This window comes from Rhinatrema bivittatum, chromosome 11, assembly GCF_901001135.1.
Source record: "Rhinatrema bivittatum chromosome 11, aRhiBiv1.1, whole genome shotgun sequence".
Taxonomy (NCBI): Eukaryota; Metazoa; Chordata; class Amphibia; order Gymnophiona; family Rhinatrematidae; genus Rhinatrema; species Rhinatrema bivittatum.
Window position 1 is genome coordinate 88,710,576 of NC_042625.1, and position 144,179 is coordinate 88,854,754.

A 144,179-nucleotide genomic window follows, 5' to 3' on the forward strand; every position below is an offset into this window, starting at 1 on the left:
AACCTGCACGGAGCGGCAGTTATTACTATAAGAAACTTGCTGGCAACCTGGATGCACCACAGTCATTACTATGTTATTAGGTCCTGTATGGACAAATTTACTCTTTCGGATAGTAGAAAGACTAGGGGGCACTCCATGAAGTTATACAAGCCCCAGGCTGCCCTGCCGCAAGGGGTTAAGTGCAAGAAAAGCAGGCCTGGAGCAGCCGATCAAGGTGAGCCAGGGTCAGACGGAGCATCTGGCGGAGCGGAGGGAAGGAGACAGCATGATGTGTGGGTCAGAGTGGAAGGATTACAGCTCCTGCTGAAATAAACAGAAACAAATCTCTTCGATTATCCTTAGACAGGCTCAGTACTAGGATGCTTTTAGCCTTGTCAGATTTCTCACTTTCCTTACTTTCAGTTAGAGCCTAAATATATCTTTACTTTTTTTTTTTTGTTGTTGTTAATTTGGAAGCGAGGAGCTGAAAAGTTGAGCGACTCTCGGTCTCCAACCCACTGCGAGTCCCAGCTTTACTTTTGCTGCTTTCCCAGGCTTTGCCTCCATTTTATCCCGGGAGCTTTCACAGATCTTGAGCTGTAAAACGGGCCAGGCTGCCATCCCTGCAGGACCTGAGGCCGAGGGCAGGGAGCCCCCTCATCCTCTTGCTTGGGGCTGGATAGTTCCTTTAACCTGGAATAGCCAAGCAGGTGAGGAGCCGCTGTTCTCCTAAAGCAAGAGATGCCCTTGGGGAAGGCTGCTTGCTTCTTAACTCTGCACTGAAGAGAGGGCCCTATCTGGTATGGGGGTGCAGCACCACCTGCTGTTCAGAAAGAGGACAGCATCCCAGCAGCCAGAGAGAGGCGGAGGGGGATCACCTGCAGGGGAGGAGAACACAAGAGGGGATATTTTTTGGAAAGTAATGGCAGACGGGCTTTGTTTCCGAGCTATACAGGAGCCTGCACAAGCCTCGTCATCTGATGCCCAAGACTTGAGCCCTACTTAGCAGCAGCGGTGACTTTCTTGCTTAGCAAAATTTTCTTGTATATTGATTTGGTCTGTTGGAAAGAGGAGAGGCTCTCTTAGGTGTATTTGTACAGTGCTGTGTACATCTAGTCACTCTATAGCAATGATAAGTAGTAGTGGTTAGGCAAGCTACTCTGTTCCCTATCGGACACCACATCACCCGTAAACCTCCTTTCCCTATTTCTGTTAAAGTGTCTGGATGCAGTCCTTTGAGCTTTCTAAGAAAGTATCGGCCAGCTGCTTTTTTACCAATCCAAACTTGAGGTAAGTGAATGAAAGATTTACTTATACAACCCAGTTTAATTCTGAATGGATTCAAAAGTTGCACAGGTGGTCAGTGGCTAAGGTCAAAGCTTTCACTGTTGCTAACAGGTTTCAAACTTGGATTAATGCAACTCCTTTTTGTTTCTGTCACTTATCCACAGAAAATGTATAATCTATAGCATAAGTTTGAAAGGATAATCTTTGGGGGGTGGATATGGTTTTTAATTAGTGCCATGGTTCAGAATTGGCTTGGGGTCCTTGTCTGTTTGCATTTCAGTTCTATTTAGAATTGTGATCCTATGTTCTCTTTCCTAAGAGCTGTGGCATCCTCCCAGCTTTGGGTATTTAAGGCCCAGGGTTTGGGGGAGGGAGAATCAAATGGGGCAATTGTCTGTAGCCCCAGCACCATAAGGGGCTCCCTTGCTGAAGCTGAACCATTGAAGAACTTCAGAGCAGCTGGCATGGGCTGGGTCCACTCCTTCGTGTCCGCCCCGGGCCCCACCTTGACTAATGCCAGACTTAGTAGTTAATGCTTTTACTATTTGGATTAAAACATTTCTGCCAGATTAGTCCCAGGAAAGACAGGACACTGCAGGTTCTGTTAGTCCAAGTGAAAGAAATTAGCTTGTTTACAGTAACATTACCAAGATCAGGGCCATAAGTTACCACCCTTTTTCAAATTGAGAGGGTGCCTTCCTACTAAGGGGCCGATGCAATAAAATGCACCCAGCCTAGCGCATGGGTTCACCAGCGATGGACACACTAGACTAGCGCCGGATGCAGTAAGATGATCGGCACATCCAAAACGCGCCCCTAGCAAACTCAAACCCGATAGCACCCGGCCGATGTTAAATGCACGTAGATGAGGGCATTAACTATTACTCCCGCTGCAGTAAAGCGCTGGGCACCCAATGCACACTTTTTAATGCGGCAAATTTAACTCTGGCCTTAGAGGTGCTGTAAAATCAGCTTGCAGTCAAGGGCTGATTAAAAACAATTAAAAAAAAGATTCTCTGTGTGGACGTCCATAGCATGGGGCACCTAATATTTTGCTGAAGTGAATTATAGCAAAAAAAAAAAAAAAAAAATACTGAGTGCCCATTGCAATTGTGCACCCGATGCAATGCACTATGGATGCTCAGTTCTCCCTCAGCATACCCTTAACGCCGCCTCATTTAAATACTGCTTCGGGCACCCAGGGGATGTGGCTGCGCGCGTTAGGAAAATGGACATTCAATACGGGCACCCATTTTTAGCGTACATCGTATCGCCCCGATTGTCCAGATCATTGGCGGGCAGGATCTATTTTGGTTGGGTCTGATATAACAGGTAGTAGCAGTAGCAACAGGATCATGACCACAGCAAAACAGGTGCACAGCAAGCGTCCTCTCCCTAGGCGGCCTGCGTCTGGGGCGATAAGATGAGGACGGACTGCAAGGCCACACTCTATTGCCTCAGTATTATCTTGGAGCCGGAGGTGGTCGAGGATAGGATAGAAGCTGAGGTTTCAGAGCGATGAGGCAATCATGACTGATGCAATCTTAAGACTGCACAGTAGAAGGTAAATTATGTTATCCCCTTTCCTCCATTTCTCTTCTGGCTTATCTCCCTTTTCCTTTTTCCCTTACTTCCTTCTCATTTCCACTCTCTTCCTCTTCCCAGCTGTTCTCTTGGGCTGCTGTGGATGTCTCTGTTCTGCGCCAGTCTCATTCTCCACTGGTGGGTGTGGGAGCTCCATCAACACTCCAGCATCTCCACAGGTCTCCATCCCCCCCTCCAGTAACAGAGGGTGGGGGACTCTGCAGCCCTGCCATGGGGTCTCTCTTTTCAGCACTAGTCTGGCATCTCCTGCCCTGGACTACCATGGGTGAACCGCTGCTCCCAAGCATTGTGAAGCAGGGGCCAGAGTATACAGTGAGAAAGCAGCGGAGGTCATTTGCAAACCAGTGATGCAGATGCATGGCAACGTTCCTTTATATACTAGCAAAACGTGCCTGACAATGCTTGGGAAGTCTTTAACATCCTGTGTGGGTAGTTGGGGGGGGGGGGGGGGGGGGGGAGGCTAGCATGAGCGTGTAGAGCCTTTGCTCGCTCTTTTGCGAGCTTGTACACCTTTCTGCACAAGCTTCAGCATGCCTATGTGTGCGCGCCTATGCCTGCCTATCCCTGTCTGGAAGCGTGAGAGACAGACAGGGCTTCGCAAACAAGAGCTTTATCAGCAAACGTTACCTGCTATTACTCAGGCTGTCTGGTCACTAATAAGTCTCTGGGTGCCTCTGCCCGAGTGTGTCAGGGTACATGTGCCCATGTTTATGACAGTGCTTTGCAGACAGACCATCTTGTCTGGATACAGTGCACCTTCCACTGTTCTGGGCAGCACCTGGTACCCACCACAGCCAGACACAATAGTGTGACCGACCAGCTTTTTAAAAAAAATATTTATATCTATAAGATGGCAAGAGAAATTTCTTTTTGCTGTTAGATGGTGGGGGAAGAGGGATCATTTTGATTTTCTGTGTGACCTTGTTCATAGGTCCCCTCCTTGACCAGATCTCTTCTCTGACCCAGGTGGTGCTGAAAGCTAATATACAAAAACAAATTATACATTTATTTTAGACGATTCAATGCAAAATTACAGCTTCCTACATAACTCTATTACTATGTTTTGCACATTTCTGTGGCTTTGGCCCAGAAGGCGGGCAATAAAACTCCTTAGGTGAAAAGTGGAAGCAGGATCCCAGGGTGGTGCTCCCTCTAGTGGCCATGAAAAGTCACTAAGTTTCCTAATACGACTTTCTTCCTCCTTTCCATTCAGTCAAATGACCGCTGGGGCTGAGAGGGGTCTGCCACACCGGTGGCTGACATTACCAAGGCATTTGCCTACAGTAACTGCAAGAGCTTCTACAGAAGAGCAGCAGCAGTGCTACAGCACAGGCACGAAAGGAGCACAACACACAATTCTAATTTTTATTCAATCTTTATTTCAATTTAGCAAATTTTAAATTTAAAAAAAAACCTGCTGGATCTAAACGTTGTAGCTTTGGAAGTGAATTTAAAGTAGCAGTACTAGCTCAATGCTCCAAAATATCTTGCTTCTTCCTTAGCATTATTGCTTTTTCATTTGATCTTAGTCCTAAATAGGATTGTCAACAGAGTTTATTATTTTTTTTTTCCAGGATAGTTGATCCTCACCCTGGTTTTGGCCAATTGCAGTGCAGGTAAAACCAGAAATGGGTCAGTCTAGTCCTGATGAGATGGAGCCAGGTAGCTCATCTCATCCTAAGGACATGGCCTGTACCTCTCCTGAGCACATCCTATATATTTTTTTTTTTTTTTTAATATCCTTGCCCAAGCCCACTCTTCATCTGTTCTCACTATGCGTGGGGTTGGCCTCGGGCAGTGATTAGGAGCAGCAGGCTGATGGTTTCAGAGTCAGACCTGTGAACATGGCCATGCAAGAGAAGCTTTCGGATTTGGTAAAGTTCAGAGTGAAAATGAAGGATCTTCACTGTAGGTGAACTAACACTTGCGTTATCGAGTTGGGTTGGTTTTTTTTTTCCCTGTTCTAGTACTGCTACTTTAAACCTTCTGTACCTTTGTATTTCCACTGAGGTAAATCCAGAGCACAGTGTTCACACGCACACATACAATACACGTAACAAGCCCTCGTATCACATTTACACCAACACAATTATTCTTTCCTTTTAGGATAAGGTCATTTTCTCCGCTCCTGCTCAGCCACGTTTGCCAGAATCAAGTTAACCTCCCCAATAGAAATGAAAAACTGCCATTAGATTATTTTCTTTGCAAGAATGACCTGAGTTTAAACAAAGCTTCTAGAGCAGTAGAAGGAAAAAAAAATGTGCATGAAAGCAGACCTGGGAAAGTCTGGCACAGGGAGCGTGGAGCACTGGAAGGTTTTAGATGTAGGGCATTAAGGGTTCAAGCTAAGGCCCCCCCATGATCCAAATCCCCACCCCAGCAGCAAAGACTGAAGTGCAGTTCTATGCTCTTTAGCAACAGGGGTTTTGTGAGAGCAGTTTTTCCCCCTTTGTCCTTGGCAGTTTTTTTTCGGAATAGAAGAACAGAAATGATCCCATCCTTGCAGGGTACAAGGCTCCTGGGTCTAGACCGGGCTTCCCTTCCTGTACACCTGGTGATTTTGCTAAGCATTTCATTTTTTTCCTATAAAAGTAACAGGCAAAATGTGCCTTTTGAAAGTCTGTGATCAATACTCGGACCTAATGTATTCCCAAGATGGAAATCAGTGATCTGTACCAATACAGTTAGAGAGAAAGGCAGCTCTGATTAGTGCATTATACTTATTTCATCTTTAATTATAAATTCTTTCTGCAAGAAGTGTGGTTTGAGCTTAAAGCTTTTTTTGAAATAACCGCATGTAACACTGTTCCTTTTGTTATCTCTACCTACTGACTGAACCTGGCCTTAGAGGTGCAAGCATACAAATAGCATCACTTGTATCCTTATTTCAGGGCACAGGGATAGGAAGGGTGCCCTTTAAATGGGGACAGGGGGATAACACCTCACAGACACTGGGTCACCACTCAGGTACTCTGGCTACAAGGGTGATTGAAGCTGGAAAGAGCTCCGTCAGCAAGACCAGCAGTGCGTAACCACCATTGGGTCTAGCAAGCAGCCTCCACCGCTGCTGCTCTCATGATGTGGCACTTGGACTTGCAAGCAAGTCATAAGATAAAAGTACCCCACAACCGAAAATAAGATCCACGCAGAGAGCTGGACACCAAGATTTTAACACTACGGCATCACATTTAGAGGATGAAAGCTGAGAACAACTCATGTTTGTGGTTTTAAGTTTATTTTTGGGCAGGGTCTCTAAGTGGGTTCCGATTAGAATGGTCTGGGAACCTCTGCCGTAAAGAACCCCCTTATCAAAGCCAGCAGAAGCAATCGCCTGTGTCACCTTTGGGAAGTTACCAGATAAAACACGGCAAAACCCGCTGGCCCCCACTGTTCCATGACTGCAGTTCTCTCTGAGCCACTCTCGCTACCGCCCATCAATAACTCCTAGCCCAGGTACGGGCCACAGAACCAACAGACAGGATTGAGAAGCAATGTTCCTGTTCCTCCTCCCAGTGAGGTCAACGAGTACAGGGACCTTCTGCAGGCCAGCAAAGTATGACTTTCACCTGCAGTGCGCCGAGCACACCACCTGTGACCAGACAGCGAGTTACGATGCAATTACAGATATGGAAGTGTATTCTGTGCACACCTGTGGTCCATTCGTTTTATCTAACTTACATTTAACAGCAATAGCCATCCTCTGCCCTCCCATGTTTGTATGAAAAGCCCTCCAAGCCCTAGGCTTGACCACAAGTTGTGCCAGGTGGCTCACAGTTCCTGCCCCTGTGCAGGAGACAAGTGACCAGTAACTGTCATGGACCCACTGGACCTGAGGACAGGCTCTCTCGACCACGGACCAACAGTAAAGGCCGAGTTACACACGGAACATGTTTACACTGCATTGCCTCGTGAACCAAAGTCCCGCCCAGCAGAGAGGAGAGATTTGTGCCCATGGCTATGCGACCAGTGACCCTCCATAGCTCTGCTGAACCGTGTGCTAGGGAGCAGTTACATGCCAGGCTCCATGCTGTGCTGCCGGGGCGGTTCTGCCAGTCTGCAAGCTACCACAGCACAGACCAAAGGTGCGGCATTAGCCATAGTGATAGTTGTGCATTATCATGGAAAAGAAAAAAAAAAAGGGAGAGAAAACTTCCAAAGCAAAGGGAGACACTTGCACAAGGAGAAAAAGCAATTCCCACTGATGCTGGTTTTTGGTTTATGGAGGTCAGCGCAGGACAAAACACACTAGGCCACATCTCCACTGTGAATGGGAAGCGGGCCAGGCTCTCACCAGCGAGTAGCGTCTTTAACTTACTGCTTTGGATCCACCAGACAGTCCCGTTCCCATCTCGGCTAGCAGGTCCATTTAAAGACTGAACATATTCAAACGAGACCTCGTTTACACAAAGGAAAAATAAAAAAGCAAAGAAAAAGAGGTTCATAGAAAGAGAAGGGCATTTTTTTTTTTGCCGTCTTTCTGATTTTGAAAGGCACTTGGGCCCTTCACTTTGATCTTCTAAGATGCTCCGTCCTGGTTTATTCGTGTCCTCCCCACGCGTGTGTTTCTGCTCCTTACGTGACACGAATAAGTACCGCATCGTCTTGGGCCGCACAGTGCTGGGTACAGAGATGGGAGGGGGTGGAGGAGGCATTCTTAATCCCCCCCCCCCTGCCGTGAAGAACTTGACGTCGCCCTCTATAGGGTGGTGGAGGGGAGCTTCTTTACCCGCCGCTGGGCCAGAATTGAAGATTCGATCGGCTTCAGCTCCGGGATGGGCTTCGAGCTGTTTAACGCCGAATAGGTGGCAGCCATGGCTCCCTGGGAGAAAACGGAGGAAGGAAAAAAAAAACACAAAAACAAACAAACAAACCCAGATCAGTCAATTCCTGAGACTCAAATAAGGGAGACTGTTAGGGCTCCTGCTCAAAGGATTTCCATAACGGGGAAGGGCGGAATCGCATCCTAACAATTTAACTTCTAGAATTTTGGCAACGGGGAATGAGTTTGGTAAAAGAGGCGTCTGCAGGCTCTGCCCCCTGGGAAGGCCGATTCTATATAGAGATATCTATACACACAGTTGGAGCTGCCACTGCTACTCTACAGCACCCTAAGCCTCTATTGGCAACTACCTGGGCATTTTTCTTCTGTTTTAATCAACCCTCACCTACCTAGTCCAGGGCTTGCAGGGAGTCCTTGGCCAGGGGCTACACACCCCAAGCCCACTCTGGCCTGTAGGTGTTACCCTCGAGTACTGGCTGAGGTTTCCTCCCCACCCAGGTGCTGCAATTGTTGCCTCAGCCGGCTCAGGACCAGGCAAACAGGAGCAAATGTCTTCACAAAAACCTTTACATTAAGGGCTGACAACTTGGTACAGGCAAGGTAGTTTGGGCACGTTGGCGATTGGACTAGGGGACATGCAGTGAAGTTACTAAGTGATATTTAAGGCAAAATCTCTCTCTCTATAAATATCTTTTTACTCAACACATAATTAAGCTCTGGGAATTGTTGCTGGAAGATATGGTGAAAGCTGCTAGTGAAGCTGGGTTTAAAAAAGGTTTGGACAAGTTGTTGCAGGAAGAGCCCATAAACCATTAAGGTGAAGTTGCAGATTAACCCAGGGACAAGCAGGGGATGACAGCACAGAATCTATTGACCTTTTGGGATCCTGCCAGGTAGCTGCGACTTGCATTGGCCACTGCTGGATAGTGGGCATGATGGACCTTTGGTCTGACCCAGTATGGCGAATCTTGTGTTCTTACCTCTTGTTTTAAGCTAAACTTAGGCCAGCATTTTAAACCTCAGTAGGTAGAAGGCAGAGACTTCTCTCCCCCACAAGCAAAATCAGGTGAGGTTAACAAGTAAAGCATTCAAGGAAGAAAATACCAAAACAATATTGGACAACAATATACAGGAGACAGCAAAGGAGAAGGGGCATAGTCACCAATGTAGTTAACAGAGAATTAAAATAAAAAAGAGAGAGAGAGAGAAAAAAGCAGCATTATCTTAGAGAGCCATGTCTACAAATGCTCAAAGTCTTGTTAACAAAATCATAGATGTGCAAGTTATAACAGAGGCAGACTTGGTTATAAAAGCAATCACAAAGTATGGTCATAGAAGTTGAATTACTGTGGGCTACCCTTGAAAACACAGGAGAATGTCCATTCACATGGGAGTATTATACAGACCCACAGCACAGGGGAAGAAGGTGGATTCAGAAACACGTATCCACCAGGATGGTGTGCAAAGGGGAGCTCCTGCTCATAGGAAACTCTACTCTACTGGATGTGGACTAGAACAGAGTCCATCTGAGGGGTGGCTACTCTGGATCTGCTACTGACAAATGGAGACAGCACCACTGACCTTATGGCAAAGGAAAATTTGTCTAGTGATCACGGTGGTAAATATTAATCTCTAACTTGATCCTTACTAAAGTCAGAGTCTTGGACTTCAGGAGCGCTGAGTTGAAGAGGATAGAACGATAACACTGAAGGGTATGGAGGGACTTTGATCAGTAATTAGAAGGCAACAAATCTTTGGCAGGTAAGCTGAGTCAGTCAAGTCATGGGACCCAATGATGTGTATCCTAGGATTCTGGAGAATTTCAAGACTGTGCCGTTTGCAGTTCTATTCAACTCATCCTCAAAGATGAGGGATGTTCCCAGGAAAAGAGCAGTTGGATTGCACAAAAGTGGGAATAGGAAAAAGGTGAGGACCTACAGATCTGTTAGTCTAACGTGAGGCATGGGCAGAACTATGCAAATGCTACTAATGGAAGAGACAATGAAGTCTCTTAAAACAAGCAACGTACAGGACACTGAATAACTTTCAAGCAAAGGGAATATCCTGCCAGACAAACCTGACAATGCTTTGAGGCGACAAAAATGGTGGGTGCAGAAGGCGCAAGTAGACCTCTGCCCCACACAGAAGACTGGTAAGCAAGCTAGGCAGAAAGATCTAAATTAGGTAACACATTCCGTCATCAGAATCCCCAGCCTGACTCAATCGGCACAAGAGAAAAAGGGCGAGGAGAATCCTGCAGCACCGAAACAGCGCCAAAAGGAATATCTGCACCCTACACAATTGATGCAGATGCAGCATCAGTCCCAATAATAATAGATGCAGATGATTCTGCACAGACTCATTCTTCGGTGCTGAAAACAAACCGTGCATCAACGCGGTCACCAGAAGCATCGAAGCAGAGGATAAAAAACAGGAAAATCAGCACAGAATCCCCCCCCCCCCCCCTTCTGCTCACAAAAAAAAAAAAAAAAATTTACTTCTTCACTTCCCTAGCAATACCCGGACCTTTGCCTTCCACTAGCAAGAAAGTGCCAAGGCTATTATTTTCCAATATTTCCCAAATGTCACACATTCGTTCAAAAATTATGGATGGGGATTTTCTACAGACTTATGTCAAAGAATTACCGGATAAAGAATTAGCGTTCAGGCAACCACTTTTGGAACATTTAAGGGAGGAATTGCGATCTTCAGCTCCCCGACTCCAGTTTATGGACAAAGAAGAGAGAAAAAGTTAAAGATCTCGCATCACAAGAAAAAAGTTGGAATCTAGATCCTATAAACCTTTGATTTCGGAAGACTCCCAGGATTCAAATGCAACTTCACAATCCATATCTCAAATCAATTCACCTGATACTCCATCAGATCCTTATCCAGAGCCAAACTGATTGACTTCTCCAGAAGATATGGCCTGTCTGACCTTCATATAAAAAAAAAAAACCAACATCCGAAGCTATTGCCTTCAGTTTGCGAGACGAAGAGGAAACTACAGAGATAAAGGGATTTCTACAATGCATACAACCACCAAAGCAGTATAAAGCTGTCCCCATGCATCAAGCATTACTTGATGTGCAGACCAAATTATGGAAGATACCCTACTCGATATCACCTGTAGCAAAAAAAATATAATCTTAAATACAGATTGTAAAAACGCACAGGCCATAATAAAGTCCAACTGCCACATGAATCTCTTATTGTCAGTGATGAAGGCGGAAAAAGAAACAGTCAAACACTCCCCCAGGAAAAGATGCAGAATCTGTGGTTAAATAGGTAAGAAAGTATTCCAAGGAGCCGCATTACAACCACGAACTGAGGCGCAGCATTTACAGACAATGCACTATCCGTTCAATAATCTACAGAAACCGAAGCAGCATTCAAATAATCTACCAGAACAAGACTTGATGAAATCAACTCGCTCCATTTATGACTCATACAATATTTCTACTCAAGTACTGGCGTTTGTCATAGTAGCAAGGCTACATGCACCCGGACAGAGAGAAGACATCCATGAGAAACTAGCAGACGCCTTTCCTGAAGATGATCATTTATTTGGAGACTAAATTAATGAAACTGTGCAGTCTGTTAAAAACCAAAGTATTGCTTTCCAGTCCTTACCAGCATCTCACTTGGATACTTCTTCTCAGAAGATACTGACAAGACACATACAAAACCCCCCATACTATTACTAGTCTCAGAAAAGGAGGCACAATCCATACCGGTACTACTCACAGAACCCGATATTGCTAGAACAACTTTCAAAAGCCACAGCAGCCACTGCAGGCAAGACACAGTTTGTGTGTGACAACTGTTATCAAAGCCCATTTCCAGACATATCAGTAAGAGGAAGGTTAACATTCTTCAAGAGATATTGGAATCACATCACCACCACAGACAAATGGCTTTTAAGAATTATCCATCAAGGATACTGTTTGAAATTTCAAAACTTACCACCTCAAAAAACCCACTATTGCCAACATCCTTATCCACAACTGCAACAGCTGACCCAAGAACTGAATTACCTGCTGCAGTCTAAAGCAGTTCAGCCAGCCCCGAAAGATCAACAAGGCAAAGGTTCCTGCTCCAAATATTTCCTCATTCCAAAGAAAACAAGGAATCGAAGACCAGTTTGGATCTTAAAGACCTGAATATGTTTGTAAAGAAAGAAAAATGCCAGACAAGTTCCTTTAGGCATAATCCCCCATCTCCTCCAAAAATGGGACTGGTTAACCTCCTTAGATCTCCAAGATGCTTATGGCTCATATCCAAATCAACAAGTAACACAGGAAATGCTTGAGGTTTACCTTGCAAGACCAACATTATCAGCACAAAATGTTATGCGCCAAACACTGTTGGCCTTTGGTCTAGCAGCAGCTTGGAGACTTCTTTACCAGATGTGGTGAGAATCTTCAGAGGGGTGTTACAAAAACAACAGAGGCGGGTGGGCACCTTATAGACTAACCAATTTATTGAGGCACGAACTTTCGACGATCAATTCCAACTCAACCAGACGATGTTACCAACGTTTTTCCTAAAATCACGCACATCATCGAAACATCGGGCTTATCATGCACTAGACTGTAGAAGAGCGCTCTTGTTCTACCTAGATAGAAAGTCAACATAATTATATCTTTTGAGGAGAATAACAAAGGAAATCCACTAGACAAACATGGTCTAGATGTTTCCCATTGTTCTCAAATAATGGACTGTCAAGACCTGCACCAGAAAGCCCATCCGTTAAGAGCAGTCGCAACCACTTGAGCTCACTCAAACCCTACTTCACTTCAAAACATCTGCAGAGCAGCAGAGAAGGTCATCAATACCCAAAACATTATTGCCTAAAAGCAGAACCTCATATGGACAGTAAACGCTCAGTAATATTCTAAAATAAATGGACAACTTCCCACACAACAGCAACACGTTACAAAGAAAAAAAAAAAAAAGAAGAAAATTAAACAAGCAACCCTTAGCCGGGGAGTCCCATCTGTGTTTTGCTTGGCTACGAAAAAACCAAAGTTTTCTCTCTGTAAACAAGTGTTCTCCACAGATAGCAGAAGCACCAGTCACATTCCCTCCCTCCTCCCCGCTAAGTTGAACATTGCTAGAGATAAAACTGAGGGAGAGGTGCGCAGTGACTCCCACACGTGCCCAGAAGAAAAAAAAAGAAAGAGGGCGCAAGCTGATTCGGCGCTGTTGGATGATATCATCCATCTACGTGGCCATTTGTCCTGTTGTCCACGCAGAACCCCTGATACAGGTTTTCAATATCTACTGATTGACTAGAGGACAAAATAAGCTTGAACGCAGAGGACAGTACAATCTGTAGCCAAGTACTCATCCCAGAAGCGCTGGAAAATAAAGGGAAGAATGGTCAGGAGTTTGGAAAATGAGCTTCAATGCCAAAAAATGTAAAAATCATGCATTTGGGAGGCAAAAATGAATTCACTGCAAATCAGTTAGGAGGACATGAATTGGAAACTATCAAACAAGAAAAAAAAAAAGATATAGGAGCAATCAGACCCTCTGAAAGGAAAGTGGCTGGCAATGTAAGAGAGCATCAGGAAAGCTAATTCTTTGTGCAGGTGCATAAGCACTTCCAGAAATAAAAAGGTTACATTGCTCTTGTATGGGTTACTTGGGAGATCGCACCATGAGTTCTGGAGACTGTACCTTCAGAAAAGCAAGTGATGGACAGCCTGCAACTTACACCCTACAAAAAAAGGACTGAACCCGCTTAAAATGCACTTGCTGGAAGGAAGAAGGGATGGGTGTGGATGACGGACACTTTCTTATATAGATGGGCTTCCGTACAGTATGGGAAGGAGACGTTTCCCCATAGAAAAGGAAATTCAAGGAGAAGGGTCATGAGATGTACAAAAGAAACATGAGAAGATATTTCTTTACTGAGAAGGTGGTGGCTACCTGGACTATCCGACCCGCAGAGGTACTAAAAACCAAAAAAAAACTGTGCCAGACTTTAAACATGCTTTGGATAAACTTGGACCACCGTGATAAGGGCAAATGGGGGTAACAGACAGAATAAGTGAACGAGAGACTTGAGCTGTTTGCTCAGTTACAGAACTTTAAAAGGGAAAACAAGGAAAGAGGAAAGAGTGGAGGAACAAGCGCATCAGAACAGGTTAACATCCCTAACAGCAGTGGTATGGCTACGTAGGCTGCTATGGCTATAGCCAAAGGCACAGTGGTAACTAGCACGGAGCAGGGGTTACAACTCTAGCAGCAGCAGTACAGCCTCCCAAGGCTGGGGGTAACCTGCACGGAGCAACCACAGTTCAAACCCAATTATCAGTGACCTTGGGGAAGCCGGATATTTCTGGATAACAGCCTTGCAAAGTTTGGTGGCTGTGTGGATGGCTACCAAACTGGGTGATAAGACACGGAAGATGGATTACGTACTGGTCAAGGAGAAGGATGACAATGCCCTACCAGCAGAGGAGGTGGAGGCCAGCAACAACAGAACTTGGATCTGCTTGGGACAGATATGGAGGGCACTAGTACAGACAGATTTCAGAGGTCAAATAAAAAGAAATAAAGACATTGGGGGGGAGAGGGGAAGTTGATGTTGGTATAAGAATGGAAATCTAGATATTCCTCCACCCAAGTGAGTCAGAACCAGAAGAGAGGGATCTGGACTGGGTATACTGGTCTTTACCTGCTCTCATTCAGGCCGGTGCCGCTGCACATGCTTAACACGTGATTGGATGGTGTCCATAACCCCCCCCCCCCCCGATGCAATACGTCCAAAACGGGCGTAGCTAATAGCGCTCATCACATGGAAATCCATTAGCTAATCCTCGCCATCCAATAAATATTCCGCACGGCCAATGCACCCTTGCAACGCGGCAAATTTTACGCCAGCCTAGGCCTGACGTAAAGTTATGCCACACTCAAGGGCGCATTGGAAAAAAAAAAAAAAAATCCTGCTTTCTGTTGCTTCCTCCTAATAGTATTGCCGCAATACTAAGCAGGAGGAACCAAAGAAAGCAGCGATTTATTTGAAAAAATAAAAAAAAAAATAAGAAATTCTGGCCGTCCAATACACACACGAGCTACACAGTCCAGGCCATGAATCTTGTGCGCGTTTATGCCAGCAGCGGAAGAACAGGGACGCTCGTAGTAGACTGAGCGTCCGTTTTCCCAACCCACTTGACAGCCACCTCTCCTCCTGATGGCGAGGACGCACTAGGGACGCACATCTGTCCCTAGCACCTCCTTTTTAGCGCAACCCCCTCGTTTAAATATTTGAGCGAGCGCCCAGGGAGAGGTGGCACGCGTTAGGAAAGCGGGCGCTCAACACCGAGGGCCCATTTTCTGCGCACATTTATTGGATCGGCCCCGATAAGACAATAGCAGACATTTGTTATTACCAGATCAGAGCGGATTTCCGACGCATTAAGGGACGCACAGGACTGGTTTAGGATTCTAAACCTCAGTAGCTGAGCGTGGGGGAGCCCACAGCTCTGCGCCGTTCTTACTTTTATGAGGTGTGCATCTTGGTGGATTAGCTGGCTCTGGGGCAGTCTGTCCCGCTGGGTGATCCAGGAGTGCTTCAGCACCTGACTCGCCGTTAGGCGCCGATGGGGATCAATATGAAGCATCCTGCAGACCAGATCCTAAAAAAAACAGACCATTGAGGACCGTTAAACGCGACTTCCTATTGCAGGATTACATCCTGCACCGCAGACCGACGTCGGGCACAGCTGCACGTTGGTTCTGTGAGGAATGAACGGGCTTGCGGCTCACACCCTCATGGCGTCAGGGAGGTTTTCGATGTAGAAGGATCTCTACATTCTGTGATGGCGACCCCCTGTATTCATGAGAATGAGCCCATTATTTCTTCTCCCTACCCATCAGGCTGTAAGATTTTTTTTTTTGTGTATGTTTGAGCCTAGTGCTCTCGTGCAGAGATGACGCTGGGTAATACCACAATGGGCAGCACCAAACACGCCATGCCAAGCTGTCAGGTACCGCAAGGTTCACAGCAAAGAAAGAAAAGTCCATCTCTCAACCTTTACAGAAGAAAATCGGCAACTGGATTTCGTTTTGCACAGAGGAGTTCCAATTCAGGTCCAACCTCTTCCCGCTCCTTAGTGGGGAAAACTCTAAAAGGCCCTAACCTTAGCGGACTCGGAAATGGTGTTCCAGTTTCCCCCTTTCAGCGTGAACTTTCCTCCTCCTATTCGGTTCAGGATTTCTTCCGGCGTGTCGTCAGGCCCATTGGCAAAGGGCGTGTAGCTGTATTTAAAAGACATGAAACAAAAACCCCATATCAAGCCAGTCAGCTCTGGGATTTCAGTTCAATAAGAGAATACAAGAACAGAGGGACATAAAAATGTCCTGCAACAAAACAACTTTTCCCTATCCGATTTCTAAATACATCCGAACTCACCCTGCCAGCATGGTGTACAAGAGGATTCCTAAACTCCAGATATCACAGCCTTCGTCATAACCTTGGCGCTTTAAAACCTACAAAAAGGGGGGAGAGGTTTCTGGGTCACCCGGAATAGAGAGAAGCAAAGGAAGCAGAGATGTGCGTTCCCTTCTACCTGTACCTTCTTACCTCTGGAGCCACAAAGTTGGCTGTGTAGCATGGGGTCATCAAGAGGCCATTCTCTGCTCTCAGCTGCTTGGCAAACCCAAAGTCGCAGATACGAATAGATTCCGGATTGCCAGACTCATCCACGTACAGAATATTGCTGGGCTTCAGGTCCCTGTGAACCACCTACAAAGCGGATCACGAGGGTTTTACATGGCCACAAGCAGGCGGCATCAGTGCTGGGTGTTTAAACCCAGTTTTCTTGGTAGGGGGCATTAGTGTCACACCCGAGGGCTGCCTCCGCTCCACTCCACTCTTCCAGGGTCACACACCCAATGCGGGGACTGATCTTGCATCCCAGGATTTCTCCTGGGTTACAGCTCAATACAGCTGCTGCTGGACTAATCCCCTCGGGCAGAATTTAAATATCTGACAGGAGGCTGGGGTGAGGCAGAGGGCAGGTAGATTTAGAAACAACGAAAAGAAGCATTTTTTTGAGAAGCAGAGTGGCAGATGCATAGCACAGCCTCCTTATGCAGGTGGTGGAGGCAGGAGCTGCAGCAGAATCCAAAAGGCGCCTGGGACAGGTGCAGACGGATCCTTGGCCACAGCCCCAGGTTGGGGGGGGGGGGGGGGGGGGCTGTGGACAGGGAGACCGGCAGGCTAGCTGGGCTATGCGGTCTATTTTCCATCCTGGCCTCTGAAAACCTCTTAGGATGGTCGCCAAGCTCAGGTTCTCACCCCTTGAGCATGTAGGTAATCCACCGTCCTACAGATTGTGTAGAGCACAGCGCTGGCCTCTCTCTCGGAGAAACACTTCTGCCGCAGAATTTTATCCAGCAGCTCCCCGCCTCTCATCAGCTCTGTCACTAGGTAGACGTACTTTCCGTCGTCGTACACCTGTAAATAAAAGTCACATTATTATACACAGGCGAGTCCTCCCCTCCCCTCCCCCCCCGGCAGGCACGCCCACCAGCAGGAGCGCAACATCCCATGCAGCCGCACTTACATCTTTCAGCGTGATAATGTTCGGGTGCTGCCCATATCGCAGCAGGATCTCGATCTCCTCTGAAGGATCCCGTTTGCTTTTGTCGATTATCTAAGGAAGAAATAAAATAGTTATCCGTTAAATGTCCCAGCAAATGGATGCAATTTTCACAAAAACCCACCGAGTGGATAAGATACATTTTCCCCAGTTATTCTTGAATGGATATTCTGCTGCCATTGCGGCTGAATATCTAGCAATATCTACCAGCTGAAAATTTAAGCAGGTGGTTTTAGGATTACGAGTCTCCTTGCTAAATTTAGTGCTGAATATTACGCTAAATGGCTAAATTAAAAGAAATTTGCTCAGACTCAATCCCCTTTATTACCTGGTTACATCTGTGTAATCTGTAATTTTAACCATACACTTAGCCAGTCCGTTCAGGTTGCCACCTGGCTTCAGATTTTCAGGACAGGTTGATCCGGTCCTGGTTTTACCCCGTTGCATGCAGGCACTTGTAGTCTTGCTCTGCTAAGGAAATGCGACAGGGAAGTCAGAACCACAAATGCCCTGCATGCAATGGGATAAAACCAGGACCGGATCAGCCTGTCCTAAAAATCTGGAGCCAGTTTTGCAACCCTACGGTCAAGGGGACCACATTTTCACCTGGACAGTTAATTCAATTAAAATCAGATTTTAGCATGGTAAAATCTTGCTTATCAGTCCGCAGATGAATACAAGCGTTCGAGGAACGATGGTCAAATTCTGAGGAGAGGGTGGTGCTGATGTGAGGCGGTAAGGACATGGTCATCAGCTGTACCATGGCCATCAGGATCTTTCATGGTCCCTGAAAGACTTGACCTTAGTTTAATGTCTCATCCAAGGGATGCCAGTCACTGAAAGAGAGGGCTGAGACGCTGGATAGAGAGCAGCACACAATCATGCATTCACGACCGAAGGGCTTTCAGTGAGAAGCATGTGAGGAAGCCTCATAGCGCGTGCTGATGGCATCAGTGACAAGATGAAATAAGAGTCAGGTATTGGAGGCCGGGAGAACAGAAACAGACTGAAGAGCAGCATCAGAAAAGCTAGCAAGTAACCTTGACTGCGTAGTCCATATTGGTGGTCTTATGGATGCAGCGTTTGCACACGGAGTAGGACCCAACTCCAATGGCCTCTTTTACTATGTAGCCATCAGTGAAGTGCAAATTTTTACCATGCAGCTGCTGGGAAAGAACAGAGAAAAACCAAAATTGTTTTTATTTAAAATCCAAACAAAAACAAACAAACCCCAAACTACTCCTGCAGACAAAGCACAACAGGAAGAGATGACTGAAAAAGCCAAGTAAAAAAAAAAAAAAGTCACACCCCAATAATAAGTTTCTTCCATCAGTCTCCTTGGGCACATGCCAGAAAAACGGCTACCCACACAGCTAAACTGTACTGAAACGGCAGACGTGTTAGTCCAGCTATCAGCAAAGAGCAAACCATGATCTTCCTGTTTGACCTCCTCTTCTCCATGCCACCGATACACAACATACTTCTCCCCCATTTGTAACCCGCTCTTCACTTATGTGCCCTCCCCTCATTCCCTGGGTGATGTGTCCCCCCCCTTCCCCATGTGACCTGTTTGCCAACAAGGTACAACCATGAGGCCCCTCCCGACCCCAAGCCACAATGCTCGACTCTCCTCTTACTCCCTGTTACCTGTGCTACGGCGTGCACAGCCGCTTGACTGTGCTTTGGCTTCCCGTCCTCCTCCATCAATCCCGTGGCCACGAAACTGAATCCTCGGAAGAGCTGGTGCGCCCCGGCACTGGGAGGGATTCCAGGGGAGTCTGCAGGGAAACAGAGAGGGCGGGGGGGGGGGGGGGGGGGGGTAATCCTGCAGTCACCTCTCTTTTACTGACGCGCAGACACGGCGGCGTGCGATCCCTGCACGCTCTTGCAAATTAGTTAGGTTCTGCTATCTCAGAACACAGAGCTGCCGAACACAAAATGTATCTGGGTGACACGAGGCGTCGCCGAAGGCGATCCTGAAGTGCCAGCTCACCACTTAATCCTATCCAGGTAAGCTCTGCTGAAGTCTCTCGGACTTTTCCACCTGCTGGCTCGCTCAGCGTGGACCTCTCCTGTCTTTATCCCAGGCTTTCTCGAAATTCAGTTGCCTCCATCATCTCCCCCCCCATGAGGCAGTTTCATGCATCCATCCCCCCCCAACACGTTATTTCTCAGCCTCACATCATGAATTCTTATCCTAGAACTTACTTCCTGCTGAAAAGTGTTTGCCTCTTGTGCATTATTTGCACCTTCCAGCTATCTGAATGCCTCGCCTCTCCTTAAGGGGTTACATAGTCCGCTAACTGCGTCTCATCTCATTAGGCTTTTGGTGAAGACTCTGCACCATTCAGTAGCTCCTCTCTGGAGCACCTCTACCCTCGAGAACCGGGCACAGAACGAGGCAACCGCACCATGCTCCAAGTAAAACGATTTCCATGTGGTTTGGGCACCACTTCTGGTTGATGCTTTCCTTTGTAACCTTTTTTTTTTTTTTTTTACTTGTGTGTTTTAAGTTCCAGATTCTGTATTGAAATGGAGGAGCAATTTTCTAATGATTTTATCTGGGTTACATCCTTCCCCCCTCCCCCTCTGCTGGTAGACAATACATATGGGCATTTAGTTTTGAAATCCTCCTCTCTGATTTCCGGCATAGGCTTTGCAAGCTGGCCCTGCGTCTTGCAAGGGAAAATTCTGTGGCTGCGGACCTGCAAGCAATGCATCCAATTTAAATATTGCCCCCTCCCTCCATCTGCAGCCGATGCAGGTCCGTGCAGTTCCCTGGGTCTGACTGAGACACTTGAGATCAGAACAATCTTAGATTACTGCAATGCCATGTACGTTGGGCTCCCAAAATGTCACTTGCATTCGTTGCAAATATTATTATAAACATAAGAGGCTCTGCCCACATCTCCAACTCTCCCAGCACACAAACAGACCCAGTGCAGTTTCTGGAGAAAAAGCAGTGCTTCTGGCACTCGCCGGAGCCTCATACACTGACTCAGAGGGGTGCTGTGGTTTCCAACCTCCCCACCTCTTGCAACAGCCCTCTGACCTCACTTCCTTAAGGTGGAGGGGTCACCTCTGTGCAAAGAATTCAGTTATGAGTTTCCATGATTCACAGGGGGCGTTTAACCTTGTGGAATGAACAAAATTGGTGAAGTCTTATCAGGACAGGGCGAGGCAGGTTTTTACATCCCTTAAAAAGAGAGAGTCGGTTTGAACATCTCATGCCAGGATAGCAAACAGCTTGGGCGCAGTTTGCTCCCTGCTGCTTTATCATCATCATCAGTACGGACTTGACAGGACACGCTTTAACCGGCCGAGAGCGCCTGGAATGCAACGCGCACCTGGAGCAGGAGGCAGTCCACGCCCTCGCATAACCCAAGCCACACAAACCTTTCGGAGTGCGGGACGTGAACTCCGTGTCGAAGTAGAACGTGTCGTCCGGTTGGGCCACAGCTGGCTTGAATGGAGGTTTCAGCTCCCTGCGGTACAGCTTCTGTACAAGAACAAAGGCCGGGGGACACAGTTCAGTCCGCAGTTTTGTCTGGCGGCTTGCGCAGGAAAGCTGCGCAACTACTGGGCACTCTCGCACTTCACCCAAACCCAACAGCAAGAACCGTTTACATGCTGAAGCCTTCTGTACTATTCACCTAAAAACATCCCTTTCCTTCCTCGGCGAAGTCACAAAGGTGTGAGATAGGAAATTATGCGTAAGGGAAGAGGGGAATAGTAAATAGGCCTACTGGACTCTCTCGTGGTGAGGACTGCAAGCTCTAGCTGTACTCTGCTCCTCCAGGACTAGGTCAACGATGCTTTTTAAGAAACATCGATCAGCTTAGATCTGCTTCATACACATTGGGGGATCTCAAAAGACATCTGCTTTGCCCGATGTAGTCAGTTACTCCTGATCTGATGCGGGGACTAATGATCCAGGGCTAGTCTAAAATGTTTTACCCTCCCAATAGACATCTACGACTTGTCTGCTAATTTTTATTTATTTATTTATTTATTTTACAGAGCTGGATACTAAGGAGTCTAGTATCCAGCTCTGTAAAATAAATAAATAAATAAATAAATAAAGGACTTAGGATGACTATAGCAAAGCTTTTGAAAACTGAATTGGTTAAAATTTAGCCTCTTAAGTTTCACTAATTGGATAAACTTAGCTTCCCAAATACTGGATGGGCCCAGGGATAGGGCAGAAAGTTATTCCCGACTTGGTCGGCTGCCACCGCAGGTCCCAAATTTGTCCAACTGCTTCTCTGCTACTCTCCCGCAAGCCCAAGCAGCACTGGGGGAAAAAAACCCCCTCCCTGAGGCACAATCCACCCTATCCCTTCCCTCCTGGAACCCTTCAAATAAAAATCTTCTGCAAGGCGCAATCCTTCCTCCCCCCCACTCCATGATCCCTGTGCATCCCCATCCACACCCTTCAGAATCCCCCAAACTCACTCCGAGTGACCCCTAGCCAAGCCAGCAAGGCTCACACTTCCTTTCTGCCTGCTCAGCATCCAGCACTGCTCTGCAATCCTGCCTTCCCCTCCCAGACATGTAACGCCCTGGCAGTGGAGGTATCGTACCAATCTCCTCTATAATCTGAGCGGTGCTCACTTCCTGATTCGGACACTGCCTCCAAGGATCAGAGGGGCAGACCGGTCAGTGTGTCCAGCCTTCCTCTGCTCTGCTGGGGATTCTAGCCTCTGAGGTTTAATTAGCAGGGAAAGGCGCACTTACGTTCCAGTCGATGGTTGAAAAGAAAGCGTGGCGTTTGATCTCCTCTGCACAGTCCGTACTGGAACCTGAAAGAGATCAACAGCACAAAACATCAGCAAACGGGAGGATGCGCAGGGCCACGCGCCCGCAATCAGGCGACACGGAGGACCATTTTCAACAGCCCGCGGAGCCGTGAAGTCTGCGTGTATACTGTACTTGCAGAATTTACTGAGTATTTTCAATGCAAACTTACAGGTGTAACTTCACTTGGAAGAGACGCAGCAGGTAAGTGGCCGAGCAATCGCTCACGTTCGTGCACACTTCTTCAGAGGATGCACAACATGTGCATTTACATTGATATGCGTGCTTTTTATTTATTTTTTTAAATCGGGGAGCAGAGAACCATATCCAGGTCCTCCACCTGGCAGCAGTGCCACCAAGTCATCGGGCTAGCCTCCCCCCTCTCTCACTTAGAAGTTTCCACCAAAGCTTAAACTCTCCTTCAGCAGGAAGCAGTGCTTTAACTATACACGTGAGGAGGTCCACACGCAAAAGCCATTTAGATGGATAACCGAAAGGTTATCCGGGTAAATGGCACAATCACCATATTCAGCCGCTTATCTGGCTAGATTGTATGCGGATAACCACTTATCCAGCCAAAAATGGGGCGTTACTGGGGTATTCCGGGGAGGAGTTGCGTTCTCCAGCTAAGTTATCTGGATATCTGGGAGAGTATTTATTTATTTGCAACTTTTGTATACCGACATTCGTTTGGGGAACATCATATTGGTTTCCATACAACATAAAGTAGCCAACTGGGCTTTACAATGAACTGATAGGCGAACTGAGTAGCGCTTGTGTCTCGAAAAAAAAACCACCCAAGAATTAAAGGAGCCTATGGCCTGATTTTTTCCTCTCCCCCCCCCCCCCCCCCCGTCTATTATAACATTTGCCCTATCGGGCCGTGCATTCCCCACCCCAAGCCTCTAAACAGAATGGAACCGTTGCGACCCCCTCTCCCCCCCCACCAGACAAACCCCTTCTTCCCAGAGTAATCGGTGAGGCCAGCCTCTTCCCTCCCCCCACTTTAATCTAACTTATCACCCCCCCCCCCCGCTGCACTCCAGCCCCCCCCCCCCACCGTCCATGGTCAAAGAATGCCCGCCAGGAGCAGGGTCAGCATGGCTTCTGTCAAAGCTGCGCTGGAAGCACAGACTGCAGCAGGTTTACGCTTCCCTAATAATCAGTCCTCTCTGGTGCCAAGAGCACTCGCCACCCAACTTATGCGACCTTGGAAACAAGGTCGCAAGTCCCCGAGCTCTGAACTTCCAACAAGGACCACTTCCCCAGCATGAAGGACCCACTTCCCCAGCAGCAGCAGCCTCACGTCACGCTTTTACTTTGTTCAATCCTTACATTTCCGAGGTAAAGATTACATTTGCTAACCCTTTACCTAATCGGTTTGCAGGATTCCTCTTGAAGAGTGCGCGTAGCAAGCTCTGGGCTTCTGAGCTTAGGAACTGAGGCATACCTAGTTTTGCTCTGCAGCAGAGGAAGAGAGTACAAGGGAAAATGAGGGAATGAAAAAAAATGTTACAACGGTAAGAGAAAAAAAGGCAAACGTGATGAGAGACAAAGGTCATAGGAAGGAAAGGAAAACTTAAAAACTCTACAAGAGAAATACAGAGAGAGAGAGAGGGGGGGAATGCTCTTAGAGCTGGGAGTCATGCTATGAAGCTGGAGGAGACAGGGTAGATTCAAGAGTGATCTAAGGATCGAGGCACATCCTCCCGGCACAAGGGTGTGTGTGTGTGTGTGTGTGTGTGTTCAAAATGGCATGCAACAGGCACAGAGGATGGGTACTGCTGGAAAAACTGGTGAAGCTGGAGATCAAGTAGGGGTTGTGCTATTGTAATATCCAAGCATTATGGGCAGACTAGACGGGTCTGACGATTTTTAGCTGCCATCGGTTCACACGCGCGTCTGTGTGTTGCCGTTCTCGGCTCAGTTTCCAGTGGACAGGTCTTCACAGACTGAAAAATCTCGGAAGACCAAAGGAAGCTGAGCAGAGAGACTGAATTCCCCCCTCCTCACCCTTTCACAAGGTGCTCCTTGCAGACTATAAAAGCAGCGTCTATAACTGAGAAAACAGTAAGGTGCGGGCCAGACTTCTGCTGCCCACTTGCTCGGTGGAGAGACAACACAGTAACGATGGCAGATAAGGACCGATTGGCCCATCCAGTCTGTCCAATTATCCCTGCTTACACTGAAAGGATGAGTCCCAGCTGCCAGCCACAGAAGCTGGACTGCTTGTAGGATATTACTCATCATTCATCTCCCTTTTCGTCATCTCCGTGTTTGGCTCTCTACCATCCCGAGTAGATGAGATGAGGATACAAGGTCCCGTACCTTAATCCAACATTCAGCAGTATCTTCCCCCCTCTCCCGTCTTTCCACAAAGTTTGTGATAATCTAAAACAGCCACTAAAACTAGTAAGGTTGCTTGCCTGAATTTCTGGCTGCCTAGGTCAAATGATGGTACCCAGTCACCACCAACCTACTGGCATTGGCCCAGTTGGTTTCTCTGAAGAGTTTCAGCCTGTTGTTGCAAATCCGGTCACCCCGTGACCTGTGGCAAGTCACGCTTCTTTAATCCGCCCCTTGTTTTCCTTAATGACCTAGTGACACTGCAGGCCAGGGGGCACCCAGGTTGATTGGATAAATAAAGAACCACACCTAGAATCTTTCACCGATACCAAGTTCACTTTATGTTACATATACAGTAAGAAAGTCGACTGTCTCACTTGAGGATAAGGGTCATCGTCTCCTTGCGGTCCTTCCCTTGGAACGGCAGGGACCCAGTGAGCATCTCAAACTGGAAACATGAACAAGAAATTGATGGCTTGTTAGTGTGACAACTTGCAGGATAAGAGGGGAAAAATCTGGCAATAGATCTGATCAGGTCAGGAAATACAGCCATGTTTGCTCAGGAGCATTCAATATCCTACCGTGCTCCCCGAGGGCTTCTCCCATCCATTTTCATCCCTCAAACTCTTCTCGCAATTTGTGCTATGGTCACCAGGTGGCAGCACCCTGGGTCAGAGTTAAATCAAGGGCTCACACCACATCAAAAGCCTTACAGCCCCTCTCTCTTTTTTTTTTTTTTTTCACGGCAGCTTCATCAGTGAGAGCTGCCAGGTTCCATCTAATTAGACATGTGAATTTTAAAAATGCAGTGCGCGGCACTACTACGACATGCAAAACAGAACAGAACAAAGTGCTGGATGTGAAGCTTGGCTCCCTGATAACCCTGAGGGAATTCACTGCATTTCATAGCAGACGTTTTTTGGCACAGATAATAAATGGGAGAATAATACGAGTCTCTGTGTGTGAGGGAGAGACATACGAGATTGTCATTAGCGCTGCAACAGAGCGAAGCTCCGGTAACATTTACCAACAAAGCAGCAGAGTTTGAGCGGATGAGAAGGCCTGTCAGTTATATATGAATGGTCCTCGGTGAGGTTCTCTTTTCAAGGTAAGTACGGTCCCACGTGCATTAATCAGGGTAATGTGCCCTTGGAATGCAAACGCTCTCTCACAACAACAAACAGTACCATCCGTTGGGCTACCCCTTCAGTGGCACTGCTGATACATCCGAGACAGACATCCCCCTCTGGGTCACACCTGTGAATAAAAGGCGTGGGGGGGAAAAATGGTCTGTTTTAGACTAATCTGTGGCTAATCCCCAAGTCCTTAGCTGCTCAGACCCCGGATATTATAACTGAGTGGCCCAATCTAGAGAGCACTATGTGGGAGGAAGAGAGAGTTCCCTCTGGAGACTCTGTGTGTGTGTGTGTGTGTGTGTGTGGGGGGGGGGGGGGGATATTTGTGAAAGGGAAGACACCGCAGACTCTAGCCCTCCGTGACACATGGTCATAATTTAGGTATGTTGACCTGCTTCCGTTACCGTACCATCAAAACACCATAAGACCACCAGTCAGCACTGTGCGTGTGACCCTGTCGGTTGACTACTTCCGGTGCCATGTACTCGACAGTCCCACAGAACGAATAGGCTTTTTTCTCATGATCTATGGCCTCTTTGCTCAACCCAAAATCTGAAAAGCAAAGCAAAGCAAAAAAAAAAAAAAAGACTCAAATACAGTTCTTCTCTCAGGATGAAGCAAACTTCTGCTGCCATGGGCCATGCCAATCGCATCCATTCAGTAGATTTTTTTTTTTTTTTATGATACAATGGGAATTCCTGATCGCTATTTTAAGAAAATATACGTGGGGCAATTTTCAAAGCTTAAGAGAGCTGTTTAATCAGCTGAAGTTCACAAAGAGAGGCTCCGATCACAGAAGAAATCTTAGGTTTTAATGACAACTGCCTTTTCTCTCTTATGTCAGCCGAGGGCACTGCTTCATGCAGAGGCAACAGGGGGAGACTGAACACGTCGGAGGTCATGAGAGGGGTTTCCCAGGGAAAACGAGTTCCATTGCTGCGGCACTGGCTGGGTCTCTGGAGGTCTGCAGAGAACGTTACAACGGGCCTGCCAGCCTTGAAACCCCCACAAAGCAGGGGCATAATCAGAACTGAACGTTTTTTGGGGACCCAAGGTTAATATGGGGGATACTGTACTAGTCTCCATCATCCCATGTGGGTCTTCGGCAGTGGCTACAAAACCCTTTAATTTCAGGCAACATTGTATCGACTGTCTTTTCACGCTCTCCTTGCCACGGCTGTCTCTCACTATCCCAATGTTATGGCAGCAACTTTATGCAAATATATAAATTTCTCAGCCTGAGAGATTAACAAACAGGCTTCCAACCAGCCAGGCATTTCTCATATTTTAAAGGTGCAACGAGAAGGGGGAGGGGGGAGATAATTACTTGCCAAAAGTGCAAACAAAAGACTATGATGGCCATGGGGCGATGTTTCCCTCTTCAAGTTAGCCTTTTTAAAGAAGCAGAGGGTTTATGGATTGGCGGAGATTCCACTGCCTCCTGGCCCTCTTAACTTCTGCTGCAACTTTAAGGGCTGACTCAGATGTGACATGATCCTGCTGCTAGGGGAGGGGACCTGAGCCAAATGTGAGGGGTCACAGGTCCCATCATAGCTGCACCGCTGCTGGAAAGGGAAGAGGATAGTTCTGCAAACAGGTTAGTACAAAATCTGGGCTCAGGTCTTGGAAGCCACTTTGAAGAATTGTAGCAGGACTTTGACATTAGAATTTCCCTTCACCGCCTAAAGGACTGGGGCTGAGCAAAATTTGAAAGAAATAACTAAGATGTTGTGGACAGCAATAAATAGGCTGCAGACAGTTGCACTAATTCATATGGATTTACAGAAAAAAAACAAGTTAAAAGTTTAGAAACTGGTTCTTTCACGTACTTTGGAGGAGGTTTTGGAAAATAAAGCTCTCAATCAGCAGTCCCTGGCCGAAACTATAATTAAAAGATAACGTTTCTCTCTCTGAAGGAATTAGAGAATCTTGAGGATACTACGACACTAAAAAAAAAAAATCTTAGCATTCATTCCCCAGGAGCTTCAATCAGGAGGTTTCAGTCCAGGTCAGTCCTGTTTCTAGATATGTTGTAAACTTATTTGATTGTGTTTATTAATGGATGTGAATATGCTTGTTGCACATGGGTTTGGGTTGTTGTTTTGTTCACATTAGGTGGTATACAAGTGTAAATTAACATTAACACGGAGGTGCACCCCACTGGTGGGGGGGGCAATTGTACATTAACAGCTGGTTACAAAACTGCGCAGTATTTGCACAAACCTATTTCAGGAATGCTTTTATCTACGTGCACAAAAATAGGTGCTCGGGGGGGGGGGGGGGCAGAGTCAGGTCACTGGGATTTACACACATTTTTCATTTTAAAAATTATGCTTGTAAATTAACCCACACAAGTTACTTCTTCCAAAGAGCAAGTATAACTGTGCGGGCAAGTTTATACGCGTTCTTAGGGATAATTTTCAAAGCAAGCGTACGTAAATACGTTTATTTTGAAAACAGGTGTAGTTTGTTTCATAAGAAAATAAGAAATTGCCATACTGGGTCAGATCAAGAGTCCATCAAGCCCAGCATCCTGTTTCCAACAGTGGCCAAAACCAGGCCATAAGAGCCTGGCAATTACCCAAACACCAGGAAGATCCCATGCTACTGATGCAATCAACAGCAGAGGCCATTCCCCAAGTGTCTGTAGGTGCTGCATAAGCTGTCCGCGATGGACAAAATTACCCCCTGAATGGCCAAGAATTGCAAAGAAGCGATGGGAAACCATTGGATTTCCCACAGCCTACAAAGAAAAAAAAAAATTGTGGACTCTTCCTCGGCAGCCAATGGGAAGCATTATTTGCTTAATCTGTAGTTGTAACTTGCCATTTTCCCCCTAATGTGAGAATTGCCCATGGATTTATAATAGATTACAATCTTTTAAAAGTATGCTGAAAAAAAAAACAAAGCAGCAATTACCTGTGAGTTTAATATGTCCCTCTTCATCCAGGAGGATGCTAGAAATAGAGGAGAGACACAATGAAGAAGGAAGGAGCACCAGTTGGACCCATCATTAATGTCTCACACTTGGCGATCTGATGCCGGGGGAAAGAGAGAGGAAGCAAGAATATGCAAACGTCTTTTCCTGCAGGGTTCCTCAGCTCTGTAGGTTAAGTGAAGAGAAGGTGAAAGACTATTGGGCCAAATCTCCCCTCTCCTGGATATTTAAAAAAAAAAAAAAAAAAGGATTCATCTCCTTTAAGCCTTGCTTGTGACCACGATGTTTCACCTTTCCACCCCCACGGTTTACAGCTAACAGTCTGGGGGAGTCCTAGTGGGGGCAGGAGTGATCACCACTCATTCCTGCCCTGCTGGTGCCATTTTTCAAACCTCTTTCACTCCTTTGCCCCACTCACTACTGGGGGAGGGAGATTTTCATGGACTTTGAGGCTCTTTAAATATGGACAGCCCCAGAATAGGGAGGGTGCCACCATTGTGCCTTGCCAAGGTTGGGAACGTACCAAGCTCCCCAGTCACGACAACTCAAGTAAAAGCTTAGTGGAATTTATTAAGCTTCACTAAATTCCACAAAGGCTTTACACCCAGGAGAACACAGCGTTCCTAGCACTATTTCACCATGGCTCAGTAAAGAAGTCCCTAAATTTGCTATTATCCAGCCTGTCTAATTTTCATCTGCTGGATTTAGCTAAACGCCTAGCCAGTTTGGGTTCAGCCGAAAATTTGCTTAAAAGATAAGCAGTTAAAATTAGCCCGTTTTCACTGCCGCTCAGCAGTCCCATGCATCCTGATTCACACACTTTTCTGGTTTGAGGTCTCGATAAATAATTCCCAGGCTGTGCAAGTGATCGAGGCCCAGGGCCAGCTCTGCGAGGTAGAACTTAACATCTTCTTCAGTAAACATCACCTATAGAGAAAGAAAAAGGCCTACAGTCACAGAGAGAACTGCTGCTCACGCATCAGAATATTCCTGCAAATGAACAGAGAAAAAACAACACAAAATGTAAACGAACACTGAGGAGCTATCGGAGAAGCTACACACAGCCTTTAGTTTCTCTTACTATAATGTTTATGAAGACAATGGCAATTTTATTTTCTTTTACCTTGTTGTATGTTTGCTCCCCTTTCTTTGCTATGTACCTGCTCGCTCACCTCCTTTCCTTCTCTCTCAACATGGCATATTAATCTTCTTGGGTTGACACTGAATTGGATCTCTGTGCCCTGTCCTTTCGTTCATTGAGTGTGTGTGAGAGAGAGAGTGAGAGGGTGTGACACTCCCAAGTCATGCGATAGCATCCTCAGTGGCCATATGCAGTTTCTGCAATCCAGCGCTGAACTTAAGTCAGTAGGTAGTCATTCACAACGTGCAACATGGTTTGTATTTTGCCACAGTTGGTCTGGGCTGTCATGAAGACCCCTACTATGGAGGTTGGCCAGAATGACAGATCTCTGCTAAGAACTAAGGGACATGATAGAGAGGTCAGTCAAATTTCTGAGGTGACATACAACCAATTTGTTGTGTGACAACTGGTTCCAGACTGTGATCACTCTGTTGAGCAGGGTACAAGATATGAAGCATCATCCTCCTTAGTGTTGACACTCTTGCATCCTACAATAGCCCAGCTAGCTTGTTGTGAGGTTGCTGCCTTTTATAAAGTTCATTTCTCAGTGCCTGGTCTACTGTCATGCCCTGATAGACAAGCTGTACTTCATGTCTCAACATCTGGTCACTCAGGCAGATGCTCAAATCCTGGGCTGCATCAACTTTGTGCAGATGGAAGACACTAGCAATCATCATACTGACATCTGACTGGAGACGCTACGTCTTGCAGTAGTCAGACACTGTTTATAAGGAGGATGACATTTTTAAAAGGGATTTTGTCCAGGTAACCAAGCAGTTATACTTGGGTAACTTCCCTGGGCAGAGAAATTTCCCTCCCCTTAGTGGATAAATCTAGCCACCAAATTTCACAGGGCAGCTAGATTTAGCCACAAAGAAAAGAGAGAGCCAGAAGGGTTTGGGAGACCAGGTACACACACAGGGATTTCATTCTGAGATCTACACATACTTTACCATGCGTAGTTTGCACCTACTGTAAACTTCGCAGGGACTTTCCTTTTCAAAATTAGCTTGCAGATCTATGGTTCAAAGTTCCCATGGAGTTTAAGACTTGCACCCAGTATGCTCTAGTTTTGAGAAAGTCCAGGCTTCTGATCGTAGCAGGTGTCATCAGCACAGATTAATTTCCTTGCCAGGGGGGTTCAGGCTGAAGGGACTCTCTGATAAGACACTGTGGGCCTGCAAGCGAACTTCTAAAGAGAAACTCCCTGTGAAGTTTCATTTTGAAGAATGTGAGGCTGGTCAATGTCACCTGTTTTGCAGCAGGTGCCAAGTCTGTGCTGTAAACCAAGCATGGGGAATTCAAAATGAAATCCAACCCCCCCCCCCCACTACAATGTTTTACCATCTCCACCCTCCCTTCCTCTCCAGGCCCTTTTGAGAGGGAGGGCTGTTTTCACCCTGATTTTACCTGGTAACTGCTCAGTTACATAAGGTATAATCTTTTGAAACTTGCCTTCTAGGTTTGGGTACGGTCATGGTGTAGACGGAGAGAGGTCACACAGGGTTAGGAGTAAGCCCAGATCCCCGAGGAGCAGTCCGACAGTCACCCATACCATCTGGGCTCTTGCTATGTGAAATGCTGGTTTCACGCTTGTTGTGAGACGGAGGAAAGCAGCACTTGTTTTAAGGTTTCCTGCTGTCAGCGCGAGTACTTGGTCACATGCACGTTGACCTTGCCGGAACCCTGCTTGATCAATACTCTGAGCACTTTTGGGAATACGCACTGTCTGATCAGGCGCTCCAGTATTTTTAAAGAGACAGACCACAAAGATATCGGGTGGAAGCTCTCGATGTCTGGTTTGCGCATTTCATGCAGCTGCATACTCTGTTACCCCAATTACTTATTTCCAAAGCCACAGACACTTGGAGCTCCATAACTCATGGCCTCTACAACCATAAATCTCTTTAAAGCTAATCCTGCCCAACCCAAGACCTTCATTGGCCATGGAGGAAAAAGTGATCGGCCACAAGAAAAAAAAATATATATTTTTTTGTGTCAAACTGATTCTTTCCTCTAAGAAGCTTGCCATTGGTACAATGAGATGAACCCACCTCTTTTGAAAGCCGAGTAAAGAGATCTCCTCCACGCAGGAAGTCCAAAATAAGATAAAGTTTGCCTTCAGTCTGGAATGCTAAATTAAATTAAGAGAAATGATTATTATTGCCTACCAAGTGTCTCCACCAAGGCTTCCCAACAGACGCAAGCAAAGCCTGAAATGTCAGACTATCCGACAGTAGGCTCTTTTCTGACTTGGCAGCCTCCTCCTCAGCTCAATCAGAACCAGGGCTGGGAACTGGCACCACACGATGAGCTCCCCCCATATCATAGCCTCTCCCAGCTTACTTTACTCCAGTCATTGCTGCGACAGGCTGTTGCTTTTATTATTATTGCCTTAGGAAAAAAAAAAAATATCGCCCGCAGAGATCGGCACCTGTTCTCTCTCTGGGAAATTTCTCTTTTGGAAACAATGCGCATAGTTTTGAATAATCAAACGCTACTATGCATCCAGTTCCAATCTCTGCCCTCAGGGGCAACCTTTTCAGTTGAATGCACGCTTTTAGCCAGGGGCAGTTTGGGAAATAGTTTAAAAAAAAAAAAACAAAAAAAACCCACAAAACTGATTTCTGCAGATACATTTTTTTTTTTACCCCCGAAAAGGGCGTTGAATATTGTCCTCCGTATGTTTACATGTCAAACAAATGTATGTTAAATGTTTGAAAGAGAAGACCTATAGTACTAGACAGACGCATCATCCTTTCCTCACACTAAGTTCCAGAACTGTACACCACATCTAGACTTCGGATGAATAATTTCTACTGAAGCATCTCTCTCTCTGGGCTGGCACTTCTCCACACACTTCTGTTTGCTTCACACTTTTTCCCTCATCTGTACTCACCATAATGCAGTTTCACAATGAAGGGGTGGTTCACATCGGCTAGGATATCTCTCTCCATTTTTGTTCTAACACGATCACGCACTAGAGACAGAAAAATGACCTCCCTCAGATGCAGTACAAGCGCCATTCTCTCTTATTTGTTGGTTTCATACGTTGTTAGCTGCTGAGAACATTGCTGGATTGGCAACATCTACATGTTTGGTTTTTAATAAATGGATTATCCCAAGCAATGTGTTACTTGGACAGGCTAAGCTTTGCTAGTTCCACAACAATCCAGATGGCAAAAGTAACTGAAAGACCTGGTCATTACACGGGGCCCCCATACCACATACAAGCTCCTGACATACTCCTCGCCTAATGGGGCTCAAATAAATAACCTGAGAAGTTATGTGGACTCATCTTTCCATGCATACAAGAAATCTGCCAGCAATCAACAAAAAATGTTCTCTTAAAATTCAGTAAATCACATTTCCTGGGATTTTATGGAAATTAATTTTATTTCCAAATAGCATCTTATTTTGGGAAGATCATCAAACAACTTGTCTTGGGATTTTATTACTACCTTTTCACCAATTATTCCATAACTTTTAGGTTCTGCACAGGATATTTTCTTTTCAACAAGATGGTTTTCTGAAGACCTGAAGCCTGAAAATCTGTTTCAACATCAACAAACCTTTCAGTAGCCTTACCTTTCAGTGTAGCTTTCTTCAAAACTTTCATGGCATACAGGTGTCCATTGTCCGGAGGTGTTATTTTTCTAACCAAAAATACCTGAGTGAAGAGGAGGTAGACTTCACTGATCACCTGCATTACGATTAGGGAAAGTGGACTGGAAGACATCTAGATGTACATGCAGGGACAGAAACCCCCCTCCAAAAAGTGAAACAGAGCAGGCAAAATGATTTATAGCGTACTGCTTGAGACAAAGAAATCTGAGCTGCGCATGTCTGTAAACCGTACAACATAAATTCTTGGGACAGATGAAACACCGTTAAAAAGCAAGATCTGTTTCCCTGCACAATTCGTCTTCAGACCTAAGAGAATTTCTTAAGCCTTACGCCAGCTCTTTGCAAGGACAATACTACTTTCCTGATTGGGGGACCAGGACAAGGGATGTGAGCCTATGATTTAGTATATTATAATATTTTATCTCTCTTTTTTTGCTATTTTGTACATAATCATGTTGCAAGCAATAGTTTTACTTTTACTCTTTTTTACAATCTTGGAGTAATAATTGACAAAGAACCTTCTTTCAAAAACCATAGACGGATATCATAAACTACTAACACTCCGGCATTTAAAACCTTTCCTTTCCACCAACGACTTCAGATCAGTTCTTCAATTACTTATTTTCTCTAACCTAGATTACTATAACTCATTCCTTTTCAACTTACCTCTAAACACTATCCGCCCACTCCAAATCCCACAAAACGCAGCTGCAAGAATCCTCACCGGATCTAAAAAACATGACCACATCACTCCAACACTTATATCACTACACTGGCTACCAAAAAGATTCAGGATTGAATACAAAGTACCATCCATCCTACATAAAATTATATGAAAAACAAGAAAATTGGCTCCATAAAACTACATACCCCTAACAGAAACCTCAGATCAGCAAATAAAGGACTTCTAAAGACACCAACTACTCGCTCCAATCAACTCGCCTCAACCCAAAAGAGAGCAATCTCCCTAGGTAGCCCAAAACTCTGGAACTCCCTCCCAATCGAACTCAGAACTCAAGAAAACCTAAAAACCTTCAAAAAAGATCTAAAAACATGGATGTCCACTAAAGCATACCAACTCACCCAATGAACAACACAACGCTAACCCCCTCCGGTCTAACCTGAAAAAAAAAATGAAACTCAACACAACGATGTATTATAACAAAGAACTGAAACCTGAACAGCAACCAACTTGTGTATGATATCCATATGTTAACAATCTTTTGAACCTTTTTTTAAGCCCTTGTTATCCCCCTTAACCTTGTAACCTTTGTATTTTTATAAACCATTATGATGGCGAAACTGAATGACAGTATATAGCACTCGATAAATAAATAAATAAATTTTCTTATGTGCACATGTTATAGCCTCTGTCACTTATTATATATTTGCATTATAATACTGTTTTTATGAAGTAACTTTTCTGCTGATCTCCTGTGTCGGGGGTCTTCTTCTCCACATGATTTACAATCATTACAGGCCATTACACCACCACACATCTCGTCAGGAGTCGTTTCAGTTTAGCTAAATGGGAGAGGACATTATTCTCTCTTTTCAAATGTAACCTAGTAATGGAAGTAATTTAAAGAACTTCTGACCCAAATTCCTCACATTGGGGAGATGTTAGGCACACTCACTTTGCCAAAGGAGCCTTGTCCAAGGACCTTGAGAAGCTCAAACTGAGATGGGTCCGCCTTCTCCGAGCCCTCCTTTGTATGGAGGGTGATGTTAATCTCCTTGATGACACCTTCATCCTGAAAGGCAGTAAGAGGATTAGTGTGAGCAGTTGACAGTATTTCTAAACTTGAAGGATCGGAGCTTCACAATACAAGATGGCACAGGATGAAGTAACTGAAGGTAGTTTCTCAGACCCTGGCTTAAGAGTATATTCAAACCCCATCCAAAGTTATTGTGCTATACGGGAAGGGCAAGTGGAAGATGTGAAGGTATGCTAAGAGAGGGGGAGAAAACAACGGTGACTAAGAGGAGCAGGAGGATCCATAGAAAAAAAAAGTTTTGAACTCGAGTATTCCTCTGCATTAGGGGAGGAGACTGGATAAATCATGGGTGTTAATAGATCTTATAAACCTCCATAAGCCTGGAATATTGCTTTGCTGGGTCAGACCAATAGTCCATAGAGACACAGAAAACATAATATACGGTCTCTCTGATTTTCCCATCCACACCAACTACACAGCTCGAACAACATCGAGCCTGGCATCCTGTATCCGACTGTGGCCAACCCAGGTCATTAGGAAGTACCTGGAAGATTACACCTCCCCGTTGCCCCTTCCTAAATGTAAAAAGTGGCGAGCCTCATGCCTGTCCAGCTAGTACATTAATTTGCTTGATCTAACCTAGTTCAAGTCCCCAAGAGCTTGAAACTTAGCTTGCTCATAAGTAATCTGTACAAACTTCAACTCTGGCTTTTTGCAGGGCACCCCTCATATCTGGGTAGGTGTGGTGAATGCAGTGATGCTGGTGTGCAGCTGGTAAATAGAAAGCCTCAGGACACTGCTTTCAATAGAATAGGAAATGGTTAGGTGTTCCTCCTCCAAAAAACAAAAGATAATCTTAAGTGTGGTCTGACACAGCCTGTGCTTTCTGCAGAGCTTTTGTTTTGTTGTTTTTTTTTTAAACTTCTCTTGATGCAGTTCAGGTGAAACAGGGGTCAGGTTAAATTTCCTAACTGCTTAGTATTTGTTCAAATATGCCAGTGACAAACCACCCTACATTGTCCTAAACACTGGGAGGGCAATTTTGATCCTACCCTGGGGCTTGTAGGACTGCAAAAAACTACAAAGCAGCCATCTGACAGGCAAATTAAAAAATGAAAGATTACATCTCCAAACAACTTTAGTAGCCATGAACTTCTGGGTAATCATCTTACATAATAACATAGTATTGACAGCAGAAAGAGCAAATGGTCCAGCCAGTCTGCCCAGCAAGCTTATGATAGTAACTGCTGCTCCCGTGCAGTTTACCCCCAAGCTTTATATATTAAAGCAACATTTTTAATGGGGGAGGAGCGTAATTGAAAATTCAGACAGTGCTGCTTGACGGGCTTTGCTTTTGGACTTGGCCGTAGAAGCGGTCCTGTTCTTTTTCCCTAATGCCTGCGTATCAGTCCCCCAGACCGTAAGTGTCAGGCCAATTCCCCTTCCCCCCCCCTGTCAAAGCGGAGAGCAGTTGAGTCAAAAGCGTCAAATCCCAATGCATATTGTTAAGGGTAGAAACTGCCACCGAGCAGGTTATCCCCATGAACCCTTTCTTCGTGTCTGTCCTTCAGCCTTTAGGGATCTGCAGTGTCTCTCTCATGCTCCTCTGAATGGACTGTTTTGTGTTCACCACCTCCTCTGGAAGGGCATTCCATGCATTCACCACCCTCTCCGTGAAGAAATATTTTCTGACATTGGTTTGAGTCATCCCCCCTGGAGTTTCATTTCGTGGTCCCTAGTTCTACTGTTTCCTTTCCAACAGAAAATGTTCAAAGAATGTGCATCATTAAAACCTTTCAGATATCCTATCTCCCCTGCACCTCCTCTCTTCCAGGGTGTACATATGCAGATCCTTCAGCCTCACCTCATAGGCCTTCCAATACAGACCCCCACACCATTTTGGTCGCTCTTCTCTGGACCGCCTCCATCCAGTCTCTGTCCCTTTTGAGATACGGTCTCCAGAACTGAACACAGCACTCCAGGTGAGGCCTCAGCAAGGACATCACCACCTTTTTCTTACTGGTTCTTCCTCTCTCTATGCAGCCCTACATTCTTCTGGATTTAGCTATGGCCTTGTCACATTGCTTCACCATCTTCAGATCTCATCACACCAAGATCCCGCTCTTGGTCTGTGCACATCAGGCTTCTACCCCCCATCACATACAGCTCTTTTGGATTACTGCACCCCAGATGTATGACTCTGCACTTCTTGGCATTGAATCTCAGCTGCCAAATCCTCAACCACTCTTCAAGCTTCCTTAAGTCACGACTCATTCTCTCTACTCCTTCAGGTGTGTCCTCTCTGCAGATGTTACTAAGATCTACAACAAATAGACAAACTTTACCTTCTATCCCTTCTGCAATATCACTCAAAGATACTGAACACAACTGGTCCCAAAACCGATCCCTGTGGCACTCCACTTATCACGTGATCCTACTACAAAGGATCACAGCAGACTTGACCCAATTCTTCACTTGCTCGAATTAGCAAGTGTTTTCCTGAGATACCTTTCAAAGTGAAATTGTGTGTGCGCTTTCACTTTCAAAATTAGGGCAATCAGTGGTTAAATTGTACCTGCGGACTGCACCAATGCAGGCAATTAGAAAGTTACCCCTTTTATGGCCTATCTGTGGAAGGGAAAGCAGGAAGGAAGGAACAGTGGACAGGGGGAAATCCTAGCTGTCGCACAGCAGCGACACCTACAGGTGGAGTTGAGGCCGCACTTACTGGGTTCCAAGAACATCTACTGCAATGCCTAAGAGGTCATAGAGGGAGGAAGGTAAGGCAAATGAGGGGACCCTAGGCAGATGCCAGTGAAGGTCACACCTTCACTGGGCCAAGATCCAGCTGAGCTGGAAGCCCCAAGGAGCAGGACCAAGCTGCCAGATCAAACTGAAACACGGTCAAACTGAAACACTACCACACCCCTGTCCCTCCCCCACCCCTAAAAACAACAGACTAGCAAAGTTTAAGAATTAAGTTCCATTCAATACATTTACTGAAAAACGCTGAGCAGCAGACTGACATCTCCTGCACTTTTAGTTTCTCTTTGGTCACCAGTTAGGAGCTTTAAAAACTGTTTTACTGACATATGGCAGTGCCTTTGAGTAAAAGAAAAGTTGCCCGCTAGCAGCAGGAAGGCAGCTAGTCATGTGACCTTTGGCAAGACAAACTACCAATTTTCAGTACTCAAAGGAACTGGAATTACAGAAGTCGATAAATTATGCATTAATGAAAAGGCATTTACCAGCGTTGAATGATAGCCCATTTCTGTGGCTACACTTCAGGATAATCCAACAGGAAGAGTTTGCCTTTTGTTTTTAACCCTTCAGTGCAAGTGGAGAGAGTTTCCTAGCCATAGAAAGATTTTGCAATTCACCAATATATGACAAACTGTAAAGATTTCTGTAGACCGTAACAGCACAACATACACCAGTGGTATTCACTTCCAGTCATCAAGTACCACGAACTGATCAGCCTGTAAGGATATATCTCTAACGAATATGTATGAGATATTTGTATACACACTCTCTCAACTGTATGCAAAACTCTCATATGCATATTCATTAGGCTATCCTGAAACTGACCTGTCTGCGGCCCTTGAGGCTTGGAAGCGTCTGTCACTGACCCGTACCATCAAATGTAACTTTTAGTCCTCGCCCTTTGTGCAGGAGTACTGAAACCCTTTTTGGTCTTTTCTAGAAAAGAGCACTACTGAGTTTATATTGGGCAGCAGGAGGGCAATTTTCAAAGGTATTTGCCTGGATAAACTGGCGTTACTGTAGCCAAAAGTTCATGCAGATTCCATAGCAAGTGTACTGGGATCTGTGTTGTTAAACCTATTCATTGCCGACCTGGAAACAGGAGCAGTGAAAGGAGGTTATTCAAGTGTGCAGACAACACAAAGGGCCCAATATTCAGCATCACTTAGCCGGTTAAGTTTGGACTTAGCTGGCTCAGTGGCGCCTTCTGGATATCCAGGCATGGTCAGCAGCTAAAAGGTTAGCCAGTTAAGTGGTGACGGGACAGGATATTACGAGGCAGATAAAATGCAGATATTCAGCATTACCCGGCCAGTGGCACACTAAGGGAGGGGGGGTGCAGGGGTACTGTCTGCCCCGGGTGACAGCCGGGAGGTCAGCGGCCGCAAACGGAGCCCATCTCGCTCGCGGTAGAAGAGGGAGGCCTCCGAGCTGTGAGCGGTGGAAGCACCGGGTGGCCGCCTAGAGAGCTACGGGTCTGGAGCCGGCAACTGCTTAGCCTTTACTGCTTCCTGCCCCTCCCCCCCCACGGCCTGGAAGAGAAGGTAGGGAGTCCGTGCGGGTGGGAAGAAGGAAAGGTCATGCAGTCGTGGCCCGAAGCAGGAGGAAGAGCAACAGCGCTGCCCCCCCCCCCCAACAGCAGATGCAGGAAGTAGAGCTGCACCAGATCCCGTGTCACCTCCCCGTCTGCTGCAAGGCCTGAAGGAGGAAACTGCTGCTGTGCTTCTGATGGGGAGCGGGGTAGGAAGAGAGAGAGAGAGAGAGAGAGAGAGAGAGAATGGGAATGAGGATGCACGTTTGTGTGTGAGAGGGGGAGCTGTGTGAGGGAGAGGGGAACCGGAGATCACTGGGCAGCGAGGAAGAGGGACGGAGAAGTGAATCGGGGTGGGGGGGGGGTGGGGGTGCCAAAGACTTTAGTTATGCCACTGTATCCGGATCAGTGTAGGACTGCTAGCCAGCTAACTTTATCCGGCTAACTCGGGTGGCTGAATGCCAGCCTCACCTTTATTCAAAGTTATTAAAAGTGCAGTAGACTGTGAGAAATTGCAGAAGCCCCGTTGCAAGCCCAGGCATTCTAAAATGGCAGGTGAAACTTAAATGTGGAAAAGTGCAACGTGTGTGGTGCACACAGCGAAAAATCATCCCAACTACAGGTGCACAATGTGGGGTTCCGTATTTGAACTTATCACCCAGGAAAGGGCCACGGAGTTCTTGTGGTCAAAACTTTGAAATCTTCAGTTCAGTGCGCAGAGGTCAAGAAAGCAAATACAAAGTTAAGAATTGCTTGGAGAGCAACAGAAAATAAAATAAAGATCATCATAATGAGTCTATATTGATCCATGCTGCGACCGCACCTTATTGCATGCGATTCCGGTCACTCCTTTAAAAAAAAAAAAAAAAGAGACATAGCAGAACTAGAAAAGGTGCAGAGAAGGGCAACAAAAATGATAGAAGGAATGGCTCCCTTATTTATAAAAAGGCTTAACAGGTTAGGGTTCTCCAGCTGAGAGGGGATAGGATAGAAGTTTATAAAATCATGAGTGAGGTGCAACAGATAAATAGGTGGGGTGGTTATTTATTCTCTTTCAGATAATACTAAAAATAAGACACTAGATGAAACTAACCAGCAGATTTAAAATAAATCACACAAAGTATTTTTTCCACTCAACATATAGTTGAGCTATGGAATCTGTTGCCAGAGGCTGTGGTGAAAGAGCAGCATAGCTGGGTTTAAAAGAGGTTTGGAGAAGTTCTGGAGGAAGTCTACAGTTATTAGCCAGGTAGATGTGGGAAAGCCACTGCTTATACCCGGGGTGGTGGTGAGCAACAAGAAATAAATCTACTGGGTATTTGTTAACTCATACTGACCACTGTCGAAAAACAGTTGCTGGGCTTGATGACTCCTGAACTGACCCAGGATGGCAAACCTGTGTGTCCTTGCAGCTGCATTAATAAGAGGCGTTCCTGTGGGCATGTGAAGGTCGGAAGAGGGGAACAGAATGTATACGTGTTATTTTACTCCCTCACCCCTGCCCCGCTGCCAGTGCAAATAGCAGGTACAAATATTCACAAGATGGTCTTTGCACGCGTACCCTGCACTTGCTAATTTTTAAAAAGAAATGATATGGGCAGTTTGCTTTTGAAAATTCTCCTGAAGTCTGTGTGTTAAAAGGCCATTGTAATTTACCTGGGCTATTTGAAAATTGTTCCCTTACAAAACGAAACAAAAAAAAAAAAAGCCCACACAAAACACAACAAACTTACTGGATCGAAACTGCAACACAAAACTGACCAAAATCCTCATCCAGAGCAGCCTAAGAAGCAGTGGAACACAACAAGTGTATGAATCACGTTCTTACTACAGGGATCGTTGCTATACAAATACAATTAAACTAGGAGTCTAGCCAAGGAGCTGGTTTCATGTGGCACTTGTGAAGACGCAACAGGTCCTTATTGTGTCTATCTTTTTTTTTTTTTTTAAATTGTAATTAACCTACAGATTTTGGTATATAAAGGCGGGGGAGCAAACACTGTGCTTCAACCTTAACCACGTTAACATTAATTACTACTGAAATAAGGCCACTGCTCCATTTTCAGTTATGGGAGAAGAAACAAGGATCTATTTAAACATCAAAATGACTGTTCAAAAGTGAGAATTCATGCAAGTCACGATAAATATTTGGCCTGAGCTGAAATTTAACTGAAGGTAGCGCAGGTAATAACAGAGCCCCTAATCACCAAATATGACAAATCTAAAGGCCAGCTTTCAGGTCAACACCAACATCTCTGTAATGAGGCCCGACTGTGCTTCATTTCTGAGCTCTGATGAGATCAGACTGCAAGCTAGGATTATCCTTAAGCAGTAGCAGCACAGGCTAAAATACAAGGCCTCAGCAGCTGTGCCAACCCACAGAGCCACCAGAGTAAGAGCCCCCGGCTGCAGCACTACTAACCGCGTTGGCGAGCTGGCCAAGATCAGGCAGCTGCACGCAGCAGGGTCTAGCCCGATGTCTTCTGTGAAACCACCGTGACACGAAGGTATAAAGTCGAGGCACTTTGGAGTCCTTGTCCATTGCCGCATCCCGTTCAGCGTGGCACATCCCTCGCCGTCGACGCAACGGGTCCACCGGAGAACACGGGCAGGACCCAGCAGCAGGGTCTGCATCAAGCTGCTGCCGCCACAGGAAGCAATTCTCTTCACGGGGAGAAGGCAGAAGTTGTCTGTTTTTACAGGTTCTCAAGTCAAGCTACAGAGGATGCGGGTGTCAGCGGCAGTCAGCAGATGCGCAGCGAGAGTGCTCGTCAACACTCGCAGGGAAGCACATTTCAACCCCTTTCCCCCCCTAGAAAACGCTTGTGGTTTTTACACCTCCTTGTTACAGACCTGAGTTTCGGTTTATTTTGCTCTGGCTCCATTTTTTTTTTTCCTGTATTAGGTGCACTGAATAACTACTTCGTGAAAACAAGACTGCACGCAATTCGGCATCTCAGCTTCAATAGAACATGCGCTGTATTTTAGGTGACCCTAGCAATCCAGGTAAGAAGCTAGAGAGTCTTGAGGAGTTGGGGGGTAGCTCTTCAAGCTCTCCGGAGACCTGGGTTTAGTTCTTCTGTCTGCTGGGCTGGAAGGAGGGCGTGGGAGGCTTGTGGCAAGGTAATGCACGAGCAGCCCCTGCTGGCATGAGATGGACCTCCGGTGTTTGACCTCTAAAAGGGGGAAGGTGGTTCAAATGGCACTGCCAGCAAGGGAGGCGGGAAGAAGAGAACGGAAACCTTTGCAAGCTGTAATATCTTTCATGGGACCATCCTGACCACATAAGGTGACTGCAAGGCTGAAGGAAGGGAGCATTCATACAGAGAGACCCTTGTAAGGTGGGATTTACCACAGTAGAGGCCTTCAGGAGGTTTTGGCAACTGAAGATTACATCAGTGCTACTATGGGATGCCTTATTAATGTGCTTTTTAAAATTTTAGCTGTTATCTTTGATTGGATGTATTTATTGTATTTCTTATTATTGTTTAAATTGTAAACCGCTGTGAAGGCTAACGCCAAGGCGGCGGTATAGAAAAAACCCCCCAATAAACCATAAACCATGCATTTTCAAAGGTTTAATAGAGATCTACCTGGGTAGGATGGCTGAAGCTACACAAGTGAGTTAAGTTGCCCAAAAATCTACATGCATACTTTTAACTACATTATAAAAAGGCTTGGGGGGAGGGGGGGGCTATTGGTTAAAAACTATGCGTGTACATTTTGGTTTACAAAACTGGTGTGCTTCGTAGACACGCCACCGATGTTTGTAATTTACGCCGTTTAAGAATGAATCTACAATGAATCTATCAAGGTATTTGGCAGATTTGCAGTTCTAGTTTGCTTTCTGGTTCAGTGAAGTTTGCTTTACTTAAGACCAGGATCCTTGATCTCCTGTAATTCCATGGCCGGGGAAAAGGCTGCAAAACCTGGGCCTCGCCACCGAGTTCCACAGTCCCAGTGAAGTCTCCACAGACGCTCGGGAAACCAGAAAGGTGGCAGCTGGCCAGGCAAGGGTGCTCCTTGCCAAACCTCTCCTTCCCCCCGAGGAGAAGGGTGCGCTTCGTGACGCGTTAAAATCCTCCCGCTGCCCAGGCTCGACTGGCACCCCGAGCCACGCAGCACTAGGATGTCCTGCACGGTCACACGGCAAGCTGGCCTGGAAGGCAGGACAGGAGACGCGCATGGCAGGAAGCACCCACTCTTCTCTATAGGGTGGGAGGACGGGGAGATAAGGATGGAGGTGGAGAAAGGGTGTGCAGAAGACGCGGGATATTACATATAGCTGTGTACAACGTCTAAGGACAAAGCACTAGCCACTATTTTCCTGTTATGATGGTGGTTTCCCGTTCATTTACTGGTGAAACCTTGATTCTCTTCTCTTGATTTGGTGGACAATGCGTGGTTTTGTTATGTACGTGTAAAGCAGTGGTTCTCAACCCTGTCCTGGGACACCCCCCCCCCCCCCCAGCCAGTCGGGTTTTCAGGATATCCATAATGAATATGCATGAGAGAAAATTTGCATTTTATGGAGGCAGTGTATGCAAATTCTCTCTCATGCATATTCATTGTGGATATCCTGAAAACCCGACTGGCTGGGGGGGGGGGGGGGGTCTCCAGGACAGGGTTGAGAACCACTGGTGTAAAGGAAAACAGGGGTGGATTTTAATTTTAATTTTGACATAGCAGTTTCCTCTTGCTCCTTTGTGCTTCTCAATCAGAACACGGGCTGGGAACTTTCGCCATGAACGTTCCTTCACAACCACCTCCCAAGCTGATGCTTACTGCGCTTGTTGCACGGGCTCCTCCTGGAATCCCGCCATCATTTATTTAATTTGTTTTTTGTAGACAGATATTCAACTGAAGTCATCATATTGGTTCACATATAACAATAATAATAGAAAGATACAATGTGAAGAACAGAAACCCTGAAGCTGGTTACTGGCGTTGCCCTTAAGCTACAGCACAAGAAAATAAGTTGTAAACGCCAGCACCAATGCACACAAAACAGGTAAAGGATTTTATTCTTTAAAGAGCAGAATTTAAAACTCCAAAACTGCGCAAAGAAAAATCGAACACCCGACACGAGCTGTGATTCGCACAGCTGCGGTCGGGACAGACATGATTGCGACAGCTTGGACTTGTGCTAGATATGCTTTTGACCACTGTCCCTCCTGATGCAGCTGTCGTGAAGCACGGCCTGGGTGGGTGGGTGGGGAGGCAACTTTTGTGGAAGTTTAAGAGTTTTGAATGCTGCAGTTTCAAAAATAAAAACCTTTACTGTCCCAGGTTCCCAGTCTGCTCCACATTTGCTCTCATTCTTCCTTCCACACACACTAGGGATGTGCATTCATTTCAACCATTTCAATGGTACACGAGTACCTCGCGTACTTTATAGTACATGGGTAAAAGCGGATAGTATGCGCATAACTCGTTATTAAAAAATACATGCGCACTATCCGTTTTTACCCGTATACTATTAAGTCATAGTAACATAGTAATGATGCAGAAAATGACCAGATGGCCCAGTCTGTCCAGCAAGCTTCTTATGGTGTTTGCCACTTCGTGCAGTTTCCCTCAAGCCTTATGATAACCATAGTAATAACAATCAATCAAAACCAAGCAACTATCAAACCCATAAATTATTGCTAGCAACTTTTTTTTTTTTTTAAACTGTGAGAGGAGCCTTCTTGATAATTCAGACAATGCTGCTTGATGTTCTTTGCTTTGGGACTTAGCCGAAGAAGCAGTCCTATGCTTTTTCCCTTATGGCCTCATGTCCGTACTCCAGATCGTAAAAAATTCAGGGCCCATGTTGGTTGCCTATATCCAGTTCTCCTCCCTGCCATCAAAGCAAGGAACGATGATGTAGTTGTATCAAAAGCATCAAAGCTGTTTGTTGAGAGTAGTAATCCCCGTGCCTTCTGTTAAGAGTAGGAACTGCCGCTCTGTGCAGGGTACCCCCATGTACCCTCTTCTTCATTTCCGTCCTTCAGCCTTTAGGGATCCAATGTGTTATCCCATGCCAGTTTGAATTCATTGACTTTTTTCCTTCATCACATCCTCTGGAAGGTCATTCCACAACATCCATCACCACCTTCATGAAAAAAATATTTCCTGATGTTGGTTCCAAGTCGTCCTCCCTGGAGTTTCATATCTCCTCTGCACCTCCTCTCTTCCAGCGAATACATATTCAGATCCTTAAGCCTCTCTTCATAGGTCTCCCAATACAGACCCACACCATTTTGGTAGCCCTTCTCTGGACTGCCTCCATCCCATTTCTATCCTTCTTGAGATATGGATTCCAGAACTGAACACAGTACTCCAGGTAAGACCTCACCAAGGACCTGTACAAGGGCATCACCACCTCCTTTTTCTATGCAGCCCAGCATTCTTCTGGCTTTAGCTATCGCCTTGTCACATTGCTTCACCATCTTCAGATTGCTAGATACTATTATCCCAAGGTCTCTCTTGGTCTGTGCCCATCAGCATTTCACTCCCCATCACATACAGCTCTTTTGGATCACCACACCCTAGATAAATAACTTTGCACTTCTTGGCACTGAATCCCAGCTGCCAAATTTTCAAACTTTTTAAATCTCTTTACTCCTTCTGGTGTATCCACTCTGTTGCAGATCTTGGTATCATCTGCAAATAGACAAACTTTACCTTCTACCCCTTCCACAGTGCTGCTCACAAAGATACTGAACAGAACTGGTCCCAACACCAATCCCTGTGGCGCTCCACTTAACACCGCCCTCTCTTCAGAGCAGGTTCCATTTACCATCACAATCTGTCTCCTGTCAGTCAACCACCACCCTGGCATTCACTCCCAAGCTTCTTGTTTTATTCACGAGCCTCCTATGCAGGACCGTATCAAAAGCTTTGCTGAAATCCAAGTAGATCACGTCGAGCACTCTTCCTTGATCCAAGTCTGTGAGCTAGGTGAGTATTGGCAAAGAGGATGAAATGAATGCACATCTCTACCACGCAGCACAGTAGTACATTATCTTTTAACTCATTACAATGTAACTCTGTACTTTAACATTAATCACATTTCATAGCTCTACATATTGTTTCCTTTTTTCTAACAGACAATGCTTTCACAGCTAACCTCTTAAGTCTTATACTGTTGTGGAAACGTACATTTTTTTTTTTTGCTGTACATGTTGCTATAAAGAAAATTCTTTTCATGCCTTCCATAATTTCACTCAACTTTTTTAAACCACAGAGTAATATTGAAGAATTCGACTCCACCATTTTTTCCATATGCAATGCAAAGCTCCAGGATGCCTTCAACTTATGACATTCATTAAACTTGTCTTAATATGCCAGTTTTAATTTTGCACTTTACATAAATCAAACTCCCATAATTCCATCTAAAACCTGTCAGTCTGGTTATATGCATTCTTCAGTCTTCAATTGTATTTCGCTTACATTTTTGCATTGATAGGGGAGGGCTAATCTTGCATAAGATCTGCGTGCACAAACCCCAGTTTTGAAAATCATCCAGGAGGTTGCGTGGGGGAAAGCACTCTCACACTTCTCCCCAAGCATGTGGCAGATGTTCTGGGAGGAAGGAGCTGGAGGCTGGGCAGAGAAAGCATTCATGCAGATGTGTTACTCCAGCTCCCCAGCAGATGTAACTTCCTGCACGCATATGTAGATATCCATACCAAAGTCTGCTTTGAAAAGTTGATCTGCAGTCTGCGGATATTTTACCCTCTCTTTATGAATGTTCAAGCCCTCCTAGTATTTTGTCCATATCTTCTTCCAATTCTTTGGTCCAGTGTGTCACAAGTCTAAAGAAACTTAGCTGGATAGAAGTTATCTCTCTCCCTATTAAATACCAGTAGGAGATCCTATTTTTTGCCTTTATAGTAAACTCATATTATTTCATTTATCTCTCTGCTTTTAAATGCAATTTTCCAAACCGTTCCCGCAGGTAAAACATGGCTTTTTACCTACAACTGCCATCCTGTTTAGCCTCACTCAAACTTGCCCACCTAATGTGCATGGAGACGTACACGGGGTAGGATCTGCCTGTGCATGCAGTGAGCAGAGGTACTTTCCCGGGATGGGGTCCTGCACTTATGCATATATGTTTGCATTTTCAGAGGTACCAGAGTATTTTTCCTTGAAAAAACCATGCAGATGTAAATGTGTGCAACTAGTTTCTATGGCATAATTTTCAAAGGGAACATTATCACGTAAATAGTACCTGCAGACTTTTCACTAATGTGGGTAGTTACCAGATTGCCCTCTCAATGTTTTCTAAATTTGACAAGATAAGGGTAGCGAAGTAGTGTCTAGTTTGTAAAAACAAAAATATACACTCAAAACAAGTCACAATTTCTGCTGTATAGCTTCAGAGGACAAAAACTCACCACTCATTTCATTCAAACATCCCAAATTATGCAGTCCCAATTCATCTCTGTAGCCCTGCCTGAAAGTCCTCATCCCACCCCACCCCCATTTTTGCTCTGCTACTGTCTGGCCTTAAATTACTTTTCAGTTCCTGGGACATTTTATGCTCTTTCATATGGAGGACCTTGTCTGGTAGATCTGGCTCAGACCTTCTATAAAGGTCTCCCCCAGTATATTTACAGGTATTGTTACTCTAGTTATATCTAACTTTTTTGATAAGCTACATTATATGCATGAGGACCAAAACTCAGGCTCTAAGGTAGCAGATTTTTTGGAGGCCTTAAGGATGAGAAATTTGTGACAGATAGCTATGGGACCTAAACACGTTAAACAACATTCCTTAGATTTAGTCTTTGGTTACCTTTTAGCTTGTGAATTGGGTAAGTTGACTTTTTGGGAAACAGAAGTAGTTCTTGATAAATTTGAGTTTTAAGTTTTTGGAGAGACAAAGTAGGGAGGGTTGTGTTAAGGAAAAGCAGATGTGTAAGTTGGAGTGGGGGAGATATTCAGGAAAGTTTGAGGTTATAGATGAGAGGGTGGAATATTATTGGAAGGAGATGGATGATGGAAAGGCTGAAAGTTTAAGCAGTGGGTGGTATGATCTGATGGTTAATATCCTGAAAGAATAGGAGGTAGAAAAAGGAACATTTTCTGGGCGAGGAGGTTGTTTCTCCTTGGTAAACTGCTGAATTTGCAGAGTCTAAAAGAGGTTGCCGTCTGTTAGAAAGGCGATGGTTAAGGTCCCGTAATTCAAAAGGATGAAGATTTATGGTGGAAGGCCATACGGATTATTTTAAGGAAACTGTTTAATTATCCGAGTTTTGTGAAAGCTGCTGATAATAATCTGAGAGTGCTTTATGGGATAATGAAGTCTTTGGTTGAGACCCAGACAAAGTCACTTGAGCTACGAGGCTAGCCCCGATAGTAATGATTTAGCACAGTATTTTTAAGAGAGAAAGTAGATACATTGGTTAGTAGTCTGGGAAAGGAGAGGGATCAGGTGATAGGAAAGGATGTTCCAAGCCCTTTGGTGGAGGAAGGAATTCCTGTTTCAGAGATCTTTGAAGCACTGGCTTTGCTAGAAGTGAAACTGGTGGCTCAGATTAAACCATCTCACTTCCTGTTGAATCCTTGTCCCTCATGACTGATTAGGGGTTGCTTAGAGAGAATGTTTATTTGGTTGCAGTCGTTGGTTAATTGCTTACTGTGTATGGGAATAGTGCCAGTGGCGTGCAAATCAGCTGTTTCTCCATTACTAAAGAATGATCATTTGGATCCTAGACTATGTCGCAGTTAAAGACCGGTGTCAAAAGTACCATTTACTTCTAAAGTGATGGAGAAAGCAGTAACTGAACAGTTTTTATTCTTTTTTTGGAATTCCTGGATCCTGCACAGGCTGGATTTAGACGTGGGTGTCCCTGTTAGATGATGCTTTTCCAATATTGGACAAAGGGGAGGGTGCTTTGCAGGTGTTGCTGGATTTATCCAGCACTTTTGACTTGGTAGATCATAAGTTGCTGCTGGAACGATGTGAAGTACTAGGGTTGAAGGGTTTGATACTAAAATAGTTAGAGACTCTCTTATATGGGAGAAACAAATCTGGTGTTCTCCAGGGGCCATCCCTCTCGCATGTTCTTTTTAACATCTTTATGGACCACTTAGGTAAGGTTATCCGAGGAGCAAGCTTTATACCACAAACATATGCGGATGATGCACCGTTGGGGAAAGGATCCCAAGCGCTATTTTATTTTAGCTCAATGTTTAGAATCTGTTGCCACTTGGTTGAAAGAAGGTAAACTGGTGTTAAATTCAACTAAAACCTAATGTGTTATATCTGGGGAATGGAGAGTTTGACAAGTCTTTAAAAATGAATGATGCTTATTTGATTCCAAAGAAGGAGGAAAAGATCCCTTGGAGTCGTGCTAGACTCGACTAAGTATGGAAAAGCACATTTTACAGGTGGCTAGAACTATCGACCGTAAAGTTAAAAGTCTTGAGATATATCAGACCTTATTTAGATCTGTCTCCTTTAAGATCAGTGGCTTATGTGCTGCTGCTTTCACACATGGACTATTTCTGGGACTTCCAGTAAAATCGATATGGAAAATACAATTCATTCAAAATACAACAGCACGATTAGTTACAGGTAGTCTCAGACAAACAACTGCAGATACACTGCTTCTAGGACATCACTGGATTCCAGTTAGTGTGAGAGCTAAATGTAAATACCTAAACAATGCCATTTAAAATCATGCGAGGTGTATGTCCAAGGCAATTAAAAACAGACTGAAGGGGTATGAGACTAGCAGAAATTCATTGGTCAGCCAATAAATACTTTTTGCAAACTCCACAAGACCTTTCGCCTCTCATGTTTAAGGAGTGGATCTCTCTTCACCCATTCCAAATTTATGGAATGGACTCCCATTGTCTTTGAGGGAAGAGAAAGACCTTTTAAGATTTAGGAAACTGTTAAAAACTTAGTTGATGAGCAGTGTTTGAGTATTGATTTATTTTATTGGAAGAACTGGGTTTTTGTTGATTTTAGATTAGTGTTATGTTACTGTTTATGTATATTTGATTATATGTTTTATGTTTTATTTAAGTCATATATTGTTTTGCTATATGTTGTATATCGCTTAGGTAGATTTTTATCAGTTAGGCGATTAAATTATTTTAAATAAATATAATCTCACATCCAGTAATGCTAGCCTTCCTCTCATATGTTAGTTTGCTAATCAAACATTTTTGGTCTTAACTTTCCAAATAAACCTTGATACCATAGGTTTGAAAGCCTTCACACCTTTCTTTAACTAAAATGGAAGTCTTTGCTTTGTTTATAGCATCTTAAGCAGCACCACACCATTTTTACTAAAGCACATCTCCCAGATACTGATCTTAAGTATTTCCATTTTGATAACAAGACCGAAAGTTTCTAAAATCTTGGCAATATTAATATTCAATACTTGAATTCCTGTAATTTTATATGAAAAAGTTTATTTCAAACAGTAAATGATGTACATTTCATTCACATACAGATAAGAGTGGGATTGTAAGAGATATAATGCAGTCTGTAATAGACAAACTACTCAGCAACTTGATGACTAATCAGACAACTCAGATGACTGCAGCCAAGAGTGCAAAACAAAAAAAAAAACAAAACAGTTTCAAAAGGCAATATAAAATACTAAGTAAGAGGCTTACCTTATCTGCTAAGTTTGTTAAATCTTTTTCTATCCAAGTGATTTCCGATTTTGCCTGTATTAAAAAAAATAAAATTATATAAATATAAATATCTGTACTTCCAGGGTAGAAATCAGGCACTCAAGCTTTTAGAACTGCTCGTTGGAAAGCTTTTCTAGCGCTAGACAGTGATTCATGAAAAGTACCCAAAGAAATAGCTCTGAACATCACTCGTAAATCAGAAACTTTTATATTCAAACACAGGGATGGTTAATATTGCACCTGAGATTTTATAAACCGCTATAAATCTGCTCGAGCAGTCTGAGAACAAACAGGACAGGTCCTACTGCTCCAATATTCAAAATATTGTGAAAGGAGGGGAAATTTGATCTCTCCGCTTTGCTTTTTAATCTATTTTCTGAAGAAGGCTTTTGAGATCACCATATCTTCAGGCCGATGCAACGTCGTCACGCGGCAATCGGGTGCTCACGATTGAGCACCTGCTCTCCTAACGGGCGCCAATTGACCTCTCCGGGGCACCCGAAGCAATAAGCAAATGGGCTGCCACAGTAAAAACGAGGCGCTAGGGGAAATTGTGCGACCCTAGCGCCTCCTTGGCAGCAGGTGCCCAGGAGAGGTGGTCGTCAGCCAGTGAGGAAAAGGGACGCTCAATTTCATGAGCATCCGTTCCTAACCTGTGCACAGCCATCAGCCCGACCACAGGAGACGTCAGGGGATCTTTAGGATGGTGGTGGGTTTTTTTGGACCCACAAACGTGTGCATGCTGGAAAGAAGGCACTATTAGCTCTATGTGGAACTTATTTTTAAATTAAAGAAAAAAATCCTCCATCCATGTTAAAACAAAAATCTCCTATTAGCTAAACCCTTTCTATCTCTAGGACCTAGAAGTAGTGGTAATACTACAAACACTTAGATAATTAATTAGCAGCTGAAACAAATGCAATAATTAAAATCCCCCTCTCTGTTCTGGATTATTTCTGAGAGCAAGTCAGTGTTCGGCATGTTTTAACCTCCCTCTCCCCTCCCCCTAAGCTATCCCCCCCTATTAATTGGTGCACAGTGTTAAAGTAATACATGTTTTTAGGTAATTTTGTGGATTAGTGTGCCTTCAAAGATATATTTGAACTGTACTGACCTGAATTGTGTGTTTGGTTTGTATGATTCTATAGAATTGTGTTTGTTTTTTTTAATTGTAAACTGGTTTACAATTACAATGTATACAATTACAATATATACATACACATATATATATAGTAAGCCTATGGGGGTAAAAACATTTTTACCCCCATAGGCTTCATGCCATTTTTCAATGGGAAAACACGACCATAGTTTCTCTTTGAAAACTCAGAAAAAATGTCCCCAGACATGTGCATTTGCTTTTACTACTATAGTGCTGTGCGACGTAAACAGCACTGTACAAAAAAAAGATATGTAGAGCTTACAACCTAATCAAGACAAGCATAGAGGGCAAGAGACTTTGAGAGCTTCATTTATTAGGACAATGGTTAAAAATTAATGAAGCTCTAAGTGCGATAATCAGGGATTAAGATTTAAAAGCAGCTTCAAAAAGGTGGGTTTTTAGAAGGAAGACAAGGTCGGAGTACAAGCCTTTGGTTTCGGCCAGGAACAGGTCGCTGGAGAGACTTTAGCAAGGGCAGTTTCTGTCAAATGCAGATGATAAAGACCAGACTGGAGTGGATCAAGAATAGCTTGAGTCAAAAGGACGTCAAGACAGCGGCAGTGAACAGCACATTCAAGTAGTTTGGAAGGAAGAGGGAGATGAGACAATAGTTGGCAGGGCAGGTAGGGTCCAGCAAGTTTTTTTGTTGTTTTTTTTTTGAGCAGTGGTGTGATCGCAGCACATCTGAAGGCAGCAGGAACAGCAGCAGCGGAGAGTGATTGAGGATGTGACAGATGGAAGGGGCGACTGCAGTGGGAACAGAGCTGAGGAACTGGGTGGGAATGGGGTCAGAGGAACAAGTAGGGTGTTTGAAAAAAAGAGAGAAGATGGGCAGTTTCTTCCACTGTGACTTCAGAAGAGGAGGGGAGAGTGGGGAAGGCCAGAGGAAAGAAGTGGGGGAGAGGGAGGTAGAGGTGATCTGGTTGAAAACTCAAGACTAATTTTCAGACCGATGCAATATCAGCACGTAAAAAAAAAGTGCGTCTAAACTGGGCGCATGTTTTGTTTTTTTTTGAATGCGCGCACATCCACCTGTCCTGGGCGCTAGATGCAATAGGCAAATGAGCTGCCACGCCAAAAGGGACGCGCAGTGGGTAATTTGTGAGTCCCTAGCGCTCTGCATCGGGCGCTCAGGAGAAGTGGCTGTGCGTCTAGAACAGCCTGGCCAGAGCTCCCTCCCCACCACTGGCAGGACAGCCTGCTGACAGAGGATTGGTCCTTTCACAGACATGTGACGGGGAATGGACCAATCGGCAGGAAGCTGAAGGAGTGAATAACTGACACTTGATATTAATGTATTCACTGCCGGCAGGGGCTCCGACTGGGCCAGACCTTGGGGTTGCTGCTTTCTGTGGTTCCTCCTATGAGGAATCACAGAAAAGCAGGATTTTTTTTTTTGTAAGCCTTTGAGTGGGACACAACTCTCCTTTTCTGTGGTTCCTCCTATTTAGTATTGCTAGGATATTAATAGGTGGAATCACAGAAAGCAGGATTTTTTCCGTCAGCCCTTGAGCGCCGTTTGCTTTAAACGCTTGCTCCGGGGCAGGCGTTAAATTTGCAGCATTAAAATGAGCACCGTGGCCACGCTGAAATTTTTTTACATTTGGGGGGTAATAAGTAATAGCCACATCAACATGAATTTACATGCAATGAGCGCTATTGGCTAAGCGCTGGTTTGGACGCACTGATCCCCTTATTGCATGAGGGGTTTTGGGCACGCGTATTATATTGCATCGGCCTGTCTGTGAATCTGGTCATGGAAACAGTTAGCTAGGGTCTGGACAGACATCATGGTGGAGGAAAGGAAACAGTAGTGGACAAGAAACAAAGGTCAACAGCCTGGAGATTCCTGAAGGTGTTGGTGGTGACGGAAAGTTATCAGATGGTCAGAGAGGAAGAATGGAGGCGGGGGAAGTCTAAGAAACAGTGGCTGGAGGAAAGGAAAGGTAATTTTTTGAAAAAGGCAAAACTGCACGTGTTGGGTCCCCTGACCTAACCCCGCTGCCAGGAACAGCTCTGCCCAATATGGGTAGAGGAAAATGCTTGGCAAGTTTCACAAAGCCAATTTATCTGGGTAAAGAGGTTTTGAAAACTGTCCTTTTAAAGTATGAATACAACGCAAGCAACTGAATTCTAAGAAGGTATTTAAAGCAGGTGCCATGACCATAAAACAAGTGTACACCATATATCTATATGAGAGAGAGAGAGAGAGAATGAATATGCATGTACGTAAGGCATAATATATGTGCATGGTGTCCAGCTGGTTTGCAACTAAGTTTCAAGATGGAAAAAAAAGTGTTTTCTAGGCTTTCATAACTAGGAAAGATGAGAAACTTAATAGCAGCTTTAGAGGGGAAGTTAACATAAGACACTTGCGACTGGTGAGTATCTGACTAGAGATACATTCTCTACAGGAAGTGTCAAAGCTGAAAACATTTGCCTCTCTTCCTCTTTCTTGAATTTCCCTCAGCCTTACAGAGGACGAAAGCTTTATAAGACATCTGCATCAAAATGTGTGGGGAGAGTAGTGCTGGTAAAGAGGCAGAAGTCTAACACTTTAAGACAATTATCCGTTCCAAGTTCTCACATAGTCACACACTTCCCTGACAAACCTGTAATCCCCACGATGGAAACCAAGAAATATAAAAGGGTTTCATTTGTTTATGTGCACTGCCACAGTGCTATGCATGCAGCAGGCAGGGAAAAGGAGTTAACCTGTCAGTGGCTGCTAAATCTATCCTAAGCTAACTGAATAAGCTGAAGGAATGCCCTCTCAAACACACCTAAAAGACCCCCAAATCTCTTAGGCCGCCTTCTTCGGATCCTAATAATGCAACAAGAAGTTCCTATGAAGCCCGATCAAACTTAATTCACAGTATTTGAGATCTACCTGACATGACTTTCCACGGAGAAAGTCACTCTCGATTTCTACATTCCCCAAGTAAGTTTTACAAACAACAAACTCATCCCCCTCAGGGTGGAACCTGCCTCCTGGATCCGGTGTTTGGTTCGGAAAATGTGCCTGAGCATGTCCAGCAGTCTTCTCCCACCATAGCGTGCAATCGGACTCCCTCTGTGCTCTCCCCAGCGTGCATGCTAAGGTCAGACTATAGCCCAAACTGCTGTGTCACTCGGATACCCTAGGAGTTTCTTCAGCACAGAGAAAGGAAACCATGCAACTTCCCGAAAAGAACCGCACACAGTGCTCCCTCACAGCACTTACCCCTCCCTCCAAGTCTATGTAACGCGGGGGTAAGAGCGTGCGCAGCCGACGACGCAGGGTAGCGTTAACTTAGCACAATCTCAGCCGTGGGGCTCAGCATTACTTCTGCAACAAGCTTTATAAACCTCGGGGACCCAGAACGAAGATGGTTCGTCTTTATTACATTCACTTTCTAGGAAAGTCATGGCAGGGAAAAATAGCTTAGAAAAATCAAATGGCAGGGAGGAAGTTCTGAAAGTAGAACTCCTGCCCTTTATAATATACAATGTGCTGAGCTGACAGGTGAGCCGGGTAAGGACAAATGTCCTGCTTCAGGAGCTTCAGTATTTACTGTTTGCCTATAAAATTCTCAGGGAAATTCATTAACTTGGAAAAATGTTTCATGGCTTTACAGTCCATTGTATTTAAGGAGGGGATTTAAAAAAAAAAAAATAAGGCAGTTTTCTTAGGGTAACATTTATTGTATTTAGAGTTCATTCAAGAGAGTCCCCAAACTCCTGGATTGCAACTGTATACTCTGGGGGTAATATTCAGTAAGCCAGCGAGTAGGTCCGTCATCCTGCTCAAGACAGCCGGATAACTTGTTCCAGGCTGAATATACTCACCTCAAGTTACCCGGCTACACGTAGCAGATCACTTTAAATGTAACCGGCCACCTTTTCAATATATGACTGGTGTGGCCAGATAACTAGTTACTTAACCAGATATCTTCAAAAGATATCCGGTTACACAGCACTTGTGTGCTATAAAAAATACAAATCACTGGCTTCCCGGACTGTCGGTCAGGACCCCTTCAGCCCTCCCCCTTATTAAAAAAATCTCTCTCTATAGCCCCCTCGCCCTCTCCCACCCCGCCCTCCACAGCGCTCTCACCTATCCAAATAGAGAAATCGCGGCTCGGTTTTGAGACCCGGGAGTCTCCAGCGTTACTCTGGACAGCTCCAACGCCTCACTCTGGCAGAAGCGCTGGAAGCGTAACGCCGCAGACTCCTGGAATCACAGCGTGCCAAAACGCAGCCGCAATTTCTCTACTGCATGAGTGGGAGGGCAGTGGCGAGCAGGCAATATATATAATTTTTTTTTAAAATTTACTGTGGAGGGAGGCAGAGCTTTTGACATTTGTGCTGGAAATTTGGGGGGGCGGGGGATTGGAACGAGGCCAGCGATCTTTTAAAGATATCCGGTTAAGCAGACAGGTCTCCAACCACACAAGGTCTAAAGTTATAGCTGGGATAGCACTGAAATTCAGCTAAGTTAGCCAGATAACTTAACTCCTCCCCAAAATGCCTCATTTTTTACTCAGCTAGATTTTAGTCAGATAAGTGGCTCGGTATCCAGAAACTTGCCATTTTGATGGATTACTTGTGAGTTATCCATCTAAATGGCTTTGAATTTTGACCTCTCTGTGCACGTTTAGTAGTGCTACAGAAACAATAAGCAGAAGTATGTCCAACCCTTGGTTTTACTGGATCAGGATAGTCGACCTTTTCCATGACGTTACAGGCTCTTATAACTGGAACTTGGGTCTCTATGCAATACTAACAACTCACCAGTTTGGAAACTTCCCATCCCAGTCTTCCTGAGTGAGCTGCCAAGGAAGAACCGAACGAGTCATCTCTCAGTAATGCTCTGGCATTTCATTTTAATACATTATTTTCTTTTAAATAGACGTGAATGATGGATTGGCCATCAGTCTGCATGCAGAGCCTGTGCAACACCCACTCCCCTACAATCACAAAACATGAAACGTTGCACATCACAATCCCAGATGGCTTTTGCACTGAAACACAAACCATGGTGGCAGATAAGGACCATAAGGTATATCCAAGTCTGCCCAAAATTAATTCCTTGTGTAATGCCATAGATCTTCACTTCTTTGCAACTAGGGATCCTCTGCGTTTTTCCTGGGCTTTCCCGAACTTTACTACTTTTTCTGTCTTCACCATTCACCTGGAGCCCATTCCATGCAGAAATGTTTTCTGATGTTACTTCTGAGCCTCTCTACTGAAAAAGGTTTGCTCTTTTTCCCCATTTATACCTCAGAATTATCCGAGGGTTTCTACCATACCCCTTGGGAGCTCCTCTCAGCTTTATGTATTTAGGTTCTTAAGTCTCATCTCGTATGACTTCATGCAGGTCTTGCACCATTTCAGCCACCCTTCTATAGGCTGCTTCCACTATATTCTTTGGGTTGGGTATGGCTTCCTAATGCCATGCGATTCTAAGTCCCGTATGAAGTCGCCTAACAGAGACACAATTAACGAGCAAGAAACAAACCACAGCAGAAACAGCACCAGAATCACAACGATAATACCACCAGAAACCAAGTGTTAGCTACTAGTGAGATGTCTAACACAGAGAGGGAAGGCCCCCTGGCAGAGAATTCAGGTCTTAATACCAAATGATAGAAACTGCTGCCAGGAACAAACAAATGCTTACACTGGAACGAGCCCAGAAATTCTGTGAGGATTTTCGGTGCCTAATTAAGTGCTGCAACGTACTCATCTGCTCAATTTCAAATGAAGCTGGGAAAGTTCATGTTTTATACTCACACCGGGCCTCACTGCAGCCGCCACAGATCTAGCACCTGGATGGTTCTCGTTCACATGCATACCCCACAGAGGCCCATGTATAAAACAGGATGTGCGTCGCAGACACTGCCGAGGCCCCTGGACCGGACACCCATTTTTCTGCTCTTACCCTGGGGACAGTTCCTCCCTGTGTGACCTCTGCTGCCATCCCCATTTCACTCCAGCTGAGGAGCAAAGATGAAGGACTCTTTCTCCCGTCCCAGTTACAAATCAGTGACAATCCGGCGTGCAACAGAATTAGGAAACCTAGCTCTTCTCGCTGCCCATCTGCTCCGTCCCTGCTCTTGTCAGGAATTATAAACACAAGCCAGTGGGGCAAGCCATCGCTCTACGTGAGATCCTCATCGAGCAGACTGCTGCTGCCTTTACACGTGACCGGATCTTTGTCTGCTTAGGGAGCCGTGGCAGGTTTGAAAAACATCGGCCTACTCAGGATAAAATACAGGGGAGCCCTGCAAAGAATATTTCTTGATAACATTCCCTTAAACACAGTTTCCTTCTAAAATATATTTATAAAGTAATCAAGTATAAAATGTATATCCTTTCCGAGAATACATGGGTGCGACACTGGCATTGTCTGGTCCCGTTCTCTGCTCCATCCAAACATTGAAGTTCGAGACCCGGTCAGCATGAAACTCAGCAGTTGTAACTGGGACCCCTCACTGGTAAATGACACCAAACCCTACCTCTTCCAGTTTTGCTTTTGATATGAGTTCACAGACAGATGATCTCTCCAGAAGACACTTTCCTGTGCTTCACATAAGAACACCTAGCAACCTCATGACCGTGCGGGAAAGTCACTGGGCCAGAAAACTTCTACTGCCTGCTTTTGGTTACAAGGGAAGAAAAAAAAAACAAAACTCTATAAAAATAAATTTCATATGCAGAAAAAGCACAAAAGGAGTTTGAAGAATATTACAATGTATATTATACACAACTGTATTTTGTGTTAACAATATTAAATCATTCCACAGTACAATCATTAACAAGAATAATTGAGGCTGCAATGTATTACAAAAGGTTGTGACCCCTGGAGACCCCAGTTTGCCACACCTCTCTGCCAATCACTTTTGTGCGGCTCAAACCTAAGATCGCAGCCTTTTTGAGCCAGAAACAAATCGCACCCTTTATCTGCTGTTGTGACTGTGTTATTGTCGCGTTTTAACATAAGATATTATTCCATAGACAGACACTTAACTATGCCCTCCTGGAGCATTGCCTTATTGAAGGGCACACTTTCACCAAGCAACGCTGGCTTTGTTATTTTTGCTTTGGTCTACAAACTACTGAAGTACAAAATCTGGTGGCCACTAACCGATATCAGAAGTCCAAGACAGAGGAGCACTACAGCAGGAAATGTTGAGCGATTCATTCTTAAAACGGCTACCACATTTTATGCTGTGGGGGGGAAAAAGGGGATAATCTGGTCTGTTAGAATTAAATGAATTAGAAACAGAATATGAAGCATGAGGGTTGCTTTTTTTTTAAACAGACAAAACCCCTCACTGAAAGGAATGGTTTGAAAAGCTTAGCCCATGCCTGCGAGGTGGTTGGTTTACAAGCTCGCAGTGCAAACTTGCTCCATAACCTTCGCCCGGGTCTACAGGAAACGCTTCGTGAACGTTCATCTCCTCACTGGGTCTATTCTCGTTCGCTCCTCAGCCTCTTTACCAAAAGTGCTGTGATGCCAACCTGTGCTTTGTAGACAGCTAACCAGTAGGAATTAGGCTGAAACCATTGTGTTTCCACTGCAATTTGTTTTGGCACCTTTCACTTAACACTAAATTCATTAACAATAATTAAAAAAAAAAAAAAAGCAATGAGGAGCCATATGACGGTGTTTACCAACACTTTGAAAGATCACATATGCTCCCCGTTACACACAGTGCGCCTTAGTGCTTTCAAGCGCTCCGCACAATCACGTAGGCTCCCAGCTATCCAGGCACACAGGAATCGTAGCCGAGCACTAGCAGATGTGTGGGGAATAAGCAGAGTATCATGTAACACCAGCGGCCTATCAAAAAAACGCACCCTCCGACGGCAGCCCGTTAACTCCAGACTTGTTGCTGTATAAATAAATCTGGATGGTGCAGAAGTACAAATCTTGAAGGATGGCTCTACTGTCGGGAAGAACTTGCAGCTTAAGTTTTGGTGCCATCTGCCAGGGTTTTTTTTTTTTGTTTTTCGAAACAAGACCACCCTGTGAGCAGCCCCTCTACACAGAGCTAGATAAGCCAGCCCCTACCACCTCTGCCATCCTTGACCCGTGCAATCTGAAGTAGTGTGGAGGCTCGGTGAGAAACAACAACAAAAAAAGCCTACATATTATCCTTACTTCTTCCCTGTAAATATCAGAAACCAACAGGGAGAAGAGAGTAGGAAGTAAGGGAAATAGTTAGTAGGGAATTAAGATTTAACTCGGGGGGGGGGGGGGGGTTCTGTCTTGTTACCTCTGTTGCTGGTCAGGTTTTCAGGATACGCAGAATGACCACAAAGGAGATAAATCTGCACATTTGGGGCCTCTGGCCTTATGCAAATTTATCTCATGCATATTCATGCGACTGGCATCTTTCGGAACTCTTGAGCTAAGTGCAGAGGGGCAGACTGAAACCAGATGTGTAACGAAAATACCTTTACCAAAATATTTGGTACCCAAGTTCAAACATTTGGACAGGAGTCTACATACAAAATGAACTTATCTTGAATACCAGTTGAAAGGTGGTCCATTGCCAAATTCATAAAACATTTTCATCGTAAACAGTACAGGAGAGGAGAGACACCAACCTCGAGTCTCTGAGCCTGCGTAAAAGTACTTGGTCGGAAACCTCAGCCAAAACACAAGACAGAAGGAGTTTCCATACTGCAGCCAGCATGCACTGGATACTTGCCCCCATTTGCTGGACGAGGACCCTCACCGGTGAAGCCAGAAGACGACAATGTCTCTTCATGGGCAATATTTAAGAACCACAGCCAGAGAATTTCGATAGATGGCTAGGAGGGAATTCCCCAAGATTAACCCCGGATACCAGGTCAGTAAGACCAGTACAATGCAGCAAAAATCGCCTCTCTCCCTACGGGAGTTCATCTGCGTAAGACGTGATGCACACAGGCCACCGTCCACCACGTCAGCCTTGAGCGAGGGAATGGGTAATAGGGCTGATAAAGACTGTGTCCCCTTGCTCCTATCTCAAATGCCACCAGGTCTCGTGTCCCAAAAAAAAAAAAAGAGCTTTATGGAGTATTTTTCATTCTGTCTCCTTACTGAAATGTTAAATGTCTCCCAGTGCAATAATTCCTCATGACCTCTGCGCGGATGGCAATGATGTGCATGAGGCCTCCCCCCTCAGAAGCGTAACTTACCTTTTATTATACTGAGCCGAGGAAAGAAACACGCACGACGCAGTAAGAAGTGTCAGCAAGTCTATCCCTTTCTGCCAGAGGCAGGGTAACACGCCCATAACAGCTGAGTTTTAGGACTCGCTGTTTACAAATCCAGAATGCGAGTGAGATTAAGTGATACCAAGATCAGACATGGCCTTCCTTTCCTCTTGGCTAAGTACAGAGCATTACTGCACATCAGCCTAATGCTGGCTCCTTCACCAGTTACCCGTGAACTACTTCTGCTACAGGGAAGTCACTCTATCAGATGGCACTGAAGCACAAAATGATCATCCAGAAAGGAAGTGCATTATCCAAATCTGTGCTCGCCATGCTATGAATATCAACTAACATCCTCAAAGCATCAGGGAAAAATTACATTTCTTTTGAATGCATTTTTAAAGTGCCTTGAGAACTGGTGTGGCACTCTGATATGCTAAAATTAGCGCCATGTGAGTTAATAAATAATGATACAAAAACATTCGACAAATGGAAAAACCAGACCTGACTACAATGCAACAGAAAAATGTACTGGAAAGTTTTCAGGCTGAATACTATTATAATCCCATTTTAGCTTTTTCTAGTTGTTACAAATAGTATTGTCGATCCACCAGATGGCACTCCAAAAGCATAACATAAGAACATAAGATTTGCCAAACTGGATCAGACTAAAGGTCCGTCAAGCCCATATCCAGTTTCTAGCAGTGGCCAATCTAGATCAGAAGTATATGGCAGGATCTCAAAGAGATATATTCCATGCTGCTTATCCCAGGGACAAGCAGTGGATTTTCCCAAGAACTTGTTCAAACCTTTTTAACCCAGCTACACTAACAGCATTCACCACATTCTCTAGCAACAAATTCCAGAGCTTAATTATGACTTGAGTAAAAAATATTTTCTTCTCTTAAATATACTACCTAGTGGCTTCATTGTGTGTCCCCTCTGTCTTTTTGAAAGAGTTTCAAAGAGAGTCAATTCGTGTTTACCCATTCCTCTCTACTCATTTTATAAACCTCTATCATATCTCCCCCTCGGCCATCTCTTCTCCAAGCTCCAGGCTGAAGAGTCCTAACCTCTTTAGCCTTTCCTCATAGGGGAATCGTTCCATCCCCTTTATCATTTTGGTTGCCCTTCTCTGTACCTTTTCTAATTCTGCTATATCTTTCTTCAGCTGTAGTGATCAGAACTGAACACAATACTCAAGATTAGGTCATACCATGGAGCGAGAGAGAGGCATTATGATATCTGTTTTATTCTCTGTTCCTTTCCTAATAATCTCTAGTCCATTACCTGCTATTAATCAAGTTGACTTAGAAAATAGCCACTGCTATTACTGGCATCAGTAGCATGAGCTATACTTAGTTTTTGGGTACTTGCCAGATACTTGTAGCCTGGATTGGCCACTGTTGGAGACAGGATGCTGGGCTTGATGGACCCTTGGTTTGACCCAGTATGGCAATTTCTTATGTTCTTAGCAGTCTATCTGCTTTCATGGCTGCTGCTGCACACTGAGCAGAAGATTTCAACATAACATATCAAAACTGAAACAGGGTGATCTGTCAGCTCTGATTTATCAAGCATTCCTCCATTCTTGTGCGAAAGGGAAAAAAAAGTCTACTGATAATTTATTCCCGCCATATGATAAATACTAGTGTTACCCTTTGATAATTGAGCCAAAATGTAAAGCTCCAGTTTAAGCTTTACTGTCTAGAATCAGGCAATCTTCTCAGACTCTGGACACATGCTCAAGTGCGATGTGGAATTTCATTTTATTTCATCTCAACAGCTTAGCTGTCACCCAACTATTTTGCCTGTGGGAACATTTTAGAACAAACGATTGCATAAGGCTTTGCAAGCAAGCACATAGGTGTGTGTGCTGTGTTAAAAAAAAAAATAGATCAGCGCGCACACTTCACAAACACAGAGCCGGCACACTTAGAACTTTACAAGCTCTCACACACTTAGGTGGTGGGCAGTCTCTACTACAGGGCTGGCCAACCTTTCACGCAGCAAGAGCCTTGCAATCAGAATGCACGGTACCAAAAAGCCTAACGTTTTTGGACGGAGTCCTAATGAGGACCTCATCTCCACCAGTCTCGCGCCCTTTCCCATCCTGTTCCCACCAGAATCTCTCCCAATTCCCCCATTGTGCTCCTACCACCAGGCTCTCTCTCTCAACCCCTGCACTCTACCCACCCAGCCTCTCACTTTCCTTCCACTCTGTCCTCACCAGGCTCTCTCTGCAACCCCAGCATAGCATCCCCTAAGCACCACAACAGGGGCTAAATGGCCCCAGCGTAACATTTCTACCCCACCTTGTGTGTTATTCTGGTCCCTTTCATATCTCTATATCCCCCGTCACCCGCCTTTTCCTCTACCCAATGCCCTGCACTCGGTCTGTGCGCCCCTCTCTCTCTCCTTTCCCCACCCCCTCTCTCTATTCCCTGCTCCTACTCCTCCCCTCCCTCCCGTTCCCTGTCTCACTCTCCTGTACCCTCAACCGTTACCTTTTCCAATCTCCTTCCATCACCTCTGTCTGTGGGGCCGATGCAATAAAATGCACCCAGCCTAGCGCATGGGTTTACCAGCGATGGACACACTAGACTAGCGCCGGATGCAGTAAGATGATCGGCACATCCAAAACGCGCCCCTAGCAAACTCAAACCCGACAGCACCCGTCAGATGTTAAATGCACATAGATGAGGGCATTAGCTATTACTCCCAATGCAGTAAAGCGCTGGGCACCCAATGCACAATTTTTAACGCGACAAATTTTACTCTGGCCTTAGAGGTGCAGTAAAATCAGCTTGCAGTCAAGGGCTGATTAAAAACATTAAAGAATAGGCTCTCTGTGTTGCGATAAGTGTGTCCTCCTCAAATATCATTGAGACACTTTAATTCACTATTTTAAGTGGAGAAAAACAATTGTATATTTTGACTTGATTAAAAGCAACCCACTTTTATGACCACACAATTTGGACGTCCATAGCAAAGGGCACCTAATATTTTGCTGCGGTTGCTGAAGTGAATTATAGCAAAAAAAAATAAAAAAAAAAAATAAGGGGGATAAGACTGGATGCTCGTACTGGGCGCCCATTGCAATTGTGCACCCAATGCAATGCACTATTGAGCGCTATGGATGCTCACAGTTCTCCCCTTAACACTGCCTCGGGCGCCCGGGGGATGTGGCTGCACGTGTTAGGAAAATGAGCGCCTGTTTTCAGCGCGTCTTATGCATCGGCCCCGTGTCTCTCTCTCATTCCTCCACCCCCATCATAGCTCTGGCTCTCAATTCTCTCCCGCTTCCCTCCCCCAATCATTGCTGCTGGCTCTCTTACCCTCCTCCCTCTTCCCTTTCTGTCACCTATCCCTGCCACCCCCCCCTCCCTCTGCTCCTTCACTGTCCCTCCCCCTTTCACACACTCCCCCAGCACCATTCTGCCACCCCCCCCATCACCACCTCTGGTTTACTTTCACATCCACCCTCCCACAACCCCTTCTGAAGCTTTTCCCCCCCCTCAATTCTTTCAAATCGCTTCTTTCCCCCCCATTCCCAGCTCTCTCGTGTCCCCTCAACTCCCACCCCCGCCCCATGCTATTTCACATGCAGCCCCCTTTCCCACACGGCCTTCATGTAACCCCGTGTCCTGCTCCGCTCTTCTCCCCTCTAGCCCTGCTCCTCTCACACCCCCTCCCAGGGTCAGGGGTAGGTAACACTCGTACACACACAAAACAGTGATGCCTCAAGCAATCCGACCAGCAGCATAATATGCAGTTAGGAGCTGGAAGACTCTGCCGTGGTGCTCAGCTGCCACAGGTTGCTCACGCCTGCTCTGGTTTGGTACGGTGAAGCAGTCATTTTTACTTTCATTGGCTGGGTCACATGCAAGCGACAAAGACCTGTTGCTAATTCCAGCACTACCCATCAAAATATAACTACAGCGATGCAAATATACAAGGCCATGAACATTTTGGAGCAAGCGCCACCCTTCAGCATGTAAAAAAAAATTCCCATTGGCACTGACAATGAAATGGAAGTTTATATCAATATTCAGAAATATGCGCAATTCCCTTCACATATCCTTAAGTACTTCCCGGGAGAACCAAAATTATGTAGCTCTAAATCTTTCAGAATTGTATCCTGCTATCAGTGTGTACAAATACAAACTTTTGTTTTTTAGCTGTCACTTCTAATTTTTGGAAATGTTTAAGAGTCTGCAATTTGAGACTAAGCACAATTAGAAAAAGCTATTAGTGAGCCAAAATCTTTAGGTTCTTTTCCCCAACAGCATCCCGTGTTCAACAACACTGATGCAACCTGCTGAGAGAGCGCCCACTAAAGAGTTTTGTTCTTACTGTGCAGAGTGGTGCAAGTGAAAGAAAGATGTATCAGTGGCAAATATTCAATGCTGCATGAAAAAAAACAAAATCCTGTCTTTTTTGAAAAATGAACCATTACATCTTCTGTAAATAGATTTCTGGTTCCAGCTAGTAGGCTGCTGTAGATGGTAAGTGGGAACTGACTAGGGGTTTCCTGTGGCCATAAGAAATCGTGAGCTGTGGACCTTGTCCGGTGCAGAGTTAATGGCGCATGCAGGCTTGACTTGCGTATTACCCAAGGACTTTGCTCTTCCCAGGGCAAATAAAAACCAGGAGGGAGCTGTTTTTCAAAATGTCTTAGCTCTTCCCATTTTTTTTTCCAATTGCACATCCAATCCCTGTAAAAATGTGAGTGTGAAACAACTTGTTTTTCCTCTTGCTATGAAGGAGATTGCAATGTTGTGTGCCTGAAGATCAGAGAAGAGATTTATTTGCATTGGCAGATGCTGTTTGCTTCAGAGCAGGTATTTATGACAAAGTACACTTGTAGTACCAAGAGTACATTTATTTGACTTTCACACGATGCAATGTTAAATTACAAAAAATATAGTTTCCAGGTGCTAATGCACCTTCCTACACACAAGCTTTACTAGTGTCATAAGATGAGAGCAGAAGATTAATGCACTTGTAAGAGTGGGATGCAGTTTATGTATCAAAAGAAAAGAAAGTAACTCTATGCTCTTTGGAAAGAGCTGGGCAGGACCTGCAGCCCTTTTTGTGGCAATGGGGACAGAGGGAGAACATTAAAACTCTGAAGTCTCTCTTATGGGCAGTGCTGCGTACATTTTAGTCGTGCTATAGAAATTTAGGAGGAGTAGACCTGGGCAATGTTCTAGCAGGAGAACCAGCAGATGTCGTGCAGGATGAAACACAAGCACAAAAGACAAATAGACATTTTAAGAACATCCCAAACATGGGTGTACTGAATCAGCAAAAATCCCCCCAAAAAACCCAGAAGCAAGGGGGCCATTGTATCAGCGAGAGTTGAGCTTCACGAGGGCAGCTAGATCAGTGATTTTGTGCGCAAAACCATCTTTGCAAAGAGTAAAGTTTCATGCGTAGGTCTGCATGTTCAAATTTTTATTCAATTTCATAGTTAAACACTGCTGTGATGCCAAATCATGCAAAGCAATTTAACCATGAGTGAGTGAAATTGGCTCTGCAGGCTGGATTTTACAAAAGAAATAAACTCCACCTCGTCGTCCAGTTATTTCACAAAAGAAAGAAGATTGTGGGCTATCTGAAGTATCTCAAATAAAGCTTATTTTATCTTAAACTGCTGTTTTACATTTGGACACCTTGGTAAGGTGTAGTTATGCCTTTTGCAAAATCCTTTGAAGTAAAATAGTGGGTTTTCTACCAGCCTCATTTGCACGTGTAGAAAAACTGCACGCAACATTCCCAGGACAGGGATGTGGTGTACCAAGTAATACAGAAGAAAATGTAATCCATAAGCTCCAGAACCATTATTCATCAGTGCGTTCCTGGGCAATATATATATATATATAGCTGTCAACAATTTATGGATGAGCTTTTTAAATCTTCCTTCTGTCAGCATTATGGACAAAAAGAAGAAAAAAAAAATCATCGCAGAGCGTTTAGAGAACCGGAGACTGCTCAAAGTGTCTGTTTCAAGTCTGAAGCAAGGTGAATGGGGGGTCTCTCAACTGTGTATTCATTGTTTCCTCTGAAGCTTAATTACTGCTAAGAGCAGGGCTTTTTTCCAGAGGGTATTTGCCAGTACGGAGTATCGGCACATTTTTCCTCCACATGCTTGATTTGCCCCTTGGTCCCTCAAAAAAAAAAAAATGCAACCTGAATGCAGGCACCTCCCCCCCCCCCCAAGGAGCTTTTGATCCAGTGATGCCAGCTGAAGTGAAGTCATTCCAGCCTAGGAACATGGAGCCAATTACATGGCGCTAAGCTGCATCACGCTTACAAGAAGGACCAGGAAAATATTTTGTGCTCTCCCTGGTTAACAATTGCTATTCCTCTTCTGACACGCTCTTCTGCATTCCTGCACAGACTGTTACACGTTGATCAGACTTGAAGCAAGCTTGATACAGTGGCATTGCCCGTACTTCAGAATAAGCTTCTTCGGGGAACTTAAATCACACTTAGGAATTAAAAGTGGCAGGGGAAATCCTGGCACTTGAAGATCCAGATTTCCTCTGCATGCATTAGAAACATCTAAGGGAAGACCAATGAGATGAGGAGTCTTTCACTGAAAAATACAGAAAAGGAATGTAAACGAGGGTGAGGTCAATGCAGAGAGAAAGAGAGAAACGTAAAAGTACAGACGAAGGTGCTGGGAGAACTCCAAGAACATTCAAAGACTGAGGGTCATGAGGGCTCCCCTGGCAAACTAATGACGCCATATTTTGGAAGCATATTTCAAGCTGCAACTATTTTTCCATCCTCAACACAGATATCAGCCGACCATCGATGCATGAAAGGGAATGTTCTGGAGTGGGAAGAGGTTAAGTAGACAGACAACCATTTCTGTGGCGGCAAGGAGGAGAGGTGGTTATGCACTGTTAAAGTGTAAGAATGGGGACATCCTGTCTGTCTAACACCCACAGTGACTGGAGTGGGTGAGGGAAAGGGGATGCCACTGAGGCACGACTCATCAGGACGGATGGCAGAATTCAAGGAGGAGACTTTAGTAAGGAAAGGATAATGAGGTATTTTATGAATCTGATCCATTTTTCCCCCCCAAACTGGGTGACCACAGAATTAGATCAAGGCCATGCGCTGGATGTTATTTTCTTGGATTTCAGCAAAGTTTTGGATACCGTTCCCCATAGGAGGCTCAAACAGACTGAGCAGGTTGGGGGTGGGTCCCCAAAGCAACGGACTGGATTAGCAACGGGTTGAGCGATGGGTAACAGAGGGTAGTGGTAACAGGAATTCACTTGGCGGTGAGAAATAATGGACTGCGTCACGGTTCAGTATCTTTGAGAGAGGGGAGGCCTACACTGATGGATTCTGGATAGATATGACAGGAGGGTTGAGAAACTGGAGTGGATGGGCAAACTGGATGGGTCATTTTGGTCTTTACCTGCTGTCATTTACTCTGTTACTACTTACTGTGCAAAATAAACAATCATAACAAATCAAATGACTCAGCACAAAGAGAACATGGCGGCAGATAAAGATAAGGCCCTTGTAAGTCTGCCCTCTTTACTTTCTGTTGCAGTGACAGACCCGCGGCTGATCTTTCTTTGCTTCACTCTTTTGCCATTACAGATCCTTTCTATTTAGTTCTGTGTACTCCTCAATTCTGTTACTGGTCTGCTCTCCACCACTCCCACTGGGAGGCTGAGCCATGCACACCCAACCCTACCACAAAAATCTATACACGTAACATGCGTAGGCTCAGAGTGGCGGGTCTGTTGGGGCCTGCAGTGTGCAAACGTGTGCCCATTTGAGTCCGACAGAGGTAGGGGCTGCAAGGAACACCACACTCCACGTAGGCAGGCGGGATGTCCAGCACAGTTGATGAAATTTTCATTGGGGAACAATTAATAATGCCCACAATGAGCCCATCGTAACCTAAGTCAGAAATGCCATGATGGGTCAGACCAAGGGTCCATTGAGCCCAGCATCCTGTTAACAATAGCCAGTCTGGGTTGCCTGCAAGAACCTGGCAAATTCCAACCCAAAAGTCTGTTTCATGTAGCTCTCTGTAAAAAGAGAAAAAACAGAGACTACCTGGCTATTCATTATTTACTGCTCTGTCCTCCAGAGCCTTCTCTAAACTCAGGTTATACCCTTAACTAAATTTTCTGGTTCCACAGATTAAGTGCTGACTGGAAAAAATACTTTCTTAAATCTGTTTTAGGTCTGCTAATGGTTAATTTCAGGGAGTAAACCCTAGACCTAGTAGTAGAGTAGAATAAGTGCTCCCTACCACATCCTCGCTGTTGTCTCTTCTCCAACCGTAACTTACTGAAGATCTTCTGAGGGACAGTCGTGTTAATCTGATGTAGTCTATAAGGTGCCACCTTCCTCTTGTCATGCTAACTTTCTTCATAAGGGAGCCCATCCATCTCCCAAATCATTTTTGCTGCTCTCCTCTGTAGTTTTTCTGGTTATGCTGTATTTCTTTTTACGAGGCGTGAAGACCAGAATGGCACGCAGTACTCAAGGAGTGTGGCCGCTGCATGAATCGAGACAGGAATTACTATATTCCCAGTTTTTGTTTTCTATACTTTTTCTGAATAATTCCTAACATTCTACTTGCTGTTTTGGCTGCCACTGCACACGGAGCTGAGAATTTCAATGTACTGCCCACAATCACCCCGGGATGGTAAATGTGTACCTATAGTTGGGCTTATCTTTTCCTATGTCCAATTTGCACTTGTCCACATTAAAATTTGTCAACCAACTAGAAATTTAAGATCTTCTCAGTGAAGTTTGCTGACCTTCTCTGGTCGAGACTAGACACTGCATTTTCGACTGCAGTTCCCCAATTATGGAACACTCTCCCTGTAGTCCTATAGCAGGCTGAATGCACAAAGACCTTTAGATCTTTGTTAAAGGAATTTCTCTTAAAACAGGCCTTTGATTGAACTTGCACAATATAAGGCTGAAGTGACCTCTTGTCCTTGTACTGTGGGACAATGATGCAGTTGCAGATATTCCATTCTTTTGATTTGCTTTTGTGTGTGTGTGTTGGGGGCGGGGGGGGGGGGGTTTGTACTTTTTATTATGAACGTACCATCTGTACATTGTTTAGAGCCTTTGGCTGAAGCGTTTAACAAATTTACAAACACGCCCAGTTCCCCAGTCTCACAATGTCTTCCTACAGCGCCTTACAATCAGATCACATTTTAACTATTTTGCATAAGTTTGTCTCATCTGCAAATTTGATCACGTCACTCACTACTTCTTTAGAGATCATTAATGAATGTGTTAAACAATACTGGTTCCAGTACAGATCCCTGGTGCACTCCGCAACTCCGTTCTCTGTTTCCTATCCACAATAGAAAACTGCCTCCTATCCCAGGAGTCTGATTTCCTGAGGAGTCTCTCATGCATGACTCTCAAACACCTTCCGAAAATTCGAGTACACTATATTGACCAGCTCAATTATCCACCATCAATCAAGAATCCACCTACCATAAACTTATACTCATCTTTACCTGCTGAGGACTATCGTCTTTACCTGCTGAGTATTATCATATCATTACCTTGCACTACTGTGTCTTATTTATTTATTCTCTTGGTTACTCACTACCGTTTCATTTTATTATCATATCTTTCCAGGCACTACTGTGTCTTATTTATTCCCTTGATCACTTATTTTACCGTCTCTTATTTATGTACCATCACATGTATCCACATAGGCTTATTTATTTACTCTACTATACTATTTCATTAATTGGAAGAAATGTATATATTGCATTGTTCAATTTTCCCCCTATTCCAGCTCCAAGTTAATTTTCCCTGTTTTATTGTAACTTTCTCACACACGGTATTGATACACTGTATTTAAAGTTTCACAGTTTATTGGGAATATATGTTACGCTATGCTTTACACACATTGTTAATTGTAAACCGGGTTGATGTGATATCTGTCATGAAACTCGGTATAACAAAAATAATAATAAATAAATAAATAAATAAATGTTTATTTACACATTGAAAAGATTCTCTTGGATGGATTTAGCAAAGGAAACTCACGCCTTACCAGCGTTAGGAGTTTTCCCATTAAGCCATGCCTGTCCAAATACCCTGCAATTCTGTTCTTAACTATAGTTTCTACCAGCATTCACAGCAGGCTTACTGATCTGTGGTTTCTTGGATCATCCCTGGAGCCCTTTAAAAAAAAAAAAACAGCCCAGCATTATACTGGCTACCCTCCAGTCCTCAGGTACAGCGGCAGATTTTAATAATCTGTAACAAACAGGTGTAGACCTGCAATTTCATATTTGTTTAAAATTTCCTTTCCACTAAAAGCATTTGCTACGTGTACCTGATTTACACTTCTGAGGTTTCAATGTCTTGATCCTATCTCCCTGTTCTCTCCTACCCTCCAGGGTAGACATTTAGGGGTCGATTTTAAAATTCGCACACGCATGTGCAGGCTGTGCACGCGGGGGGGGGGGGGGGGTGCGCGAATTTTTGCTAACTACATGTGGCGACGCAATTGAGCCTCCCCCAGTTCCCTATCCCCCTTACATAAACTCCCTCCCTCTTCTCCCACCACCTAAACCCTTCCTATCAACTTAAGGGGTTTTTTGTTTTATTATTTACTGCTCCCCTGGAGCAGAAGTAGTTTGCGTGCACCAGCGCTTGCTTCCCTGGGACAGTGGCTAATGGCCTCCGTCCTGCCCAGACCACGCCCTCCAACCCGCCCCCCTTGTGCACGTATCAGATCTTATGCACATGGCTGGGCTCATGATGATGTACGCAGTGCCCGGCCACACGCGCAAGTCCCAATTTTTACGCGCACGGCCATTTTAAAATTCAGCCTTTAGACTCACAAGTCTCATCTCATACAGCTTTTAGTGCAGGCCTTGCCCCATTTTGGTAGCTTTCATTCGGTCTTTATATCCAGGGGTAGGCAAAACTGGCCCTGGAGTCCCACAAACAGATCTGGTTTTCTGGACATCTGCACTGAATATGCATGAGATATCCGCATACAATGGAAACCGTGCGTACAAATGCACCTCATGCATATTCATTGTTTAACGTCTTTGTGCCTCCCCCTGGTCTATTGTCCAGAACTGGACAATATTCCAGGTGAGGTCTGACCAATAGCCCACTCAGCATCATTACATCCTCCTTTTTACCAACTCTGCCTCTCTTGCTCTACACCCTAGTACTCCTCTGGTTATGGCCATCGTCTCGACATCCTGTTTTACCACCTTGCACTCCTCTGGTTATGGCCATCGTCTCGTCATCCTGTTTTACCACCTTGCATCATCCTAGATGACCAACTTGAGATTTCCCCCTGTTTAGTGTTCCTCCCCCCTCCCCCATTGCATATTGCTTCATTTGATTTCTGCACCCCAAAATGCATGACAAACTGTTTTTGCATTGACTATAGGCTCTTGGCATTCCGAATTTTCTTAGATCAATTCTCATTCTGTCTACTCCTTCAGGGATGTCCTCTCTACTGCAGATCTTAGTATCATCCGCTAACTATTCTGCAATAATCACTCACAAAAAACATCGAAAAGAGCCAGGCCCCACATTGCTGGCATCATTTGCCTCTAGTTATGAATGTGGCTTGATTTTACGCTTGTATTTTCATGCAAGACATTTCCTTTAAGGGCTGTGAGATTCAAGTTTTTCCCAATTTTTGTAGGGCTATTCAAGTGCTTAAAAGGCAATTTCTAGGTATGCGTCAGGACGCAGTGGCCTGGGGGCTTGTTTCTTTTTACGGTTCCATGTAAATGGAATTGGTTTTTTCATCACTGACCCTTCACATCCTCGTACATTTATCAATGCTTGAGCCTCCAACAGCGGATGAGAGATGATCGCAGGGAGTTAGACTTTTGGCCAGCTCTGTATTATATAGAGAAAATATGTAGTCTTCTTTGACAGTTCTCCTATTTTCTTTTTTCATAGTGTTTGTAATCTCTCTCCCAGTTTATTGTGCTTCTCTTTTTAGCTTTTGACTGATTTTGTTTCCTGCTTAACATTTCATGTCCTTCTCTCTGTCAAATGCTATTTCTACTGCAAGTTTATTCTTGTAACTTATTTTGTAATATTAATAGTTAAAAAAAAAAAAAGAAAAAAAGCCAGGCCCAGGATAGATCCAGAGATACTCAACTAAACACTTGTTTTTCCTCTTCCCTAATCCAGTCAGCTTCTTTGGGACCCACCCATAGATTGCTCAATTAATGTAGGAGTCTACTGCCAAAGTAGAAACATAAAAGAAACCCATGCTGTTTTACCTCAAGCCTGAAACAGACTATGCTTAGTACAATATTTCATAAGTTAAAAGTGAAGATTCTGACAGCTTTCTTGAAAAAAGACATTTCTAAACTAAAAATTTACAGATTTCTATTAACACATACAGAAACATCACACACACACCAGGACAGCTCAAATGACCTGATGTAAAACTCATTTTATAGAAGCAATTTCCAGAGACAAATAATCAAGAAAATCTACTATAGGTGTTCAGTAATTGACTATGGAACCTCCACAGATACACTAGATTTCATGAACACACAATATTTTCATTCTTTCAATGCAAAAGAGCAATTTTTGCAAAAGCATGTAATGAGATACTAAGCTCAATACCCCCATACAATTTGCACCATCTGATTTACTTAAATCCCCACATAAAAAATGAACGGCGATGCTCGAGACTGATAAAATGAAACACTGGAAAAAAAATCACAAGTATCTGCTTTCAACCATAATATACCAACAGATCCATGGATGAAAGATTGCATTGGCCTGCTTTGATGAGACGGAGCCTGTTGCATTTCAGTGGTTTCAAATGTTCCCTTCTTGGATGCCTCAGCATGAATATATGCAAATCTCAAATCACTGCACTGTAGCACACTATGTTCCCAAAGTTTTCAAATTTTGATCAAAAATGGAAAAAATGTAAAATTATAAATAAAAAAAAAAAACACCACGAGGTTAATATAAATGGAAGGCCAGTACAATAGAATGAAATAAGTAACACTGGTTAAACAAGATTTATTTTCTAGAGATCGTCAAACATCCATTTTTCCAATCCCAACAGTGTCCTTTTTAATACATGATTTAATTTACATTTATTAACCACTTCTATAATCCACTCAGAGCGATTATAAACATTAACAAAAATGCATTCACATAAGATAAAACCAGGATACACATCATTCCTGGTCCCTCATACACAATAAACCCAACTGCTTTCCTCAAAAACCCTCATCTAACTCCAAATTCTGAGCAGCTTATTAGCTCAACTGCTATCCGCCTCTTCCAGCATCCACCCATCACACCAGTTTCTTTTTACCTCTCCTAACAATGGATACAAGGCATCTTTTTGCATGATAAATCCTATGTTTAATGTTCACGAACCTACCCCTCCTGCACAATACCATAAACTAAGGCCGCAGAAACCACAAAAATTAAATAGATACCAGCAATAAAATTATTAATTAACCCTTACACAATTCAGCCTTTAAAATACTGACATGGTCCTTAGATTCCACTATCAAAAGGAAAAAAAAAAAAAGGCTACAATATAAAAGTTAAATATAATAAAATTTCAAAAAAAACTGAACTTAGTATCAGAAGGAATGCACAATTATTTTAATCTACTGCCTCCGGCCTCGCAATGGAGCTCAAGCAGTCTCAGCGTCCACGCCAAGATGAGATTTGTTCAAACAGTACTGGAGAATATGTAACCTTGAAATAGGGATGGGAGTTCATCAAAACATTGGCCGGTGTCGAGGGTGCATGAGTAACTTATTTATAAGCATTATGTGATTGAGTCGTTTGCACAAGTAACATTACTCTTTTTGGGTACAAGTGGTTTTAGACGGGGTTTTTTTTTTTCGGATAAAGTTAAAAGAAAAAGCCTATGAGTTAAATCAGACTGAACTAGTAAACGATGGAGTAAGCACTGGTCTCAGACTGCTTGAGGCCCACTGCAAAGCAGGAGGCAGCAGATTCAAATCATTGCGCATTCCTTCTGAGACTAAGTTCAGTTTTTGTGAAATTTTAAAGTTTTGGTATATTGTTTAACTTTTTATATTGTAGCCTCTTTTTTGTCTTTTGACAGTGAATTTAAGGAAGTTGCGCTTATTTTTGTTCAATTTATCTCCTTAGAATAAATCAGCATAAAACATAGACGACTGCATGGTGTCTAATTTCTCACAAAATCTAGGATGAAGATTTGCTGGCAATGGAAGAGAGAAGGTTCTCCTTAGGCTCCAGCCTCATGTTTAAGCCAGAAGGATTACTGCTGTTTGAGAAGATTAACAGATTATGTCTTACTTGTATTTACATAAATTTGATTGTATTAACCGCAGTTAAATTTGTCAGCTTTTTTTTTTTTTAGTCTATATTTTGCAGAACATGATGCGTTTCTTCTGACAAACCAGGCAGGTTTTCAAGATCGCCGACAAAAAAAAAAAAAAAAAAAAAAGTTTTAACAAACTGCTAAAACAAGCAAGTCATAAAACCCTTGGTTTGCCTCTCCAGCACAGAATGAGAAGTCCAATAAGGTTCAACAGTTTCCAAACTACTAATTGCAAAGAATTCAAATTCTAATCTGATATTTTCCTGAAAGGTGGCAGTGCAGTTATCTTCAGAATATGAAATATGGAATAGCATTTAAAATTAAAAAAAAAAAAAAAGAAATAATGCTCCTTAAAACTGGATCACAACCAAGCTGCTGGGAAGCACGTAACAGCTCTCGTAATTGACATACTGCCCGTTTCATACAAGCTGTAAAGGCCTCAAAGATCTTCAACTCTCTTTAGTACAGCCAGTTGATGCAGATTAAATCGTAATCAACTCTTTACCTCAAAGTAAAATTGTGTTATTTGTGACCGCAAAATTCAATTCTTGGACTCAAACTGTCCAGAGGGCATTAGTTCAGAAGTCCAGATCTTCTACGAACCTGCAATGGGCAGCATTGTTCTTTTTAGAGAGAAGTCATTTATCCCCGTTTTTTCCCCGATGGTTGATGCAGGAATCCTCACATCAGCCACAGCGAGAGAGGCCGGCAGATCGTTGGATATTAGTCTATTCCATTTTGCTTCTGGAGGTGATCTTAGTAGGACGAACCCTCCGGGATAAAGTCACTGTAGTCTACAAAGGGAAAAAGCTGAAGACTTATCTGTGACAGTGGATGAATGGTCCAAAGGTTTAGAAAAGGTCTTGTAACCCTGTGTGAAGAGCTGAGCACCATCTACTCTTTTTCATATGTCTTCTGAAAGTTCTTTAGATCGCGGCCCGATGAGTTCCCATTAACTTCTATGGTGGAGACCAAGATCAAAACCTTTCAGGACTTTTACATAGGAAAGGATACCCAAACTCAGTTGTGCAGATTTACTCGTTACCCAATTGTTTATGCATCAGTCAATTTTCTGTGCTAAAGAATCTAAGGGTCAACTATTTCACACACACTGATTCCCAATTAATCTTGTTTTTCTTACTGTAATTTGTACCCTTCCTATTGTGTAAACAGCCAAAATAATCTCTCCTACAGGAGGATTGCTCCATTGTCAGAGGGGAAAGAAAAGTAGTAGTACTGTCGGGTGGGAGCTCCCCATGGGCGAGGCTATGATTGAGTCCCCAGAGCATTTAATCCCATGCCACCATTTAAGGGCGTGGACTTTTAATTATCCCTGGAATGCTTGCTCCTGTGTTATTTCCTTTTCTTAAGGATGGACCTTTCAGCCTCTAAGGATGAGGCTTAGGTATAAGAAAAGTGGAAAGGGTGCCTTTACCTACTTTTAAGATGCCTTTTTGGAAACCTTTTGGTTTTTAGAGAACAAAGTTATTCCACCCTTCTTTTCTCTATTTTTTTGTTTCCCTTTCTTAAGGCTTATTTTTCAAACATGCCCAGGGGGCTCAGTGCATGCCATCCAGAGGAGCGGTGCCTCTCAAGCAGAGAGCACAGGTGGATTATTGGTAGTCCTGGTACCAGAAATGGATCTGGCTTGAAGCTTTGTTAAACGTAAAGTCTGAGGCCCTGTGAAGGGGCGCTAATCTAGGGGTTTCCACTGTACACAATTAAAAACAAAAGGCATCATGGTAAGAACTTGTAAATATTATAACTGGGGTATACAAACTCATCACTATGTATACACTCAGTTTCAAAATCATATTTCATTCAATAAATAATAAGTTCCAATCTAAGAATCAATAATCTTTCTAATAGCCAATGATGTTTTAATGCATGGAAATCAATACACAAACATTCCAGCACCTATTATGATGGTAGGAGAGTTCACTGTTAGGCTGTTCTGCACAAGAAGAGTTCATGTATGTCTTGGCAAGTGATCAAGAAAGTAGAGTCAACGGCTCAGTGCATGTCAGGAATTCTTTTACCATTCAAGTAAGGAAAGCAACTGATACGTTAAGCTTCTTCAGGGAATAAAATCCCTGAAAAATAAAGTCCAGAGCACAATTTGCGCTACTGTCACCTTGCCCCACGTAAAAATTACTTAAGGAATTTTAGGTTAATCTCTGCCCAGAAGCAAAAACTGTAAACTACAAAAGCTGGTTCAGCACCATGTGAGCTTCCTGTCCAATCTTAAAGTGACCCACGATTAATAATTCATTAAAGTCAGCTTTTTACCAGTTCAGGTTCCTCAAATAGGGCTTTTTATTTTAATAGCTCGCAGAACTTCCTACCTTTCCATTAAATCAAGGTTTGTCCTTGCACGGAGGTCAGTGAAAGCACTGGCAGGGACACAGGCAGACTCTTATCCTGCATATTAAAAGAAACCTACTTGATTACATTAGCTGACAAATACGAGAACAGCCAGTTTAAACAAAGTTGGTCTTTGCAGGCTGCAGAAGAATCAAAACGAAGGACTGACTGTTGGGCTGGAAGTATGAAGTAAGATATTTAGATAACTCCAGGAACACGTAACCTTCAGCGCAGAGTCAGGATAAACACGCACAGCTGCCTTGCACACCATGTCGTAACTGTTGAGTTATCCTCCGAGTATCAAGAAAGAAGATAACAACAAAACGCCAGGTTATGAGCAAGTCTAGGAACTGTTAAATGGGATAACTTCAGTACATCCTAGCACATGAAGGTCTACTTGTGTAACAGAGGAAAAAAATGGGTTTATACAAACACTGAGCATCCTCTGTCAGATTCTCCGATATCCAGGTGCCCAATGGGCGTTTCGCTTATCCATCTTCTCTGCACTTTCCTTTTTATTTCTATTACTGTAACCGAGGGCCTTTCATCAGGCCATAGCTAACAGAAACTGAAAGAGCAAAATGTACTTTCTCCTCACCCCCCCCCCTCCCCAAGAACTTTTCTCCCGCTCTGGGAACCCAACCTATGGCTGCTGATTCCCCACCCCCACCCACAAGCACTTGTTGGGTCTGTGCCTCCCATCCCGCCTCCCTCCATCCGTCCCCCTTCACCAGTGACAGCTCCACACCTCTAGCCACTAGTGGGTGGGCTCTGCCAGCGGCCCGGGCAGAACAGACTGGGCCAGCAGCCTCCGGACTGCCTCCTCCCCTCTTCAGTGGTTAGCCAGACGCCCTTGCTGGCAGCGTTAAAAAAAAAACCAAACACACACAAAAACAAGAAAAACTCATGGACCAAACACTTCCTTGCTGCTCATCTCACGAGCTCTGAATTTGATCTTGCAAGATCAGTGAGCAGGACGTGCCAGTGCACAAGTTAAGCATGGCTGCTTTGCCAGCCCAGCATATACTCTCCTGCTATTCCCCCACCACAGAAATGGAAAAATACAAAATATTTGTTTGGTTTTGCATTTCGAATGGGAAATGAAAAAAAACAAAACTACACATACCTAGCACCCAACACTAACGAGCCCCATTATAAAATCTCTCACTGTTTCCAAGCAAACACTTATGAATCATCAGAAAGAGCAGATTTATACGGTTTCACTGAATTTGGGACCGTGCAAGCCTGCTTTTCTTGGAATTAAATAAGGAAGGATTTAAAACTCATCTGTCTCGGATGATCTGGAACTATCAAGTGACCTCGTTTGGCTCCAAAGGAAAGCTACATAGGGTCCAGTTTACTAGAATACATTGGCTTGTATTAATACAAACTGGCTCACTTATCCTAAAGCTAGTGGTCATTTTACCTCAGTCTGAAGACCTTTGCACGCGCAGTAAGGAGTAAAAGAAACTGACTGGATGCATGCATCTGGTAAGTGACAGAATGAGCAAATCTCTGAATTTTGCATCTTAATCCTTCTTATTGTTTCAGGGCTCATGCCTTTCACCACAGAGTCGGCATGTTAAAGAAGCCAGTTACTGTATTAGTGACACGGCACTCCTTTCCATATCTGCTACAGGACACATTAGGAAGGAACTTAATAAAGGGACTCTTTTTTTTTTTTTAAACCAAGCATATGAACTGGATATAGTGTAACACAGAGCACAGAACAAACAGAAGGGGGGACAATACTGTATTTAAGCGATGCATTACTTCTCTAGCCATGTCACTATACAACAGATTTCAAATTTTTTGCCTCAAAGCATCTTCTAATCTACTGTACACCTCTATAGAGAGATTAAGAGACACAGTGTAGGCTATTCTGTGAATGACGGAGAGAGAAACAGAGCCTGATATATTCAATTTTATTGGAATATGCTCTAAAAACCGTAGGCTGCTCTGATAGCTCCTGCTGTGCGACCCCTATCAGCTCCATGTGTTGCATCAAACTTGGCTGCTTAATGCGATTTAAAGCTTGGTGATCTGTTTTTAATGGGGCGAGGTGAAACAAACTAAGAACAAACCCTAGGATGAATGGATATCAATATTATAAGTCACAACGAGATAATAAATCTCTGTAAGCTTTTATTTTTCTCTCTCTCTCTCTGAAAACATTCCTGACTGAAAAGCAACTGAGCTTGCAGAGAGAAAGCCAAGGAGCCTGCAAATCAGGCTCGGATGCATTTCAGGAACGAACCAACTGTGACTAAGTAAATCAGAATTTTTGTTTCTATGATTCTGAACAACAGATGTCTGGGATTTAATAGTTGTCAAAGTAAATAAATAAATAAAACAGCAGCAGCAGGTATTAGCGGAAGACACCAGGAGAAAAAAAAACCCAAACCACCATGAGAAAGTGAGACAGAAAAAGAACAGAAGGAAAAGGAATGAGCATGGGCCAGAACGAGAAGCAAGAGTGGAATAAGCACAGTAAGCCACGAGAGATAATTCTCAAAGGGAATTCATTGCATAAAACCCGAGCATGTTTGTCAGCACCGGTTCTGCTCACACATGCATAACTCCGCTTTGAAAATTCGTGTCCAAGTTGGCAGGAAAAAAGTATCTGTAGGATTTAACCTACACAGGCTCTTTGAAAGTGACCATCATCATGAATCCCGGCCTTGCGTCTCTTATTTTACTGTTATCAGTCATTTGTTAAAAACAAAAACACCTGTACATTCTGCATTTTACTGATTTTATGAGTCGTATGAGGGCGTGCCTACGTCTGATAAAATTATTTTTATCCTGAGGCTCTGGCAGTTGGCGGATGTTTAGACTCTTATCCGCACCCTGCTCTAGGTCAGAGGCCTGAGCAATAGTTTACACACGTTATTCAGTTCTACCATGGAGACAGGTGTGGCACGGAGATATCCTTTAAGTGAACAAACAGTGGGAGACAAATCTATCAGGGCAGGCTCTCAAACCAAGAACACGCTTGCTTTTCCAGGGTTCAGTTTTGACAGCCAATCAATCAGCCACTGGGGACCCCAAATGCTCCCTTCCCTTCAGCTTTTCTGGCCGATGGAATAAAATAAAAAAACTCAGTGCATTAAAACAGGACTCCCTGTGGGATGCAGGGAGCGAATGACATGCAAACAGACCAGGAGTAAATAAAAGCACATTAAACATTGTTTAAACATTCACCAGTCATTTTGCATCCATTAACTCAAAAATCCATGATAGGCCCAATCTCCTTTCAGAATTCTGAAAGGGGCAGACACTGCCAATGAGGGAACGGCCCTGCCTGAGGAGGTGAGGCAGTTGCCGGCTGGGGTTCCCCTGGGGGAGGGGGCAGAGACGGGGGGGGGGGGGCAGATTTGGAGGGCTCAGGACTATCTTTTTTTTTTTTTAAAGGCAGGTAGATGGGTGGGATTTTCTCTGTCCACTAATATTTGTTTGAAGGAGAGAGGGAGGGGGTTCAGCCACTCGCGTGGCCTTCAGTGGCCTCTCCACCGTGGGAAGTTTAATTCCTGCCTCTGACCAAGCGTTAAACTTCCCGTGGTAAGAGGCAGCCTGCCAGCACGCCTCCCTGCACTGCAGAGTAATGGCCCATAAGCTTATTACACTGCAGTTTGCATGGAGATGCACTAATCTTAAATAGACCTTGTTTTATTAAATTTGACAGCCTCTCTCAACTCATAACACCCTATAAACTTCACTCTATAATGTATTGGTTTTTATAAGGACCTCATAATATCCCGCCAGGATTTGCTGCAACATTTTATAGCTTCAATAAAGCCTGCAAGTTATAAATCGGTCCATTGTTTTTATTTTTTCTGTTGCAATTAAAACAGATCAAGAAGAAAGTGAATGACATGAGCACTTGGCTTCTTTTTCACTGTATGGACAACCCAAAACACGGTCCGTGTTATGGAATCATTAACCAATTCCTGCATCAGAGGGAAATGCGTCACTGCTGAAGACGTTTCAGACAGAGCCTCTTCTGACAACAGGAAATGTATTTATTTATTTATTTTAGGGCTGAAAGTGAGCAAATAGCTGGTGTCATTTAAAATCACTTTAACCAATCATCCTCTGCCTTGCAGTTTGCTCGCTTTCAGCCTTAAAAAAATTATTTCCTGGGAGTCACGTGATGTGCAGCTAAGGTAGAGGACATACCCTGCTCTGGCTCCTAGGCCTCTGCATATAACTCTTCAGCATCCTTGGGTCTGTCGGCTGTTTTTCAAATCTCGAACATGTCCAAGGACACTGGCTCTGAATCTCTGCCTGCCACGTGGGCTGATCAACCTGCTAAACAGTTGCGGTCCGAGAGAAAAAGCACAGGCACGCAGAGGGGATGAAGCAGAGGAGCGGGCTGCAGAGGAGGAAGGATGGCCAGCGCTCGCAACACCATCAGATGCCAACTCGCAGCTCAAGAAGCTTTTTCAGGCCTTTTCACACAAAACTTACTTCCATCATTAACAGTGGAGAAAATCTCTGCTTTGGTCTCCCTCTGTGCAAGATAACTCTGCCAGAGCTGAATCTATGGAATCCAAGATGGAGGATCTGGAGTCGGCAACAACCAAAGCTAGCTGAGAAATCAGAACGGCAGTATGCGGCTGTGACTGATAAAAACTGAGGGCCTCGAGAATCGCGGATGCTGGCGCAATACAAGGCTGGTTGATTTCCTGCAAGGGACGAGGGTGCAGATCTGACTTTTTTTTTTTTTTTTTTTTTTAAATGGCTACCTGATAGGCTCAGCCTCTCTGCATCAAAATCGAACGGGCTCAATCGGGCCCTCATTCCGTCGCTGGGCTTGGCGGTCGTCCACGCTCCATCGTAACGCAAGTGCATCGCTACCAAGATAAAGTGTGGATTTTAAACAAAGCCCGGGAGATCAGAGATGTCACACACCGTGGCCAGTGGGTTGTGTTTTTGGAGGTTTTGCCGAGGTGACGCAGGGTGGAATAGGACCCGATCAAAAAAGAACTCCAGAATCGCGGCTTGGATTGTGCCCTTCTCTTCCCAGCACGACTGAAAGTCACCCTGAACAAACAACAAAGTCAGAATTTTTGATTCACCTTCGGAGATGCGCCGGTTCCTGTAGCAGGCGGGGGAGACGAGACCCGCTAGAAGACAGCCTGCCGCCTCAACGCTCCGCGAGACCTGATTCTTTTGCTTTTATTTCCTTTCTTCCGTTCCGTCATTGCCGGCGCTCTGCTGTCTCTCTTACTTTTACTTTGAATTTTTTGACTTGTTTCATAGCCTTCAGGGGCCTGGGGGGGGGGGGGGGGGGGGGGGGGGGGGAGTGGCTGGTTATATGCGTGGGGGTCTGGGTTTTTCCCCTTAAGGCACATGAATGTTTCTGAAATTGTGATTTATATCTTTACTATACCCTTTTAATCCTTAATTACTACATTCAGGTTAAAAGTCGCCAGCGGGCTCTGATCCTTGATACGTGCATCCGGCGAACATGCGGGGAGAGCGGCGCAGATTTCAGCACTGGGTGTCAGCACGGAGCAGGTCTGCACGTGGAAACGCCGGTGTGAATGCTGCGACGCTCAGCGACTGTTGGTGCCTGCGTTTTTTGCAGGATTGTGACTGATGCCACTATTACTCTTATCCCCGAGAAAGGTAAAGATGTCTTAGATTGTGGTTCTTATAGGCCCGTTTCTTTGTTAAATTCAGATCTGAAAATACGTGTAAAAATCTTGCAGATGCGTTAGGGGTTGTTTTACCCATCTCGGTGCACAAGGATCAGACTGCATTTGTCAGGGGCAGAGCCTCCACAGCCAGCACTAAGCGATTGTTCAATGTACTGCATACGACTAAGCAGGTGGGCAACCGGCTCGGGTTAGGGTCTCTTGATGCTGAAAAAGCTTTTGATGGGGTGGGATGGGTGCATCTGTTTCGTGCCCTTGCGCATGCTGGACTGCTGGATCAATTTCTGGTGAGGATTTGAGATATACACCCTCGTTCTAAGGCGTGTCTCTTGATAAATGGCTCGTTAAATCCCCCTTTTTTTTTTTTTTTAAACCATCACTAGGGGCACTTGCCAAGGGTGCCCGCTGTCCCCTCTGCTTTTTGACATTGCCATTGAACCCCTGGCTATTTCCATAAGGTAGCTCAAGGGTATTCGCGGTATTAGAGTGGGCGGACAAGACCAGAAGATTCCCTGTACGCGGATGATGTTTTGATCTATATGTCTGTACCCTCCGTGTCAGGGCCGGCTCTTTCATATCTTTTAGCAGATTATGGAGCTATTTCTGGATTAAAATTAACACAGACAAATCGGGAACATTTTCCCATTGATAAGTTCATGCCGATCCAAGCTGTCTTGGTAATTTCCGTGTTGTACAGGACAGTTTCCAATTCCTTAGTATTTTTTTCCCCCCGCAACTTTAAGAAACTATTTGCTGCAAACTATAAAGGGCCTTATTAGTTATATAAAGAGGAGAATGAAAATGTGGAGCAATGTCAGTCTCTTGGGTGGGCAGAATTAGCTTACTAAAAATGAATATCCTGCCTAGTTTGCTATATCGTTTCCAACACGTCTCCCGCCAACGTGCCTAACAGAATTTTTGCGGAGCTTCATTTGGAACTAAAAATCCGCTCGAACCCGGTTAAGTCAGCTATAGTTAAATAAGAGGCAAGAAGGTATGGCAATGCCCAACTGTCGAATTTATTATTGGGCAGCATGGCAAGTAGGCTTGCAAGCGTGGATTTGTGGCTCCAACGTGTCGCGGGTAGCTCTTGAACAGGAAGGGGTTGCTGGGCTGGTTATGCTACCTTTTTTGCCATGTGAATCTCAGATGTGTCAGAATAGTCCCATTTTGGCGCATACTTTGCGAGTTTGGTGGCAGGTCTTTCGTTTCCTTAATTTGGAGTGAGAGGAGATTTCTCCCATTTCTATTTCTATTCCTATTTTGTCTAGTTGCACTTTTTCTCCGGTCTTTAAAGAGCGGTGAGCGTGAGGGTTAATTTATCTGGGGCAGTTATGGAGTGAAGAGGAGACAGAGGGGGTGGCTCCCTTCTCTACGTTAGTTGAGGATTTTGGTATAGACTAGAGTTCGGAGGTCCAGTACTTGCGGCTGTGCCAGGCTACACACAGGTGTGTGACTTTAGATAGTCCTCTTCGGCCTTTGAACAGAATGGAGTGGTTTTTAAGTGAAGCGTGGCATTGCTCTTGTTTATGGTGGTCTCTTGGAGTAGCAAAATTTGGTAGTGCGACTGCTTCTGGTCTTGTGGACATTTGGAATGCGGATTTAGGTCTGGCTTTAGCCAATAAGGATTGCAACAGTTCATCTGTACTCCATGTCTCAAATCTCCGCCAAGCGGGCGACCAATATGTTTAGATTGCTGCATCGAACATATTGGACGCCCTTATTTTACTCAAAAATGTACTCTGGTGCCAGTAACGTGTGTTGGAGAGGTTGCGGGAGGGTTGGTACCTTCCAGCACATGTGGTGGGATTGCCAAAGTGTCCAATTTTTCTGGTGACAGGTCACTCAGGCAATGGCTGACATTTTGGGATATCCTGTTTTTGTTGGACTGAGTCTAGGGCTTTTGGATAGATGGACTGGTTCTTCTATACCGCTAAAGAACAGGATGTTGGCAGGGCAAGCTATTATTAGCTGCCCGACTTACAATTGCTAAATTCTGGAAAACTAACCCAAATTTGGAATACGGGTGGGCCCAAGTTAAGGGCCTTGCAGATATTGAGCGCCTGCATTATGCAAAATGTTTGAACCTGTGAGGGACATATCTGGAGTCCCATGAACAGCAGCCGGGTCATATCTTGCAATCATCACTGTTTCCTCTGTACTGCCATGACTGGAACTGTCTAAATACTTTATTACTATTATCTGATGGAAAGCCAGAGATCTTTTAACTGTTGTACTGCTTTGGAAGTCCCTGTTCTACTGAAAATGTTTAAATAAAGAGTTTTAAAAAAAATAGATTGCCCGTTAGGAGGAGAGACATTGTTTGAAACGTATCGCCGTCATGAACAGTGGCGTTCTTTCCCTCTGACGCAGGAATTGGTTGATAGCTCCGAAACATGGACAGTGTTGGGTTTGTCTGTACAGCGAAAAAGGAGCCAAGTGTTGCAATTGTTCCATTTTCTTCTTCTTTTGAATTGTAACAGAAAATATAACAATGGACCAATGATTATAATTTGTAGACTTTATTGAAGCTGTAAAATAATCACAGGAAAGCCTGGTGGGATATTATATATAGCGATCTACCTAAATGTGATAAAACAACTCTTAACACAAACGAAATTAAGTTTAAATGTAGAAAGGAAAACAGACAATTATCAGTTCCAATATGAAAACCTTCAAATCAAACTTGGTACAAAAATAAGGGACCTTGGTGTTTATCAATTTTAAAACCCATATTAGTACAAAAACAAAAGATGGCTATCAAACTGTTAATACTCAGAAAACTAAAACCATTACTAAACTTAATCAATTCTAGAACAGTATTACAAGCTCTCATTTTTTACTGGTACCGATTGCTGTAATTCTCTGCTTCTTGGTTTACAGTACCCCACAATCAGACCCCTGCAAATATTACAAAACACTGCAGCAAGAATACTAACCGGATCATGCAAGCAAGACCATATCGCTCCACAGTATTAATGAACTTACACTGGTTACTCATTGAAAAGTGGATACAATATAAAACATTATGCATCTTACCTAAAGCAATCTATGGAAAACAGGTGGAATGGCTAAACGCCACTATACGACGTCACACACCGCAACGTAACTTAAGAGCAGCAAACAAAGGGCTCTTATCCATCCCTTCTGTCTCCTCAGCCAGACTAACCTCTGTCAGAGACAGAGCTATATCCCTGGCAAGGGCCCAAGCTAGGGAACACGCTGCCATAAGAAATCTGACTTGAAACTAAACTTAAAGCATTCAGAAAAATGCTGAACACATGGCTCAGCACACTCTCCAGACACTATTAACCTGCTATGCTCTACCTCGATGTTTCTATTTTATATTGGTTACTTTTAGATTTTTTACGCAATTTATTTCAGATGTTCTACTCATGATCTTAATTTTAGATGCTTTATCTTAATTTGTAATATGAATTGAAATTAATTTTATTTTATGTTTATACGTGTACTTCCATACTTTTATAATTGCATTATTGTAAACCGATGTGAAGGTCCCTGGTCCAAACACCGGAATAGAAAAACTTTACAAATAAAATAAATATGCACAATTATAAGGAGTTTACAAGTTTTCAGTGCAAAGTAATTATTCCCCATATATTCTTGTGCATAGTTATTTATTTATGTTTTACATATGCCTCCGAGCTAGTAATGCTCTGTTTTTATGACCTGACCTTGTTCATTCAGTTAATTCCAGTTATAGATTGTTTACCCGTTCAGTTTGATGTATACTATACCGTTATATGTAACAATTTGTTCGATTGTAAACCGGGGTGAAGGCTAACTGCTAAACCTCGGTATAGAAAAACCTCGAAATAAAATAAATAAAAATAAATATTCCAGAAATGAAATTAGTTCCCCCAAGTAAGAGCAGATACCTCAGACTTTGCTTTCCAAACTCTTGCTGGTGTGAATGCAAATAGAGTAGATGTGCCTTTACCACTGTATTAAAAGGTGTGCACACAGGTAACACCATCCAGTGGAGCCTGCAGTCTGGAGAACAGCACCAGGCCTCCCTCTGCAGCAATCAGCATATTGCAGGTGTCAAAATTCCCTATTGCATTAGTCCTCTTTAGCAATTCTATGTGGAATCACTGGCCATCAGCTCTATTCCTCTCTAAACCTAGCAATGTTTACTACTAAACCTGGAGTATCAGCACAGGCAATATGTAATCAACAATGAAAGAGTTTCCAGTAGCTTGCTATTAAAGTGCATTAATAATTTCTCACCTGAATGTCCCTTTGGCTCTGCTTGTTTCCATGGCACCTGCAATCACTGTCCCTTCTGCCAACAGCAGCCTTGGAATTACTAGAGTCAGGCTCTCTCAACTATGCTTCTAATTCACTATATTTGCAGTATTTATTATCCGCATAAATCACAAATAGTTCAAGCAGAGAACAGAATATGTAAATAAAATCCAAGATAAAATCATAACAGTAAAAAACAAAAACTATACAAAAAAAAAAATAAAGAGTCATCAACACAGCCTGCAAAAGAAAACATTGGCTATCAACCTTATTCTATAACGGTATTACTGTATTAAACTCTATCATAGAGCCATTTTGAAAGTTTTAGTGCATTCGATAGCACAAACCTGTTTGGGGAGAGAGTTCCAAAATATTTGTCCAATAACCAAGAACGCTCTCTCCCTTGTAATATCCACTACACAAGTTTTACAGATGGCACATCAGTCTGCTTCTAAGAATCTGCTAGGAGTTAAGTGAGTAGGTCTGTAAATCCGAATCACAGGGTTGATCCAACAGTTAGAGTCTTCATGTAACAATCTATGTATTGAGGTTAGTTTGAACTGGATCCTCCATCTAAACAGTAGCCAATGTAATGTTAGGACAGGGGAGATATATGGACAAGTTGCCATCAAAATATGCGCTGTGTTTTGTACTAATTGCAACGAATGTATAGGATTAGCAGGAAGGTCAAGATACAAGGTATTACAATAATCCAAATTCTCCAGCACAAGGGCCTGGAGTATGGTACAAAAATCAGAGGATTTAAGGAGTGGTCTCAGTTTCCTGAGTCACTGTAACTTCTAGAATGGATGACTTAACTAAAGTTTTAACGTGTGGCATCATTGTTAATCCAGGATCAGTTACTACACCCAAATTCAATTTTTGCAGTGTTTTAACAGTAATTTTTGTTGAGATAACCAAGACTTTACAGTATTTAAACAAAGACATAAAATCAAACACATGCAACCAAGATGAAATATATGGAATGAATACAGATTATCAGTGTAAACCTTGTAATTGTTGTCAAGACATGATAGGATCTTAACGTAATGGAGAAAGGATATTATTGAAGTACATGGCAGACAGGGTAGAGCCCTGAGGAAATCTGTGGTCATTGTAAACCAGTCAGACACACTATTGCCAAGTGCGAGCTGCTGAAAGCAACGTGACAAAAGGAGAGGAAATTGTGAACTGTATCAGAAATTCAGAATGATTTTAAATGGGCTAATGGAAGGTCATGATCAAGGGTGTCAACAGCAGTGGATACCTCTAGAAGAACCAGAATGTATTCAAAGTCACCGATAATGGTATCAAAATTAATAAGAGCAGTGGTTCAGGGCTATGTAATTTGCAGAAACCAAATTGATAATGGTCAACAATTGCATATTTTTGCATGAACTGAGTAAACTGATCCAGAATAGATTTGATAAACCTTTGCTAAAAACAGTAATAATGAAATTGGTCAATAGCCATATGAGCATCAGACCTTTTTTTTTCAGGATGGGTCTATCAGATGCCTGTTTTAAGGGATCAGGCATAAACGCCAGATGTTAAAGAAAGGAGTCACGATATCAGTGATATATATTTTTTTAATGTCATCTCTGAGTAATTTTAGCAGTACTGAGGGGACAGGAAGAGAAATTCAATCTTGGCTATGATTTGAATAATAGATTCTAGGTTGCTATTTAAAGTAGAAAGCAACTCAAATAAAGGAGAAGCATTATGAGACAGGTACCCGATGGTACACTAGTATAGCTTCATAAAGCAGCAGAGACTCTAAATTATTCTGAACTGGTCTAAATTCATTCTTAAATATCATCAAATCACCATCCAGCTTACAAGGACAAGGGTATGAGAAAGCCGTATAAGCTGGGCGGGCAGATCTGCTTCAGCAGAACTCAGTAGTTCTGCTGAAGCGGATCTGAACTAGTAGAAGCTCAGACTCAAGTAGCCATGTTTCCGTGAGACAGAATCTGGTGATTTTATAAGTAGCAGGGCTTTTTTTCCCCATTCTATGCCAAAGTGACCAAGGCATAGAGGATCAGGCCCTATGTCGTGCACTAGGAAGAAATACCACCTTTATAAATGCAGAGCCCTGGCTAAATAAAGGAGAAAGTCTAACTGGATGGTGTCTGCAGTCTCTGAAAACTAAAGGGCTACATTTTAGTTAGGTCAAAAAAATATGTACTCCTGGGAGAATAAGATGCATGGCTGGCTGCATGCCAGTCAAATCATACAAGTCTGGCCAGGATCGAAGACGCAGATTTCTCCTGACTGGAAACAAACCTCTTTTAAAAAAAAAAAAAAAAAAAAGTATTTTGCATTGTAATGCAACATTTGCCGAGATGTTATTTCTCATTTTATCTTCCTCCCCCTATACAAACATTTTCTCTTTGTTACAAAGCAAAAGGATCCCGGTTCACGTTATAATTTTTACTAAAGTTGTAAGGATGCAGAGACAGATAACCATTAATTTCTCCTTCAGTTAGCTATAGACTTTTCTTTATAAAAACCCCAAACTAGAATATTTGATCTCATAAAATACACAGTGTTTTATTATTTAAAAAAAATTTATTCCACTTTAAAAATAGTAAAAATTTACTACAGGACTCTACCAAACCTGAGTGCAAGATTGCCGTAGCACCCAGGATTTTCATGCCTCGATGCCGAATGCCCTAAGCTGCCACCTTAGCGCCCAAAACAACTGTATTTTGGCTTTCAGCACGTTTGAGCCAAGCTATGCAGAAACCTTAGTGCTGCACTCATAAGAATTCAGAATGAGACACCAGTGCAAGAGTTCCTGCTGAAACTCACAGAGTGCCGCTCTGTACCAACCGACCAATGAGGACAATTGTTCTGAGGACCAAGGCAGCAGCCAGCAAACGTCAGGGGGAGGTGTGGCTGGACAGGTTAGCTGGAGGTAGCTGAATGGCAGGGAGGGGGGAGAAGGCTGAATGGCTGGCTTACCAAGTAGGGGGATTGAGAGGGAAACTGATGGGGATCAGGACCCTGGTGATAGTGGTAATAGTGCATCACATTAAGGGCACGATTTACTAAGCTCCTCTACCCCCTGGCCCTCCCCATAAATACAGAATGTGAAAACAGCCTGAGGCAAACGTCAGAGAAGGAACCCAATATCGAAGGGGAGAAACCCCATCCCCTCACCCCCTGCTCTTCAACTTCGGTGGGGATGTCAGGGAGGTTGACAGACAGTTCTCAACTGCTGGCTCTTAAATCCAAGAGAAATCCGTCAAGGCCTGATTTACTATCATGTCAGTTTAAGCCCCCCTCTTCATCAACCAGCACTCTTGTTTCTTACAACTCTGATGTAAATCTTGAATCTAATGCTCAAACCAACAAATTAATCTCTCTCTAGATGCACTTGCAAAAATTATTAACTATGAATAAATCTTCTTTGCCCGGGATGACTTACCATCAAGTCACTAGCCTCTCTCGCTCATAAGAACATGCCATACTGGGTCAGACCAAGGGTCCATCAAGCTCAGCATCCTGTTTCCAACAGTGGCCGAACCAGGCAAGTACCCAAAAACTAAGTCTATTCCATGCCATTGTTGCTAGTAATAGCAGTGGCTATTTTCTAAGTCAACTCAATTAATAGCAGGTAATGGACTTCTCCAAGAACTTATCCAATCCTTTTTTAAACACAGCTACACTAACTGCACTAACCACATCCTCTGGCAACAAATTCCAGAGTTTAATTGTGCGTTGAGTGAAGAAGAACTTTCTCCGATTAGTTTTAAATGTGCCACATGCTAACTTCATGGAGTGCCCCCTAGTCTTTCTATTATCCGAAAGAGTAAATAACTGATTCACATCTACCCGTTCTAGACCTCTCATGATTTTAAACACCTCTATCATATCCCCCCCTCAGCCGTGTCTTCTCCAAGCTGAAAAGTCCTAACCTCTTTAGTCTTTCCTCATAGGGGAGTTGTTCCATTCCCCTTATCATTTTGGTAGCCCTTCTCTGTACCTTCTCCATCGCAATTATATCTTTTGAGATGCGGCGACCAGAATTGTACACAGTATTCAAGGTGTGGTCTCACCATGGTGCGATACAGAGGTTTTATGACATTTTCCATTTTATTCACCATTCCCTTTCTAATAATTCCAACATTGTTTGCTTTTTTGACGGCCGCAGCACACTGCACTGACGATTTCAAAGTATTATCCACTATGACACCTAGATCTCGTTCTTGGGTTGTAGCTCCTAATATGGAACCCAACATTGTGTAATTATAGCTTGGGTTATTTTTCCCTATATGCATCACCTTGCAATTATCCACATTAAATTTCATCTGCCATTTGGATGCCCAATCTTCCAGTCTTGCAAGGTCTTCCTGCAATTTATTCCACATTTGGCCTCACAGCAGATTACAATAGATTTAAATAAAAGACAGAAAAACCATTTGAACTGGCTACACAGGGGAGAGAGTGATTCAGAGCCAGCCTGGTTATAAGAGCTAATAGCGGGTGACTCGCAGATCTTATTTAAGTTAGGTCATTGTCGATGGGCAGAAGGCCCTGGTAAAAATCACACACTAGCTTTTTTTCCTGAATGCGAGGTAGCAGGACTCAAAGCGTAGGGTTAGCTAATATGTTCCAGATTTCTGGTGCATAGCAGCTGGAGGCCTGAAGTCTATGACAGGATAGTCTGGCAGAAGGGGGGGGGAAGAGGGGGCCAGCTGGGAGGACTCTTGGAAAGCAGGCATTGGGAGAGGTATTCATGCATTTAAAGATGAAGCACAGTGTGTCAGGAAAATACTGCAAGGAATACCATTTGCATCTGTGCTTGAACAGTGCTGGCTGCGAAAAAAGCAAAAAGCTTGGAATATGTTTGGATTACAGCAAATCATTGTTCTTAGCCCTTAATTTTGAGGAATTGGTGAAAGGATGGTCGGGGACTGATAATTAAGAGCAAACACGTTTTGATACATTAACTGGTAAAACCAGGCATTGTAAGATGATACATTTTCAAAAGCCAATTTACCCTGGTAAGGGACGCTGCCTTTAAAATCTGTGAAAAGTCCAGCACTGCAAGTATTAATTAGTTGCATATATTGCACACCTAGCTGCAATGGTGCTCTAAGTATGGTATACCACTAATCAAAAAATGTAACTAACCGTTGACTTTGCACCTGGATGGACCATTTTGAATATTGTTCCCTAAGAGACAAAGGAGAAAATGTGAAAAGTGTCTTTTATTCAAAAGGAGGAGGAGGATCTATACCTTTTCTTCTAAAAATTGCATGCTTCATTAAAATACTTTCCTTATGTTTTTATGTAAACAAATCTCTTATATGCTATGGAAGCTCTTTCATTGGCTGCTATATGACGCCACAGAACTGATATGTATTCTGAAAACTCTGCATGCAGCTCAAACCAAAGAGAAAAAGGAGAAGACACAACATGTTGAAAGCTGTACTCACAGTCAAAAGCAACAGCAGAACCCAAATAACCAACCAAGAGACCAAAAGGACAGACTTTTCCGTACCCACTGCAAAAGGCAGCAACCACAGATAAAGCTAAGCCAAGAGCTGGGCCTACCCTCAATCACATACCTGAATTCTATCGCCTGTACGCTCAGCCTTCTGTTCCTGTCTGACTCGGATGCCGCTTGCGATGTTACAATACATTATCTGCAACACAATTCATTACCACTGAAAGCACTGAGATACATTGGTTGATTTCAGATTGTTGCAAAAAGGGTAAATTTTCTGTAGGATATCCAATTTAAAAAGTTATGTGCATACTTTTAAGGCCAAACCAACCAACCTGATATTCAACTAAATTAGGCAATTTACATTTGGCTACAGGGCTGTAATACAGATAAAGCATACACACACACACACATTTTTTAAATTCAACAGGTACGTGCATAGTTTACAAGCCTGCCTCAAAAATATCCCCGGCCCTTAGAATGTCTCTTTTTAATGCAGTATGCTTGGAAATCCACTTAAATAGTCATCCAATATATCCACGCAAATCCTTATATTACGTGCACAGATCCTGTCTTAAGCCTTTGAAAACGTATCCCACTGTACGTCCAATCTGTCCACCCGAAACTGCTGATGCCCCTGCTGCTTCTGAATACAGGCTAGATTCTTTAAGGGAGCAGTGTTGGTGGAGAGAAACCGAATTATAATGGGGGATGAGAAAGGTAAGCCACACACAACTACATTTTGGGTAAATAAAAACTAGATTAATTGCCCCACCGCAGAAACCTGCATGATTTTGGTATGTTTTGTTTGCAAAATTATTGTATGTTTGTAATTTTGGTTTTATCTGCATTATTTGTGTTATGTTTTTATGGCAGTTTGTACAATTACTATGCTGTGGTTTTCTACTTCCACTTTGAACTCTTAGGACAAGCAGGATAAAAACATTACAAAAATAAAAGATTTTAAAAAGTTAGTAGTGGATAACCTAGTCCCCATTTTTAGCTACACTTTATGAAAAAGCATTCTTTTAAAGTAAAGCCTATCCATGTATCCATTTTACATTCACTGACTGGAAGAGTCAAGGCTAGCAGAACAATTTAACTGGTTTTTAGTTTTTAGCTTGGCTTGTGCAAAATCAAAATGAACCTCCTCTCCTCTGAAAGATGTATTATGAGATAGAGATGTCCAGCAGAAGGGCACACTATACCTAAAGCTAACACAACAAGCCAAGCGAAATGCGAGGAGCCTTAAAACAGATGATTTTTATATGCACCGTTTATGAACCTCGAGCTAGAAATCATACAAGCATATCTAAATTCCTGACTTCTAATTCTCATGTTTTTGCTTTCTACACATGCAAACAGACAGAAATAAGCTCAACACTTACCAGAAACAATCTTGGCAACTTGATACGATAGATACAAGCTTACAGCCATGAAGGACACGGGTTTTAAAGCAAGAAAAAACAGCCCATTGTATCATCTGTTCTACCAGGCCTTCCCGTCTCTAGTGCAGCTCAGGGTCTCTCTCTTTCTCTAGGTTCCAGCTGTTTTAACAGTTTATAGTTGACTGATAAAAAGAGAGCAGATTTATTGCTGGTTTTGCCTATTTCTTTTTGCTGGTTTTTATTCTCCTGGCTAATTTATTCTGTTTGTGTCAGTTTGTTAGGACTGTGCTGTTTAAACTTTGGCATTTTAGTTGTTTTAACTTTGTGTTTTATGGTTTCTGTGGTCGTTATTCATGGTTACTGCTATTTATATTGGTTTACATTTCTTTATTACTCCATGCCTGTGATTATTAAAATTTCCCTGTGTTTCATAGCTGTAATTTTGATCATTTGTATTGTATGGTTCAGATTGTTGGGTTGGTTTTTTTTTATGTTGTACTCTGCCTGTAGCTTTAATTTTTAGGAAAGGCAAGTTAGAAAAATAAATTTGAATTAAACTGAACTCTCTGCTCAGTTTCTATCCTCTCTGTTCATGTCACCTCTAGCTGCAGTCAGGGCTGGAGGAATGGAGATCAAGCTCCCTCCTCCTAGAGAAGGCCCCTGAAGCATATTGTGCGCAATTCTATAGTAGCTCTTGTCAACTCCATGGAGCAGAAAAAGGGTCAGAAAACCTGAGTCAGAAAAAGAACGTCGGTGGAAGAGAACCCCAGTGCAGAGAGGGGGGGCAATGAGACAGTAGGGAAGGGAGACCGCTAAGCTAGAACAGTGAAGATGTCTACCTTGTGTGACCAACAGCTGGCAGATTACCTCAGCTTACACTAGGGTGGGAAGGGGCAACCAGGCAGACTGTGTGGGCTAAATAGTTCTTTATATGCTGACAACTATGTCACAGCACACACTGAACAGAGACAAGCAGGAGTCAAGTAGGAGGTGAAAGCAAGAGTATAAAAGAATTTCTGTTACATAAACAAGTCACCTACAATCAACAACTGTGGAAGAGGAAATAAACAATAATAGGACAGTTTAGAAAAAAAATATGAGAGTCTATTACTTCACTCCTGTATGGCTTAACCGATGGAATTTTGAAAACATTAAGACTGGTCAGGCAGCAGGAACCTGCATGATAGCCCTTGGACACTGAGGATTGCCGACTATGCAGTTTATTTACAAACGTGGTGGCGAGGGGGAGAACTTATTGGTACTCACAAAGACGACCTGAAGAGATGTCAGAGTTTAGTTATTCCACCATGCCTGCCATCCCTTGCACAAAACAGGTGCAGGTCCCATTTCTAAGCCAGCCGCGAGTCTGATCCCAGAATACAGCACATATGGATGGCACAGACAGGCTGCAAACAAGTTTCCCAAACAAGATGCCCAGCCTGCAGAGACTTGTAAAAACAACGCCTAATTTCCCAGTATTGGGAAACAGCAGAACCGCAGCGCAGTTTACATTGAAAACGCCAACGAGTCCTTGCTGAGTGCACTGAAGATGCAGCTGGAGAACGCAGACACCTTTGCCTCAGACTACAGAATACCGTACACCCCTCACTTCCAATAAAGAGGCAGAAACCTTTATTAAATGTCCCTACTACGATAGCTTTAAAGTAGAAAGACTATGAAACACGCAAAACGCGTAAGGACATTAGTGGGGGGGGGGGGGCTGCCAAAATCCAGTTCCACATGCAGTACCAAAACATGGACTATCGCCCCAAAATACAATTCCGTTTATTTTATCCTATCAAGAAATAAAGCATCAGGACAGGCAGCACCCCACATCCCTCCGCAAACTGTTACTGCACTGGCTGCATTTGCCTGTTCGTGCAGATATTTTTATGTCTTACTGGGCGATTCATACATGCACTGAGATCAAAGGGGGCTTCTACACGTTTCATCATCTACCTAGGCCGCACTGCCTGCAAACCAGCTCACAGAACATCTGAAATCCACTCTCCAGCTGGAGCTCGCTGTATGGACTCAAATTCCCTGATTACTTTACAAAAAAAAAAAAAAAAAAAAAAAAATCGCAGGAAGAAGCAACCTTCTAGCTAAAAAAAAAATAAAGATTCATAATTACATTTAAACAAATAAATGTTTTCTTCCAGTTCTACCTTGTGAGGCGGCCACTCTACATACTGCAATGCTACTCTAATTCTTAGCCAGCAGAAGAAATGAAATGTCCCCCAATGCCTGCACTATAGGTACAATGTCAGAGTAATTAAGAGAGCAATTTGTGCAGCCTCTGACATCGGCCCTAAAACCAGATACCAGGTGCTGTGTAAACGAGCCCGAAACGGCAACAGCAGCTGTCAGGTACCCGGTGGTATACAAGTCCAAACACGGGGCTTGCCCAGGGAGGGGTTTTTTTTTATGCAACTGAAAAAAAAATAAATAAAAAATGTAAAAAACCCATGAGCAAGTCGGAAAATGTTTCAGTATTACCTACAGGCCTAAAGGGTAGAAGCAGGCAGGGAAGAACTGGAAAGGGTGTTCCCTCGTTGCATTCTTGCAAAGATGATTAATGCTTCCTCACTCTTGCAGAAAGGCAGCATGTGAAGACAGAAATGACTTCATGAAACAGAGGAAGCTCTGGAGAGTTTCTCCAAGTATAAGCTTGCAGTCCTTCCATCAAGGACGCACATCCTGATGGGCTGCTACTGGAAGCAGAGCCGATTCCTGAACGGGTGGGCAGGGGAAAGAGTTTGTATTCAGCGTCCCCAAGTATTCACTTCTCGAAAGACAAAATTTAAAAAGCCATTTCTAGAGGAAAATAAAACCCAAGCAGCTAAATTTGCTACTTTTACCAATGGGCTTCCCCAGTATTTTCTAATATCTGTGAGGCAACATGAACTTGCTTTGTTTACATTGTGTTTTCAGGCCCGGCTTTCACTTTTCTGTCGAAAAAGAAACCCGTGGTATAGAAACCGCGTGTCTGGTCTGACACGAGTCCAACAAAAGCCATTCAAGCTGCCTCTCTCCCTCCCAAGCAACCACACACAGATTGGGACACACATCAAGATCATGCGGAGAACTGCCCCGAGTCTTCTAAACACGCGGACATTGCGCAAACATAATATCCTCTCTCCCCCTGAAAAACCAGCCTCCTTGTAGATTACCTGTGAAAACAGGAAAGGCTGCTGCAGAGATAGCCCCAAAGCTCTGAGAGCGTTCCCAGCTCCGTACCTGACCCTTGCCAGTACTAACCACTGAGCCACCACGTTTATCCAAAGCAGCAGCGAGCAGCCATCTTATTCAACTCGCAGACACTTCAATTTACAGGTGTGCAAATGCCTTTTTTACTGTACGCACCAAAGTTATGACATGAGGCAGAGCAAATTCCATACTGACCACGAACAGGCTTGACAACTTATGAAAATATATATTTTGTTTTACTGGTAATCTGCCAGATTTATTTATTTTTTTTTATAATTGATTCTTTGTTTAATTCATATTACAAAGAACACGAAGAAACAAAAATGAGAGAATATATACCATACATATATATCCATCAGTATACACAAAGAAATTCTTAAACCCCAATAATGCTTACGGTCCCCATAATTGAAGCTGCCTGCTCCGAATCTCTCTACCGTTAGTTATCCAATTGTTTTATCCACTAAAAAAGTTTCCAAATGAGACGGATTGACAAAAACAAATTTTGTTCTTCTGATTATGTTATAAAACATTTACATGGAAACCATAAATAAAAAGGCGGCACCAAGAGAGAGAACCCGAGGTTTTAAACCGAAGAAACTGTTTCCTTCTCATCCACGTCTCCTAGAAAAATCAGGAAAAAATAAAAAACAAAAAACCCCAAAAAACTCTTTATGATCACAAAATAAAGGCTCCTTAAATTTAAAGAACTGCTTGAAAAAATCTCTCTATCAATGCAAAAGAAACCACCAAGGTGGCTCTGACGGAGACGCTGTCATCAGATGTCTGTAAAAAGTAAGACAGGTCCGGGCTTGGATAGGGAGCGGAATTTACGCCTCCCTCTGTCCCGCAACCTTATCATCGGGGATATAATAGCAATGATCAAGAATTTCTTCTCAGGAAGGAAATGCAAGACTTCAACCACACCCCCTGAAATCAGGCGAGAAATAGCAAAGTTCAATAAAGGAATGTTATTAGACCTAAGTTTATTTTCTAATAATTCACATTTGGAATATAGAAGAATACTACCTTTAATTCCTGCCGTAGACACTGACTGAGATTTAGAAATAGAAGATGATTGCACAGCTGGCACCAATTCCATAGCTGAAATCCTACTGTCAACTTCCTTTAATTTACAGAGAGAGTCGTTAGAAAATTTCAAACACTGTTACTCAGTTGTGTCAAGTTCAGAATCAAAACCCACAGCAGTCTTCCAAGTATCGTTGAGCGATATTTCTCCTGGGACAGACAAAGACTCCGACTCCACCGATCCAGCTTCCATCTAGAACTGGACTGGGGTCGGGGCTGGAACTGCTAACTTCCCCACCTGTAAACCCATCGACGCATCGGTGTCCACTAACTGAGATGTGCAACCAGCTGATTCTTCAATATTAACCTCTTGCTGAAAAAATGGAACCGGATGGAATTGGAGGGGGACCTCAGGAGACCCTTTCGAGGGTCTGTATTCACGCTGCTGTGCAGTGTTGAACTAGAAATCATGGTGTCGATCCATGGGGCCATTTACAGGCATCGAGCTGGAAGCTTGATGGATATATGGAGGCTTTCCTCTCTCATTTCTCCTATGTCCTCTTATAAGGAAAAAGGTCTTCATAAGGACGCCTCCTCTTAAGGTCCCCGACGATGTCTGCGTCGGGTGGCCTCGGTGCTCCAGCTCTTCCTCCTCGGGACCGGGTGCTGGCGGGGAGCAGGCAGCTCCTGCCAGATTTCTGTTTAGTTTGTCAATCATATGATTATTCGTGTGTTTGCTTTGATTGATATATTGCATATTTTTTTTGTTTGTATGCCTTGCACACTACTTTGGATGGTATATGACAAGGTTCAGTGAAGCTGTTAGCATTAAATATATAAATCAAACTTTTTCTTTTTTTTTTTTTTTAAATGGACACCGTCTTTACTGTCATTTTGTGCATGAAAAAACATGATTTGCCTTATGGACCCATGGGTACTTGTCAGGTTCTTATGGCCTGGATTGGCCACTGTTGGAAACAGGATGCTGAGTTTGATGGACCCTTGGTCTGACCCAGCATGGCAGGTTCTTATGTAGTCCCCAACTCTCAAGTGATGCAGCCTCAAGAGACTGAGCCCAAGCCTCCACCACAGACCTTGTCACTCAATTTCTTGTCAGTAAATTTTTTTTTTTTTTTTTTTTTACTGAAAGTAGGCAACCCTGCTCACAAGGAACCAGGAGGACTGAATCATGACAAATGAAAGATCTTAGCTGGTAGCTGCAGCTTTCCATATTTTAGGACTACTGCATTGAATTAACACTCAAACGTCTGCATTTCTAGGAATCACGTTTAATTTCAAATTACAAAAAAAACCCAATGTTGAATATACTGATGTACCAATAATGTTTTATATTTTGTATTCACACTGACTTCTGCGCCTCTGCTTAAAAGAGGGATGCACAGGCACTAGAACAGGGGTGGCCAACTCCAGTCCTCCAGAGCCACAAACAGGCCAGGTTTCCAGATCTGCAATGAATATGCATGAAATGGGTTTGTATACAATGCAGGCAGTGCAAGTAAATCTCCCATGCATACTCATTGCGGATCTCCTGAAAACCTGGCGCGTTTGTTGCTCTGGAGGACTGGCGTTGGCCACTCCTGTGTTAGATCATCGGGACAGTGCTACAGGAGCCGCGCACGTCGACTCTGACAGCACTGAGGAAGGATACCATTGGGCTCAGGTGTGCCTGTCACTTTAAAATTAAAAAAAAAAACAAAAAACCTCAAGGCATTCGATCTTCTCTTACCATTACACATGACTGCACCGTAACAAGCCCTACACTTTCAGTTGAAATGGGATTTTATTCTTTACCTTGGAGGAATGTTTCACGCCTTCTTCAGTCCCACCCTGTCCATTCTAGAAAGCAAAGAGAAAACAAAAGCAAACGGTGAGGAAATGCTGATATGGCGAAGCGACTGCTATTTTCGTGCAGTAGGGGTCAAATGTACAATCTGGCAGCAGGTCAGGTTTAAGAGAAACAAAAGTTCAGATTCCCCGATCCGACGGGATCAGGGTGCATTCTGGAAGGGACGTGCTCAGTCTCTAGGAGGGAGGGCTGACTTCACACAGGGTGGACACCCCTATCCTCATCCCTCCCCATCTTCTTCATATCTGAATGATATTTTTCGTTCATATTTGTCAATTTTTTTTTTTTTAAATACATTTCAGCAACACCCTCACAATGAACTCTCTGCCATCAAAAGGTCATCATTTCTGCTTTGAGCAAACAGTTTATAAATCTAAATGCACAGACATATCACTGAAGACTACTTTCATCCTTTGTGTATGAAGATGAGAAAAAAAGGAAGGTACTAAACACATTCACATTTATCTATCTCACTGTTGTGTTTTTGGGATGCAGCTGTGACTTGTGCTCATTATATATTTGTTCCTAAAGACAGAAGAATAATTTATAAATGAATGATTAAACCACTGTGGGCTACAATGTTAATGCTGAAAAGTTAACTATACTAGGGAATTAACACTATTTCATTTTAAAAGCCTGGTATTGTATTTTCCTCGCTGTGCATGCTGTGGCAGGAATGCGCCGAGGCCTAGTGACAGAGGCCAGACTCTTGCCGCTAACGTAAATGTACTGAGAACACACTCCACAAGAGATGCCCACCAAGTTCTGAGGTCAGCAATGGTGTCCTGAGCTGCCCAGGCAAACTGTCTCGGTCAGGAGAAGATAAGGAAGAAGCAAAGACAGCAGGATTAGAGAGAATTTATTTATTTATTTTAATGAGATCCCATACTACAAAAGGTAAGTGAGAACTGTGAAACAACAAACAAGGCAGGGATGCGCCAGAACATCCTCTCTGTAAAACAGTCTCTTCCTTAGCAACAACCAGTAGGCAACCGGACAGCTCTCCATCATATACACAAATACAAAAATGTTTTTTTTAATCCTTTGCCATTCAGAACAGCATGAAGGAGATGTGCGCACAGAAGAGAGAGCGTGGTATGTTGCAGAAAGCATGGTAAGTGGATGGAATAGCCTATTAGTGCTCATGACGGCAACGAAACTCATCAGAATTTTAAGAAGCGCAGCGAATTCTTAGACGAAGGATCAAGTAAGGGTATTGCAGTAGGTAGCAGAGACACTAGATAAGCCCGAGAGTTTTTTTATCTGCCGTAAATGTCCACGTTTCTATGGCAGCATCAAAACCCATAAGCCCAAAAGTTTACTTAGACAGCTGACTGTTCCCGCTGGTGTGCAATAAAGAACTGAAATGATCTTTCCCTGGAAACAGAATCAATGCTATAGAAACACTACACAGAGCAGTGAACGAGCCTTTGCAACATTACAGCTTAGTAGCTTCAATCAGACTCGTTGGCCGTTGTCTTTTCGTGCTGGTTCGACAGTCCCATTCATATTTTCCTCCTACTGTCTTCTCAGCCCTCGATATCAAGCATGCACCATCAGAGTGCTTCTTTCACAGACCGGTTTCCCCCAAACAAACAGCTTTCAACAGAGCTGCTTGTGGTGGAATGTAATTCTGTCAGCCAGGACGAGCTTTCCTCTTCTGGAGTTCATCCCGGACAGCTTCTGGCAGACCTGACACGCATGAGAAACTGGAGCCAACAGCACCCCAGAAGATCTGTAATTAGTACAGGAGAGTCACAAGGATGGAAAATGAGCCCTCATGAGGAAGAGAGGAAAGGGCACAAAACACTGGCAAGTGAAATGCACAACATTAATAAGGCAGACAAAGAATTTGGAGGAAAAGCTTGCCAAAAAGGCAAGATAAACAACTTTTTTTCAAGTGCACCAAATGAAAGAAGTCTGTTGGATCATATGATTGAAGTACAGAGGAAGCTCAGGGGATAAGGCATCGCTGAAAAGCCAAATGAATTCTTTGCTTCAGTCTTCACTGCAGAAGATACCCACATCAAAACTTTCTTTTTTGTGTGTGTGTGTGTGTGTTGGGGATGACTTGGAGAACTGGTGCCAATCAATGTAAGCGTGGAAGCAATGCCAGAACAAACTGGCAAACTAAAACAGTAGCAAATCAGGAGGACCTCATGCTATTCACCCCAGAGCTCTGAAGGAACTCAAATATCAATCTGTAGGACCTGCTTCTGCTAATCTGTATCTTTCCATTATCAAAACCTGTCATTGTACCCAAGGACGGGAAGGCAGCCAGTGTTAACACTCACTTTTTAGACGAGCTCCAAGGAAGATCCTGGAAACTAGAGACAGTTAAGAACGGAATTACTGGGAATGTGGACAGCCATGCGGACATAGCCAACGGAAGTCAGGCCTTACTTTATCGGTTAGAAATCTCTGAAGGTGTAAAATAAAGAGTGAGCCCATCAAATATACGGCATCTGGACTTGCCGAAAGCCTCATGAGAAAAACCAAAAAGTTGCTGCAGAGAGTTGGCTTGGTGTTATTCTTCTGCGACACCTGCTCACCAAGAGTCACTGGAAGAGTTAGGCTTTCCTATAAGTTTCCTTCCACTTTACTGCACTCTCTTACTTCTTCCAGCATGGAAAGTGCTCGTCTGTTTACTTTAGCATTATTGCCTTTAATAGGCTGTGTCAAACCAAACCTGTGCGATGAGGCCGCAGGCACTCGGCAAACGCTGAACAAACAATTCGATTTCCCAGCAGGAGAGAGTCAGAAGGGCTGATCCTAGGCCTGAAGCAATGAAGTTCCAGAGCACAAGTTCCCAAACCAGGGGAAGAGGCCAAGGGGACTTTCAGGGAAGTCACAAGATGAAGTCCAGCTGAGGTTACTTAGCCAGAAAATTCAAAAAGTGCAAAGCAGAACGAACGAACAGCAGTGCACAGACTTTTCAGCTACAGCACCCCATTTACAGAAGTAAAACTGTGAAAAGGTTTCTGAGCAAGGGGCGCAGTTTAAGTCCTTTTATAAGAGCAGTCAAGGCCTGGGACAAGTTACCCAGGGAAGGGGTGCCACTTACTGCAGGTTATTCAGTGCAATTTAGACAAGCATGGATCTGCAATGCCGAAGGGGGCAATTTTCATAAACTTTGCCCTTTCCCTTTGAAAATTGCCCAAGGGAAAAAAACATTTTGTCCCAAGAGACCTGCACCTGTTTTGCCTTCTCCCTGTAATTTTGAAAATGCAAGACTGAGTGCGTAGTTGCCTCCCCTGACCTGATGTCACCTCCGGTCCTACCTAATTCTCCCGCAGGTACTTAACATTTACCCACATGCAGGGAGGACAACCCCTTCACCTGGGTAAACGGCTTTTGAAAACTGCCTTCTTAAAAGGCAAATCATCTTTGTTTCAGGCACCTTCTAAAAGTCCATCTAAGGTGGCCTTTAACCTGAATAAGATATGGGTTTACCCACTATTTAATTTGAAAACAATGTGCATTTGTTATGTATAACATTTCGTCATGTAATTAATTTTTCTATATGCCTTTTATACATAACCTGGGGTTTTAAATGGGCAATTAACACGTGGGTCCTGTCTAGAGGAGAAGAAATAGATCTCTCCTGAAATGCCTATTTTTCTAGGAATTATTTTGTGCTGAGACCTTTGATTTTTAAGCAATTTCCAAGTGACCCTGCTCTTCAAAAGATTCCGTGGAAGCTATGTGGACTGAAACTGTATTAGATGTGGCTATTTCTTTTTTTTTTTTTTTAACAAATCACAACTGGCTTCACTATGAAATCCTGCAAAACTCAGAGCTACCGGTATATATTTTTCACAAAATGTATTTGGAATTTTAAAAGTACAGATAAGTGGTAAATCTCACACCGAGCGGTTAGGTTTTAATGAATTGCTAATGCTTTCATCCCTAATTAATAAGATTTCCCTTGGAAATTGAGGAAAGAAAGATTGTGTTAACTGTCATAAACCTGCCATTGTTTGCTGTGGAACATAGGAAAACATGAAAGGGTCACGGGTGGTCCAGAGATCACGAAATAGGGAAAGCTGAAATTCCTGAGGTCAGTGTTTAAGTGGGTAAAATGCGCGTTTACCTACACAAGGCGGGCTCTCTCCCAGACTTACTGTAGTAAAAATACAAGTGCTGTGAAACAACACACAAACAGTTACTCGCCAGATAAAGGGGTGTATTCCCCAACGCAACAGGAAGGTTGTGGAAGTTAAAGTCAGCACAGAGACTGGAATTTCACCTCGCCGCATGCACGCCCTCCCCGCGGGACCCACCCACACAACGAGCGGGTGCAAAGTCGGAATTTTCAAAAGGGAAAGTTTGCAGGGATTTTGAAAATCCCCCCCCCCTTACATCAGGTCTGCTTAGAGTTGTTTCTATAAAGGCTAAAGATGCTTGTTCTACTAACTTGTCTGGGAGCTTTCTGGTATAACCCAAATGCCAGGGTGAGAATTCTGAACTGTGGCTGCTTAAGAGGCGGGACAGAGCAATTGTTATTCTCAGGAAATCCTCATAACACCAAGCAACTTACGACCGACCACAACAACTCTGAACAGCAGTCTCAGCCAGTACTACATTACCTTCTCAGCGGCAAACCAACCTGCAATTTGGGATATCTTTATTGTATTTGTGTTTATTTGGCTACTGTTCCTTAGCCTTGAACGCATTATTGCAGAAAAGTGACTTATAAGATCAAATAAACAAAATTCCTTGATTAAAAGTGCACTAGGTTTAGCTCTTAAAAAAAATGGTTTGTTTTTTTTTTTTAAAGAATTTGATAAGCTATAAAGAATAACTGACGGCAATAGTGCCACTTTCATGTAGAGTATCATCATCCCTACCGACCCTTGGCTCTGTTTCAGGTCTAATACAGTTCATTTGATCCCTTTAAAAAGGGTAAGCAGGAGCGAGATGAGGAATCACAGAAATCATGTATGGGATCCCACATCTCACTCTGGGTGAAATGGTTTAAGTTCTTCACTTTTGTTTTGTTAACATAAAATTAGTGTGCGCACCAAAAGCTCTCCCTCCGATGGTTAGACGCCATTGGTCTATCCATGTAATATTTTTTCAGAATTGCTATCGGTTACTGTGAAAAGAACAGCAAGAGATCATTTAGATCTGCAATCTGTAGTATTGGCTTATGCCCCAGTCGATACAGCAATAGGGATGAACACAGAATATAAGGTAAAATTATGCTCATCTGATAATTTTCTTTCCTTGAATCCTGCTAGACCCATCATTATGTATGAGATTTCCCTCCTCTGCTGCTGATGGAGAGAGCGGACACACCTCTATGACCTTACACTGGGCTATGAGGGAAGTGTGGTCCTGGCCAACACCAGGAGCCTACTACCAAAGCACTGACCACCAGAAATCCATCCTTGGCGCCTTTACTATAGGGCAGCAGAAACTGCTCCTGAGTGAGGCAAGAAGTAAAGGTGAGGAAAAAAAATTAGAAAGAGGCAGAACGAGGAGAGCCTATCAGGCTAACTCGCATGATGACAGTCTCTTAACCCATATCTCCCTGGGCAGGATCTGGCCTGGTCTAGCAGGATTCAAGGAAAGAAAATCATCAGGTAAGCATAATTTAAACCTTCCTTATCATTCTACTAGACCAGTCATTACATATGGGAGCTCCCTAACTTTCCCTTTGCTGGGGCAGGAGGGAGAAAAGGCTGTCCTCAGGAGTCCCACTCCAAAGGCAGAGTCTCCCGTGGCTTGCACATCCAACCTGCAATGCTTTGTGAAGGAACGCAGTGAGGAGCATGCAGCAGTCCTGCACATTTCAGCCAGAGAGAGTGAGGATGCTTCAGCCCATGAAGCCACTTGCGCCCCCAGAGAGTGGGTTCGCAGAACTATCAGGGCCTCCTCAACAGCCTGTAAGTGAAGACCCTGTCTCCTTAATCCACCTGGCTAAGTTGGTTTTGGATGCTGCTTTCTCTTTCCAGGTATTGACAAGACAACAAAAGCAACACAAAGTTTGTTTTTCTAAAAGCATTCGTTTCTTAGATCCTTCAACAGTGTACGGCGCGCATCCAACCAATGTAGGCATTTATCTTTTTCCCTGCAGTCCCTACTATTAAGAACTGACAGAGCAACAGATTAGTAAACATAAAAGGCAGATGCCACCCTTGGAAGAAAAGATGGCACCAGCTGAAAGTCACTGCGCCTCAGGAGACCCTGTAAGAGTCTTCCGCTCTGATATAAGTCTTGCCTAACAGATCACTCCTAAGGTAGCAGTCTTCAAGGACATCTTCCTTTATGGAGGACCATCTTAAGATCCTTAAGACTCACTAAAGGACTAACAGTCTGAATGGGGGGGGGGACGGGGACACCTGTTTAGCTCTCTCAGAGAATGCCAGACGTCCAGATGTGCTACCAACTGGGCACCTTTGAATCAGCCCCTATAGCATGAAATAGTGGCCATCTAAACCTTTAAGGAACCAAAGGCCAGACTCTTGATCAGGCCTGACTGTATGAAGTTTATAATTTGTGGTATGAGACTTCCATGCAGGGATTACCTGCTCCTATCTGCCAAAATCTGACCAGCTACATTAATGAGGCCCTTTGATCTTTTAACATGGTTGAGATAATGGCCGAGAAGTACCCTTTCTTATGCAACGGTGCCCCTTTGAGGGTCAGGCTGAGAGAGAGAGAAAGGAGCCAGGTCCTCCAATGGAACCAGACCTTGCCGGAGAAGTTTCTTTTCCCAGGAGAAGAGCAGTGGGGTCCTGCTTAGCCAGTCTGAAGCAACTAATATTACCATGGATGAACGGCCCTCTATTTTTTATTGTTTTGCCTAACAAGGCCATGGTGGGAAGACAAAATAGACTGAGCTATGGCCACAGGAAAGAGGGAGCATCTATGCCACTGGAGCCTGGCTCTGCCCCACAGCTGGAGCACACACCCATCTTGACCATCTTTCTGTTCCGTCCATACTCAGCTGACCACCATCGATCCAGAAACATTTGGAAGGCTTCTAGACTAAGATCCCTCTCTACTGGGTCCAGTCTGTTCAGACTTCCACTACAAGGCCGTTCTATAAATAGTTCCTCACCTAACTCCTGAATCTACCCTTTTTCACCCTCACACCATGACTTCTTATTTCAGAAGTTTCTTTCCACTGAAAAGAAGGTGGATTGGATTACAAACCGGTTGACTGATAGAAGACAGCGTGTAATAGTAAAGGGAACCTACTCGGAAGAGAGGAGAATAAAGATGGCTCTGATCCCTGTCTGAAGCCGGATTGGCAAGGATCCTGCTAATTTCTGCCAGCCATTTAGTTGAATTTGTACTATTTGTTCTACAAGTTTCCCCAGGAATGGAATGACTGACACTGGATGACAGTCACAGTGCCCATAACATCCCGCAATCATGCGGCCATGGGAGAAACCGCATATTTGACAGCCTGTCAACGAATCAACAGGTCTGGAACTTTCACACCTCTCAATTCAATCTTTCCAAGAAAGCTGCAGGGTGCCTGCCTTCAGTCTGTGCTCCTGATCCAGCCCCTCCCCTCACAAAATAGCCGGCAGGGAACCTTCTCCTCCTGTCCCCCTCCCCCCCCCCCCCCCCCCCGTCCCCCCCAATATCCACCCTGCCTAGAAGTGAAGGGGGGGGGTGTGAAGGAGTGGAAAGAGAAGGCAATCAGAATGTGTGAGCCCTCAAACATCTCTTAAATCCTTATCAAACCAAAGAGGATTCTGATGAAATTCCTGGATGACTTCCCTTCAGAAGAATTTCATCTTTATACAAAGGTTCTTCCACCTGGCATATGTGGCCAATCGCACACTATTTACAAAGAGCCGGCAGTGTTTCTGGAAGTCTCACAGCCAACAAAAGGGGCATTCACTTCAATTAACAGAAGCCTTGACAGACACTACTGCTGACAAGTTGCAGACTTGTATTAATTCAACCCTTTATTGTATCTGTTACCGTCTATTCAATATATGCGCACATATCTGCTGATGTTGGGAGCATTTTAGCATGCAAAAGTTCACACAATTGGAAACGAGGAATTTCTCAAGAAAACATAAAAAGGATGGCTGTACTATTGCAACTGAAAATAAAAGCAACATTTCAGTTAAATTTTGTAATATATGCCTTAACTTGATAAATTGGCTCTAGGGGGGTTGTGACTGCTTCCTTTAGGCTCCGTATGCTTACAATTAGTATTTCACAAGAGGAGGCATGGGGAAGGTGTGGTGGGTGGCTATCTTGTCTACATGGAAAAATTCCTTGGTGGTTTGCTGTTTACATGTGAAATTGTTTAACATCCTGTTGGTTGTTTATTTACCACAATAAACTTTAAATGATTAAAAAAAATTTGTTGATTTTTAACTTGATAAATTGTTGATTTTGATACAATTTTTATTTGTATATAGTTTAAACATTGTTTAAAAGCAATGTCAATGTTTTTCAATAAAAACTGACTTTTTGCAGTCAGGTGTGCATTTTTATGCAAAATTTTGAAAAAGTGTCATAATTGAAAAATCTTTGTTAAACTTTGAAAATAAAGAATTAAAAAATATATATAATTGAAAAATCTGCTGCAGGACTGTGGGCTCTAGCTTGATTTGACTTGGTCAAAGGTGATTTTTTTTTTTTTTTTTTTTTTTTTTTTTTTTTTAAAGTAAGAAGCATACCACAGCTCTTTTCAGAAAAAACCCACCACACCCACACACACACACACACACACAGAGGTGTTAGCAATTTTGGCTGCCCATTTATGAGGCCCACTTTGGCTTTTCTGGCTATACTAACTTGGATAAACTGAAGCCATTTTTTCAAATGGTTAAATATACCTCAAGACTTCCACATCTATCAGATCTCCTTTTGAAATTAAATGCCTAACTTCTTGCATCTTTAATTTATGAAAGGAAGTTTTTATTTAAATCATATACAGGAAGACCAAAAGTCCTTCACACAACATTTGCACATCTCAGCCCATGTGGAAAGGGGTTTTCATGAAAATGTAAGAGCTCTAGGGGAAAATGGAAGGAGATCTGGTGAGAGAGGCTGCCCTCTTACATGACTTGGAGGAGGAGGAGGAGGAGCTACTTGCCCAGTGACCCATGTCATTACAAGAGAATATCCATTCCTAAGACAGGAGAGGTGAATCATTCCTGATGTACTGCAGAGGTCGCAGGGATGAAAGGTGGTCCATAATAGCAACAGAAAAGCCCTTATCTATTCCTACAGGAGTCTTGGAGGCCAAAGAGACTTTGAGCTTTGCAATTTTGACCATGTGTGTTTTTGTACTGGACTTAGAAGAATGCTTATTCCAAAATTATCACATCAATTCAGCTACTGCCCATTTTGCATTTGAAAACAGTAAACTTTCATTGCCTTGGAACAACCAAATCCTCAAGGGCCTAGAAGTAATTACTTCCCCCCCCCCCCCCCCAATATGAAAAGAACCAAATGGGGCTGTGTTGGGTTTCACCTGATCTCAGCCACCCTGAAGATGTGTTCCTTTATCAAGGGAAGGCGGGTATATATAATGCCAATTAAGTAACTTGCTCAGGTTTTCAGTAAGAAGCTGAGAAGGGAAGCTAACTTGGGTCCTCAGTTTTCACTGCTTTGTGCATTAGCTTTCTCTATATGTGCATTTGATTTCAAGAAGTATGTAAACTATTAAATTATGTTTATTTCATAAAATCTAAGTTATGGCGTACTCTGCACATTATTTTTCAGTTATGCATGCTCATTTTGTTTCATTTCTGCAAGCACCTGGTCCTTTGTACCTTTGACTATAAAAGCTTTGCCTTGTACTGCCTCTCAATAAAACAAATGTTTTAATATTAACTGTTATGCATGGTTTGCAAATACAAACAACAATCTAAGCATCAGCAAAGGCTGGACTTTGAGCTTTTTATCTTTGGACATCTTGCTTTCCAATCCCTTTAATGGCATGCAATCTGTACCACAGCCAGGTGAATGACTTGCTTAAAAATCTATGCACACAACAACTGCTTCCTGTGGGTCTAAAGCCTGCTTCCCAGACAACCTAAAGGTTGTATCCAGATGGTGTCCAGAAAGATTTAAAAACACCCAAACCTATTACCACCTACAGTAAAGAAAGGAGAAGTTAATTCTAGATCGCTTTCAAAGCCAGGTCATCTATTTCTTTCAAGAAAATTAAGGACACAGAAGAGTCGCACACTTTCTCCTTTCAAATAGGCTGACACCTTCGTATTTTATTAGCACAGTGGGATTTTTTTTAACACATTTTTTTTTTAAACTGATTATTGACATGAACAGTTATGATTTTTACAGAGGTAAGTGGCACAAGCTTGTGAAACATGCCATTATTCTTTCAGCATACCTACCTAGTAAATCACCACATGTAATACGAACACTCATTTGGTTTCACATTTTGTTCCCAGCAGTCCCATCTAAAGAACATAAGAAGTTGCCATACTGGGTCAGACCAAGGGTCCATCAAGCCCAGCATCCTGTTTCCAACAGTGGCCAATCCAAGTCACAAGTACCTGGCAAATACCCAGACATTGAATAGATCCCATCCTCAACACATCAATATTTAAGCCAAACATCAGAAATTCACCTTCAGGAAAAAGATAGAACTAGATTTACTCGCTGACACTATAACGATAAACTAATCAATCTCAACTTCCCTAATGCCTCTGCATCATTTGACGCATGGGATACCAAGGTTAAGGAAATAGCAGACAATCTTAGCCTACTTCAAACAAAATCAATCCAACACTATCAGCGTTCCTCGAAACAGAAGAAACCTTGGTACAATAAAGAACTACGACGTGCAAAACTAGAGAGAAAATCTGAGAAAGTGGAGGAAAAGCCAGACATCAGAATCACTTGGAAAATATAGATCACTTCTAACAAAGCGAAGAAAGAGTACTATGCTAAACAGATTCATGGAGTCTCTAGCAACAACTGCTTCCCTATGAATGCCTGCAACGACTACGCCAATCATTTGTCAGAAAAAATAACCAGACTAAAAAATAAATTTGCTACATACCCAACCACCAGTGTACAAGAAGAAAATCATGAACCTGCTAAGTGGACTACTTTTGACAGAACATCTAGATTACAGATCACAAAAATAATTTCTAAATTAAAACCCGCAAATCACCCCCTTGACTCCTTTCCAGCCAGCTCCTTAAAACTAATACTAAGCATGATCACTCCTACAATCACATCCTTAATCTCTCATGGAAGGTCTTGTCCCAGAGCAGTGATAAAACCTATCCTAAAAAATAAATCCAGCAGCATTGACAATTGGGAAAATTATCGACCTATATCCAACCTGCCCTTTCTATCCAAAATTCTTGAAAAAGCTGTATTATCACAGCTTGAAGACTATCCAGATGACCACCGCATTTTACATCCAAACCAATTCATATTCAGAAAAAAAACAAACAACACTCAGACTTTACTCATATCCCTTACGAGCCCCATATTACGGGGATTTAATGACAAAGCTTATTTCCTGGTGCTATCTGACCTCACAGCAGCCTTCAACACTGTTGACCATACCCTTTGTAAGCCATCAGCTAAGAAAAAAATTGGAACTGATAGCAAATATTATGAAGTGGTTCACCTCCTTCCTAACAAAAAGGACATTCCAACATATCCCCTCCCACTGTCTCTTCTCCAAGCTGAACAGTCCTAACCTCTTTAGTCTTTCCTCATAGGGAAGCTGTTCCATCCCCTTATTTTGGTAGCCCTTCTCTGTACCTTCTCCATCGCAATTATATCTTTTTTGAGATGCGGCAACCAGAACTGCACACAGTATTCAAGGTGCGGTCTCACCATGGAGCGATACAGAGGCATTATGACATCCTCCATTTTATTTGCCATTCCCTAATAATTCCTAACATTCTGTCTGCCTTTTTGACTGCCGTAGCACACTGAGCCGACGATTTCAATGTAATAACTATGACACCCAGATATTTTTCCTGGATGGTAACTCCTAAACAGTTTCTTCCTCTTCCCACCCCCACACATACATGAAACCCAATAGGATATGCAGAACTATCGATCCCGTTTCACAGCCACTACCCACCTCAGTTTCCAGTCTGTCTCAACACAAAAAGAATGTATCAAATGTCTTTGTTTCAGATGGAGGCCAGTCAAAAGTTTCCCAAATCAATAACATATCAGGATTTCTTTGAACAGCAGATCATATGTCCAGTCGATCTGTTTCTAACAACTTAATCATCAGATAGAGGCTCAAAGAAGAATCTGGCAAACCTTTTTCTATCCACTTGATGAGTATTCCCTCTCTCACAACCATAAAAAAAAACCCCTTAGTATCAGAAACTGTTGATGACACCATCCCATGTTTAACAAACCTCTCTTCTCCCCAAGAAATAGCAAAGCCTTATCAAAATATATTTCTCAAAATGGAAATTATCTCCTTTCAAAACTGGATAATTTTTACACACATTACAAAGCTATGTGACGGGGTGGGTTTCACATGCAAGGGAATGTTGCGATTTAGATTTGTCCCATTTTGTACACCTTCACTAGCTCAATAAATGCCCCCATTTTATCATTTTTTTTTAACCCGCTGTCGGTAGACACACAGTCTGCTTGTTTCAAAATAATAGCCACACATGCACTTTCAGTTTGCAGTTTCTCCTGTCAGTGACAACCAATATAACCTAAATTTATGGACCACCATTTCGTGGCAACTTGTACCAAGCAGAGAGTTACCCTCTCCCAACCTTATTTAAAGCTTTTTCCATAGCACAATCAAGCAACATCTTATGCTCTCACCTTGTTAGCAAGTGCAGATAGTGCCTGACCTGTAAATAAGCAAAGGAAATTGCTCCTGCATTTGTTCGAATGACACTAAACATGCATGTCCCCAATCAGATTAGTCACTTCCTGCATCAGTTCTCAGAGACAGGATTATAAGCCTGGGTGGGAAATCCAAACCTTCCCCAAAACAGAAGATATACTGAAATCTTAGCCCCCCTGTCTAACCTATGGTTTCTCCTCCACAAAATTATCATCAATTTAACCGAAGTATTTTCTGCAGTATGGAGAGGAATTTGAGCCAACAAAGCACAATAAGATCAGTTTCAATAAATAATGCCATTATATTAATCAAACATGACACATATGACCTATGTCAGGAAAAGCTAGCCCCACTTCTCTAAATAGCATAAGCTTGGCAAGGCTAATTTTAATTTTACCTCTCCATATACATTTTAAAATAAAACTTTTCTAAGACATCTAAAATCATAAGAACATAAACATAAGACGTGCCATACTGGGTCAGACCAAGGGTCCTTAAAGCCCAGCATCCTGTGTCCAAAAGTGGCCAACCCAAGTCAAGTCACAAGTAATTGGAAAGTACCCAAACATTAAATATGTTTGGATCATATCCCTTGTTCTATGTAAACCCTTAACCCTTGTTCTGTGTAAACCGATCCGATATGGTCATTACTATGAAGGTCGGTATAAAAAAGTGTTAAATAAATAAATAAATAGATCCAAAGCTACTATTCCTTATTGAGTAATAGCAGTTTATGGACTTACGACAATCAGACTGGCTCCAAAAAACATCACAGAGTAGTTTGCATGTAACAGCGGGAAATCAATATCAACCCGTCTGTTGAAATGCTTTTGCTTCAATCTCAAATATGTTGGAGTACACAACGTATATTACACTCTTTATGACTGTCGTAAGCTTTAGAGCTCTTTTATGTAAATCCTGGAATGAGCATATCATCAAGATAGTTATAGACCCGCTACCAATGTTTTGGATTTCATTGTTAATGTCACCTTCACTGAGGCATTAGAGGTTCAAAGAGCATCTTGACAAATGAGACAATTTGTTTTTAACGGCCCCTGAAGCAGCCTTTAACTGGGCGAAACTCAGGCCTAGATTCATGCATTCACTGGACAATTGTTTTAGCAATAAACTTTTTTTTTTTTTAGGACCTTCGACATCTCTTTGTTTACATCCCCCAAGGGTAAAGTATGCAGTTCACTAATTTCTGTGAAAAGTCCATAGTTACTGAAGTCAGGAATTCAGATTGCTAGGTACATTGAGTCCCAAATATTTTACAATGCCTTCTTCCTACTTAAGGATGGAAAGCCACCACCAGTCTGATCTAGTTCAAGGACTGAGAGGTAAAGCTGTAGATTTTTCAAAGTTCATTGGTAACCCTGAAAAGCTGCCAGCCTCCTGATTCACCTCACCCGATGCCTATACCCTGTTACCTATGCACAACAGCGCAGTCCTAAGGGCAGCAAACAGACTCAGGCAATTGCCTGAGAGCAATTGCTCCTTCAGTGCTTACGAGACAGAGTTTAGCCATCATGGCGTCCTTTGTTCAGATACATACAAGCAACACTAACACACTACAGATCTCGGGATTCTGATTCTTCAGTAGAACTGGCGTTCCTTTACTTGCTTTTATCTATACTTCTGAAAAATACTTAAAATGCAATGAACTTCAAGGGTAAATGATGGATGTGGTTTTGAGCTTATCATCCATTTTTTTCTGATACACCTTTATATTTCAGATATTGAGAGTTGGGCCTTTAGTTCCTGTTTTCGTAGTTTGTTTCTGTCACCACCTTTTCAGTCATAATTATTCTTCCAAGTGGAGATACCTTTGCTCCTCTTTTATTTTTTTTTTTTTATAGGTTGAACCAAGCTTCCATTACCCATTGGTGCAACCTTTATTCCTGGTTTATACGCTTTTTCTTCTTAGCATCAACTAAACATAAACCATGTCTACAGCTCAAGGATGCTTACTCAGTTCACCACACACAACTCACCTTAACAGCACTATGAAAAGATAACCAAGTCAGCACTTACTTCCCCCAAGCACGCACAAGTTCTACCCATGCTTTAGATGCCATTTGTTCCACAATATTCAGTTACAGATAATTCTGAATTAAAAAGCAGAAATGGAAATTTGCCTACAAAATCACCCATCACCACACCAGCATTTGATGCTTTCAGTGAAACACAAAATGGACAAAAATCAAAGCAACCTGCAGCAGTGAGGGTGACACTGATACAGCATCTGCTTTACAAATTAAAAAAAAAAAAAAAGAGGTTGGGTCCCATGGGTCCCTGAATTTAATAAGCAAACACTGCCCCTGCTGGCACTGCTACACTGTCATTCTCACTCTCCCAGATTAAAAAAAAACCCAGTAACAATTAAGATTGATAGGTTTAAAAGTCCAATAGCCTGGAAAACGTGTATAGTTTTTGGCAACTGTTTAAAAGTGGAATCTAGAATGCAATGATTTTTTTTTTTACTTGCATCAATAACATTTTTTTGCTTAGAAATGCTAACTTTTTTCATTGGTATTATTTTCTTTTTAAATTATTGTTGACTTTGCAATTTCTTCCTGCTCCTGTGGTATCCAATTCAATGCTAGAGCAAGAAGTCAGACTTACAACTCACTCAGCTCCATCATTGGGCCAATTCATTCAGTTGTATTTTTCTTGTAAATCCATGATTTCGTCCTCTTTCCTCCTCCTATTACCAACACTGTTGTAATTTAAGCACAGATGCGACAATTGATCTCTTTAAGCTACTGTCTATACGTAAGCTAAGTTGCTTTCACCCAAAAAAAAAAAAAAAACAACCCACACACAAACAAAAGAATCATTCTGCCATGTTTAACCATGAACAGGTAAGCATTTGCTAAAATAAATAATTTTGCATCCTTAACAACCATCTATACTAAAGGGCAGAATTATTATGTCTCTTGGATAGAGTTTTGTGTATCGTTTCCTGACCTAGAGTTATTACTGTTATTACTGCTCCTGGACAGGAGTAATCCTGCTGTATTACAATTCCTCTTTAATAAGGCTATTGCTGCCATGTAAAACCCATAATCAATAAGCCTAATACAGATGTACTGTGTTGTGCTATTAGGCATCCTGGCTAGAATACTGATTGTTCTGCAATTTTATTATTCCTTATGGGCTAAAATATTCCTGAAGTGTTATTACTCTTAATGGATGGACTACTACTGATATAATATCCCTCCTGGACAGGGGCATAACTGCTGTACCAAAATCATTGATCAACAAGGTTATTTACTGCTGTTTTGTATTATTCTTTTTTCCCTGTTTCTGAATAAAGAGACTCGAACTTTACAATAAATGGGGAAAGGGATATTAAACAATTAGGAAAAAAAAAGCAAACGTTTAAGGATCAGACAATAAGCACCTGAAGCAGCAGAAAGCTGGATTCAAGGCAATTTTAATAGAGAATTTAAAAATTCCTAGCTGCTAGTAACATTTATAGGAATAGGTAGGACATGCACAATCAAGATAATGGACAAATGTACTTTACAATTTATTTTTTTTTACGTCTCCCTCAGTGCTGCTTCATGAGTAGCAACGCCACCAGAATCTCTCTTTAGTCGGCAGATTCTACTTGCAGATATTTATATTGCATCTGAACACTATGTGCTTCATTTTGAAAAAAAAAAAAAAAAAAAAGATTATATATATATATATATAGTGTGTGTGGAAAAAAATTGCTAAGATGCAGTGTACATTCTTTCTTTCCACCAGACCGTTAAAAAAAAAACCAGCAGTTAAGTAATCAACTGGAAAACAGCTTTCACCACTCCCTGCTGCTTTCACACTGGTCACAACAGACGTGTCACACAAGAGAAGTTTAAAAAAATATCGAGTGTAATTGCTGTGTTAGACCATTTGGATACATAGAAATAAGAACCAAGCTGGAAGGTACACCTTTTTAATACTAATTTCTATAGCACTACTGGTCACATGCAGCATTACACTGCCCTGATGAAGAAAGCATAGCTCTCAAACACCAGCCACAAATGTATTAAATTAGTCCCCATAAAAAGGCTTCACCCTCAGCTTGCCTAGCTGACCTTTATTTCTAGGTAACTACATTTGAAAGCATATTAAGATTTTTAATTAATTCTTCAGGAACCCACTTCTCTCTGCTGGAGGATACAGGGGAAGGAAGTGGAAAGTTTTGTTGTTTCTTTAATCCGAACTATAATCCACTAAGTCATTTAATTAAGACTCTTGAGTTTACGGCAGAAATGAGCCCTCGAGCACCAGAGAATTCAAGGCGCCCCATGGCGTCTCTGCCAAAAGTAGGGCAAGGAACAAAGGTCACCAAATACACGAATGGCTTTTCCAGCCCGATCTGGGGTGGGGTGGGGTAGGGTAGGGTGAGCCTGCCCGCTAAAAAGCAGCGCACAGTGCCTCCCCCACCCGCAAAGCTGCAGACACAAGCTCGGCCAACTTGTTGCAACAGCTGAAGGTGCCAAAAAGCACTGCCTGGAGCTCAGGGCCGGAGGTTTGCAAGGCAGGACTCGTGACCTTGGGCAAGTCACTTCACCCCGCGCGCCCTCTGGGGACAGGGAACTGGCCACAGTGTAGATCACAGTAAGAAGCGCTATCCCACCCCCCCCCCCCTTCTTGGGCAGATTTCGAGTGCCCTAATCCCTTTCACTGCCTCGGAGGACAAAGATACGATAATAGAAATTAGACATAACTTCAACCGCAGGGGGACTTTGTTTTTTCCTCTTCAATTAATAAACCAGAATGATTTACTGCCCTCGCACACTTTTTGGAAGAATCTGCAGTATTGCAGTTTGCATTGCAGCCAGCGATATCGCCCTGGGGAACCCCCCCCCTCTCTCTCTGCTGCTGCTCTGGGGAGCTGGGTCTCCTCGTCACCTGCAATCCCTAAACCTTCTGCAGAATATTCGGTCCCAGTTCAGGGGAAGAAACTCGAAAGAAGAGCCGTGGGCCAACGCACTCTTCAAAGCGGTACAACCGGGAGAAGGAAATCCTCCATAGCACCTTCCCCCGGTTTCTTATCGTGAACCTTCCCTACGGCGCACCACAGGTGACTTTCAGGCTTCCACGAGCAGCCACCTCCCTCCAGGGACGGGGGGAGGGGGGCGAAGAGCAGGGGCCAGAAAGTTTGCACCCCCCAACCTGGATCTGGCCGCATCGCTTCCACAGGTTCCGGGACAAGGCTGCTGCTGCTGCCCGCCCCGAATGCACCGTCCCCACGCCCTCTCCCCAGGCACAACGGCGAAGCCCCAGGAAAGAGCGGAGCCTCCGAACCCCTTGCAGGGCTGCTCCAGGGTCCCCGCCCGCCCGCCCGCCACACTCTTCTCACCTCCGGGTCATGGTGGACCAGCTGCATGTTGGGCCAGGGATCGGCGAGCTGTGCGAGCGGCATGCTGCTGCTGCGGGTGCGGGTGGCGCACAGACGGTGCCGGGGACCGCGGGCTTCCCTTCGGCAGCCCAACTTCCTTCTCGGCGGCAGACGCGAGCCTCCTCCCAGCCCGTTTGAGCCGCAGTCCTCCCTCCAGGCAGGAGGCGCCTCCGTCCCCGCTCGCTCGCTGCGCAGCGCGAGCCGCGACTGACGGGCGCCACCGACCGGCCGCCGCCTCTTTGCCTGGCCCGAACGCACACTAGCTGACAGCGCGGCGCGTGCCGCAGTCTGCGCACCCCATTGGCCAGGCACTGGCCGCGGGGGTGCGCGTGGCGGCCGCGCTCCAGATGGGAACCCGGGGGGGGGGGGGAGGAGGCCGAGCGCTTCCCTTTCTCCTGCGGGGGGGGGCGCCGAGGTTCGAGCGGGAAGCCTGAGCGTGGCAGGGAGGGGCCGCGGTTACCATCTTGGAAGTCTCACCTTTATTGGCACGTGTGAGCCTCGTCCGGCCCCGGGGCATGGGGGTTCGCCTTCAGTAGCGGAGCTGAGGCTTAACTCGCTCCTCACAGGCCTCCCGTGGATTCTCTGAAGGGGAGGGGAATGGCGCACGTTCGGGGCCCAGTGGTCTCCAGAAAGAAATAAGTTGATCATTTGAAGAATGAAACTATAAAATTCACATCTCTTCAAAAATAAAAGAAGGATTTCATAAATTACATGTAATCAAACACCTAAAACCTCTGCTTCACCCCCATGATTTCAAAACCGTCCTTCAAACCCTAATCTTCTCTGGTCTGGACTATTGCAATTCTCTACTAATTGGCTTACCTAAATCATCCCTAAGACCCTTACAACTTCTTCAGAATGCTGCTGCCAGAGTTCTGACGGGTAAAAGAAAATTTGATCATATCACACCCGTACTCAAGCAATTACAATGGCTCACAATTGAACAAAGAATCGAATTTAAGATCCTCTCAACTTTACAGAAAGCAATATACAAAGCAGACTACACCGCACTTGATGACATCATTCATATCCAGTATTCTCCACGCACAACAAGATCAACTAGTAAACTACAGCTAGTGATTCCATCACTCCCTCATGCTAAACTCTCTTCCACCAGAAACAGAGCCATTTCTATCATTGGCCCAAAACTATGGAACTCTTTACCTCAGTTCCTCGCCTCTCAAGAAAACCCAAAATCTTTCAAGAAAGAACTAAAAGCCTGGCTACTCTGCCAATCTCATACTGACAGCCTGCTCAACAATCTCAAAACGTAATCCCACAGCTTCCCATATTTTGTCATTTATTCCCCCCCTCTGTCTAATCATCCTGTTTCCTACAGATATCTAATACTATTTTATCATTATACTTGATCTCTGTCTACTCAATGTACCTTTCCTTTGGTACACCTTATCTGGTTTATTTTCAATGTGCCTATCCTTTGGGATAGCTTGCCTTGTCCATATGTTTGACATGACAGTTCTCAGATTGTTAATTGTTGTTTTTTCTTCAATGTTCAATAGTTTTATGTAACAGGTTGTTATAATTGTAAACCGGAGTGAAGGCTACTCTGCTCTACCTCGGTATATAAAAAAAATGCTAAATAAATAAATAAATAAATAATCTAGTAGCAGTGATTAAATGCTGGTTCTTCAAAAGTTTGCCCAATTTTAAAGCAGGCATGGGCATTAACTGACGGCACAAGGCAGTGGCAGTAGAGAGAGGAGGCAGGGATCAGGAGTGAGTTCACAAGGCTCATGGGGGGCCACAGCAGCCATAGATTTTCAAAATGTGAAGTTTGGCAAATGGTTGTGCATTGCAGGATTAGCTCAGCTGGCCCAAGAACCTTGAAAATATAGTGCTGGCTAGGCTGATGAGGCAGCGTGCTGGGTACTAGGTGGGGGAGTGGGAGGCAGCACAATTTTGTTGGTTCACCCAGCCCCAGAGGCAACCTGATTTAAGGAGATACCCCTCATTCCCACCCAGAAACAGCCCCAATTCAAGGGGAACCAGCCATGTCGACCTCAGAGCCAGTCAAAAACTCATTCCTGGCTTTGCTATTGTAAGGATCTAGCCATGGAAAAGGTTGTGGACATTGTGCGATGGCTGGGGACTCCCGCCCTCTTGGAACCTGTGAATGCCGTCTGTGGAGTATCTCCAGCCTCTGAAGAACTGAGGTTGGATTAAGGAACTGTGTCTTCCAAAAGTTCAAAGGACCAGTCCTTATACTATTTATTTAAATATGTTTGGTTTATATTAGCTGCCTGGGTAAAATATATTAAGACAAAAATTTAGTTTTCAGTTGTTGCACAAGTTTGCTTAATTAAGATCTAATTTATTCAGGCCCGGATTTAGGAATAGGCAACATAGACAATGGCTTCGTGTGCCAAATTCTGAAGGCACCAAATACCCAGGCCAAAGAGGAGTGCAACTGTGCCAAGGAGGTGCCAGCTCCCACCATTCATTTCAAAGGGGCGCTGCTATGGCACTCTGGGGGAGGGAGTTGGGGGGAAAGGACTCCCCTAACTTTCTTTTCTCTAGGGTCTTCCATCCCCCACTCTACACCCTGCCTATGGGTGCAAAACTCCTAAATCTGGCCCTGGATTTACTAAGGCTTTTCCCCATTCTCTGTCACCTTGCACAGACAAAATGTTAACTAGTGTCCTTTCTGTCTTAAATCATTATTTTCTGTTCTTCCATGCTTGCTGATTTCCATTGTATATATGCTTTTATGTATGTTAATATGCATTCGTTTAACCATTTTCCCTTGCCGGGCAGGGAAGCCAAATCCAAGACACAAAGCAGAAAACTAAAATGAAAACACTGAGCAAAATGCTTCCTTTATTACACAAGACTAGTTCCTCTTCCATTTATTCTGACTTGAAGGATAAATCTGAGCCTTGGAAGACAGGTCCAGTCAGCAACTGGAATGTGAAAAATGTTGGAGTCCAGACAGTCAGATAATGGAACCCAGAAGATCAGCAAAATGCGCAGCAATTCTCCCTGGCAGAGTGCAAAAGATCTAGAAAAAAAATGCTAGTAATTTAAAACTGACCCCAATCCTAACACCATAGCAGTCTTACTGCCACTATTCTCTGCCACTGCCACCTCTCCTCTCCTCTCCTGAGATAGAGATAATGCAATAAAAAGTAATCCCTTTGAGCTGTCCATCTGTGATTCTTAGCTCATTGTTTCTTAATTTCAGATCACTCTGCTCATGCACCTCAGTTATTTCACAACAGCAACTATAACGCATGGGGAGTGCTCTGCTATTCCATTAGAGAATACTATAACTATTAGTTAAAGATATCACCTAAAGGTCTGGTGATATCAACTGCGTACACACACACACACACACACATATATACACACACAGGAAAAAGCACAAGCAATGTCAAGCTAAATGTAAAACATTGATCAGACAGGCTAAGAGAATTTTAAATGAAGTTGGAAGAAGAGGCAAAAAATTCATAAGAAAAACTATTTTAAATATATTCGAAACAAGAAACCTAATAGGGAATCGGTTGGACCTTTAGATGATCGAGGGGTTAAAGGGAAGATAAGGCCATTGCAGAAAGACTAAATGAATTCTTTGCTTCCATGTTTACTAATGAGGATGTTAGGGAGATACTGGTTCTGAAGACAGTTTTCAAGGGTGATGATTCAGATGAACTGAATTGAATCACTATTAACCTGGAAGATGTAGTAGGCCAGATTGACAAACTAAAGAGTAGCAAATCATTTAAACTGGATAGTATACCCCAGGGTTCTGAAAGAACTAAAAAATAAAATTTCAGATCTATTAGTAAAAATGTCTAACATATTAAAATTGTCCATTGTACTTAAAGACTGGAGGGTGGCCAATGTAACCCTGATATTTAAAAGGGCTCCAGGGGCGATCCGGGAAGCTATAGACCAGTGAGCCTGACTTCAGTGCCAGGAAAAATAGTGGAAACTATTCTAAAGATCAAAATCACAGAGCTAATAGAAAGACATGGTTCAATGGAATACAATCAGTATGGATTTACCCAAGGGAAGTCTTGCCTCTCAAATCTGCTACATTTTTTTTGAAGGGGTTAATAAACATGTAGATAAAGGTGAACTGGATTTTCAGAAAGTATTTGACAAAGAAAGTCCAAATGGCAGATGAAATGTAATGTGGACAAATGCAAGTTGCTGTAGTTACACGATGTTAGGTTCCACATTAGGGGTTACCAGCCAGGAAAAAGATCTAGGTGTCATAGAGGATAATACATTGAAATAGCTCAGTATGCTGTGGCAGTCAAAAAACCAAACAATGTTAAGAATTATTAGGAAGGGAATGGTGAATAAAACGGAGAATGTCATATTGCTCCATGATGAGACCGCAGCTAGAGTACTGTGTACAATTCTGGTTGCCGCATCTCAAAAAAGATATAGTTGCACTGGAGAAGGTACAGAGGAGGGCGACCAAAATTATAAAGGGTATGGAACAGCTCCCCTATGAGGAAAGGCTAAAGAGGTTAGAGCTGTTCAGATTGGAAAAGAGACAGCTGAGAGGGGATATGATAGAGGTCTATAAAATTATGAGAGGACTGGAATGGGTAAATGTGAATTGGTTATTTACTCTTTCAGATAACAGAAGTTAGCAAGTAGCACATTTAAAACATTGTAGAAAATTATTTTTCACTCAATGCACAATTAAGCTCTGGAATTTGTTGTCAGAGGATGTGGCTAGGGCAGTTAGCGTAGTTGGGTTTAAAAAAAGTTTGGATACATTCCTGGAGGAGAAGTCCATAAGCTGCTATTTATCAAGCAGATTAAGGGAATATCCACCGCTATTACTGTCATTAGCAGCATGGGATCTATTTAATGTTTGGGTACTTGCCAGGCATAGGCGTAGCATCCATAGTGCACAGTGCTGCACAGGCACTACCAACTTTAAAATAAGGTGTGCCTTGCTCTATCACCTACAGCCAAGAAGAGGAACAGGTCCGGGAGGCTGCAGGCAGGTCCTATCTCGCCAGTGGCTGAGAAGAGGAGCAGGCCTGGAAGGCTGCTGGCGGACCCCATTTCGCTGGTGGCCAATAAGAAAAGCAGGACTAGGAGGCCACCGGCAGACCCCATTCTGCTGGCGGCCAAGAAGAGGAAGAAGACTGCTAGGCCACTGGTGGTGAGAAGAGGAACAGGCCCAGGAGGCCACCAGCAGACTCCCATCCCACCAGTGGCCGAAGAAAGGAGATCCAGAAGGTTGCTGGCGGCCAAGAAGAGGAAGAAGCCCATTCTCCCTCTTCCTAAGTATGCTGGCCTTCAAACCACGTGCGGCCAGTATGTGCTCTATGCTGACCTCGTGCATCGCAAGATCAGCATAGAGGAAGTGCTAGCTCCGTGAGTTTTGAATAGTGCGGGTCAGGCACACAAGGAGCAGCGGGAGAACAGATCCTCTTCTTGGCTGTCTGTGGCCTCCTGGACCTGTGCCTCTTCTTGGCCACAGGCAGGATCAGATCAGCCTATGAACCGGACTCAATGAGGAGCCTGCCTGGTTCTGTGCGTGTGAGACAGAATAGTAAGCTGCCTGGGTGTGTGTGTGTGTGTGTGAATGGGTACTTGCTTGGGTGGTGGGGGGGGAGAGGGGTATGAATGGGAGCTTGCCTGAGTGTGTGATTTTAAGAGCCTGTATGTGTATGTGAGGGAGTGTTGTGACCGTCGGTCTTCGACGGCTTCGCCCTGCCTACCTCTCACTACTTGCGGCTCCTCCCGCTCACCTTGGACTACTGGCTGCCGCGGCGTCTGTTTTCCGTCCTCTCCGGTGTCCCCGGACCGGCTTTGGTGCTGCTTCCCGCCATGTTCCTCCAAGGTACCTTAGGGCGTGCGCACGTCGCCCTCATCTTTATTTCCACGTTGGCGCGAACCTCAGGGGCGTCCCCCTGATATGACGTCACACTGCCCGGATATTTAAGCCTACATTATTTGCTAGCTCATTGAGTTAGCAACAGTAACTCTACAGATGGGATTCGCTCTCCGTACTGAAGCTGCTCTGCCACTTCAGCGCTATCTGGAACTCTTACACCCTTCGAGGTTTGCTAACGAGGTGCCTGCTCCTCGGGGGCCTCTTCTGCTTCTTTCAGGGGCTATCAGGAAACCGGTACTCGCTCCTCGAGGGCCCATGTTCCCTGAGTCGCTGCCTGCATCTTCAAACCTTTGTACTTGGAAGACTTCACTAACAGTTTCCATCTGTGAGTACAACTATTCCATCTATTCCACAGTACTGCTTCGCTGGAACCAGGTACTCACTCCTCGAGGGCCTGCTCTCCCTGTCTCGGAGCTTCTCCTAATTCTACCTGGGACTCTGAAAGCTTCTCATTGTGTACGCATAACTCTCAGTCTCTTTCCACTACAGCACAGCCTAGCAGAGGATTCGCTGTTCCGGCATTCTGTGGGAGACCTGCCCAGCTGGGCTCGACATCTACTACTCACTACTGCCACCTCTGGTGGTTTCCAAAACTGTTTAATAAAAGATTCAAATCTGTTTTTGTGTGTTCAGAGTCTAGCCTGACACTGTGGTCCCTCACGGGACTGCCCCCGGTGGGCGTGGTCAGCTGCCACAGTGTCCAAGGATCCACTCAAACATCAATAACCATAACAGGGAGAGAGAGAGCATGAGGGAGTGGGAGTCTGTGTGTGAGAGAGAGCATGTGAGGGAGCCTGTGTATGTGGGTGTGTGACAGTGGCAGCCTGAGTATGAGAGTGAGAGCTTGTGTATGTACGTATGTATAGAAGTGGGAACCTGCATGTGAGAACCTGTGTACTTGTGTGTGAGATAGCGTGTGAGAGTGAGAGCCTGTGTGTACGCTTATGGGAATAGGAACATGTGTGCATGGGTGTGTGTGGGAATGGGAGCCTATGTGTGAATTAGAACATGTAAGAGTGAGAGCTTGCATATGTGTTGGAATGGGGGCCTGCATGTGAGAGCAAGAGTCTGCATGTGAGAAGGAGCATATGAGAGTGGGAACCTGTGTTTTGGAGTTCGAACTTGTGGGTATGTGAGAGAGAGCATGCAGAGTGGGATCCTGTGTTAGAGAAAGTTTGTGTGTGAGAGAGAGCCTGTGTGTGTGTGTATGGAGGAAGGAAAGAAGACAAAAGGAAAGAGAAGAAACAAATAATAAAAGGGATGTTGCGGTCCCGACCGCGCCTCTCCTCATAGGGCTCAGGCCCGCCTACCTCTGCTCCAGTACTCGCCGGATTCCGCCCGGTCCGGGTACCGGTGTCCTCTCTCCTTCCACGTGGCGGCCGCCATTACGGGCCTGCTCCTTTCCGGTCTCGCGCATGCGCGAGGACGTCCTTCTTGTGCGCCCAGCTCCCGGAAGCCTGGCCCCGCCCTCGCGGCTGACGTCACGCCCGACTCCCGATAACCGGCGTTCAGACGTTCCCTAAACGCCTTGCAACGAGGTTCCCAACTTCTTAGTTGCATCCAGTTGCGTTCCTGTTGATCTCCAGTTGCCTGCTTCTGACTCCGGTTTGCTTCTGACTCCGCTTCAGCCTGCTGCCTGCCTCTGACTCCGGTTTGCTTCAGACTCCGCTTCAGCCTGCTGCCTGCTTCTGACTCCGGTTTGCTTCAGACTCTGCTTCAGCCCGCTGCCTGCCTCTGACTCCGGTTTGCTTCAGACTCCGCTTCAGCCTGCTGCCTGCTTCTGACTCCGGTTTGCTTCAGACTCTGCTTCAGCCCGCTGCCTTCCTCAGACCCCGGTTGTTTTCACACTCTGTTTCAGCCTGCTGCTAGCCTCAGGTGCCGGCTTGCTTCCGGCTCCGCGCCGGTCTCCGGCCTGCCCTGCCTTCAACCGACCTTCTGCTCAGCGCAGCCGGCCCCAACCCTTCCCGGGGTTCTCGAACTCTTTTTTCACTCTGCCAGCCCCGGTTCCGGCTTTCTCCCGCCTCAGCCTTTCTGGACATTCTATAACAGCACCTAAGTCCCAAGGGCCCGGGTCCTTACGGGCTCCTCCCGGGGGGTCCCTGGCTCCGGGTGAAGCCTTGCCAGGTTGTGTCTCCACCTCCCGGCCTACCCTGTCTCCCTCGGTAGGTCGGCCCAAGGGTCCACTATCCTATCCAGCAGCATCCAACCGCAACAAGGGACCCTGAAAAAGGAATAAAGAAAAGACAGACAATAGAAAAAAAGAGACTGGGACCAACTGATTAGAAACTAAGATCCGACAACAAAGGTAAAAAAAATTATTTTGCCTTTTAGCAATTGGAATATGCCATCTTTAAGAATGTGCATTTATTATATATTTGTATTTTGCTTTTTCTTCAGTATTCCAGCGTTCACAGAGTCTGGGTTCTCTGGCTTTCCATTTCAGTTTTGCCTGCATATTTCTGTTTTTTGTAGTCTCTTATTCTGTATTAGGTAAGGATCTGTCTGTGATGTGCATGTGTGATAGAGGTGCAGTATTTTGATTAGCATTTAGTTTCTCTGTAGGGATTTGAAGCAGTCTGGCTTGTTCAGTTTGCTCAGTTGGTGATGTATTAGTATTTTAGAGCCCGGTGTGTCTCACACAGGCAGGTGTGCGGGAGGGAGAACCTGTGTATGTGAGAGAGAGGGAGTGTGTGTGAGAGCACTGGCATGTATATGAGAAGGAGTATGTGAAAGAATGAATGTGATAGTATGTGTGTGTGAATGAGAGAGAGAAGAGATCATTTGTGTGTCCCTACCTCCCCAATCTATGATAATCTCAAGGTGAGTGGAAATCAAAAGGTCTCGGGTATGGAGAGCAGGAGATTTTTTTAATCCTTGTTAGTTTTAATTATTGGGTGTAATTTGATGTTTCTATTGTTTTTAAATAATTTATTGGGTTTTTTTGGGTAATAAAACTTTTTAATTATTGGATGTTTTATTCATCAGAAATTTTGAAATATTTTATTGATGTTTGGGAAATATTAGAACCAATTTATGCAAGATTTTTTTTAAATTATTGGATGTTCATCGGCTATGTTGACATTTATTCCTTTTATTAGCTTGGTTTTAATATTATGAATGATGTTTCATATTTCTTGATTTTATTGTTTGATATTTTGCAAAGGCTTTTTGAATCAAAGAAAGTAGTGCTCACAAGGTAATGTCGGAGCATATTCTGTGTACTTACTAGGGCCCCTGGCACCACCAACTTCATCAGTCACCCTACGCCCTTGTTGCCAGGTACTTGTAGCCTGGATTGGCCACTGTTGGAAACAAGATGCTAGGCTTGATGGACCCTCGGTTTGACTCAGTATGGCAACTTCTCATGTTCTTATATAATCTTTGAGGATCACATTGCATTTTTATTTTCTGTGTATTGAGTGAGCATGTAGTGGCGTTTACTATTATGCAATAATCTCTGGAAGAATTTTGTGGGAAAAAGTGGATGGATGAGTGGTTAATGGACTAGGTACCAGGAGACTAGGGCTTCAAATCTTGCTTATTCCACTTTTTGTGACTTTGGGCAAGTCACTTTATTTACCATTACCTTAGGTACCCATTTAGCTTGTAAGGGGCATGATAGACGTTTATAAAATCATGAGTGGGGTGGAACGGGTAAATAAAGGATGGTTATTTACCCTTTCAAATAATACTAAAACAAGGGGACAATCCATGAAACTAACAAGCAGCAGATTCAAAACAGATTGTAGGAAGTACTTTTCCACTCAGCACACTGTCAAGCTGTGGAATCTGTTGCCAGAGGATGTGATCAAGGTGATTAGCATAGCAGAATTTAAAAGAGGTTTGGACAGGGTTTAAAAGAGATTTGAACAGGAGGAAAAGTCCATAACATTATTAGCCAGGTAGGCTAAAGAAAACTATTGTTATCCCTGGGCATGAGTAACAGGAATTAGATCTATTTTATAAGAACATAAGAACATCAGATATGCCATCCTGGGTCAGACCAAGGGTCCATCAAACCCAGTATCCTGTTTCCAACAGTGGCCAATCCAAGTCACAAGTGCCTGGTAAGTACCCAAACATTAGATAGATCACAAGCTACTGTTGCTTATTAATTACTGTCATAGCAGTTTATGGATTTATCCTCTAGGAACTTATCTAAACCTTTTTTAAACCCAGTTACACTAAGGGGTAGATTTTCAGAGCCCTGCTCGCCTAAATCCGCCCAAAACCGGGCGGATTTAGGCGAGCAGGGCCCTGCGCGCCGGGAAGCCTATTTTACATAGGCCTCCCGGCGCGCGCAGAGCCCCGGGACTCGCGTAAGTCCCGGGGTTCTCGGAGGGGGGCGTGTCGGGGGGCGGGCCCGGTCGTCGCGGCGTTCCGGGGGCGTGTCGGCAGCGTTTTGGGGGCGGGTACGGGGCGTGGCTACGGCCCGGGGGCGTGGCCGCGCCCTCCGTACCCGCCCCCAGGTCGCGGCCCGGCGCGCAGCAGGCCCGCTGGCGCGCGGGGATTTACGTCTCCCTCCGGGAGGCGTAAATCCCCCGACAAAGGTAAGGGGGGGGTGTAGACAGGGCCGGGCGGGTGGGTTAGGTAGGGGAAGGGAGGGGAAGGTGAGGGGAGGGCAAAGGAAAGTTCCCTCCAAGGCCGCTCCGATTTCGGAGCGGCCTTGGAGGGAACGGGGGGGAGGCAGCGCGGCTCGGCGCGCGCAGGCTATACAAAATCGATAGCCTTGCGCGCGCCGATCCAGGATTTTAGTGGATACGCGCGGCTCCGCGCGTATCTACTAAAATCCAGCGTACTTTTGCTTGAGTCTGATGCGCAAGCAAAAGTAGGCTGATCGCGCTTCTTTTAAAATCTACCCCTAACTGCTGAAACCACATCCTCTGGCAATGATTTCCAGAGCTTAACTTGCGCTGGGTGAAAAAGAATTTTCTTTGATTTGTTTTAAATGAGCTACTTGCTAACTTCATGGAGTGCCCCCTGGTCCTTCTATTATCTGAGAAAGTAAATAACCAATTTATTTATTTATTTATTTATTTATTTGTTGTTTTTGTTATACCGAGTTTCATGATAGGCATCACATCAACCCGGTTTACAAATAACAAGGAGTGTAAAGCATAACGTAACGTAAAAAACAATATTTTCAATAAGAACCTTGAACTTTAAATACAGTGAATCAGAAAAAGGGAGAGGGAAAGTTACAAAAAACAAGGAAAATAAACTTGGGATGGAAGGGGAGAAATTGAACAGCACAATATTTACATTTCAGCCTATTTACATTCACTTGTTCAAGTCCTTTCATGATTTTGTAGACTTCTATCATATTCCCCCTCAGTCGTCTATTCCCCAAACTGAACAGCCCTAACTTCTTTAGCCTTTCCTCATAGGGCAGCCGTTCCATGCCCCTTTTCATTTTGGTCGCCCTTCTCTGCACTTTCTCCAGCGCAGCTATATCCATTTTGATATGCGGTGACCAAAACTGCACACTATATTCAAGGTGCGGTCTCAACATGGAGCGATACAGAGGCATTATGACTCCTCTGTTTTATTTTCCATTCCTTCTTAATAATTCCTAATATTCTGCTTGCTTTTTTGATCAGCACAGCACTCTGGGCCGCCGATTTCAATGTATTATCCACTATGACATCTAGATCTCTTTCCTGGGAGCTACGGTGAATTTGCAACCTGTATTGGGCACGTTGGAGACAGAATGCTGGGCTCAGTGGACCTTGATGTGGCCCAGCATGCATGGTACTTCTTATGTTCTTCCAGGAACTTGTACAAACCTTATCTAAACCCAGCCATATTAACTGCCTTTACCACATCCTCCTGCAATGAATTCCAGTTAGGGGCATAAACAATACTAGGGCTTAGTCCTGACTCAGTTTTGTTAAGCCCTGGCATGGATATCCCAATTGGGGGAAAGACTACCTTCAGGGCCCAAGGTATTTTGATGGTATAACACCAAAGAGACAGTTGACACAAAATCTTGTTGCTTCAAAAATATTCAATAAGCCAGCGAGAGACATAGTTATATGGGCTAAGTTACGCAAATAACTTTAGCAGAATATTCAGCGGAACATATCTTCCACTGAATATCCTCAGCTAAAGTTACCCAGATAAATTTATCTGCTCACCAGCTTCAAACTTTCATAAAGAAGAAAGTTGCCCCATGCCTGCATCACCGATATGCAAATTGAGCTCTGCCGCTCTCCCTCCCTGTACTCTCCAGCTCTGCCCCACTTTCCAATTCCACCCACTCCTCTCTTTCGGGCCGATTCAGTAAAGTCCGCGGGAGAGCGGGCGAATGCATATCGTGTATTTGCATGGGATGGCACACTCTAGGGCAGAGCTTTCCAAAGTGTGTGTCGGGACACATTAGTGTGTCGCCTGTAGTGTGGAGGTGTGTCGCCCGGTCCACAGGGCCGGCGGAAGCAGGGAACTATAGCAGGAAGATCGGCGGGCAGTGGTGGAGCTTACATCACCACGGCCCGAAGAAAAGGGTCACGTTCACTCCTCCTCCTTCCTGCCTGTGCAGCCCTGGAAGAAAAACGTTGCTGGAGCCGCGTGGGCAGGAAGGAGGAGGAGCATCTGCTGCGTACAGAAGAAGAGCAGCATTAATGGGCCGTTGCGGATCCCACGTTGCGACGGCCCGAGAAGAGAAGGAAACCCGATAGCAGGGCCGCTGCGGATCCCACGTCGCAGCAGCCCGAGAAGAGGAGGAAACCCGATAGCAGGGCCGCTGCAGATCCCATGTCACGGCCAGGGAAGATCAGGGCCTCTGAAGAGCCCATCCTTCGGCAACCCGTGCAAAGGGACAGCATGTCCCAGTGAGAGCCTGTGCTTGAGCAAGAGAGCATGTAGGAGTGAGAGAGCCTGTGTGTGTGAGAGTGAGACAGCATGTGCATGAGAGAGACAGTATGTATGTATGTATGAGAGAGAGGCATGTGAGAGCTGTGGATGTGTGAGATTGCATGTGAGTGAAAGCCTGTGTGTGTGAGAATGTGTGAGATAGCGTGTGAGAATGAGAACCTGATTGTGTGTTTGAGGGAAGACAGATGGAGAGAAAAGAAATAGAAAAAAAGACCCTGTAAAAGGAATTGGCAAAAAAACAAGAAGGAAAGGTGGAAAAAAAAGCCTGTGACCAACCGATTAGAAAACTAAGATCAGACAGCAAAGGTAAAAAAAAAAATTACTTTTTAGTGATTGGCACATGTAATCTTTGGGAATGTGCAAGAGTAGCACTTTCTCTATGCCGATCTCACAATGTACGAGATCAGCATGGAGGAAGTGGAAGCCTGCAAATATTTATTATGAGATAGGTTGTGTTGTGAAACATTTTATTTATGTATATATTTAAGGAAACATACATAAATTGTTGAAATACATTTTGTTCGTTTAACCTTTAACTTCTGGTTTGCTGGTAGACTGAATTACTGTGTCACGAAATTATGTTTGTCTAAAAAGTGTGTCACCAACATGAAAAGTTTGGAAAGCTCTGCTCTAGGGGGTGGTGGAAGCAGCAGGAGAGCTTGCAGAGTCGCTGGTGGAGCTCAACCCACCAGTGGCCGAAAATGAGGAGAAGCCATGTGCCACCGGTAGAGCCCAACCCACCAGCAGATGAAAATGAGGAGAGACTGCAGGCTCTGATGGCCAAAAATTAGGAGAGGCCTGGTGCCGGAAGCAGCCATGGAACAGCCTGCGTGAGTGTGTGTGTGAAAGAGAAAGAGGGGAAGGAAGCTTGCCTGTGTGTGTGTGTGAAAGAGAAAGAGGGGAAGGAAGCTTGCCTGTGTGTGTGTGTATGTTTCAGTGTGAGAGGAAGCCTAGCTGCACGGGTGTGTGAGAGACTGGAAGCTTGCCTGCATGGTATGGGTGTATGTGTGAATGGGCATCTGGGATGTGTGCCTGTATGTGAATGGGAGCCTACCTGGGTTGTGAGTGTGTGTGTGAATGGGACCCTGCCTGGGTTGGGTGTATGTTTGTGCATATGTGTGAATGGGAGCCTGCGTGTGTGTGTGTGTGAGAATGGGAGCTTGTTTGGGTTGAGTGTGTGTAGGTGTGAATGGGAGTCTGGTTGGGTTGTGTGTGTGTGTGAATGGAATCCTGCTTTGGATATGTGTGTATGAGTCTTTCCCTCCGCCCCCCATTAATCCATGACAATCTTAGAGCATCTGGAAATAAAAAGTTCTCAGGTACGGAGAGAGGGATTTTAAAAAAATTCTTTCTTATTTGTTTTAGTTATTGCTTGGTGTTTAATGTATCTGCTGTTTTGAAATATTTTATTGGTGTTTGAGAATTTTTGGATATTCTATTAATTAACTGGTTTGAAATTTCATTTTTTTATGAAAATGATTTTACTATTATGATTGATCTTTTATATTTCTCAATTTTATTTTTTAATGTTTCATGAAGAATGGTAATGTTTCTGTTTTTCATTGTTGCTCTGTACATAGAGGTTGGCTTGTACTTCTCTGCACATTTCTATTTCTAATTTCTGGTCTCTTTATTCTGTGTTTGGTCAGGTCCGACTGTATTCTGCATATGCAGCTGAGATGAGTATTTTGCTGGCATGTAGTTTCTGTATAAGGATCTATAGCAGTCTGATTTGCTTTCTTTTCTTAACAGGAGGTGTATTGGTGTTCTAGAGTCTGGGGTGATATGTGCAGTGTTGCCTTTTCATAGATAAAACTGTTACTGTTTGAGTGCTGGCAGTTAGGGTTGTTTTGGTATGAGAGGTTTACTATATTGTAATGGTAATTCCGTTTATTCATGGCTTTCTGAAAACCAAGCTCACACACAACATGCACTAGAAAAGATCTAATCCCATATGAGTTCCAAGCGTCTTTTTTACAGTTTTCTGTTGGCAGCACAGCAGTGCATGTAAATATCATATGCATGTTGTAAGTGATATTTTTGCCTCAGAAGAGTGTGCTGCTCTGTGGAAGGCACACCGCGTGTGGATATATGTGTACATCTCCAATAGGCATGAATGCAGAGTGCTGGAGAAGAGGGAAAATAAGATTTTGTAGCACCATCACTCATGCCTTCTCAAACAATAGTTAGCACTCTCCAATTTCATTATGCCCTAGAATACAGTCTGTCTCCAACAGCACATTAAAAAGTGTCCGATTTTAAGCACAACTATATTTAGTTTTGAAATGTTTACTATATAAATTAGAGCATCCTTCCCAAAGATGGACTCTCCTCCTGCTCCCGGGTCTGAAAGCAGGAGGAAAGAGGCACGTTCCCGGATGCATGGTTGGCGAAGGTTGTTTTGGAGCCTCTCGCACGAATTTCAGCGCGGCCCTCGAGCTCGGACGGGATCGGTGTCTTGCGGGGATGCTCAGCCAATGAGGAGAGCGCTCCCCCCCCCCCCCCCCCATGCTTGGAAGCGAGGCTCCGGTTCCAGGTTGCCATGGCTACAATCACTCTTTCTCCAGCGTTGCGGGCAGCCCCGCTTCACTTCCGGTTCCTGCACGCGGTCGCCTGGTAGCTGAGGGCCTGGCGAGCCGATGCTGCTCCGGGGAGCCCTCACCCTGCAGCCCCACCAGGCCTGGCGGATTGTACAACCAGACCGCTCTTCGCTCCCGAGGGGCCTCAGAAGGACAGTGTTGATAACAAACGGAAGCTCCTGAAAAATGATGCTCCGTCTGCTGTGCTAGCGTTGTTTTCTGTCCTCCCTCTCGTTCCCTCTACCTTTCACCTATTGTCCGAGGAAAATTTTGAGGCGAAAGAGGAGTCAAGACAGCCTCCCTCGCCTCCAAATTTTCTTCTTGTCTACCCCTCTTCATTATTTTCATTTCTCAGCGCTCTCTGTTTCCATTCCTGATTTTCATCATTGTCCCTCCCTCTCTCAACGAGAGGAGACCTATGCAGATTAGATTTGTGTTTGTCAGCCTGCCACATTTAACAAGTTTGGCACTTCACAGGAATAAAAGTCAACAAAGGAGCTGTAGGTGATTTTGTTTTTAATGGACCCATTAAGGCATTTGTGAACACCTTTTGCAAGCCAGGCTCCCTTCATCAGGTCAGCGCAGAATGAATGAGCAGATGATAAAAATGTAGCTCTCATAAACTAGCCACAAATGTTTAGTTTAATAAAATGGTTTCACCTACAGTTTATTTCTGACAACCCAAGTGGACTTAAATGGCAAATATCACTTTATTCATGCCACAGGAAATTTATAGCAACAATAATAAAATGTTAATTATGTCATGTTTCCATATATCTTCTAGCCTTGTATGTAATGGGTATGCATTCTTTTTGATACAGATCACAGGAGAATCATTCAAATTCCTCTTATCCATACTCCAGGATTTTAAGAATTTGAAGGCAAAATTTTGTACAATCCAGTCTGAAAATGGCACTAAAGTAAGATTATATTTACTGCTTATAAGTAGCACAACAAGGAGAAACATGTGAATACAGTGCTCCAACTAAATGCAGTATAATGTTATTTTGAAAAGTGGTATACATGGCCACACTCGTGGCTCAGCAGTAAATAGATTAAAACTTTCATAATCCCATTTTTTTTTAAATACTTCAGTGAATAGTAACTTTGTTGTTCCTGCCATCCTCATTTGTGATGTCATAGCTAAGGCTAAAAGTTTAACAAAAGGACAATTCTATGAAGTTAGTTATAACTGGACTACTAAATAAGCATTTTTCTGGTCTGACCACCTCTTACCATAAAATATCATTTTAACTTATATCACATTCTTTTCCACCAAGTTGCCCAACATTCCATAAACTACTACTACTAGCAATAACGTCATCCTTTAAGGCATATGTTCCACTCTTGGGCTTTGGAAGTGCTTGCAGGTTTTCATTAAGGATGTGTATTTGTAAAAAAAAAAAAAAAAAAAATGCAACAAGGCCATTTTCATTTTGTTCCATAAGGAATGAACCAAAAATAGCTTCCTATGAAAATACTCCAACATTTTCAGGTATTTTTATATTCATTGTGTTGCTAAATTAGATCATCATAAATTATAATAGAAAAAATGATTTGTTTGTGTAAATTTGTTTTTACAATTTTATATTTATAAACCGTCCTTCATACCACTCAAGGTAAATGAACAATTGATATTCGTGATAACCAGACTGGGTCTCATATAATCATTGGTCCGAAAAGGGATATGTCATGAAAATATTCCATAAATCAATTGAAATTGACAGAATTACAATTCACTTACCTTGAGTGGTATGAAGGTCTGTTTATAAATACAAAATTGTAAAAAATTTACACAAGCAAATCAGTTTTTCTATTATAATTTATGATGATCTAATTTAGCAACGTGATTTTTCTGTATTTGGTGTGTTTTTTCAGTTGCAATATAATTTTGGATTTTTTTTTGTTTTTTGATCCATTTTTATATTCATGGCATTTTTTTTTTATTTATTGTTTATAATTTTCACAAAATTACAAAGTAACATATACTTTGTACAGGACCATAGGAAACAAACAGAATAAAGAAATAACATAACAGTAAATCTATCCTTTTTACCTAGACCACAATTTTACTGGGAGTAAGCGTTAAAGAGACCAAATTAAGGAGCATAAAAGGAAAATAATCTCTTTATATAATCTCTTTACAGATTTATATGGTGCTACCCAACTAACTAATTACTCCTGGGATATGGGGCTTACTTGAGGAGAAGAGGCAAGGAACAAACATTTTCGGGAATCTAAGAACATTTTTAACTGTTCAGGAAAAAAATATATGTAAACTTCATTGTTTAATTTCAAGATACATTTGCAAGGGAACTTTAAGTGGAATGTTACTCCTAATGATTGGACTTCCTGTCATAATGATAGGAAGCCTTTCCTCCTCTCCTGCGTGGATTTGGCTAGATCTGGGAATATCTGTATGAACTGGCCTGGAAATTTACCTTTAAATTTTGGTAATAGCAACGCATGACATAACTGAGATATGGTTCATATGCAAAAGAAATCAGTAGGGTAGCTCTTTCTGTTATCTCAATTGTAGAGGATTCTAAAAATTGTGTTAGATTTTGTAAATCCAACTGATGTTGACATTCATTACTTCCCCTTGCACTTCGAAATGACAAGAAATATACCCTATTGAATGATGGCATCTTTTCTAAAGGAATTTTCAAGATTTCAGTAAGATATCTTTTTAATGTGACTTTGGGCTGTTCACCAATAATCTTGGGGAAGTTTAGAAGCCTAAGATTGAGTCGTCTTAGACGATTATCTATATATTCTACTCTTCTATTTAACATCTGTTGTTCTTGTATAATTGTGGATTGTACTTCTAGCCCCTTTTTTGTACTGTCTTCCAACCCTTGGATTCGAATCTTTTGTTCTTCCCATTTGGTACTATATTCTAAGGAAAGGTTATCCACCTTCTGTACACATGTTGCTATTTGTTGGGAACATTTTTTCACATCAGACCCAAGCTGTACCATGAGCCTTCATAGGGAATCTAATGTCACAACAGCAGGTTTAGGGAACAAATTCTCTGGATCAATTTGAGAGGAAAAAGCTAGTGCCGCATTGACATTATTCTCCTGACCCATTACTGAAGTTACACTCTCAAAATCCCTGGTTTCACCCTCTGGAGACTTAACTAAACCTGTAGGTTCGTTAGTTGCCAAAACCGTTTCTGGGATAATTTGTGAGGTTGTCGATGTAATTTTCCTCAGGATTGGAGGACTTAAGATGACATCCCTGGATGAAGCGGAGGCTCCTTCTCCAGCCTCAACTACAGGGGAATTTGTCCCTTCCATTTGGGGATAGCTAACTGTGTACTGCAGTATGGTACGCTGTCCTGGTGGGATTGTAGGAGTAGAGGGATATACTCTAACTTTCCCTTTTCTTTTTGAGGGTATTTCTTATTACATCAGAAAATATTAAAAAAATCTTTTCAAGGACAGAGCAGACACTATTAACACATTGCAAATTAAAGTCTCTTAACCTTACCGAGAGATGGATTTTTGCTTTTAGTAGAAAGTTCTTAAATCTCCCTACAGTGATAATATGATGTTAATCTCCTGATGGTAAGATTTCTCAGACTAAGCCTTGCGCGCCCCTTTGGCGCTCTAGGGCCGGTCCCCGTTGATGACGTCAGAGGTGGGGTCAGGGAACGGCATCTGGGGCTCCGTTGACGCGAACTCTAATTTGCTCCTGGCAGTGCAGGTAGGGATTCTACTTGCAAAAGTTCAGTCTCTCACCTCCCAGCTGCTCTTTTCGCCTCTCTAGGGCCGCTTTTAAGGCCCCTCTGATGGTCTCCGTTGATGACATCAGAGACGGGCTCAGGGAACGGCATCTGGGGCTCCATTGAAGTAAGCTCTAATTTTTATTTTTATTTAAAAGCTCTTCTATACCGTCGTTAAGTTAGATAACCATCACAACGGTTTACAGCAAGGCACGATAATGAATAAAGTAAGTGGTATAGATTACAATTAATCATGTGTCATCATAGTGCGATAACAATTCACTTCAATAAACTATGTGTGTACATTAAGTTTGTCTGTAGGGAGCATATTAGACGGAAAGAATTTAACCTTAATGTGCATTTGTAGGTTACAAATAATTTCTAGTTTGCTCCTGGCAGTGCAGGTAGGGATTCCACTCGGAAAAGCTCACAGTCTCTCACCTCCCAGATGCCTTCATGGCATTTTTAAAAAATGGGCCTCCAATAGCCCTGGCTGGACCTTCCACAATTTTTCCCAGCACTAAAGTCAGATTGACCGGTCTATAGTTTCCCGGATCACCCCTGGAGCCCTTTTTAAAGATTAGGATTACATTGGTCACCCTTCAGCATTCAGACACGGTGGATGATCCCAAAAATAGGCTACAAATTACCAGTAACATCTGCAATTTTATTATTTAGTTCTTTCAGAACGCGGGTGTGTACCCTCTGGTCTGGGTGATTTGCTACTCTTTATTTCGTCAATCTGCCTTATTAAATCTTCCAGCTTCACAGTGTTTTGTATTAGTATTATAGGTGTAAAGACTTTTGGGTATGTAATCTTTATGGACCATTTCTACTTTCCAGTACTCTCGTCAAATTGTAAAAATGTAGGAGCTTTGCTTTTGAAAACATAAATTAAGAGATTCTATGAAAAAAAAAAGAAATGACCAAGTCCACTAATGGAGCTTACTCTCTGGAATCTGCGTGTGCATCTGGGCATGTAGCTGGATTTTTTTCCTTTCCATTTCCACTTTTCATCTATCCTTACATTCTTTCCATGGTGAGTGTTGAGATGAGCATAAGCAAATGGCCATTCCCTGTATGTACCTGGATCAGTCCAGACTCCTGGGTTTTGCCTCCCTTCCAGCAGATGGAGACAGAGAAGTTTTTAAACAAAACTCTGCCTTATATACCAGGGTCCCACCTAGTCCAGCAGTATTTCTTTGTCTCCAGCAGATGGTGGAGGTGCAAAAACTACAGTCTGTGCTGATTGCTTAGGGTTTCTTAGGTTTTTCAGTCAGAGTTAGTGAGTTTGTCCTTTCAAATTATACTTTATTAAAAAAAACCCCCAAAACAGGAAACTGGATGTTCGCAGGGCCTTACTGCTTTACCTGGAGGTTACGAACGCTTTTCGTCTGTCAGACCATATGCCTGTGCTGTGGAGTGGTCCAAGGAAAAGTAATATGGCATCTAAAACTACTATTGCATGATGGCTGAAGGAAGCTATCACTTCAGCATATTTGCTACGTGGTAGACCTCTACCGTTTGGAGTGTGTGACCATTCTACCCGTTTTCAAGCAGTGTCTTGGGCAGAATGCCACCAAGTCTCACCGCAAGAGATTTGCAGGGTGGCTACTTGGAAGTCTTTATATACTTTTGCGAGGCATTACAGGCTGGATGTCCAGTCACCAGGTTCCGGCGGATTTGGAGAAGGTGTGCTTTGAGCGGGCCTCTCCGGATCCCATCCTGGGTAAGAAAGCTCTGGTACATCCCAGGATTCTGGGCTGATCCGGGTACGTCAAGGGAAAGGAAAATTAGTTCTTACCTGATAATTTTCGTTCCTGTAGTACCAGTAGGATCAGTCCAGAGGCCCGTCCTTTGAGTCTTTGAGATAAAGGAGAGTTTGCTCGTTTTGTATTATTTTTGATTCACAGAATTCAGTGGTTTTCTTCAGGTTCTGGACCCTTTGTGGATTGAGGAGCCAGTTTGTTGAAGTGTTAATGTATATAGTTAGTTTGGTTTTGAGCCATTCTGCTTTGACACTGAGTAATACTGCCGGACTGTAGGTGGCACCCTGGAATATAAGGCAGAGTTTTGTTTAAAAACTTCTCTGTCTCCATCTGCTGGAAGGGAGGCAAACCCCAGGAGTCTGGACTGATCCATGGTACTACAGGAACAAAAATTATCAGGTAAGAACTAATTTTCCTTTCTTCTACGTATATATTTCTATGGCATGAATTTCCTTCCTTCTCTCTTGGTGTTCATTTTAGTATGGTCTCTCAAAGCCACGCTGGGATCCCTGTTTATCATTTCCAAAGTCTGTAAGTACAGACAGATTTTCTTTTAGTTTGACATGCAACTAACTCTCTGCTAAATGCAATCTACAAGACAGATCTTATGTTTTGCAGAATATAAAGCCACTGTAAGTTACTGAGCTGGAAACTGCTAGTTAATAATATAACAGTGCCCACTGTTTAATGGGACACTAAACCCATTTTCTTCCCTTGAGTCCAATTTGTCTGTTACAGAGCAATGAAAGGGGATAAACATGTTTGAAATAGTGGGATAAGCCAGAGCAGGTGAATGTTTAACAATTTGAAAAGCATAAATGAACAGCGATGAGAGGCATTCCGTTCCTACAAAGAAGGAATTAAGTAAAAAGCCTCTAAACAGAAGCTACACAGAACTCTGATAAGACTCTTTTTTTACATTCAGTGATCTGGAGCGATTTACCAGATCTGATTTCACTGCAAAGCCAGGATCTGAAAGAAAATGGGTAAGGTAGCTGGTTGTAGGCTGCCATCTAGTGGAAAAAGACAAGGACTGGGTAATCTGGACAGAGACGTTATTCATGTGTATCCTGTATCCATCAGCTCACATTAGTCAGGTGAACTACTGAATTTCTGTAAATCTTGCTCACAGGAAAGTTCAAGGTTAAACGATTGCTGAGAATCATTAAGCCTACTGACTATATCTGATGCTGCTCATTCACATTAGTAGGAATTATACTGCTAGGTACTGCACAGAATATATCAAAAGAGACTTTGACTCTGGAAGAACTGCTGAAACAGGTGGCATTCTCCTCAGTCCTTCCAGTCAAGGATAAAGGCCAAGGCAGGAAGGTCACATTCCACAGATGAATGAAAAGCTGTATAGATGGTGTCAATAATGGAGTTTGTTTCCTGGACCACAGGATGATGTTCCAAAGATTGCTGAGCAGAGATGGTATTCATGGTTGGAAAAGAAGAGCTTTATACTAGAAACACTGGGAATGGCAAGACAAAGCCCTAGGAAAAGGAAAGGTCCTTAGATAAGTAAAACATGCAAGCAAAAGAAGAAAAAGCAAAATTGCTTACCTTATAATAGGTGTTATCCCAGGACAGCAGGATGTAGTCCTCACATATGGGTGACGTCACTGATGGAGCCCTATCCCGGAAAACTTTCTGTCAAAGTTTCTAGAAACTTTTGACTGGCATCCTGAGCCTACTGAGCATGCCATGATCCCTCGAGCCACAGGGGTCTCCCTTCAGTCTCATTTGTAGCAATTAGTGTTAGCCAAAAATAAAATAATAAAACGTATCGGACCCAACTCTGCGGGGTGGTGGATGGGTTTCGTGAGGACTACATCCTGCTGTGCTCGGATAACACCTATTACAAGGTAAGCAATTTTGCTTTATCCCAGGACAAGCAGGATGCTAGTCCTCACATATGGGTGATTAGCAAGCTACAGGCTGAGTCACCTTTGTATTGGACCAACAGCGTACAACTTGTGCAACAGGCACAAGTTGGTTTACTGTTGGGAAAAATGAGGCAGCCTGAAATCACGAAAGGTTGGATGTGGAAGAAGTTGGATTATGCTGGAAAAAAGTTCTTTAAGACAGATTGTCCATAGGCTGAATCTTGTCTTCCTTCCTTGTTGAGACTAGTGAGCCGCAAAGGTATGAAGAGAACTCCATGTGGCAGCTTTACATATGTCAGCTATTGGCACTGAACGATAGTGTGCTACTGAGGTTGACATTGCTCTTACTGAGTGAGCCTTTACTCGCCCCTGGAGAAGAAAGCCTGCTTTTTCATAACAAAATTGAATACAATCTGCAAGCCAATTAGATAGAGTTTGCTTGCCCACCGCTTTTCCAGGTTTGTTTTGATCAAAAGAAACAAAGAGTTGGGTGGATTTCCTATGGGCCGTAGTGCGATTTAAGTAGTACGCAAGCGCACGTTTACAGTCCAAGGTGTGTAAAGCTCTCTCTCCTTGGTGAGAGTACGGTTTAGGGAAGAAAGTAGGCAAGATGATGGATTGATTCAAGTGGAATTCCGTAACTACCTTGGGAAGAAATTTTGGGTGTGTACGGAGTACCACTCGGTCATGTAAGAATTTTGTGTAGGGTGAGTATGTGACAAGTGCTTGTAACTCGCTAACCCTTCTAGCAGATGTGATGGCTATTAAGAAGATAGTCTTCCAAGTGAGAAATTTAACCTCACAGGAATCCATGGGTTCAAAAGGAGAACGCATGAGCCTTGTTAAGACTACATTTAAGTCCCATTCTGTGACCGGTGGTCGGTGTGGGGGTTTAAGTTGAATTAAACCTCTCATAAATCTACTAACGAGGGGTTGCACTGATATTGGTGCATTTCTGACGGTATTGTGATAAGCTGAGATTGCACTTAAATGTACTCTGACAGCTGAGGTCTGGAGACCAGAGTCTGAGAGATGCCATAGATAGTCTAATAAAGATGATGTAGTGCAGGAAAAAGGGTCAATACTGTTTTGTATGCACCACGTGGTAAACCGTTTCCAATTAGCACAATAGTTCTTTCGTGTGGAGGGTTTACGTGAAGCTACAAGCACTTGAGAGACATTAGTTGAAAGATTGAGAGGTTGTAGAATCAAGCTTTCAACATCCATGCTGTGAGAGATAGGGATTGAAGGTTGGGATGACGCAACCTGTCCTGATCCTGAGTTATGAGAGTGGTGGAGTATCGCTTGGTACAGTGAGAAAGTCCTGGTGGTACCCTTGAGATGTTATGGAGAGTACCCATTGATCTGTGGTGATGTGTGACCAATTGTGTTGGAAGAAAGTGATCCGATCTCCTACTGGCAAACTTGGGGTTGGATTGGTAGACAGGCTTCTGTTCCCTGGTGTGATTTCAAAATCCCGAGGTTGACCCTGTTTGCAGAGGGAGTTGAGCTCTAGGTGCTTTTGGTTGTCGGGTCTGCGTTCTTTGAGCTGGCCTAGATGACCTTTCATGATCAGGAGGTGGATAGTAACGCCGTGGCGTGTAGTATGGCCGTTATGAATCTTTCCTTGGGAGTCTTCGTGATGATGTTTGAGACTCCTGAGGAGCAGAGGAAAGCTGTCTCAAGGTTTCGGAATGTTCCTTTAGTTGAGAAACTGCCTCCTTTACTTTATCTCCAAAGAGATTGTCCCATGCACAAGGGAGATCAGCAAGTTTCTCCTGTACTTCTGGCCTCAGGTCGGAGGCCTTGAGCCAGGCCCATCTGCAGGCACTTATACTCGTGGCAGACATTCTTGATGAAGTCTCGAAGCTATCGTAAGCTGCACGAACTTCGTGTTTCCCAGCCTCCAGGTCCTTATGGATGATGGAGGTGAAAGAATCTTGGAATTGCTGGGGGAGAGATTCAGAGACTTCTTGAATTTGTTTCCACAAATTACTATGATATTGCATCATATATAGCTGGTAGGACGCAATTCTGGAAACTAACATGGACCCCTGAAACATTTTTCTGCCTATGGTATCTAAAAATATGTTGTCTTTTCCAAGAGGATTAGATGAATGAGGCTTTATTCTTTTTGATTTCTTTTGAGCTGACTCAACTACTACTGATTGATGAGGTAGTTGAGTTTTTTGGAAGCCTGGGATGTGCTGGACTAGATATGTAGCATCAGTTCTTGAATTCACCGGTGGTATGGTGCAGGGATGCTCCCATAGCCTGTGTTGCAAGACAATGAGGACTTCGTGAACTGGAATTGCCAGTACCTCTTTAGGTGGGTCCACGAACTGTAACACTTTCAGAGTTTTTTGTCTGGTGTCCTCTT

The 144,179-nt window shown here is 43.7% G+C and overlaps 1 protein-coding gene across 6 annotated transcripts; it reads right to left on the minus strand.

Annotated features, from left to right (window-relative positions):
• Positions 1-4,378: 4,378 nt before the first annotated feature.
• On the minus strand, positions 4,379-119,458 carry RPS6KA1 (ribosomal protein S6 kinase A1). Of its 6 annotated transcripts, none has more exons than XM_029571928.1 (25): positions 119,034-119,458; positions 100,821-100,865; positions 93,503-93,580; positions 93,066-93,107; positions 50,894-50,947; positions 34,891-35,007; positions 33,215-33,296; positions 32,526-32,606; positions 31,681-31,760; positions 29,306-29,412; positions 28,467-28,504; positions 25,957-26,099; positions 24,789-24,859; positions 23,438-23,526; positions 22,006-22,070; positions 20,665-20,767; positions 18,916-19,046; positions 18,309-18,431; positions 17,233-17,322; positions 16,965-17,123; positions 16,248-16,409; positions 16,077-16,153; positions 15,805-15,922; positions 15,163-15,300; positions 4,379-7,690 (listed from the first exon to the last, which is right to left on the minus strand). In XM_029571928.1, the coding sequence occupies exons 1-25, from the start codon at positions 119,094-119,096 to the stop codon at positions 7,568-7,570; spliced, it is 2,379 nt and encodes a 792-aa protein (XP_029427788.1). In that variant the 5' UTR covers positions 119,097-119,458; the 3' UTR covers positions 4,379-7,567. The 6 variants fall into 6 exon arrangements, with proteins under 6 accessions (XP_029427788.1, XP_029427787.1, XP_029427789.1 ...); XM_029571927.1 differs by having other exon boundaries at positions 18,309-18,434; positions 119,034-119,457; XM_029571929.1 differs by lacking the exon at positions 93,066-93,107 and having other exon boundaries at positions 18,309-18,434; positions 119,034-119,456.
• Positions 119,459-144,179: the final 24,721 nt, after the last annotated feature.

Excerpts from the sequence above, each read along its gene's own strand:
- RPS6KA1 (XM_029571927.1), bottom strand. The coding sequence starts at position 119,096 with ATGCCGCTCGCACAGCTCGCCGATCCCTGGCCCAACATGCAGCTGGTC. Across the intron at positions 28,505-29,305 it reads CGAGACCTCAAACCAGAAAA|CATCCTCCTGGATGAAGAGG; the intron begins GTGTGTGAATCA and ends CTCTATTTCTAG. Across the intron at positions 7,691-15,162 it reads AAGATGCACACCTCATAAAA|GGAGCCATGGCTGCCACCTA; the intron begins GTAAGAACGGCG and ends GTTTTCTCCCAG.